General features: G+C 30.0%; 5 protein-coding genes and 1 long non-coding RNA gene across 8 annotated transcripts; 4 read left to right on the forward strand and 2 right to left on the reverse strand.

Annotated features, from left to right (window-relative positions):
* The first annotated feature begins 7,210 nt into the window (after window positions 1–7,210).
* LOC129909070 (otoferlin) lies at window positions 7,211–24,693 on the forward strand. The gene is made up of 21 exons (XM_055986018.1): window positions 7,211–7,499; window positions 7,560–7,858; window positions 7,917–8,037; window positions 8,096–8,273; window positions 8,332–8,592; window positions 10,785–10,960; window positions 11,026–11,238; window positions 11,315–11,629; window positions 11,683–12,476; window positions 12,534–12,705; window positions 12,760–12,946; window positions 13,009–13,199; window positions 13,249–13,733; window positions 17,016–17,153; window positions 17,225–17,376; window positions 17,446–17,582; window positions 20,934–21,112; window positions 21,254–21,374; window positions 23,849–24,136; window positions 24,196–24,296; window positions 24,370–24,693. Exons 1-21 carry the CDS (start codon window positions 7,320–7,322, stop codon window positions 24,548–24,550), a joined length of 4,869 nt encoding a protein of 1,622 aa, XP_055841993.1. The 5' UTR covers window positions 7,211–7,319; the 3' UTR covers window positions 24,551–24,693.
* A 1,493-nt stretch (window positions 24,694–26,186) lies between these two features.
* On the forward strand, window positions 26,187–104,432 carry LOC129909071 (actin-related protein 3). 3 transcript variants are annotated; one of them, XM_055986021.1, is made up of 9 exons: window positions 26,187–26,221; window positions 95,564–95,608; window positions 95,764–95,944; window positions 96,014–96,220; window positions 102,821–102,928; window positions 102,988–103,279; window positions 103,339–103,583; window positions 103,641–103,724; window positions 103,788–104,432. In XM_055986021.1, the coding sequence occupies exons 2-9, from the start codon at window positions 95,565–95,567 to the stop codon at window positions 103,881–103,883; spliced, it is 1,257 nt and encodes a 418-aa protein (XP_055841996.1). In that variant the 5' UTR covers window positions 26,187–26,221; window position 95,564; the 3' UTR covers window positions 103,884–104,432. The 3 variants fall into 3 exon arrangements, with proteins under 3 accessions (XP_055841996.1, XP_055841994.1, XP_055841995.1); XM_055986019.1 differs by lacking the exon at window positions 26,187–26,221 and adding an exon at window positions 95,364–95,458 and having other exon boundaries at window positions 95,519–95,608; XM_055986020.1 differs by lacking the exon at window positions 26,187–26,221 and adding an exon at window positions 95,383–95,458 and having other exon boundaries at window positions 95,542–95,608.
* LOC129909073 (tetraspanin-18) lies at window positions 33,655–79,686 on the forward strand. The gene is made up of 8 exons (XM_055986023.1): window positions 33,655–33,980; window positions 34,164–34,428; window positions 61,888–61,969; window positions 62,121–62,219; window positions 69,640–69,768; window positions 78,477–78,551; window positions 78,622–78,909; window positions 78,967–79,686. The coding sequence occupies exons 3-8, from the start codon at window positions 61,904–61,906 to the stop codon at window positions 79,117–79,119; spliced, it is 810 nt and encodes a 269-aa protein (XP_055841998.1). The 5' UTR covers window positions 33,655–33,980; window positions 34,164–34,428; window positions 61,888–61,903; the 3' UTR covers window positions 79,120–79,686.
* Window positions 82,396–91,922, reverse strand: LOC129909072 (syntaxin-7). Its single transcript, XM_055986022.1, has 6 exons — window positions 91,410–91,922; window positions 91,233–91,302; window positions 91,001–91,145; window positions 82,928–83,191; window positions 82,708–82,863; window positions 82,396–82,649 (listed from the first exon to the last, which is right to left on the reverse strand). Exons 1-6 carry the CDS (start codon window positions 91,504–91,506, stop codon window positions 82,554–82,556), a joined length of 828 nt encoding a protein of 275 aa, XP_055841997.1. The 5' UTR covers window positions 91,507–91,922; the 3' UTR covers window positions 82,396–82,553.
* Window positions 104,433–126,078: 21,646 nt separating the features above from the next.
* On the forward strand, window positions 126,079–126,663 carry LOC129909074 (postacrosomal sheath WW domain-binding protein-like). Its single transcript, XM_055986024.1, has 2 exons — window positions 126,079–126,184; window positions 126,261–126,663. The coding sequence occupies exons 1-2, from the start codon at window positions 126,173–126,175 to the stop codon at window positions 126,639–126,641; spliced, it is 393 nt and encodes a 130-aa protein (XP_055841999.1). The 5' UTR covers window positions 126,079–126,172; the 3' UTR covers window positions 126,642–126,663.
* A 10,143-nt stretch (window positions 126,664–136,806) lies between these two features.
* Window positions 136,807–137,129, reverse strand: LOC129909075 (uncharacterized). Its single transcript, XR_008771406.1, has 2 exons — window positions 136,943–137,129; window positions 136,807–136,879 (listed from the first exon to the last, which is right to left on the reverse strand). It is a non-coding gene; the product is annotated as an uncharacterized LOC129909075 (long non-coding RNA).
* Between the last annotated feature and the right edge of the window lie 7,050 nt (window positions 137,130–144,179).

The following is a 144,179-nucleotide window of genomic DNA, read 5'->3' on the forward strand; positions in this document are numbered from 1 at the left end:
AGTTTTTATGCACAGTGAGCCTGAACAAGTTTAAGGTTGACCTAAAATGACGACAAAAACTAAAGATGAGGCTTTGTTCCTGAAGGCCTCAGCAATAATAATCCGTTTTTACCAAAATCGGATTAGCTTCCTTTTTCGAGATACCCCCCGTAAACGTGTTTTTTTCGAGAAAAATTCATATCAACGCAAGGCTCGAGTACGATAACTTAGGCGCCGAGAATTAAAAACGGTTTTTAGTGGAGGTATTCAATGCAATCATTTTTTGTTTTGGAAGGGAGGGTCTAAGTCCCCCCCTTTAGGCGGGAGGGGCAATTTTCTAAAAAATCAAACAAAAAATTATTTAAAAACAATGGCAACACTTACAGTTATGAATGATACCTTTTTCAAAAGCTAGAATTGTAGACTTACTTATAGTTTCTAAACCAAGTTATTTTAAACAGTTATTTTCGAAATAATCGATTCCAAAGTCAACAATTGTGAAAAAGAAGTTTAAAAAAATATATTGAATACGATTTTTGTCAAGACTTTGGGTTTCATTACGGGATAAATAGATAAAGTAAACTACCTCAATAAATTCCTTATCAAATACTGAAAACCATATGTTTCTATGCCTTCTAGTTTTTGAGAAAATTTAAAAATAGGAAAACTACATTCTTTATCAGGCTCACTAATGAGCAGGGATAGGATCTTGTGGACCTAAAAACTTAAAAAAAGGCAAAATAAAACTCCCAAAAAGGCATAAAAAGGCATTTATTGAGAGAAAGAATGAAATATAAAAATTAATGGCAGTAATTTTGAACAATCATGAGTTTTTTTTAAATTTTCAGTTAACAAGCGCCTGCGATTGTCCCTTAAGAGTGCTTTAAAGGAGCTAAAAGATCTCTCTACATCTGTAGAGACGACTGGACCCCAATTAAAGCACTCGACATAACCCACTTCAACATTTGCCGGGAGCTCTTGATTTGTGTTCCCATGTATTACGCAATTTATTTGTTCAACTCTCTCGAGTCCCTTATTTGCCAAAAAAAAATTGATCTGTAGTTCTCAAAAACGTCTTTTGTGACTGCCCCTTTCGCAGCTTCAAAATCTCTCTTGATTATGTCCAAAATCTGGAGAACTTCATAAAGGAGTATTGTAAATTGAGTAAGTTAGCTTTTGAACCCTGATACGTGTCGGTTTTCGACCGCGCAATAGAACGTAGAAGACAATAAGGCTAGGCGCACACATGCGATTTTAGTCGCGCGATTATTCAGTCGCAAAAATGGATCACATGGATTTCAATGCCTCTGAACACAATTTTCAATTTTTTAATCGCGGGAAGCATATGTGTTCAGAGGCATTGAAATCCATGTGATCCATTTTTGCGGTTGAATAATCGCGCGACTAAAATGGCATGTGTGCGCCTAGCCTAAGAGTTTATGTTAAACATAAATTATTTGAGTTTCGATTCAGCAAATGGCCCTTAGCTTTTTGTTTGTATATTTGAGTGTTTTATGTGTAGGCATTAACTTAGAGACGCTAAAAATATAAAAAAACATAGGAAAAGGAAAAAAAAAGGCAATAACGAAAGAAAAGGCAAAAAAAAAGGCAAAATAAAATACATATATTTGGCACGAGGGGGATGTGAAACGTGTTTGTTTTTAATCTATAATGTCGTACGATTGAGCAAGAAAAAAAGGCAAATTCCACAACATCCTATCCCTGCTAATGAGCGTTCTGGTACCACACTGGTACTAAGAAATTTTCTTTTTAAGATCCAATTTTAAATGGAAATAAAACAAATTCATGGAATCGAAGTTCATTAAGCACAGTACTTTTTAATTTTTGATTTTTGATAATGGCAAAGCAAAATAGCCAAGAAAATAAAAATAAGATAAAGAAAGTAGTTTTTCTATTTTTAAATTTTCTCAAAAACCAGAAGGCATAGAAACATATGGTTTTCAGTATTTGATAAGGAATTTATTGAGGTAGTTTACTTTATCAATTTATCCCGTAGTGAAACCCAAAGTCTTGCAAAAATAGTATTCAATGTATTTTTTTAAACTTATTTTTCAAAATTGTTGACTAACTGTAAGTGTTGCCATTGTTTTTAAATAATTTTTTGTTTGATTTTTTAGAAAATTGCCCCTCCCGCCTAAAGGGGGGGACTTAGACCCTCCCTCCCAAAACAAAAAATGATTGCATTGAATACCTCTACTAAAAACCGTTTTTAACTCTCGGCGCCTAAGTTATCGTACTCGAGCCTTGCGTGGATATGAATTTTTCTCGAAAAAAACACGTTTACGGGGGGTATCTCCAAAAAGGAAGCTAATCCGATTTTGGTAAAAACGGATTATTATTGCTGAGGCCTTCAGGGACAAAGCCTCATCTTTAGTTTTTGTCGTCATTTTAGGTCAACCTTAAACTTGTTCAGGCTCACTGTGTATGATGGATATTTAAATAAAGGACACATTAATTGGAGAATAAAAAGTTGGCATTTCAATATTTACTAAGAACCTGCGAGAAGCCTGGAAATGGTAATAGATAAAAGCGTTAATTGACCGTGAAAGCATTTCGAAATACACTGTAAATAGGTGAAATTATGACTCGATGTTGGTCATTTGTTTGCCATTCCCAGATGAAAATATTCGACAAACTAAAGAAAATAAATTATAGATTGGACTGAGTGATTTCTCCTTGATAGAAATTTTGAATATGCTCATTTGAAATATTTACGCATTTTTATAATTAAAGCTTTTGTTTTGCATTCATAAAAAAATACAAAAAGATTTTTCTAAAATTCTCTATCATAACCTTAAAATTTAACAACTTGATGATAACTACCCAAAAGGAGTAAATTTATTTAAAAACTACTGAAAATAAGAATGAAATTTTAAGTTATAAGATTTTCTCAGCCTTTCTTTTTCTTTATCTTTTAAAAAATACTAAATCGAAGAAGCAACAAGTACATATAAATACGAATAGTGTTTAATTCTAATTTAAATTTATTTTTGACAGCCGTACTTTTTCAGTATTTTTTTTTTTTGTTTTTTTTTTTTTGATTTATTTACATATTTGTTTATTTTCAACAATGCGCTGATGAAGGAAAATACGTGCTTTTTAATCAAAGTATCTACTTTGGATAAATAGCCTCTAAAATACAATAATAATTAAAAATAGTATTTTTTTTTTTTTTTAGTATATACTCGTAATAAAGCACATTCTGGAATCGAAATTGATTGTGACGGAGGTGATCAATTTTGTTTTTGAAAATTTTGCTAAACAAATCTCCCCCAAATGAACTTGGATGGAAAAGATAAATTAAGAAAAAAACTTGAAGGCTGAATGTACATAAGTATTATTTTTTATAAAAATTGCGGAAGAAATACGAACAAGTTCTATACACTCAATAAAAGTGCACGAGCACGTTTGACCTTAAACACTTGCAATTAATGTACATCTGTTAGTATCTGTAATATTTGATCAATGAAAACTGCACTTAGCAACAAATATTTTAATTAAAATTTTGAACAAGAATCACAGGAATAAGTTTTACAAAGATAGAATAGCCTTGAATTTTTTTTAAATCACTCATTCATACATAAGTGCATACCTATTACTATAAAAAAAAGTTTAATTTTGTTATTTTTGCTAATTGTTTTAATTTTTCACTTTTTGCTTTTTTATACTTAATTTTTCAATTTAAGTTTTTCATTTGTGCCTTTGTTACTTATTCATTTTTTTAATTCTTAATTTTCGCATTTTTATTTTTTCATTTTATACTCTTCATTCAACATTTTTTATTTTATTTTTTTTTTTTCATATCTCTCCTTTAACCCTTTGTATGTCAAGAGCACCTGTTAGCACTTGCCTTTAATATTTACAAAACACTTGTTTTTTAAAAAATTAATATTTTCATTATTTAGTCATATATTTCGACATTTAGAGGTCAAAATAAAAAGTGTTTATAGCTGTTTTCAAGTACAGAAATGGGAAAATTCAAAGAACAAACTGTTAAATATGTATTCACTTGCAAACACTTTCCAAAAATCTAAAAGAATTTCTAAATTTGAATTTTTTTTTTTCATATATTTTTTGTATTTCATTTAATTTATTGTTTATTTTTCAATATTTCTAATTTTTTATGTTTTTAATTTTTAATTTTTTGTTTTTCACTATAGCCCAGGGAAATTAGTAATTTAAATCGCATTTTTCGCGGGACAAAATTTTTTTCATGAAATGTGTTCGGGTGGTTGTCCTTATCGTAAAAGTCAATTTGTTGGGATAATTGGAGGTTGGGAACAGCCGCCATCTTGGAAAAGAGATTGGTATCGTTTTTATTGAATAGCTCCATTGTTATTCATTTTAACAAAAAATGACAAAGGTAAGACTTATTAACAATAAAATTATCTAAGAAATGATATACAAAACAATTCCGTGAGTTGATTAAATAAAATTTTATAGTTGGTCAAAGTGCGTGTTTGTATCGCAAGGTTGGGACAAAATGACATTTTTTCATATATCTGACGAGCTTTTGATTTGTTTGGATAAATCTTCAAGAATGAATTGTAGTACTTATAATTACCTATAAAATGAGCCCACAATCGTTATTGTCACCATCGTATTGTAGAAGTAATCTAACTCCGACTCTCTCCATGTACTAGTCAAAAGTAAGAAAAAAGCTGTTTTTTTTGCTAGTAGGCCGACAAAATTTTGGGAGTAGAGGTATAACCAAAATATAAGTACGCAGTTTTGCAGCCATACGCGTGTTAATGTCGATTTCAAAGGTCTGACAACTCTAATTTTGTGCTTTATACGGTTTTTGGGGGGTTAAATAACGTAAGTTTTCCAGTTAATGTGAATGGGCTAAATTTATACTATTTGAAATTATAAATATACAAGCTGATGCTCTATTATTTTTCCTAAATCTGAACACCCCAATCTTGAGGATGTGACCAATAGAACTATATATAAGCCGTTTATACGATTATGTTTTAGAAGCTTTTTTTGTTAAGATTTTTGTTTGTTTACTTGAATTGAAAAGCCTGATATGGTTAGTTAAAAAAGCTTATATCGTGAGTTCTATTAACCCCATAGCCGAGATTGAGGTGTCCAGATTTAGGAAAAATAATAGAGCATCAGCTTGTATATTTATAATTTCAAATAGTATAAATTTAGCCCATTCACATTAACTGGAAAACTTACGTTATTTAACCCCCCAAAAACCGTATAAAGCACAAAATTAGAGTTTTCAGACCTTTGAAATCGACATTAACACGCGTATGGCTGCAAAACTGCGTACTTATATTTTGGTTATACCTCTACTCCCAAAATTTTGTCGGCCTACTAGCAAAAAAACAGCTTTTTTCTTACTTTTGACTAGTACATGGAGAGAGTCGGAGTTAGATTACTTCTACAATACGATGATGACAATAACGATTGTGGGCTCATTTTATAGGTAATTATAAGTACTACAATTCATTCTTGAAGAATTATCCAAACAAATCAAAAGTTCGTCAGATATATGAAAAAATGTCATTTTGTCCCAACCTTGCGATACAAACACGCACTTTGACCAACTATAAAATTTTATTTAATCAACTCACGGAATTGTTTTGTATATCATTTCTTAGATAATTTTATTGTTAATAAGTCTTACCTTTGTCATTTTTTGTTAAAATGAATAACAATGGAGCTATTCAATAAAAACGATACCAATCTCTTTTCCAAGATGGCGGCTGTTCCCAACCTCCAATTATCCCAACAAATTGACTTTTACGATAAGGACAACCACCCGAACACATTTCATGAAAAAAATTTTGTCCCGCGAAAAATGCGATTTCATGCCCATATTTTGACTAATTTCCCTGAGCTACTATCATATTTCAATTTTCATTTTTGATTTCCAATAACAATTTCATTTCTTCATTTTTTGTCATTATTTCATTAATTCACTATTTCATTATTTCATTGTTTCATTGTCTCATTGTTTCATTATTTCATTATTTCATAGTTTCTTTACTTTCACTTTTTGCTTTTTCTTTTTTACTTGCGATATAGGTACTATAGGGCAAGTTTAGGATTCGTAAAAAAAATCGAACTCGAGATAACAATTTTACATGACATTACGATGATGGAGAATGCCAAAAAATTCCGTTTTTATGTTTAAATTAATTATTTCTTCAAAATGGCATACCAATTTTTTTTTTGAAAAATGTTAGAAATTTTTTATATATAAAAAATAATTTTTTTTTAAAACGGCTCTAACGATTTTCGAAAAAAATTTCTAAAAATTCCTTTTTATACAAGAAATAAAATGGCATACTAACTTTTTTGTAAAAGATAATTTGAAACGGTATTTAATTATTTATTTCGTGAAAATATCAAATTTTCCCTTATTTAGTTCAATGAAAAGCTTTAACATTAGAGTAACTTTTACGTGCGACCCCAGTCGTGCAATTTATTTTCTTTATTCTTCATTTTAAATTTTAATTTTTCAATTTCATTTTTGATTTCTAATAACATTTTCATTTTTTCTTTATTTCATTATTTCACTATTTCATTGTTTCATTGGTTCATTATTTCATTGTTTCATTATATCATTACTTTCACTAATTTAATTTTTTATTTTCAGGGGTCGAATTACAGCATACGATTACGATCATTCGTTAACGTTTTTAATATTTGTGTCTCTATTTAATTAGTAGAAAAAGATAGGGACACATAGCAACCATACGATAACGAACGTATGCCGTAATTCGACCCCAGATTTCAGTTCTCAATTTTGAATTTTCACTTTTCATTTTATATTTTTCATTTTTAAGTTATCATTTTTTATATATAAAATTTTTCATTTCTTCATTTGTTCACTATTTCATTACTTCATTATTTCATCATTTAATTATCTCATTACTTCATTGTTTCATTGCTTCATTATTTCATTTTATCATTATTCGATTATTTCATTTAGCCCTGATTTTTCAATCGTCATTTAAACTATCAGAAGAATAAAAGTCAATATAAAAAAAAAAACTTTTATTCCTAGGAATGAGCTCTATATCTGAGTTTTATCTGACTATTGAAAAATTGGCCCTTTTTTTCATTTCTCATTTTTTTAATTTTTCATTTATTTTTTTTTCTTTGGTTAAATTTTCATTTTAATTTTATATTTAAATTAAGTATTAGCATTTGACTATGATCGACTTTTAATATATTTAATAGTGAAATCAAGTAGTTTCTGAAACAAAATTCGAATCTGATTTTAGTTTCATTTCAATACAGTCAAGTCTACTGTCATTAAATTTAACTGAAACTTTTTCAAAACATCCAAGTCATATACAATGCTGCCACAATCCGAATGTTTTCTAAATATTACCCAAGAATTTTTGGTTTGCACAACAGTCCACAAAGCCAAAAATCTACCAGTTTTCAATGCAGATACTTTTGTGAGAGTTAGTTTGGATAAAAAGTCAAAATGTACAAAAGTATTTCAAAACTCTGAGAATCCTTACTACAACGAAGTACTTAATTCTTTCTATTTTTCTTGAAATGGTAACAATTTTTTTTTCCACTTTTTCAAGTACTTTGTCTTCGAGCTTTCTTGTACCTTAGCAGAGTTACTTCGATTGACAGTTCTCTATGAAATCAAGAAAAAGAGTTGTAAGACTCAAGTGACTTTAGGTGAGTTACTGATTGATTTGTACACCGTTTGGAATCAACCACAGAAATGTTTTGTCAAAAAATGGGGCAAACTTGAGAATTCAATTGGAAGTAAAGGAGAAGCTAAGGGTCATCTTCAAATCGATTTAGCAATTGTTTCATCGAATCAGATGCCTAGTTTACCGATCAATGAGTCTGCTAATTGTGATGATATTGAAAGGTTTGTTAAAGATGAAGTTTAAGAACCAAAAAACCCAGTTTACACAAACTTCTTGCAGTAATCTACTCCAGACCTTGGAAACGTCTTCTTTCAACATAAAATATAGCATGTATTTTTTCAAAGGTGTCTTCGTAAAGAAAGCCGATTATATGATCCAAGTCTCTCTTGCTGGCATGAATGTAAGTTTCAATTTGTCTATTATTTTTATTTTTAAAGCAAGGATTTATTTATTTTAAGGGTAAAACCAGTATATCTAAGGGAAGTGGATTTCCGGAGTGGAACCAGGAAATACAATTCAATTGGACATATCCTTCTTTAGCTCAAACATTTCTCATACAAATTTTGGCCCATGAACATATGCAATGGAAATCAATTGCTGAATCAGAGATTTTTATTGATGAAATAAACTTTAAAGGTAAATTTTTAACACTAATTACTTGATGCTTGTTAAAAAAAACTAGATTTTTCTTAAGATGATCCAAGTCTTGGACCGACTTTTATACATTTTTATGATAACAATGCGTATGTTGGTAGACTTCTGATGCAAATTAAATCAGAAAAATTAAATCCAACAAAAGAAGCAATAAACAGAGCAATTCAGATAAAACCAACTCAGCCACTGGTAGCAAATTCTTGGTGGGCGGATGAGAATTTTTTTGTAGAATTTCTTGTGTGGCAGGGGGAGTTTATTCATGCAAATGCCAGTAATATGAAGATTTTATTTAAGTTGGGAGGTAAGCTTTATAATTTAAAAATTGTTGTTTTGTTCAGGAAGATTAAAACCCACGAAAATACAAACTGAATTATAGTTTCCACAATAATATTAAAGGGTTATAAAGAAATTTTTAAAAACAAACTGTGTAATATTTCGTGAAATGGATTGCCAATTTCGACTATTTTAAGGACTTATAATGAAAAGAAAACCATTTTTGTAATAAAGCAAAATTTTATTTCTTATGAAAGGTGAATATTGATAACTTTTCAGTAAATTTTCACTTTAGTATGCACCTCCTAAAATATACAAAATTAACGCTAATCAACCTGTTACAACCAGGGTATTAAAACTATCTATGCGGATTCAGTGCATTTTAAGTTTAAATTGGTACATAACCTCAGGTGGGCTTATAGCTCAGTGTACACACCCCTTGTTTGTTTTTTTCCTGCCAGTGTTTTATTTTTTTCAATTAAAAAAAAAGCGAACATTTTAAATTTGAAATAAATATTTTTTTTTGCATTGATATTTTTATACTATTTTTAAAGATACATATACTTTGAAAAGGTTTTCTTTTCATAATGAATTATTTTGCCAATTAGATACCTACCGCGTATGAATTTGAAAACAACTTTCATGCAATATATCATAATTTACAAAATTCTATATATTTTTAGTGAAATTATTTATCAGCACACAATCAATTCGAAAAATTGATTTATGAGAAAATTTTATATAATCGTAAATTAAAAAAAAAAAATATTTAAAAAAAAAATTGTTTTGAAATCCGAAAAAATATATTTGCGAAATTAATTTTGCAGGAAATTTTGTATTGTTTTGAATTCATAAAAAAAGCGTTAGTAATGAATTTCAAAATAATTTGGTGAAATATAAAAAGTTTCTTACGAAACTGTGTTTTCATTAATTTAAAATTTCAAACGATTTCGACAAACAACTATTAGAAGTAAAAAACGGAACCTTTGCATATTTTTGAACATTTATGCAGCAAGAACCCATTACTGTCCTTAGTTCAAGTCTTCTTTATCTCTTCAGACTACGTCAATATTTCAAGAACTAAGATTGATAGAATATTTCTGGCTTCATATTCGAGTTAAGCACACTAAAAACTATTGCAAAAGTATAGTTTGGTTTATTCATAATAAAAATAGTCAAATTTTATTGACCAGAGCTATTAGCCAAAAAACGTGTTTTTGCATTTTCTAATGTCAATATTTCAAAAACTAGAGCTGATAGAATATTTCTGAAACAGGATTTGAGTTCAGCACACCAAAAACCCTTGGAAAAGTATTGTATTGTTTATTCATCCAAAACCTTGTTGTGCAGTGTAATCTTTTGAAAAAACTGCCCTGTTATTGCACTTTTTCTCAAAATTGGCCCCGACACAAACCGGCAGACTTGAATGTTTGCTATCGCAAACGTATTTCAGCTTAAGAAGATAAAAGACATTCCTATCCTAAAAAAATGCTGAAAAATTTGCAAAGAAAGATATTTACCTATCGGCGAAGTTTTTCTATAATAAATAAATGTTACGTATACGCCAAAGTGATCGATTTTTAAAATTTTTTTTTTAATTAATTTTTATTCTTTTTTTTTAACCTTAAAACTATCTTACAACTAGACTAAGCCCTGATTTTTCAATCGTCAGTTAGACTATCAGAGGAATAAATGTCAATATAAAAAAAAGTTTTATTCCTAGGAATAAGCTCTATCTGAGGTTTATCTGACTATTGAAAAATTGGCCCTAAAAGAATTCATATGAACTAGTCTTCTCATCATATCACCGAAAAATGTTCTGTTTTTATTTGCAGGGTTTTGAGAAACAAAAAAAATTCAATCCTTAAGTTTTTACAGAATTTTAAAAAGCAGAACTATGCTTTTAGAGAATTCTGATCATCGCCCTCTTTTCTTTTATCTACTTAATATGAACTTAAATCCATCTTATAGAAGAAGTTCAGAAACACCTTAGAATTTTAAACTCCTATTTTAAGTTATTTTGTAATAAAATTGTATTTTGGCTTTAACTCGTTAGTTTTATTTTTCCAGTACATTTTAACTATTATAACTTTTTTATCGTTTCAAATCATAAAAATCTACTTAAATTAAATCAAAACTTATTTAAAACTTAAAAACAACAAACCTTCAAATACTAATATGTTAATTCTTTTCACTTGTTTCTGCATTTTAATTTCTCAGAATTTACATCCGATAATGTTGAATGTTTTTTGAAGAACTATCATGGTCCATCAACTTCTTTGAAACATTTTACACAATCTCCCCCCTACAAGGCTATTCATATAAAATGTTCCTTACCGGACAATCGTTTAAAATATGAATGCGACAACTTTATGATAACACTCTTTGAACAAATGGTAAGTTAAAAAAAAATATTACCATAGCATCTCTATTTTGATTATCCTTGTCAATGCCATTACAGAATACTGAAATGGAAAATTTTAAACTTCTTCAACTAAAGTATCCTCAAAATGATTTGATGCACTGCAAGTGCCTCAAAGCTATCATTGTTTCGATCTTAAGTAAAATTCATCATGAACTCCAATTGAACTCTCATTCTTGCTTCCAGTACAATGGCTTTAAGCAACAAACTGTATGGGATGAAAATCGTTTGGCATATCTAAGGGAATTTTTTGTAAAAAAAAAAGTTTATTTTTTTTTTCTTTGAATTCAGAAAAGATATAAATTTTGAAAAAAAAAACTTTTTCTAGGGAAAATTGTCAATTTCTTTGAAGGATCTTCGTCAATATTTAAAAACTATACAGCATGACTCTGAATATTCATCATGTTGTGATAAAGTTTTTGAAGAACTTCAACAACTAAAAGGACAAATCAAATCAATTATGCAAACACGAATTCAGGATGAATGGCCGGAATTGCATTTGCTTATGTGTTTGGGTAGTGGCAGTAAGAATGCATGTAAGGAAATTGGAATATGTAAACTGGAGTCGAGGTATTTTGTTCATTCGCAACGATTAGAGTGTAAAGGACCTGGCTGTGGGGTTCCAAGGAATTTTGTATTTAAAGTAAAAAATTCATCTGTTTAATTTAAAAATATGATAAAAATATTATTTTTAAGGACCCAACTTGTACACATACTTGCAATGATTGTGGTTGTGTAAGTGGATTCGTTTATGGATGGATTCGAATTGCCACTGAAGCTGAACTAAAAGAATTAGTTGATGACGAAGACTGGATACAAAAAGAGCGATTTTACTACCAACCAAAAATAGGACCAAGTTCCTACATTTGCCGAACTTATGTCCATCAAGCTAAGATTCACCCTGGAGCTGATAAAACAGGATTGTGTGATGCAAAGCTTCAATTATATAGCGGTGATGAAATTGTAGAAACCCCAACAATCTTCACATCCTTGTCTCCAGTTTGGAACAGTTCGGTAACTTTTGCAGTCAGAAAACTTCCAGGCCCTGTAAAATGGTACGAAAATCATCCACCAATTCTGGCCATACAAGTTTTTGACACTGACAAGAATAAACAGAGTGACTACCTAGGTTCAGGACTTTTTGAGTTATCGGTAAAAAGTTGTTCCATTCGAAAAGAATCAATTGGACAAATCTGGGACAACTCATCCCAAAAAATAAAACCTGAAGAAATTTATAGAAATCATCCAATTTTATACTTGAAAAGATTCACGAAGACCAAAACGATTTTAAAAGAGTTTAGGGAAATGAAGTATCAATCCCCTCCATCGTTAAAATGGGTCCCAATATCGAATATGGGTGCAAAAAGAGTTGAAGTTTTGATATCTGGGGAATTATTACAAATCAGAGATGAAGAGTCTCCTGATGGAACGAAAGCATTTCTGACTCAAGGACTTCCTTTAGAAATACAACCAATCATGTCAAAATATCTGTAAGGGTTGCCATCATTCATTTTCATGACTTTTTTCATAGAATTTCTGGGTTCTAGTTTGGAAGTGACATTCATAGGACTGAGAAACTGTCAAAAACTAAGTTGTTCCAGTTTAGGGAGGTACAAAATTTGTGTTCTTATGGGTGAACTTCTGGTTAAAAGCGGAGTTTCTGGGGCAAGAATGAAAAATAGTATAAATTTCTTGGAGAGTTATGCAGCAGGAGTTGTGGTCAGAAAAAACTGATTTCATTAAAAACTGTTTTTTGAAGAAACTTCTTTTTAGAATCTTCCTGAACAAATCGAGTACTGGCCAGCAATAATTGCTACGCATATCGATTGTCCTGGAAGTGGGCGAGAAGTGACACTTGGAGCAGCAATGATATCAAATCCAAGAAAGTACCTTAGAAGTCAGATGGCTCTTTGTGATTTGGATGAACTTGATGAGTCGATTATTGTTCAAATGGGTGAAGGTAGGTCTGTAAAAACACACTTTTCTTTTCAAAAAACAAACTTTTCTTTCAAAATTTATCAGGTGACGAAGAGAGTTTACCCCTTTTACCGAAGAAATCAATTTTGAAGAAGAGTTTCGCGAATCGGGTCCAGAATTGGGTCACTCAAGTCTTTCCAAAGAAGGAAACTTTCAAACCTAGTCAATCCCCTCGATCTCGAATTGATGAATCTGAATTTAATTGGTGGACAAAATTTTACAATTCTATGTACTTGGTAACCCTGTTCCAAAATTTTTAAATTTCCGTCTAACAATTCGTTTTAGCAAACACAAAACCAAGATTCCACAATCAAACACAAACTTGTGATTTATGACTCCGAACTAGAAAAACAACCAGAATTTAGTTACCTTTCCGATTGGGCTGAGTCTTTTAATTTAGTTCATGGAGTAAAGATTAAGAAGAATAAACCACCAAAAGAACAAGTTTATGCTAATTTGAAAATGCATCTGAAACTATCACCATGTCAGTGTAATAATGCAAGTTCTGTTACACTTAATTCATCAATTACAAGCAAAATGTCTTTAAAATTTCAATCACTTACCAACTTGAATGAACAAACTAAGATTATTGTGAGGGTATATTTGGTGCAAGGTTTACAATTTCGTTCACATGATACTCATAGTCAAGCGGATTCTTATGTCAAATTACAATTGGGATCAAATACAATTTCGGATCGAGCAAATTATATACCAAATCAGTCGAATCCAATATTTGGGAGGAGATTTCAAATGGAAGCTGTAATACCGAGGTAAGTGGACTTCGTATTTTGCATAAAAGACTTTCTTTGTTGTGAAAAAATTTATCTTTTAAATAGTTAATAACGAAATATTCTACGCTGCAAAATACAGTCAACTCCCTTTGAGTCGAATTTTCAGGGCAAAAGAAAACTTGTTCGAGTTGGGAGGCAATTCGATTAAGGGATTTAATATAATTTTTTTATACAAAGGTTTTCATTGAAAATGTTAAAAAAAGGAGTTAGAGGGAAGTTTTACTTTTTTACTATATTTTGACTGTATTTACTTGAGCCCAAGCAAAATGTACAAAAAACGCGAAACTGCGCTATAAATCCAAGTCGATCTTTTAAAATTCATTTATTTAGATTTTTATACAAGGAGTTACGTATCTGAAAATCGTAACAAAAGTTTTGTCAAAAATATCGATTTTTGCTTCTTTCATCTATATACTTCAAAAAAAAAAAAACATTAGGTGGTACTTTAAAAGAAAACAAAAATTAAATGCATGGATGGGTACTTGCTCTAGTAGAAAAATTTTGTAGCTCTTACGAAATTTAATAAAAACTTAGAACAAAAACTTAAATTTGTTTTTAAAATTATAAAAATACTTTTTCAAATGTTTTGAACTCCAAATCAAGTATGCAATTCTTGTTATTTAACAAAGATTTTTTAAAGAAAAACAAATTTTAAATTGTTAAAGCTGGTTTAAAAAAAATGTTTTTTTTTTTTTATAAAAATTTTCAAACCAATTTCAAAAAAAAAACTGGAAATATTTTTAAATATTTATTTTTCAAAACAAGATTTAAAATATTTTTTTTTTATATCCAAAAGTAATAGAATAATAAAAAATATAATCATTTTTAGTAAAAAAAACAAAACCGACTTCCCTGGATCAAAACTGGGTTTTATGGTTTTTAAAATAGTTCCTATGGCTAAAAGTGAACGAAATTGAAATGGGACCACACTGCAGCCACTAGCTTCCCAATACAAAAAGAATTATCAAAATTGGTTTAATCAGTCCGAAGTTATGCGGTAACAAACATAAAAAAAAAAAAAAAAAAAAAAAAAAAAAATACAGATGAATTGAATACCTCCTCCTTTTTGGAAGTCGGTAAAAATGCACGACTGGGGCCGCACGTACTTGCTCTTGCAGTTCAAAGCACTTTTATGTTATCTTACTTGTAGATTATAAGAGCTGCCTCTATATAATTTTTTAAGAAATTTGGTTGATGTAGGGGAAGAGCCGGCATGGAGGCCAAATGTTAGTTAAGAAAAATTTTTTTTTTATTTGACTTGACTTTTTTGAGAAAAACTAAAAACGCAGTTTTACTGCAATTACTTTGAATATTAAGTATGCAAAATTTAATCAAAATCATAAGAGCCATTTTTGAGAAAATTGCAATAACTCCATAATAATGTACGGCAAGAGCCGACATCCGCGATTTAAAAAAATGTAAAGACCATATTTCCACTATCCGTATTTTTTGAGGAAAACTAAAAACGCAGTTATGTTAAAACTATGTATAGCATTACGTGTTTTAAATTTAATCAAAATCGTTAGAGCCGTTTTCGAGAAAATTGAAATACCTCGAAAAGTTTGTATGGGAGGTATACGTTCTAGGTGAGATATTAAAAAACAAAAAAAAACCAACCTTGGAAATTATGAAAAAACTATCTGTACCAAATTTCACGAAAATCTGTCGAGCCGTTTAGGCTGCAGCTACTTGTACAGATGGACGCACGGACGCACAGACCGACTTCTCGACTATCGTAATGTTAGTTTTGATTAAAACCTCGAAATTTTTTTTTGACACGAAACCAATACTTGCCCTATAGAGCAAGTAATAATAAAATAAACAAAATTCTTTTTTGTTGAATTCGTTTAAGTCGTTTATGAGGAAGTCAGAAATTAAGAAATTAAGACGACGGTTTTAAGGCAGTTACCGTTAAGAACGGTTCAAAAACTATTTATTTGCCAAAGTCCACATTTTGTGTTTAACCAAAATCGTTAGTGCCATTTATGAGCAAGTAAGCTTTTTCATATTGGTCTTATGGCGAGAACCGTTAATCGGAATCGGAAATTTTAGAAAAGACAAAAACCTATTTTTGAAAAACATCCGTGTTAGCAATTTTAAAATATTTACTCTAAAAATTCCTTTTAAAAGAAGAAATGATAATCTTCATTTGTGGGCAAAATCATTTAAAACGCATTTAAGCTACTGTATCCTCGCCCTTATAATTAATTAAACAAAAAATATTAGATACAAAAAATCTTACAAAATTAGATTTGGAAAAAAATAACTCTAAAATTTTTATATTATACAAGAAATTTATTTATTCTTTTAATTTCCGATTTTCATATAATTTATTGTGTTTAAAATTTACTTAAAATTTAATTCCGAATATGAAAGTATCGTACCTCTTTTCGTATTTTTATCATTAAACTATAAACAAACAGGTAGGCGTCCTCGAAAAAAATTTAATAATATAAAATTAATTTTGTTTTTGTTGAATAAAATTTAAGTAGTTAACAGAAAAACAATCCTTCATTTCCTTCATTCTTTTTAAGATAGTTTGCAAAGAATTAATTATCCTTACTAATTCTCGGCTCATTCAAGATGTTTTTTTTTTTTATTTTTCTTACAAAATAGACTTAACCAATGCTAGTCTTCAAATACTTCTCTACACCTTGTCTAATTATAAAAAAAAATCCACGAATATACAAAAAGAAGAATAAAAATTGTATTATGAAAAGTTATATCTTTAAAGTGCGGCTATATAAACAGTGATGGTATACAGTTATGCAATGCTTTTCATTAAAAAGAAAAATTGTAATGATTATTTTATTCAAAAACCAAAAGTCGAAAAATATTAATATGAGGTTAAAAAAACCTGTTGTTTGTGGCTAACGTCTTATAAATTGTTGTATGGTTAAATGATTCATTTGTAGCTTATGCCATTATTCCAAATAGGTTGATATGTGTAGTTTACGTAAGCCAGTTATTTTTACTGAACTTTAAGCCAAAAGTTGGTCTTTTTGACGTTTTTGTGTTGTTTAAGAGACGGTTTAAGAATACCCTTCTCGAAAATATTAATTTTCTATTTTCACTTATACTTAGGTATTAGCACCTAAAGAAACCTTTTTTATAACAAGTCTGTATTAAACTAAAAAAAAGTTTCCGTTAATTGCAAGGCACGTTCTTCTTTCCACCAAACCACTCAAATATCTCATGTCTTCATTCTAGAAACTTTTTTCTAACCTTTTTTCGTACCTTTATTTTTTTTTTTATTTTCAGAGAACACATCCTACAGATTTCCGTACTTGACCGTGGAAGTATTAATGATGATTTAATTGGATCTACATTTATTGATTTGGAGGACCGCTTGCGAAGTAAACATCGAGCAACTGTTGGTATATCAAATGAGTTCAATAGGTTGGCATGGTTTTTTTTTTTTATTAAATATCTTTTTTTTTTTTTAAATTCGATATTTTAATTTAATGAAGGTCAGGATATAATATGTGGAGAGATGCCATGACACCTTATGAGTTGCTAAGAGATATTTGTAAAAAGTATAACTTGGGTACTCCCATATTTTCAAGGAATTCAGTTGAACTTGATGGAGTTACTTTCGAGGATACAACGGAAATATCAATTGGTATGTACTGTACCTATTTAATTTTTGTACTAGATACATTTTTTATTGATAGGCTTTTTCTTGTTTTAGATGAAGACCTTCAAGAACGTTTAAGTTTGAGTGTCTTAAAAAATATACAAGAACTGCTGTCTTTCGGCAAACGCCTTGTTCCAGAGCATGTTGAAACACGGTCTTTATATCGAAATGATAGACCAGGAGTTGAACAAGTATGTATTTTTTAATAGTTGAATTAAAAAAAAAATTAAAGTATTGTCTGTAAAGGTGTAAAGAGTCATAATTATAATTTATAAAATTCAAAAATAAGAAAAATAAAATCATTTCTAATAATTTTTGAAAAAAAAAAATAAATAAATAATTAATAGAAAATGAGTTATGAAAAAATGTAGGGTGGTATTATAAAGATAAGAGGAAAAGTCGATTGAAAGTGGAGTGGGAGAGGGTAATAAAGGGGTGGGGGGATAAAATGTTTTTTTTTTTCAACAATTTCTGGCAAAAGTACTTAAATGTCAATTTTTGTTTTTATCTTTTTTTTAATAAAATTTTGGTGAAAATAAACTTTTTTATATTTTAAATACCAAAGCTTGAATTTTTTGTTTAATTTTTTTTTTTCGTAAAAAATACTTAAACGTTTATGTAATTTTTAATCAAAAGACTTCTTGAGTTTTGAAAATTTCCATACAGCATTTTTTTTTGTAACTTTATTTGTCGTAAAAAAAACTCAGCTACTATTGTAGAAAAATACACCAAAAAACGAAAAATTAGGCATTTTTGGGGTAAATTTTTCAGTAAATGCTAGTAATGAAGTGTTTTATAGTTTTTAATATTTTTTATTTTAAATAATTATTTAAAATTGTAAAAATAACAAAAGTTATGGTGAAATATTTTAATAAACAACGAAGGTATTGCATACTTTGAAAAATAAATCCGACGTCATTTTTTTTACCTTTAGCAATTGAAAAAATTCTGAAAATCCTTTTACATACATACATTCAGACCGTTTTAACGACGTATGAAAGATGTAATTTTTTGTAATGAACCTAGACTTAATTTCAAATATAGTGTTTTTTTTACCGTTTTTATACTTTGACATATACTTAAACTAGAGCATGTTATTATTAATAAATATATGTACATAATTGAATAATATTTATTTCCAAATCCAACGAAATGAAAATCGATTGAAAATTATAGACCAGTGCCGATGCCTTCAAAAACATTAAAAAGTACAAAAAAATCATAGTAGGAGGAAACCCATTGGAAAAGGAGGTGAATATGATAAAAATGAAAGGAAAAATAAATTACGGGCGAACCAAGTTCGGGAAGTGGGTGGGTTGAGTTTTTAATGGTAAAAAGTGGTATATCTCGATTTCCGGCAAAACTACAAATCCTATAGAAAAAAATTGTATGGCAAAGTTGTAGGTAATAAAAAGATCTACAACTTTTGAATCAACAATTTTTTCACATAACCTCAAAATGTGAAAAATTCAAAAAACCGAGTTTTTGGTTTTTTATTTTTATCTTTTTCAAAAACAAAAATTTTTCTACGAAATTTGGTGAAAACTTACCTTATTATGTCCCAAATACACTGTAATTTAATTGATTTAAAACATTAATTTTTTCACCCTATTTTGACTTAATACCAAAAAACACCCTAATTTTCAATCGAAAATTCACGTGTCAAAATATCAGCTTTTTTCAAAAAGTCGGTGTGCATTTCGTCCGTTAAAATGTCTATTTTCTGATGGTGTAAAAAAAATTTACATTAGTATACTATAGAACATGTTCTAGTAAAATTCAAAAAATGAAAAAAGCTTAAATTCGAAAAAAAATTTTTATCATTGTTTACAATTTTGGCCTATTTATTCAAATTTACACTTTAATTACTCAAAAAACGTAACATTTATCAATGTTACATGAAATCTTACGTTTTTTTGAGTAATTAAAGTGTAAATTTGAATAAATAGGCCAAAATTGTAAACAATGACAAAATTTTTTTTCGAATTCAAGCTTGTTTCATTTTTTTAATTTTACTAGAACATGTTCTATAGTATACTAATGTAAATTTTTTTTACACCATCAGAAAATAGACATTTTAACGGACGAAATGCACACCGACTTTTTGAAAAAAGCTGATATTTTGACACGTGAATTTTCGATTGAAAATTAGGGTGTTTTTTTGGTATTAAGTCAAAATAGGGTGAACAAATTAATATTTTAAATCAAATAAATTACAGTGTATTTGGGACATAATAAGGTAAGTTTTCACCAAATTTCGTAGAAAAATTTTTGTTTTTGAAAAAGATAAAAATAAAAAACCAAAAACTCGGTTTTTTGAATTTTTCACATAAATTTTGAGGTTATGTGAAAAAATTGTTGATACACAAGTTGTAGATCTTTTTATTACCTACAACTTTGCCACACAACTTTTTTCTATAGGATTTGTAATTTTGCCGGAAATCGAGATATACCATTTTTTACCATTAAAAACACAACCCACCCACTTCCCGAACTTGGTTCGCCCGTAATTTATTTTTCCTTTAATTTTCATCATGTTCACCTCCTTTTCCATTCGGTTTCATTCTACCATGATTTTTTTTGGTTTTAAAAATTATCGACCCTGGTCTATTAGCCGAGGAAAAAAATTTAAATTATCCAAACGATTTTTCTCCTTATCGCCTAATCGTACTACCATTTCCTGTTTAACTTGGTCTTTAGAGCAAGTATTGGTTTCAAATTTCAAAATTTGTACGTGATTTAACATTTTTTTTAAATTTTTGAACGGGGATTTAAACTAAAATAATTGATAGCGAATGCCTTAGCATATTTTCTTAGAATTTTTAAATTACACTGGTTAACAAGGGTTCTGTTGCCGGAACAAAAATATACTTTTCTGAAGGTTTTTGGTGTGCTGAACTCGAATCCGAAGTCAAAAAAATTCTAGCAGCTCCCGTTTTTGAGATATTACCGTTAGAAAATGCAAAAAAACGTTTTTTTTTGAGTTTTTCGGACCTTATTCTATTGTATAAGGAAAATTGTTTGAGCATATTTAGTAACGGTTTCTATAAGAACTATTTCCCATCTTTCGATACCTGTTTAAATCTTTTCAATATCTTATGTATTGCCCGAGATATCTTAAACTGAAGTCAGTGGGTTTGGCTTCATATATCATAAAGAAGATAATGACATTATAAAATTTTTAAAAATATCAAACAACTGAGGATATCTCGGGAAGTAAAAAAGATATCGGAGAGATTTAAACAGATTTAAAAAGGTGGTAAATAGTTCTTATAAAAACCGTTACTAAATATGCTCAAACAATTTTCCTTATATAAAAGAATAAGGTCCGAAGTGCTGCACTTTCTAACGGTAATATCTCAAAAACGGGAGCTGCTAGAATTTTTTTGACTTCGGATTCAAGTTCAGCACACCGAAAACCTTCAGAAAAGCATATTTTTGTTCCGGCAACAAAAAAAAAGTTTAATTTTGTAAACCAGTGTTATTATTAAAAGCAATGTAAAAACTAAATGAATATCATCTCATATAATTTTCATCTTCAGGGAAAACTTCAACTATGGCTGGAAATATTCGACTCAGAAAATATTCCACCTCCAATCGATATAACTCCAACTCCAGCTACAATTTACGAACTAAGAATTATAATTTACAACTGTTCAGATGTAATTTTTAATGAGAAAAATGTTTTTGGAACCAAAATGAGTGATATCTATATCAAAGCGTAAGTTTCTTTTTCTTCTAATTTAACCAATTTCGAATGACAAAACAAAAGTTGAATACTTTCTTAAGATTTTATTTATAATCGTATTATATTTCTTAGAATTAGTAAAACAAAATCTCAAAATCCAATTTCTTTCAACAGATGGTGTGAGGATTCTGAGGCATCACAATCAACAGACGTTCACTATCGTTCATTGACGGGTGAGGGTAATTTTAATTGGCGAATGATATTTCCAATTAAATATTCCACTGTCGAAGACATGGTAAGTAAATTGTCAGGGCTGGGTCACTTCATCTTGTTGGGGCCTTGTTGAAATTCAATAAAACAACACATAAACACATATTAGGCAACATTATGGTTATGGAAAAGATTTTGAAAAAAATCCAAAAAAATTTCAAAAACAAGTTATGAACGATTTTCAAAAACCAAAAAGACCTTTGATAAAATGGTTACTATAGGTAAGAATAATTTTTTTACAATTAAAAAAAGATGCCATTGGAAAGTTAATGAAAAAAAAAATTAGGCGTCTAATACGATTTTTTTTTTTCAAAACCCTAAATTTCGAATTATGATTTTTTGAAAAACACCTACTTTTTACTTGCGATATAGGTACTATAGGGCAAGTTTAGGATTCGTAAAAAAAATCGAACTCGAGATAACAATTTTACATGACATTACGATGATGGAGAATGCCAAAAAAGTGGGTCCGGCAATTCTGTCTGTCTGTCTGTCTGTCTGTCCGTCTGTCTCTATCTGGAGCTGCAGCCTAAACGAGTGAAGTGATTTTCTTCAAACTTGGTAGTTAGCAGTTTTTGGTGATTCCCTAGAGGAGAAATTGAAATTTTTTTTTTATGACGAAAACTAACGGTACCTGCCATATAACGGAAATAGAAAAGTTAATTTTTTTCAAAAACGGCTCTAACGATTTTGATTAAAATTTTTGTGTGTAATACTACACATAAGGGCCACCTTTTTAAATAAAAAAAATATTTTTTGTACCGTTATTAACGGTACCTGTCATAGAACGGTTTTTTTCGTTTCTGAATATCTCGTACAAAATTAACCCGATTTAAATGAAAATTTTTATACAAAAGTGTGTAAGTAAAGATAATATTAAAATTTTAGAAAATTTTCAAAAAACGCATTTTTGGTTTTTTAAAAAATATTTCAAAATTTTTTTTTGAAAAATCAATTTTTTGAAAACGGATCAATGAAAAATTTTGAAATTTAGTTTTTACGTGTAAATTAATTATTTCTTCAAAATGGCATACCAACTTTTTTTTTGAAAAATTTTAAAAAAATTTTATATATAAAAAATTATTTTTTTAAAAAACGGCTCCTACAATTTTCAAAATTTTTTTTCTAAAAATACCTTTTTATACGAGAAATAAAATGGCATATTTGTTTTTTTTTTAAGATATTTTAAAACGGAGTTTAATTAATTATAAAAACAGATTTAATTTTTTTATACTACTTATGAAATTTCTTCAAAATATCGAATTTTAAATTTCTTGAATAAAAAGCTTTAACATTATAGTTACTTTAAGCATAAGAGCAAGTACGTGCGACCCCAGTCGTGCAATTTATTTTGGGGTGTTTTTGAATGATTTTTTATTTTTATGAACATGTTTTTCCACTACATTTTTTGACCGTTTTCAACTCTTTTTGACTAATAACTTGCGACTAATAACTTGCGAGATAGATGATGAAATTGATACGGTAAGTATACTTAATTTCAAGATAGGGTAATCTTTTTTTTTGACACGCGATAACTTTTCACCTATTGCACATAGAAATTGTATTTATATTTACTTTATTTCGCACGCTGATAATATTACCATTCATTTGATATATTACACATAACGGTACATGCCCTACAAACTACACAATCTTAAATTGAAAAAAATTCAAAACTACCACAAAACACCTGTGGAAGATCGTTTGCCAACACCAGCCACCAGTGGTGTCAGTTTTAATTTTGACAAGATTGGATTGTCTTTAAAAAATTGCAACTTTTTTTGTAAGTGTCGTAAAGATATGGTTCGGACATATTTTTAAAGGTGAAATGATAAGCTTTCCAATGTTGTCATATAAAAAAATGGACAAAATCCAGATGGCAGAAAAATGAAAATTGATTGCATTTAAAAAAATTTTAGCTTTTTTTCTAGATGTCGCACAAACATGATTGTGGTGAATATTGAAAGCTTAAATAATAAGCTTTCAGATGATATAAAATATGTTATAAGTTGTCATGTAAAAATATTGACAACATGATGTGTAATAAATTATCACGTTATCACGTAAAATTATCGTCCGTAAATCGATTTTACAGACAACCATTTTCTTCAAACCCAATTCGCCCTTAAAACTTTCAACCCTTAACTTATACTGGAAACAAAGGGTACTAAAACGAGGCCCTAAATTTTTTCAACAGTCCGGCCTGTTATTTTTTTTTTTTTCATTTTCAAGTTCGTCAAACAATAAAGATTCCGTTGATATCAAATTGCGTTCAAATCGAATTCATTAATAGCCCCGTGCAATACAAAGTCATTCCAAAGAAACTAAAAGACACAGATATCTACTCCACTTAAAATAATTCAATGGTAACCCTTGACATTAAATCATTATTATTTACCTGTTAACATTGAGCTTCTTTAATCCTCTAATCACATCATTTAATTCGACTTAATGTGTCTGTAAATAAAATAAAAATAAAATTTTTAATTTTAAACACAGATGATCATCAAACGGAAGGGTGGTCTGCTTGAACAATATGAGACAAAGCAACCACCCATTGTGTATTTACAAATTTGGGAGAATGATTCATTTTCCGCTGATGATTTTATGGGGGCAATGGAAATATGTTTATCAAATTTCCCACAACCTTTTGACAGCAAAAAATCATGCACTGAAAGTCAAGTGAGGAAGAAAAGAAAGTCAATGAACTTGTTTCGAGAGAAAACCATAAAAGGATGGTTTCCATGTAATGGTCCTTCGGAAGAAGGAGGAAATGCTAGAATTGCTGTAAGGTGATTCATTTTTTTATTTTTTGTGAATAATCATTTTGCATATATTATCTTCAGGGTAAACTTGAAATTGAGTTGGTAATTCTGACTGAAAGTGAAGCTGCAGCAAATCCTGCAGGACTTGGTAGAAATCCACCAAATGCCTTAGCAGCTCCTGTGTAAGTGAATAAACAAAAAAATAATTTTCATTAAAATCTTCAAAGTGATTCTTGTTTTTTTTTTCGATTCCAGTCGACCAGAAACATCATTTAATCCAATGACGAATCCATTGAAAGCTGTCAAGCATATTTTGGGACCTGTGATGAAAAAGTGTTTGTGTTACATCCTAATTATTGTGGGAGTTTTTATTGTGCTCATTTTACTTGTGGAAGATTTGCCACATATTTTGATGAATCTGATTCCAGACATGTAGATATTTATTTTTGTTATTTTTTCTCAATGATTTGTTTTTATTTATTATTATATTACATGTAAACAATTACATATATAAATATAATGCTAAACAATCTTGTCTGTAGTCATTACAGAAAGAAAAATAGTTGAAACTGACAACAAGAGGTATTTTCATAAAGACATTTATAGAGTAAGTGAATGATCACAGAGTGACAATCAAAGAAGTAATTGATTATGTCGCAAGTATTAAAATTGTTTCCGATTGAATAAACTAAATTAATATCATTAGCTATAAATAGTAGGTATACACGTATAGCACTCCTTCTGTGATGGAAATTAAAACGTTATTTAAAGTGAAAGCAGATTGTAAAATACTCTTTAAAATATTTCAAAGATACTAAATTATCTTACATATATGAGCTTTTCGAGACAAATGAGGCGACATTATTTCAAGTAATGCATTTTATGGGTACTTTAAATTACTGAAAGTGTTTGCTTGAATTTATTATAATTATGTAATTATATAAAGCTTATAAGGGAATTTAATGAAGGCAAAATGTATCTTGATTTTGAATATCAATATTTTCCAATGACATTTTAAATGTTTATTGTGATGAATTTTATAAATATAATCAAATCTTTTAGATTTCTTAACGAATAAATACTCGTTTAACGGACTGCTTATTATGATAATAAATGTATTTAATACTAAGCACTTTTACACTTCAAGAAACAATCTCTCTGCTAAACAATTCTATGTGTACATGGAAGAAACTCTATCTTTTTCTGAAAGACGTTTTAAAATATAGGATGCTACTTGTAACTGAATATTTATAGTCATTTTTATTTACTTTTTGCCTTTTTTTCTTTTTTGATAATGTAAATGTATGTTTTTTTTAATTATCGTTTAAATTTGCCAACCGAGCTGACGGCAAAGCCAAAGCTTTAGAATTCATTGTAAAAATTTGTAAATAGTATTTAAAGAAACAAACCAATAAATGAATTACTTACTTACTTACTTACTTACTAAGCATTTTATTTAAAATAAAACAAACTTTATAAAAAAAAATTAAAAATTATATAAAATCAAAATTTTAAACTAAGAAAACGAACATTTGTTCTTTTTATAAAAATTTTTAGGATTTCTTTTTTAAAATTTTGTGTGTAAAAATTTTTTAAGAATAATTAAATAAATTATTAATTTTGTTAGAAAGGAGATGGCACATTTTTCTATGGAGCTTGGGCCCAGTGTGTTCACTAACGAAATTGGTATCAAATGAAAGGTGACGGTAAGCACATTACGTGGGTAAAATATTTTCAAATTCGTTAGTGGGGTTTTGGAGATATTTGAGTTTGAAGTTTCGGATTTCACAATCAAGATTTCAGCTAATTTTTCGTACAATTAATCGTAGAATGCGTAATAATGGGTGTACAGAAATAATATTAGTATCAAATAAAAGGTATTTCTCTTGTCTTTAATCTGTATCAAAAGTTTTTTTCTTTGTTAAAAAAAATAATACATATTAGGTATTTACTTCTCAAAAGGTGATTTTTTTAAGCGAGGCATTTGGCACATCGAAATATCAAAATATTCAGTGGTGACATGCACTTTTTTTTTGTAATTTTTCGATAGCTTAATGTGTTACCTTTAATTCTATATATAAAATAGTTCTATAAAACATACAAAAACCTTATAATAAGCAAAATACACAAAAACGCGCTGAAATATGCCTATTAAATAATAAGAATAGAAACTATAGTTCAGTCAATGGGGAAAAATCTGGAAAAAGCTATGACGTGAGCTAAGTTTGAATGCAGTATTGAAGAGGGGTTTATCCCAAGTACAAATCTCAGATTGCGTATTGTTTGGTCTTGTGGGGCGACCGCCATTTTGAAAAACGCATTTGTCTCAATATCTCGAGAACGACTGGTCGGACAGAAAACTAGAGAGGACTTTTTAGATTGGAAATTAGTTAATCTTTCTTTTTCTAGTACATCATTTTTCTCTAGGAGTTATAATTTCAGAGTTACACTACCGAAAATTGTGTGTTTTTTGATATTTTAAATATTTTAAACAACCCTTAGAGTTAAGTGCGGAATTACTGAGAATGAGATACTTTGCGGTTCTGTTACTCTGAAAGTATAACTCCTAGAGAAAAATGATGTACTAGAAAAAGAAAGATTAACTAATTTCCAATCTAAAAAGTCCTTTCTACGCATTCTACGATTAATTGATCGCAAAAACAACTGAAATCTTGATTTTGAAATCCGAAACTTCAAACTCAAATATCTCCAAAACCCCACTAACGAATTTGAAAATATTTTACCCACGTAATGTGCTTACCGTCACCTTTCATTTGATACCCATTTCGTAAGTTAACACACTGGGCCCAAAAATGTGCCATCTCCTTTAAATAAAAATTAATCCATAAAAAGTTTTAAACAACAACTACTTTTTAAATTACCTCAAAGTATATGCAACAATTTTTTTTTTCAAACACTTTTCAAAAAAAATATCTATATGCTGTTCTGGAAGAAATTATTATTCATGAACCCGATTTGAAAAAAATTGTTTTTCAAAAACAAATTTGGAATTAAAAAAAAAAACAAAAGAAGATATTTTAAATTTATTGTAAATTTAAAAATTAGGGATACTTAGGGCCATTTTTTTCACTCGGAGTTGAACATAACTTGAGAATTTTTATTCTCAACTTCCAAATTCGGTTTTATTCACTCCAAGATGACGTTTTCAAATTTCGATTTTAAACTCGAGAGTTGATCAACTTCCAGTTTTCTCAACTTCCCTAAAAAGTATGTAGAAGTGTGCCGACCAAACTTGAGAGTTTGCTTCAGATTTTTTTTTTTAATTTATCTGTCAAAATTTTGTTGGCAGTTATTGTGTCAACGAATTAATATTCCAAAGCAAACAAAATTCGAAAAAGCAAACAAAAATCGAAAAATTAAACACAAAAAAAAATTAAAATATGCCATTGATAATATTCATCCATTGTATATGACAGATTCAAATTTAAATTTAAAAAGTTGACAGTTTTTGTTTCATATTTCATAAATATTCCAGGGATATTTTTCAAACTTGAAGTTGACCAACTTTAGATTTTCAACTGGAGAGTTGAGAAATTATAAGTAAATAAAAAAAATCACAACTTGCGTTTGAACTCTCGATTTAAAGTCAACTCTCAAGTTGGCAAACTCGAGAGTTTGCTTCAAGTTGAGCAGTAGTGAAAAAAATGGCCCTTAAAAGATTTTAATTTAAAAAAAAAAGTGTAGATGTCTTTATCTAAGATATTGATGAAGTCTGACGTTAATAATCCTATTCAAATGAAAAACAAAAATTATATCTATCAGTCTGTTATCTTCTTGTACATATACCACCATAAGGGTAAGACCGATTTTTTTCCACCATTTTTAATTAATAAATCTTCAAGAAGTATCGCATTTCAAAATGTTTCAAAAATGTTTTTTTTTGTAATTGCAAGCAAATTGAAAATGGAAATGAAAATACCTATTAAAACTTTTTTCTAGATTCTTTTAAATTAATTTCAAATAAAGGTATAAATTAAAAAAAAAAAATTCGTAACTAATTTGGAAAAATCATGTACAATCTAACCCGACAACAGGTATATCATATGGCCAAAAGATATAGGTACATAATACAAGGTTTAAAAAACCGATGAACTTCAGTTCTAGTGTTACATTTTTATCATTCACTAACAGTGATTTTTTGACTTCCTATAGCCAACAGACACACATTGCTTGGGTAGCTTTTAGTTCAGAGTTAACGTCTGTTCATTCATGCGAAAAACTCCACTCACATAGACACTACTACTCGTCTACGAATATAACTTGATGATACTCTCCATTAGAATCACGATTAGGTCGCAAGAAGTTGCTTCTTTAGTTTCTGAATGTTTAAAAAATAATATGAACAAAAGTTCTACAACAATCTTTTATTTTACGCAACCATTCATCGCCCTAAGAACACCTATATTTTTGAAAATAAAAATAATGCCGGAATAGTCTGACATCCGATCCGATAAAGAAATAGAGCTTCTTAAAGAATTCCTTAAAGGGCAACTGTATACAGATTTGCACGCTTCAATGGGGACACAAAACTCTTTAGGTTATTAACCTAAAATACATATAGATTTTTTGTTTCTTTATTTTTGTAGAAACTAGGTGTAAAAAAGAATATTGAATTTAAAAACTGGAAAAGAAATTGTTTCTTGAAGTAAAAATTAAATCAATATACATAGAGTACCTACTCTTCGTTGTCTTAAAGTCTGCAACCTTATTAATAGTAAAAATAAAAGTCTCATTAAATTTTGAAAAAATTGACAAAAAAAGTCATTTTAAAGATTTTAAAACTAATCAATTGATCAGCGCTCAGAAAAAAATTTTATATTTGATCTTTATGATTTGTATAAAAACAAATGTTACGTATACGCCACAGTTAACTTCGAATCTTTCTATTTGTCACTTTCTTTCACAGTCGAATGCTCCCGTTAATTATGAAACAATTATATGTGTCTCCAAATTTTAGGTAATCGTTTCTTGTTTTCCAGATTTATTTTGACTGACAAAATTAGGATGGAGAAGCTTCTTGGTATATAAAATACAATAATTTTTTTGTTAAAAATAAATATTTAAGAACCATTTCTTTTTTTCACTGAGTATTTTAAAACCAAATTAGTTATGTATTTTCATAAAGTTTTTTGGTTTAATGTGTACCTAAGTAATTCAAATTTTCAATTAAAATGGAAGAGCTCTGATTTTGACTTTAAACACAAACAAAATATTTGGAACACAACGGCAACACCTGAAAATACACATTTTTAAAAAGCTAGATAGTCTAAGAGCCGGCAGCATATTTTGGCAGTTTTGATATAACCGAAATTTGAGTATGCACACATCTAGATATGCACCACAGTATGTCAACGGAAAAAGTCTGGCAGTGATCTTTTTCAGCTTTCCCTTGCCAGACGCATCCAAAGTGCAGCAAAAAATCAACTTTTGGCGTTTTGGTATGACCGAATAAATGATACACCAAAAAATCATAAAAAATCCCCTGATTTCGAAACTGTGGGTACCGCAAGTTTCTTTTTCAGCTTTCCCCCCGCCAGACCGCTTTAAAGCATTTTTAAGTGCATTTTTCTAATAAAAAACCTAATTACTTATTTTCTGTTAGGTATTACCGAATGATGGTAACAAATTAATATTCTATGTCTATTCCAGGTCTAGAAAATATAATTTTTAGCCAGCTATTTTTCAGCCTTCCCTCTGCCAGACGCATCCAAAGTGCAGTCAAAAATCAACTTTTGGCGTTTTGCTAGGTATAAACCGAATAAATGATACACCAAAAAATCATAAAAAATCCCCTGATTTCAAAAATGTGGGTGCCAGAAGTTTTTTTTCAGCTTTCGCCCCGCCAGACCGCTTTGAAGCATTTTGAAATGAATTTTTCTAATAAAAAACCTAATAGCTTATTTTCTGTTGGGTATAACCGTATGATGGTAACAAATAAAAATTCTATGTCTATTCCTGGTTTAGAAAATATAAGTTTAAGTCAGATATTTTTCAGGCTTCCCTCTGCCAGACGCCCTTAAAGGTTTCCCAAACAGGTTTTTCCATACAAAAAACACCTAGTTTCTGTTTTTTTCTTATAAAATTGAAATAATATTCTTTTGTTTAGAGTAACCATATGATGGCCAAATATTAACTTTCTCTGCCTTTTCCTGATTTAGAAAATGTAAGTTTAAGCCAGTTTTGTTTCAGCCTACCCTCTGCCAGACGCCCTAAAAGGTATCTCAATAGTACGGGAAAGTTAGATTTTGCTATATGGGGCATGGGGGTCTGGGAAAAAATCCGAAATGCATTTTGACTTCAGGGCTCGAAAGAGCATAAACCCAGGGATCGAAAGAGTCTGAAACCACATTTTGTACAACCCCACCAAGAGTCATTTTGTTTGTCCCTATACAAAAAATTGCAATTTTTTTGAAGTTTTTTGCCTACAGATCGAAAACGGTCTGTCAAATCGAAAAACCAATATTGTAACAAATGAAGGTAATAAAAAGATCTACAACTTTTACTACGAACAAATTAAAAAAAAAAAACGCTCAAGTAAAAGAGATATGACAACAATAAGAAAATCACTTTTTGACGTGTTTAAAAAAAACCCTAACTTTTAAACCAAAGGGATAATCGAAAAATGTTATTTAACATATATTATAGAAAATTAAATTATTTCAAGTTTGTCATACATTGTTTTTCTGTAGGTTCAAAAATACGCGAGTTATGTGAAAAACTAAAATTTTTATTAAAAAAAAAATGGCGGCCAAATGACTCTTGGTGCGATTGTACAAAATGTGGTTTAAGACTCGTGTCTTTATGCCTTTCGAGCCCTGAAGTCAAAATGCATTTCGGATTTTTTCCCAGACCCCCATGCCCCATATAGCAAAATCTAACTTTCCCGTACTATTGAGATACCTTTTAGGGCGTCTGGCAGAGGGTAGGCTGAAACAAAACTGGCTTAAACTTACATTTTCTAAATCAGGAAAAGGCAGAGAAAGTTAATATTTGGCCATCATATGGTTACTCTAAACAAAAGAATATTATTTCAATTTTATAAGAAAAAAACAGAAACTAGGTGTTTTTTGTATGGAAAAACCTGTTTGGGAAACCTTTAAGGGCGTCTGGCAGAGGGAAGCCTGAAAAATATCTGGCTTAAACTTATATTTTCTAAACCAGGAATAGACATAGAATTTTTATTTGTTATACCCAACAGAAAATAAGCTATTAGGTTTTTTATTAGAAAAATGCATTTCAAAATGCTTCAAAGCGGTCTGGCGGGGCGAAAGCTGAAAAAAAACTTCTGGCACCCACATTTTTGAAATCAGGGGATTTTTTATGATTTTTTGGTGTATCATTTATTGGGTTTATACCTAGCAAAACGCCAAAAGTTGATTTTTGACTGCACTTTGGATGCGTCTGGCAGAGGGAAGGCTGAAAAATAGCTGGCTAAAAATTATATTTTCTAGACCTGGAATAGACATAGAATATTAATTTGTTACCATCATTCGGTAATACCTAACAGAAAATAAGTAATTAGGTTTTTTATTAGAAAAATGCACTTAAAAATGCTTTAAAGCGGTCTGGCGGGGGGAAAGCTGAAAAAGAAACTTGCGGTACCCACAGTTTCGAAATCAGGGGATTTTTTATGATTTTTTGGTGTATCATTTATTCGGTTATACCAAAACGCCAAAAGTTGATTTTTTGCTGCACTTTGGATGCGTCTGGCAAGGGAAAGCTGAAAAAGATCACTGCCAGACTTTTTCCGTTGACATACTGTGGTGCATATCTAGATGTGTGCATACTCAAATTTCGGTTATATCAAAACTGCCAAAATATGCTGCCGGCTCTCGGTCTAAGAAGTTCGTTCAAATCTGTTAAATTTAAATCAAATAAATTTAATGAATTGTTTTTGAAAAAAATTTACAAAAGGAATTAGCTTCCAGATTTCTTAAATTGTGTATTTGAATATTGCAGGTGTTGCCATTGTGTTGAAATATTTTTTTTTTGTGTTTGAAGTCAATTTGTGAGAAAATTGGATTTATCGCTTAAACGATGCATGGAAGATTGTCAATCACTCTCATATACAGGGTGTCCCACAGTCACCGCCCCAAACGAAAACCATGGATTCCTGAGGTCGTTTTAAGTCGAAAAACTTGAGGTAATTTTCTCGTTTTCGTCCCGTTTTCGAGTTACCACGGTTTTTATGATTTTTGCTCTCTTGTCCTTTAATTGGCCTTATCCTTGCCAAACAACGTTTAATTTGAAAGATTTTTTTTACAACCAATCAAGAATTTATTACAGTTTTAGTTTGTTAATTTAATTTATTTTCTGCGGACAACCGTTTTTCCACAATTTTGCATCAAACAAAATTTTCTTCGTTTTTTAAGTTGTTTTTTATACTTTCATATCATTCATATAAAGCCCAGTTTATTTTACTAAAAAAAAATAAGTTTTATTTCATAAAAAGGCTACTGAAAGTAATTAAAAAAATAAACAAACTGAGTGAATTTAAAAAAAAAAAATATTTTTAAATAAATATTAATTTAAATGAACTAAAAACTTTTTCTGAGCTATTGTGGTTAAGAAAAGAACAAATAGATAAAGCTCAGAAAAAATTTTAATTCATTTAAATTAATTTTGTATTTAAAAATTATATACATATACAATATACATCCATTAATTCTAAAGTTAAAGTTTTATGACCACTTTTTATGATTTTTTTGCACCTTTCATTCTCCTACAACTTTCAATATGATGCCTTAAATTTTAATTTTGCTGTCATAAACATTATAGTACACTTTCAAGTTTAACAAAGTCAGCTAAGATATGGTAAAAAAAATTCAATAAAAAAATATTACGTATACGCCAGAGTGACTACTTTTTAAATTTTTATTCTACTTCAACATGAACTTTTGGAAAATTTTTTTTTCGGATCTTATTACAAACTTCAAATGTTTTGGATTGCCTATATAAATCACAATAAATTAAAATCCACAGGTTGCTTATAACAACTCTGGTTGAGTGTTTTGCACAACCGGCTTTTTTCATTGATGCTCAAACAAAAAACATGTGTGATTGTCCATTACCCTGTAACTCCATAAGACCATACTCATGCATGGTCTTATCATATTGCCCTCCATCATAAACTCCCCCCAACAAATACCACAAAAAAGTGGAAATTTCTCATTTCATTTTGAGCACAAAAAAAAATACAAATACCACACAACATCCACAACAACCTCATACCATTCTCCATTCTATACGACTTGATTGCAAGGTGACAGTTCCAATAAGCTAAACAGAGACCACAGCTCCAACCTCAACCAACAGCAAATAATCCATTCGATCCGATTAGACAACGATGCTAACGAGGTGAATCTTTTGTTTTGGTTTCTTCTCACTTCCACTACCACAAGTTTGCTAAATAAAGTTGAGAAGGGTAATCTGGGTATTCATAGCGAGGGGTTTTGGGGACGGGGGACCATAAGCTACTAAGCTAGTTCTCTGATATGAAATGACTCCACTGTTTGTGTATTTTTTAGTTGAGTGTTGTGAGCCCGAACTGTGTGGTGTTTCTGTTTTGCATTTGCATTTGCCTTTTGTCACTTTGCTTTCGCCGCTGTTCGAGTAGAGTTAGAAGCCAAAAAATACGTTCGTCGTCGTCAAACAAACTTTAACTCCTTTTGATTGAATTATTATTTGTTTTTATTTGACAAAGTTTTAAACAACAAATTGCGCGTAAAAGTTTGTCAGTTTTTTTAGGTTCTTGACAAACTTTTTTTGGAAATTTTCAACACAAATAACAGAAAACTAAGCAAACATTCATAAACACGTGAGAGCATCTCGTTCATACATAAGTCGTAAAGTGAAATTTTTCAAATAATTTCCCTAGTTTTTTAGAGTTTTTAGAGAGATTAGAATCATCCTCATATCGGTCCGGTTTATTGCAAATTCACGTTTGTAGTATTTTTTTTTTGATTTCTCAAATAATTCACAGTGTGTTTTGCCAGAGACGAGTTTGATGTGTTTCTTGTTTTCCACAGTGTCATCTTCGTCGCCGTGTCCGTATATTGTCGTTGTTGTTGGGAAAATTAATTGCACGAGTTCGTAGAAAGTATCCGGGAAATAGGACAGTGTGGAATGAATGCTTAACTGTTTTGACCCTATTTGTGGATTCTGTGGATATTTTTTCGTTTGTTTGTGGATAACTCTCTTTAATTGCTCGTTGTTACTTCTTTTTTTGAATATTTTGAAAGCAGCTTCGTGGGTAAATAACTACCTCGATATTTTACGACAAAAACAAAAGTGGTAAGTAGGAAAATGAGAGTTTGAGAGGGCATTTGTTTTGTTTTTTTTTTTTTTTTTTTTCATTTTGAGCTTAATTTGTTTTTGGAGATGATGTTTTGTTTGGTAATGAGTTGTTCTCAGTTAATTGGGTTGTTATAAGATTTTATTTTGTATGAAATATAGTTTGTCACAATTGAAATGTTCTACAAGTTTTAAGTGACTTTATTGTAGGTGTTACGTGGGTTGTGATTGTGAGAAAAAAAAATCACTTGTCACTCACCTAGATTTTAATGAAGCTGACAAGCCACTGTCACGATGTGACAGTTCATATCTATCAAAGACTGTTGATATGCAAGCGGGAAGTAGGTATAAATGTAAAAACCTACAAACAATTCACAGCTTTCTTGATAATTAGGTACTTTTGGAATTGTTTTAAGTCTTGTACCGCAATTCTTTAGTATAGAGGATTTTTTTAAGTAGGTAGGCACAGTGCGTTCTAATTTATTAGAAATCTTTTGAATTTGAAGGAGATGAATCTGCTTTTTGAAAGATAAGTAAAAATTAAGATGTGCTAATTATGTAAAACTAAACCAAAACGAGACAAGAGAATGAAAACTATGAGAACAAAACAACATAACTTTTTGTTAAACTATTTTGAACATTCAGCCCTTTTATGAAATTCCAAAATGAATTGTTTTCTCATTTTTTACCATGACTTATTTGGTTAATCAACCTCAATTTGGTTGGTACTGTAATATACTAAGATTTATTTAAAATTGCCATCATGCCTGATTGTTATTCAACTTCAAAATGTAAAACAGCAAGAAATGCACCGGAGAAATCAGCCAATCTGTGACATTTCTCATGTTTTATCTATTTTCTGTTTTTCAAAATAGGGTCCAAACGATTTTGGACAACATTTAAGAACTCAAAGTAACCGAGCAAACAAATTTGAAGAATACTTTCTTATACCTGTGACACTGCTGATATCGAGTTGATAACTCATTTTAAGGAATACCACAAAGCTTCTTATGTGGATTCTAGGATTTTTGGTGGTGTATACTATGTGATGGAGGTCTGAGTTCGATTCCCAACCTCAACACAAAAAATAAAATTATTTTTTTACAGGGGTAGATACTACCTCTTGCTAGGAATTGACAAAGCCTCGAAATATATCATTGTCATGGAAAATGCATTTCTGCTCAGGCGTTTGGAATCGGTTGTAAATTATGAGACTTGTATGAATCCTCGAAGAAGATTGTACCTAGTTTTAATGTGACCTGGCTGGAACTCAAAATTCCTACATCCATGATTTTGACCATTACATTACATCCCCAAAATTCTATATAATTCTATAATGAGGTTATAAATACTTCAGGGTAACACAAGGGATCTACATTGATCTAAGTGTGACGGTAACAACATCAACTGTCAGCCCATTTAACCTAACCTAACCTAACCTTCTTCAAATGTCTTTCTATTTTCTCTCAGCTTATTCCAAACTATTAAGAAAATAGTATCACATAAAACGGGGTGTTGTATTTGCTATGAGTGTGTGGTCATAGAAAAGTTGAGGTATTTGAGCTTGAAGTTGTTGATCTCAAAATAAAATCAGCTGTTTTTTTTTTTCAAACAATCTGTTGCAAAATTTTTTTAGAATAAAAAAAATATGCTGAAATCAATTACACATTTTTAATTCTCAAATATGTAAATGAATTTTTTCTTTGAGCTTAATATAGTAAGGAAGTAAAATTTCGTTACAATCTTAATCACTGTGCAAGTCGAAATTCTTGACAGGCGCGCGAATAACTGTTTCGCCCTATTTTGGACCCGAGAAATCCATTGGCATCATTCGTTTTTCGATTTATCGGTACGACTTCGAACAAATTTTTTTTTAAAGTTTTTTTCAATTATTTTGAGAGTTTCCCACTGTTTTTAGTCATTTTTCAACCAAAAACAATATTTATATTGCTAATAATTCTGCTCATTCGTTATTTTCTACCAGTAGAAAGACATTATAAACAATTTTGAACAATTTATTTGAAAGTTTAGTGATTTTTTTTGAAAAAATTTAAAAAAAAATCGAAATTTTTTACATTGTTTATCGTTTTTTCGTTCTTTTTGTTCTCTTTTGCACAAATACATTGCATGTTTTCCATTAAAAATTTAAAAATTAATTAATTGGTTAAACTTCGACAGTCTATCGATATCATCGATAACAAAAAAAAATATCGAGTATATCGATACTTCACAAAACTATCGATAGTTGCAATACTTCCAAATTATTTTACCACAAGGCTACCGATATTATACATAGCATTGAAATTAATTAAACACAATTTGAATTACAAGTTAAGTTTTCGTATTTATTATTATTTACTTACATAGTATTTGGTAGATATCGATAGTTTCCATTGTCGATTGTATCGATAGTTTAAAGAAAAATATCGGTAGCCTTGTGGTAAAATAATTTGGAAGTATTGAAACTATCGATAGTTTTGTGAAGTATCGATATACTCGATATTTGTTTGTTATCGATGCTATCGATAGACTGTCGAAGTTTAACCAACACTCAATTCAGAGTTAAATTAATTTTTAATAGAAAACATGCAATGTATTTGTGCAAAAGAGAACAAAAACAGCGAAAAAACGATGTAAAAAAATTTCGATTATTTTTTAATTAAAAAAAAAAAAAATCACTAAATTTTCAAATAAATTGTTCAAAATTGTTTATAATGTCTTCCTACTGGTAGCAAATTACGTTTGAGCAGAATAATAATAATAATGACTAAAAACAGTGGAAAATTCTCAAAATAATTGAAAATCTTTCAAAAAAAATTTTGTTCGAAGTCGTACCGATAAATCGAAAAACTAATGACGCCAATCGATTTCTCGGGTCCGAAATAGGGCGAAACAGTCAATCGCGCACCTGTCTCAAAAAATTTTTTCAAAAAACTTGCACAATGTAATTGATATTCAATTGACTCCTGTAATGTTTTGAAATGACTGATCTATCAAAAATTCTACGTGAAACACATTTTGACGTTGAGGTTTTTACTCCTAATGTCGGGAATAAAGTTTTCTCTGCAACACCCCCCCTCCTTGATTTTATAACGAAATACGGTTTATAAGAGATTTCGAAACTTGTCTGTCAGAAAATAGATTCTTTTTGCTGATTTTTTAAAAATTCCTTTTTAACAATCTGATTTTGGTTTATATAAAACTAATAGTCTCCTTTTTTAAAGCTTAGAAAATGGTTTGTATTTTCAATGCTTTAGAAAACTTATTCTGATGTGATTATTAACCCTAATGACAGTACAGTCCTTAGTTCACCTTTATAATTTTATTCCCGAATAAAAACTCTTAAGCAAACCACAGTCTCAAATTTTGAATAGTAAAAAACCACTTTTCAAAAAAATTCCTCAAACCAATTAATCTTAAAATATAAATTTACATACTATTTGAGTTTCCTGTTCTAATAGAAACAAACCCAAAGTCATCAAAACATAATTCTTTTATGTTCTATCGCGTTTACCATAAACCAACTGTCTAAACTTTTAAACCATCATCGTGTAAACCAAAATAAGTAGGAATCCCGTCATCGTCGTCAATATACTAAAATAATTTATTCTTTTGAATTCAGACTCGTGCGGTGTTTTTATTTATTTATTTATTCAAGTGTGTTTTTATCTTAAATTGTAAGCAGGAAACCAGATTAAATCCAGTTAGATTTAACAGATTCAATTTATATTGCAAATTAAATCTTGATAATGAAATGTATTGATTTACTTTCATTTTCTTAAGGTTAAGTTTTATCTTACGGTACCTACATTATCTATATAACAATTTGTCATTACTTCAATGATTTTAGAAATATTTAATGATAAAAAAATATGACATCTAACAATTATACTTTCAAAACATTTATTCATCTTAAAGATATTTAATTTAAGATTCAACCTGCTAAAAGTTATCTCGTATTGAGAAAGACACAAAAAAGTTGCCAACCTTGAATGTTAAAGAACTAAGCGTGCAGTTATTAAACCTCTTATCTAATGAAAACAATGAGCAAAGTAATTTCAATAATAAATTCAGCGATAGTTATAGTTTTTCTACAGTTGCTGGAAAATTAGCAATTAGTGAGTAAGTGTAGAAGTATTTATTTTTCAGTAACTGAAATGTCAAGCTTATAGAAAATAGACAAAACCATTTCCGTCAACTATCGTTGTGTTTTTTTTTCTTAAAATTATAAATTATTCACTGCACGTGATTTTCCGATCTAATGGGTAATTTTCTCCAAAACATTTAATAATCGACTCAAAATGGTCAAAGAAGCCTTAAAAGAGCATAGAAGATATAAAAAATATATTTATCACGCAAGTATTTAGCGCCAATAAAAAAATGACAGCAATAACAAAATGATATAATTAAAAAAGATGATCTTTGATTAAAAGAATACAAAATTAACACAGCGCAAATAATTGTGTCATCGTTTGCCCGATATTTGTCATCTTGTCTGTTTGGTTAAGAGCGGAATGTCACCTGAATTTGCACAACATTTTTACAAATAATTTCTGTTAGCTTTCAGTCTTAAATTAAAAAAAAATTAACTACCCAATAGTTTTTGAAATGAAGAACAACGAACTTCTTTTTAGATCGAAGGGGTGCAAGGCTTAATTGTTCAGGGGAGTGTTGTAAAAAATGGGAGCGGGTCATAATTCTGCTTGACAAAATTCTGTACAGCAAAATTCTGTAGGGTCAAAATACTGTAAGACCATAATTCTGTACGTCATTATACTGTAAATACAAAATTCTGTACGTCAAAATGCTGTATGAACAAAATACTGACTTGCAAAATTCTGTTTTGTAAAATTCTGTACGTCAAAATACTGTATTTTCAATACTGTATTTTTAAAGAAATTTCCTTTGATAAAAAAAACACTAAATAGTAGCTTTATATATAATTATTGACAGTAAAGTTGTAATTTTATACAAACATAATTATTAAAGTAAAAAAGTAAATCAATTCTAGGAACACAAATCAAACTTTTCTTAAACATACAAAATACTTTTTATAAAAAAAAAAATGTCAAAAACAATATAAATTTAATTTTTTTTTTCAATCCGTTTTAGGTATGCAACGTGGTTTAATTCAGATTGTTTTTTTTAAATAGGTGTAGTTTTGTTTTCTCTCTCTTTTTTCCGTAGCTCCTAATAAAGTACCTAGATTAATCAGCATTAGAAGCTTGCCTCTTTATTAAGTGTATCTCTTAGAAATTCATAGTAAACCCTCTTTTAAATATATCTGTATTTCAAAATTCTGTAAAAATGCTGTAAAAAATATCGTTTTGATAATGTAAAAAAGTGCGCGCGCACTTTTTTACATTATCAAAACGATATTTTTGACAGCATTTTTACAGAATTTTGCTATACAGAATTTTGACTTTCAGAATTTTGTTCGTACAGCATTTTGCACACACAGAATTTTGACATACAGTATTTTGGCATACAGTATTTTAAATACAGAATTTGCAACATACAGAATTTCGACCCCAACCCGCATTTCAGTCCCTTTTTCGATAAAAAAAAAAGTATGATATTTGACTTACTTTTTGTACTAATTCAGTAACTAGGCATTATTATCTTTCAATTAAGCCATCGAAACCTAAAAACTTATTGAATGGAATATTTTTTACGAATTTTTAAAGATATGTTACATGAGAGTAACGCTGGTACCGAAAGGGATAAAAAAATATTTAATTTAAATAACAAAAATTGCATTTAAAAAAAAAATTATTACAACAAAAAATAATTTGCATTAAAAAAATTTTATTGCAAATGAAAAAAATCGCATTGAAAATAAAATTATTATTGGAAATAAAAATACATATATTATTTCGCATTAAAAAAAATATTCTTCAATTTTCTTACAATTTTGTCTGTTTGATGATAAATTAGCTATTTCAACTATAATATTGCGGATGATTAAGACCAAATAGTCAAAATTGTAAGAAAGGCGAATACAAAAATAAATATTTAATACATTTTTTTAAAGGATAGTATTTTAAATTGCAATAAAATATTTATTTTTAATGCATTTTTATTTTTCATTTGAATTAACATTGTATTTTTAATGCAAAAAAAAAATTAAAAAACAAAAACTTAACCTTAATTGTTTAAAAAAAATCCGTATTTTGAACAAAAAATTTATTTAATCCTTAAATATTTTAGTCTATTTTCTAATTTTTTTCTATTTATCTTTGAAAAAGTTTGTATTTTATTTAAACTACGCCACTGTATAAGGCATTATCTCAATTGCCAGCTAAATTTAAATTTTCAATGAGCATAACATTTCACACATAGTTCTGAAATAGATATCTATCTTTTTCCTCTATGGTAGGGTAAGCGGGTACATTTGACACCGGGGCACATTTGACTTTGCGTTTTTCGGTATGATCGTGCCCTTAATTAACAATAGTTTGGATGAAGAAAGAAGCTTAGTTTGATTTAAAGAAATTTTGCGAAATTTCACAGTCTTTCATTAACTTTTCGCGGAGTACCACCTGTTTTCATGTTTTCTGTATTTCTGATGTAATTTTTGACCACCGGTATGTAAGCGATTTCTGAACCTAATAAAAAAGTTTTTTTAATGGTGAATCAATATTTTGATAGCACTATGCTTAAAGTTAAGTAAATTAAAACCAGCTTTGTAAAAAAATAGTATTAGTTATTGAAAAAAAAGAAAAACAGTTATGAGGCTCCTTCGGGGCACCTTTGACTTTTGCCATGTGGGCACAGTTTTACGTTGATTTTGGAGAATTATATATTTAATAAATTATTTAAAAATAAATCGACATCGATTAATTTTGATTAAGACTTAAATGGAGAGATTTTTTGAAGTATTGTATGGTTTTTTGTTTTTTCTTCTTCTTTTTAGAAAATAAATTTTTTGATTTATTTTTTTTTTGTTATATTGTTTAGTAGATTGTTTAAAAACAAAAATGTATTGTTTTTTTAATTAAACAATAGGCGAGCAAGATCCGCTGATAGTTTTTAAAATATAATGCACACGATATGGGGGTTTAATCCACCATTGTCAAATGTACCCCTTTTAAAGTCAAATCTGCCCCGGTCCCGAGGCACTTTTGACAAAATGACTTTTTTTAGAAAACATTATTTTTTTTAATGTTGTTATGTTGTAAAACAAAAAAATTTACTGTTAGTATAATCTTGAATATTCAATAAATCAAATACAAAACAAAACATTGGAAAACATTAACAGTTTTCGAAAATACAGACCTTTAAAAACTAAGTGTCAAATGTACCCCCTTCTCCCCTAGGTGGAGTAAATTAATTAGCTATACGATTATAAGAACAAAAAACCAGTAATTACAGAACACAATTGATACACATGAAGAATTCTTGAGAGCAGGTTCATTTAAGCCAGTTTGTTTACTCTTTAACAATCTTTAATATTTGCATTCCAATCAATCTATTATTTATTAAAATTGGAATTTCCAAAATTCCTTCAGTTATTGTTTTTAACAACAAAAGTCAAATAATAATAACTCCTTTGTTTTAACCAATAATAAATTGATAAACACCGAAAAAATTGCAGACACATTATTTAGAATTCTTAAACTATATGACAAAAAATAAAGTTAAAACGCCAAAGAAAACCTAAAATTCAGGTTCTGCAGCTGGGCTGTTATTGTGACTAAATACAAAAAAAAAAAAGACGTAAATTTGCAAACTTGAATAATTCTTTACTACGACCGGTCGTCTTGTGTCGTCGTCAGTACAAAGAAAGACAACATTTAAGCTATAATAATTCCATTTTAACCAACCAACAGTTACGATTACGAAACGTGAAATTAATGAAAGAAAAACAAAAACGCAGACTTTTTACTGCAGACTTATTCAGTTTGGCTTAAAGATTAAATGGAAACTCTTGCAATCTATAGATCTTGTTAGCCTTGTCAAATGTCATGTCAGTATTCGGAATTCCGTCTAAAGTCCCCTTTTGCAGCAAATAATGGTAATGGGCATGGGTTTGAAAGACTATGAATGAAGTTGAAACTAGATCAGAATTAGTTGAAATGGAAATGGTCAGTATGTGGTTGCTGACAAAATGTAATTATGTTTAATTAAAGTTTTCAGTTAAGTGACTATTTGTGGTAATTATTACCAATGAAGTTTTTACAATATTTTTACAATATTGTTGAATACGTTTTAAAATCAATAGCTTTATGCTTCAAGGTCATGGTAGCTTTAAAAAACCACACTTCAAAGGATTTGAATTGAAAACAAGAATTGTGATACAAATAATTCACTTTAATATTTAATAATATTAAATATTTTTAAAATGTATGAAGATTGGTTAAGCGTTAGGACAATCGAAAATATTCCCTTTGAAATAATTCTTCGAAATTTTATTCATTTTCAAAATGCCCATCAAAACTTCTAAAAAATGTATTTCAATTATCATTTTGGATAGCCAAAAACTGATTCGGTTGCTAAACAACATGCTTGAGCAACTCTAAGTACTAGCACCATGATTTTAATGTTAATACACAAAAAGAGGTTGTTGACAAGATGGATGAACGGTCAGTAACTGAACATGGACTCTTCATTTAAGTGGTGAAAAAAAAATCAGGTAATTAGGGAACGGGCTTCTTTACTTTTCTTCAAACCATAATTGTTGTATTCTTGCCTTGCAACAGGTTTTTGTTAAAAAAATGAAGTGACACTTAAATTCAAAAAAAAACTCTCACGTTTATTAAGAAGCCGGTGAAAAAGATTTATACTTTACCTAACAAATTATTTTGTAATCTGACACCTTCAGACAAATCGTTGAAAAAATGTAAAAAGTGTGTGCACATTTGATACATTTTTTTTTCATTAAAACGAATTATTAAACCTGTTAACTATTTGAAAAAGGCTGGGAGGAAACTTCGAAGCTCGCTTTATGTTTAAACTTAACTTGAAGACTTGAAGTATTAAACTGAACATTAGAACAAAAGATACAAACTTATTGTTTAAAATTTTACTTAGTAACGCTCCAATTCTTCGGCATCCAAAGGTTAGTTTAATTAGGTCTTGATAAGCTTTTTTTTAAGTATATATCTACTTCTGATTCTGATTTGGAAAGTGGCATACTTAGGAGAAAATCTTATCAAGACCCAATAAAACTTACCTTTTTAATCCTTTTGATACCAGAAAAGGAACGCTTCCTTGAAAAAATTTAAACACGACCCTTATTTTATTAAAGACTTTTCAATTTTCATAATAAGCTAGAGCAAGAAGGGTTTTTTTCGGAATACAGTTTGGTGTTGAGGTGCTTTACAATTTAAAAGTCCTATCAGTAACCGTTCCAGTTTCAAAATCGCTGTGCAGACGTGAAGTTATAACAAATATGAAATTGAATCTTTGATGATAAAACAATTTAGTGGATCAGTCGATCGCAATATGTGGTAATTCACGAATATTAGAAAGAAAGTCGGAAACAAAACAGAACCCTGAGGCACACCAACATTTAATGCCAAGAATGTGAAGATAGTCCATGAAAGCATGATTTTTGTCAATGGTGAACGAGAAGAAACAAGTAAATTATTCTAAATAAATGGATCACAACAAAAACATTACTGTTAAAAAAAGAGCCAAGTTCTCCTATGTTGAAGTTATGCTGGCACAAAAAGTACTGAAATGTAAAAGTGTACCAAGTTCTAAAGCTTGGCTTTAAATTTGTATAAATAAAATGTTTATTGTTTGCTTGGCAATTTTTCAATTAGCTTTAAAAAGCGGTAATATTAAGAAAAATTGTCAAGAGAACAATCAACATTTTATTTATACAAATTTAAAGCCAAGCTTTAGAACTTGGTACACTTTTACATTTCAGTACTTTTTGTGCCAGCATAACTTCAACAGAACCAAGGAGAACTTGGCTCTTTTTTTTAACAGTAATGTTTTTGTTGTGATTTCACTACTTTTTGCAAGGTATTGCTGTAGAACTTAAAATCTCTATAATTGATGAACAATCAGAGAAAATGGGCGGTTACCACGCCCCTTGTCTAAAATTCTCAAATTTTAAATTTTTTCTTTTGTTTAAACTACCAGGTCTACCATTCTACCAAATTTTAAGGTTCTACGACAGTTATAAATGGTCTATAATATTTGATGAAAATTCGGCGAAAATGGGCGGTTGCCACACCCCCTATCCAAAATTCTCAAATTTTAAATTTTTATTTGGTATAACTTACTAGCTTTACCATTCTACCAAGTTTCAAGATTCTACGATAGTCAGAAGTGCTCTAAAAAATTTGATAAAATTTAGTGAAAATGGTAGGTTACCACGCCTCTAGCTAAAATTCTAAAATTTGGCTGTAATTATCAGATTTTAAACTTTTTTCTTTGTATAACCTACCAGTCTTCCATTCTACCAAATTTCAAGATTCTACGATAATCAGAAGTGCTCTATAATATTTTATGAAAATTCAGCGGAAATGGGCGGTTACCACGCCCCTATCTAAAATTCTAAAATATAAATTTTTTTCCTTTATATAAACCACCAGCTCTAACATTTTACCAAATTTCAAGATTCTACGATAATCAGAAGTGCTCTATAATAATTGATGAAAATTCGGCGAAAATGGGCGGTTACCACGCCCCCTGGCTGTAATTATCAGATTTTAAATTTTTTTTCTTTGTATAACCTACCAGCTCTACCATTCTGCCAAATTTCAAGATTCTACGATAGTCAGAAGTGCTCTATAATAATTGATGAAAATTCGGCGAAAATGGGCGGTTACCACGCCCCCTGAATTGAAAATCTCAAATTTTCGATTTTTTCCTTTGTATACACCACAAGTCCTATCACCATGTAAAATTTCAAGTTTCTACGATAGCGGGAAGTTCTCCATAATTTTGATGATCTGTCAGTGAGTCAGTTACGGTTTTCGCGATTTTTGAAGTCCTATATCTCAGAAACTACTCATCTTAAGAAGCTGAAATTTTGTGAGGAATTTAGGTTCGGCCAGCTCAACAAATGTTGCGAGTTTGAATATTCTGGCATCTTTGGTGTGGAAGTTAGAGGGGGGTCAAAAATGACCTGAGTTGTTTCCTGTAAATAAGGGTGTAGTGCCAAAGTTGCTAGAGAACTTGGCTGTAGTGCCCAGCCCCTTGATAAGGGTTTTTATTCATTGCTCATTCGTGATTATCGTATTTTTGTAACATTTGGCAAGTCTCCTACAAATTTCTTCCTCCACAGCTCTGCTGATGTTGTTGAAGAGTGATATATCTACTTTAAACACGTTGGTTATCTTTTTAATACGATGTTGGAGTATCTATTTCGAATTTCGTATTTATTTAATAGTTATTTATTATTAATCGATTAAAATGTTTTTGAAAGTCATTCATCAAAGTTAAACAAAAATAAAAATATTTATTCATCAGACAAAGTTTTCCATTAAAAAAAAAATGTTTAACCAGCTGTAACTTACCTACAGCTGGTATATTTCTATTATTGTTTTTGTTTCATTTAAGGAAAATTCCATGGAATTTTGTACTTTTTTATTTCAATAACAACAATTTATTTAGTCTAAGATAGAATTTGATCTTCAAAAAGATGCGAGAATTTCTTGGTAACTATTTAACTGTGACAAACAATTTTTAACATACTTTTTTTTGTATAGAAAAACTGAAAGTTAATACACATTTTCCCCTTCAAATAAATAAATACCTTATACATAGTTCAAATCAAAGTAAATTTATCTTCAGAACATCGATTTTTATATTAAAAATACCATCAGCCCATCAAAATGTCTTCTTTTTGCTTAAATTACAATAAATAAGTTGAAAACGTGATTTGAATTTTGAAATCACGTTTTTTGTTTACAAACAATTTAAAAGCATCAACAAAACTCTCTGTGTCCAAATAGATGAATTGATTAATTTGTTCTTCTCGCATCATACCTAACTAGATGTTAAAAAAGACGCCTACTTGTATACAAGCTTACAACTAATAGAGTATTGTATTTTTGTATATTCTCTTCCAAGTTCCAACCCTGTCCTCTATTATTAGATTCGCTTTACTGATGGCTAGGTTATGATGCGACGGACGGACGGCCAACGCCAGTGGCAGATGGAACGGATATGATGTATCTAATGACACGACATGCTGTACCCGTGTTATAACAATTTACTTATTAGGTCACCATCTTTTGTGTACCTATACCTAAGCTCGCATAGCTTTTTTTACTTTATTGTTTTATGAGCATTCATACTTGATATTTTTGTGCCTTATCATGCAGCTAATTTTTTGTTGAACATTGTTCAACTTAAAGTTCATGACCAAGTTGTATGTTCTTGCTCTTATCGTAGAAATTTCTTCATTTCAAATTTATGCAAAACTAAAAGGTAACAAATAAAAACTTTAGCCAAAATCGTTATAGTCGTTTTCGAGAATTTTCAAAAGTTCGAATCAGTCAAGTTTTAACCGAAGTTTTAAACAAACCGATCCATAGAATTCTTTTTTGTGTTAAGTTTGAAGGAATTTTTAAAGTTTATTCAAATTAAATTATTTCCTTTTTTTTCCAAGAATCCAAAACTTGCCCTCACAAGACCATGCAAAAAGGGGGCGGCAAGATTCACACTTGACTTCTCTCCTGGTGTTTGAAAAAAATATACCGTCGTAAATTTCAATGGAACATTTGTTTGAATATGATAATGAGGGGATAAATGATACGCCTTGTCATATGGACCCTCGTTTGTTGATTATATACATTTTTACGTACGTAGGGTTTTAAATTTTTTAAATTTGTTTTTAAATACTCTTACTTGTGGCGCATGTTAAATTGTTTATTAGAGATAATTTATCTAAAAATATTAACACGTGATTTCAATTATTATTTTTTTATGTTTAGAGATGGATTAATAAACATTAAGCAAATTGACAATTGCAACGTCGAGAATAAAAAGAGGTGTAAACTGATTTTTTTTTAATTTAAAATTAATTTTAAACATTAACAAAGGATTTATCCAAGTACGAATGCACCTTATCAATACAGGGTGTTCCTTCATCTATAACGAAGAATTAAGTTTTCATGAAATATTTGAAATTTTGCCGGTACCTCCTAGAGCTGTAGCAAATCGTATGTATTCGTTACTAAAATGCGGGCACCTGAGTTGCAAAAGTCGATACGATTGTACTTTTTTCAATACACTTGGCTTTGCTTAAGTACACAAATACACTTTTACTAAATTCGATACAATTATTTTTATTTGAGAATTGAGTAATTTCAATCAAATAAATACCGAACGACTGACTGCATTTGCAAGTTTTCAAGAAAATTTTTGTTGAAAAAATCATCATTAATTTTTGTGAAAATATTTTGTTTGTTTTGATTTGTCAAAGATCTTGTTAGAATTAGTCAAAAACATATTTTTGATTTAAAAATGGGATGTACAAATATCAATTAAAAAATGCATAATTATTTGGCTTAAAAAATAATATTCAATTTTATTAAAATTTTTTTTGTTTTTTTTTTTCAAAGCAGAAAATTTTTTATTTGCAAAAACATTTTTTTAATGCAAAATAATTAAATTTCCAATACAAATTTTGTTTTCATTGCAAATTTTTACTTTCTCTATTAAAGGGTTTCGTGTCGAAAAAAAATTTCGAGATTTTAATCCAAATTAACATTATTTATGATTCGAGTAATTATTGCACTTTTCTCGAAACGACTTTAACGATTCTGATGAAATTTAGTATAAATAATGCTGCTAGTTATTCTAACACTGCTTTTTTTTAATTTTCACAATAAATTCGGATAGTGGAAATATGGACTTGCCGTTTTAATCAGAAACTCACATTTTATTTTATTTACCAATTTTATTCAAAATTTACAAGCTGATATTTCTTATCATTTTGATGGATTATATCTATGAATTCAAAATTTCAAAAAAAAAAAATTTGAAACAAAACTAAAAAAATTTTTTTGTTGCATATGCATTGTATTTTCTTTGGTTAATCTTAAAGTCTTTTGTTCAAAAAAATAATTTTTTGAATTATTATTCAAAAAACGTTGAAAGAATCAAAAAGTACAATTCGATACACTTTTTATTTCACTTTCGATACAATGCTGAAAGACGGTTTTTCATCCCTGGCGGGAACTTGCTTCAGTAACGAGTAACGAAACGTTACTTTCTAAACAGTATCGTTACTCGTATGTTTCGTTACTGGGTACTGAAGTAACGAAACATACGAGAAACGAAACATATGTGAGAGTAACGACCCCATTCCAATTTCAATACTAAATCATCCGATACATGAGATACGAAACGAAGTGTTACACTCAATTTGTCGCATTTAACATCTTCTATCGACATCGTTACCGTAGTCGGAATGCTAACTCCAGATAATTATCTAGAGTTCACTTTAACTCAATAAAGACAGTAGTGCCCAGGTATCGTTTTGTTATCGATAATAATTTATACAGAAATATCAAAAGAGACGTTTTGGTATTTTCTCTATGTGGCCGAAATATACCCGCGCCGCAACCAATCTGTTTATGACCTTTTTGTTAATGGTCTTGAAAAGTAGCTTAAGAATATACAAAAGTTTTTTGGTATTTCAAAAAATTTGTTTATTTTCACTGCAAAATTTTCAACTAAAAAAAAAGCAGAGAAAACGAGGTTTGAAAATCACTCTCAATAGAAAAAAAAAAATTAAATATTGTTCGACATGGTTGTATTGAAGTGTTAATATTCCGAGATCTACACCATGTACTTTTGAAATAAAGGTCTTTAAAGAATTGTGATAATATTACTGATCGAATATAAACAAAAAAATACAAAAGGAAAAAAAATACAATTAGGAAAAAAAATAAAAATAGTTTCCACGTTTGATTAAAAAAAATTGAAAAAAAAATCAGTATAGCTACCTTCAAACTCTTATAACATGCGAACGCCGAAACTTAAATTAGGTAATGTTTTTGGCTTCAAATTGTAGCTTAGATCATACAAATTGTTTTTGTTTTTTTTTTCAAAAAAAAAAATTTCACCCTTATACCAACGTACGTTTACGTACATAACTAAGAAAAAAATAACAAAAATAATAAAAAATTATTAAAATTATTTCTATTTTAAGTGGAGTGATTGAATATAATTCAATATAAGTTCAAGTGACCTCAACTCCAAAAATTTATAAAGCGTTTCGCCCAGGTACGACAGTGGGCTCATCAGTTAGATCTGTCGTACCCTTACTAAGACGCCTTCCTTTGGTCGATGTTTACCGACACTATATAAAACTGATGAGCCCACTGTCGTGAACTTATATTGGTTTAAGTACATATGTACTTAAAATACCAAACATGCGAAACGTATCAAATACATACGAAATGTACGAAACATACGAAGCATGCGAAAGTAACGAAACATGCGAAACACACGAAACATACCAAAAATACAAGATATACGAAAAATGCGAAACATACGAAAGTAACGAGTAACGATATATTATTGATGCGGGTACTAGTATCAAAAGTAACGTATACATTAGGGTGCTTCTTATATGGTCGAAAAAAAACTTTTTCTCGATTTTTTAATGGGACACCCCTGCATTATGTTCTACCATATAAGCATAGTATATGGTATTTTTTTCCGATTTTAATATTAAAATTTAGGGGTCGCTACCATTCACTAAAGATTTAAGTAAAAAAAAAAATTTCAACAAATTTTTTTTGTTACAATACAAAGTATACGCTTAAGACCCGATTTTTCAATCTTCTAATAAACAGTCAGTTAACTGTCTGTCGAATAAAGATTTTAGGTTCATAAACAATTAGATAAAATCATTGAATTTTTCAATTAAGAAAGATCACTCAGTTAGCTATTCTACAGAATAACACAAAAAACATGTCAAATTCAAAAATATTCAAAATTAAACTTCATTTTTATTCCACTGTATTTTTATCAAAATTTCTTTCAAAACAGTTAAAGATTTATATAAAGAACTTAATTCTGATAACAAATTTTTAAATTTTCTGAGAAAAAAAAAACAAAATTTGGTGTATTTTTCAAAACTTTGAATTGCGGTAGCGACGCCTAGAACGTGTTTAAACTGGACCAAATTTTAAACAATTTATATTCAAGGCAGGAAGAACAAAATGAAAGGGTGTCCCATTAAAATTTCGAAAATTGATTTTTAAGAAGCACCCTAGTATACATGCGGGTACTCATTTTGTCGTTACTTTTACAGCCCTAGTACCTCCCACAAATCTCTTTCCTTATTTTGCCTTTTTGATAAAATCATCTCTACTTTTTTGGAATCTTTAAATCGTTTTTTGAAAGAATAATTCATTTTAGTTAAAAAAAAAACATTTGTGTTAAAAAAATTAAAAAGAAAAAAACAGTTTTTTCAAACCAGTTCGAAGATTTTTTGATTTTTGCTTTCTATTTGTCAATTAACGGTTTCTTCGGAACAACGCATTTCTATTCTAAAGTGATAAAATCGATTAAAAAATCAAATAAAATCTAAAATCGAGGTTTAAAAAAATTTTGTTTTTCTAATTTATTTTTTTTAACACTAAAATGTATTTTTTTTTATATTTTTTGCACAAATTAAATTGTATTTTTAATACCACATTCTGTTCGTTGAAATCATTTAAGTCGTTTACGAGAAAGTCAGAAGTCCACAAAATGTTTCTATGATATGTAACGCTAATAATAATTCGTCTTCGGACTTACAACTATTTTGCTTTACGCCGACGAATTGTAAAACAAAATATTTTGTTTTTATTTCAAATTTAAGATCTTATCTAAGGCATTTACATTATAAACCGAAATCTTTAGCGCCGTTTATTAGAAAAATAAGCATTTATATAAAAGTTTAACAAATATTAGCAGCTTAAAGGAAATACGTGCGATACCGATTTTTGGTTTTTTTATTATTTTTTTTAACTAGTGTATAGTATTCATTTAAAACCATCGTCCTATCATTTTATTTGTTTACCAACCCATATGGGTTCCTAACCTAAAACTTTGCATATAATAAGATCATGAATATTCACTCTGAAACCATCTTAACACCAATTAATGTAAAAACCCTTCTTACTCCAATTTTTCCACTACTGTGGGCACAAGCCCACACACAATAAATGTAAATAATGTAAATCGACTTAAAAACAACATTGAATCATCCGAAAGCCCCAATCCGAGAATATCCAAATCCAAGCTATACCTGCCTTTAGAAGACCAGTCTGGTGGCAGGTCTCAGATATCAAAATAAATAGAACTCTTCCTCATTAGCACGTCATGTGGTGCGGTTTTTAACTCACGGGTTTTAGATAGGCAAGGTACCTATATGAATAATGGTATGGTGGCGTTGTCACTGTTTCCTCTTCGTCTAGATTGTTTTTGTAGGTTTGTTGTGGTGGTGTCTGAAACTTATGGTCGTTGTTAACACAAAGAACGAAAAATTCAACAAATGCATCGTATCTAGGTCAAACAATGTATCGTGCGACTACGAGCTCGTAGAAGACACAATTTAAACCAAAAAAAAAAAAAATTGAAAAAAAACGCCGGCAGCAGCTAAATATGTGTCGAATGGTTTTCACCCAAACCGCCGAGCTTAGGTATTTTACTTGAAGCATTTTTGCCTTCAATGCAGTAGCAATGTGTATTTTTTTTTTTTTGTTGTTGTTGTTTCTCAGCTGAAAGAGTTTAAACTAAATTCATTCATGAAGAAGCCACAAAGAGTGAGAAGAAAAGAAAAAAAAAAACAAGTTAAAGGAGGTATGTAGGTATGACTTGGTTATAAGATATACAATGTAGCGTGTTGTCTGCACCTTGCAAGCAAGTCTTTAAAGGGAAATTCTAGCACGAACTGGAATTATAGTCCACAAAGGCTTACAACGACGACAAGAAGCGGTGTATACTATTTCTTTTACTTGCCTACCAGTTGCCAATCAATAAAATAGAATGCAGATGCAGGTGAGCTTATCTCTTTGTATTCAAATCGTAGATTATATAGGTTTCTTATCTTCCGGAAGAATCTTTGAATAGCCACTTTAAAGATTTTTTAGGTATAGCTTACCTACATAGTAACAGCTTTCAACAAGACATTTTTATTGATTTTCTAGAAATATGGAAGAATATTGCAGGTTTGAAATAAATATGATAGTAATGAAGTATAGGATGTTTTCTGATATATTTAACCATATTATATATGTATGTCGCTTTTCTTAAATGTGACACAGGGGAGTAAAAATCATAATTTTGATTAAATTAAGTAGATATGCAGTTTTGTTGTACATAATCTAGTACACAATTTTAAGACTGCCTAAATTAAACTAAAACAAGAAAAGAAACTTTTTAATTAAAAAGTTAACTCAGGTGACAATAAATACTCAAAAAGATAAAGAAGTGTTTTGAAAAATTCATTTAAAAAAATCACTTAATAAGTTTGGTAAACTCTCAATTTAACCGAATATACCAATACGTGTAAAAAATTATACATATAGTGATCGATGTGGATTATGGATGTGATTTTCTTAATTTCAGTGACTTCCTGACCTATATAAGAAAATTGTTAAACCACTTCCATCAGATTTAGTAGTTTCGATTGCAAATTGCTAAGCTTTAATGATGCTGTCCAAAATTAAAAAATTCGAATATTCTTTGATGATATAAGTCGTCCATGGACTAAAAAGTCCTTAATGGACTATTAGTCCACATAGGTGGGTAATAACCAAGGCAAAAATTTCTATGCACTTAAAAACCCAAAATATGTGCATAAAATATGCACTCTAAATCTGAAAATTTGTGCTTAAAAAAATGAAAATATGCATTCAAAAACCACATTAAAATATAAAATTTTCTAAGATAAAACACACAAAACATTAAATTTAAATTACATTTATGTACATGCAAACAAATTATTAGTATAACTAAATTTTGTTGGTATCTCTATCTATACACCATAAAATATTTCCTGAAATTTTAAATGATAAAATTCTGCCTATTTGGCCCGACATAACAACTTTTGAACATAAAAAAGGACTTTTCAAATTCAAATAAGAGAATTTATTAAACGCAAATATCTCTCTATAGACCAGTGCCAATCCGGTTTTCAGAAGGCAAAAGTTGAAAAAATTATTAGATATAACCTCAAAAAAACTTGTTGACTAGTGAAATCGAACAGGGCAGAAAAAATCGAATGCCTTGTTCGATTTCACTAGTCAAAAAGTTTTTTTATAGAAATCAAAATATATTTTTCTACTGGTTTTTTGTGCATTGAGCTCGAATCCGAAGTCAAAAAAATTCTATCACATCACTTTTATGAGATATTACCATGCAAAAATAGTGTTTTGGACGTTCAAAATTCAATATCTTAAAAACTTTTCACGTAAGAGCTATTCTAATACTAGATTTAAATTAAGAAGGTCAAAGACCATTAGAAAAGTATAATTGAGTTTCTATGGAAAATTATTTCTCACCAATATTACTGTCATTTACGAAAAAATCGATCTTAAAAATCGTTTTTTTGTTTTTTTTTTCAATTTTTCTCAATATTTTCTAAAATAAAAGTTTAGTTTTTCCACACAATCTTAAAAAAACGGTTTTAAGCTAAATCATTGCATTCCAAACTTTTCAAAAATCAAAAATTTTTTCGGTAACTTTTTTGATTGAAAAATAAGCTATTTTTTCAAATTTAATTCGTCAAAAATCCAAAAATTAACTTTTTGCTCAATAAACATTTTTAATATATAGATAGAAAACATAACAAAGTAATAATTAACCAAGTTTTGTTAAAATCCAACTATTTTTGTAAAAGATAAAAGTAAAAAATCAAAAAATCGTATTTTTGCATTTTTTTTTTCAATATTTTTGAGGTTATAGAAAAAAATTGTTTGAGTAAAAGTTGTAGACATTTATACTACCTACAACTTTTGCATTTGACTTTTTTCAATAGGACGTCTAATTTTGACAGAAATTGTAAAAAACCATGACACCCACCCCACTTTTTCGCCCACCCACCCCCTTTTTCCCAATTTTTACTTGCGATATAGGTACTATAGGGCAAGTTTAGGATTCGTAAAAAAATCGAACTCGAGATAACAATTTTACATGACATTACGATGATGGAGAATGCCAAAAAAGTGGGTCCGGCAATTCTGTCTGTCTGTCTGTCTGTCTGTGTGTCTGTCTCTATCTGGAGCTGCAGCCTACACGAGTGAAGTGATTTTCTTCAAACTTGGTAGTTAGCAGTTTTTGGTGATTCCCTAGAGGGGAAATTGAAATTTTTTTTTTATGACCAAAACTAACGGTACCTGCCATATAACGGAAATAGAAAAGGTAATTTTTTTCAAAAACGGCTCTAACGATTTTGATTAAAATTTTTGTGTGTAGTACTACACATAAGAGCCAACTTTTTAAATAAAAAAAGTATTTTTTGTACCGTTATTAACGGTACCTGTCATAGAACGTTTTTTTTCGTTTCTGAATATCTCGTACAAAATTAACCCGATTTAAATGAAAATTTTTATACAAACGTGTGTAAGTAAATATAATATTAAAAATTTAGAAAATTTTCAAAAAACGCAATTTTGGATTTTTAAAAAATATTTCAAAATTTTTTTTTTGAAAAATCAATTTTTTGAAAACGGGTCAATGAAAAAATTTGAAATTTAGTTTTTATGTGTAAATTAATTATTTCTTCAAAATGGCATACCAACTTTTTTTTTGAAAAATGTTAAAAATTTTTATACATAAAAAATTATTTTTTTAAAAAACGGCTCCTACAATTTTCGAAAATTTTTTTCTAAAAATACCTTTTTATACAAGAAATAAAATGGCATATTTGTTTTTTTTTTTTAAGATAATTTAAAACGGAGTTTAATTAATTATAAAAACAGATTTAATTTTTTTATACTACTTATGAAATTTCTTCAAAATATCAAATTTTAAATTTCTTGAATAAAAAGCTTTAACATTATAGTTACTTTAAGCATAAGAGCAAGTACGTGCGACCCCAGTCGTGCAATTTATTTTTGTGGGCAATTTATTTTTCCCCTTTCATATACCATTTAACCTAAATTTTCCCACCACCCATATGCAGCTAATAATTTTTTTATTTTCCAAAATTATTGCCGCTGGTCTACTACCCGACATTTTTTTTTAGTTTTTTTTTTATTGAAACCCCATCAGAGTCATCCAATTAATTAAAAACTTTTTCAAAATTTTCAAAATTATTTGCATAGTATTTTTTTCACTGCAGTATAACTAGAAACTGTGACGGTTGGAATTGTGTTAAGTGCTGCAAAATATCTTCCCTTTTAAAAAAATATGACGCAAAAATAAGTTCACAAATCAATTATCAATTCACAAGCCACCCATGTGTGTCAAAAATTAACAAAAATAAGCTAAAACTCGGTAATTTGAAAAAAGATGTGGAAATAGTTTAAGAAATATTTATTAGTAAACAATGAGAAAACGAATATGTATTCACAAGATTTTTAAGAATTTTTCGAATACTGACGCAAGATTCGTTTTTAAAACTTAGGGCCTCTTGCTGAAACGCAACTTAAATAATTTAACTAAACCATAAAATCTTATTCCCTACTTTTATTTTCGAAAACTTTAATTTATTTTATAAATGATTCTAAAATGCAAACAGCTTTCAACATTCAAAAAATTTTTCATTTAAATTTAAAACCACAAATTTCGATTCATCAAAACTGTTTTTAAAAGTTACTACAGTGGATCGTATGTTGGTGACCAAAAGGCCATAGGAATTTTATCTGAACTTTTGACTCACTTCTACTTTTGGCAAGTGGACTTTTAACTCTGCACCGTAGTAACCTTTTTAAAAAATTGCTTCGACCACTTAAACGATGGAATACTCTGTAGCTGAGAGCGTTATTCATTCGATTTTTTTCCGTAACTCAGTAACTTAGTCGCTATCTATTTAACCAGAATGTTGACTGATTTAATTGGGTGTGGTACATTTAATCCATGTCATCTGAATAAGGTTTAAAATAAAAAATCATCAAACAAAGATTTATAATGATTGACGAATATTATTAATAAATGAAAGAAGTGGGAAGGCTTTAAATATATTTTTTGTATAGACAAGCAACCACATTTTTAATTTCTTCCTTCGCTATGTAACATGCATATTGACATAAAACAAAGTTAATGAATGTATCAACTTATTTCAAGTCATCACTTATGTGTAGAAACCTGAACACCTACGTGTATTTCTAGTTTCAACATCATGCGTGACAGATGTAAATGCAATCCTAATGAAAAGCAATAAATCATTTTATAAGACAACTTGCATGTCTTTGTGTCTGGAACAAAAAGATGTACCTAACATCAAGTAGGCTTGTGGGTTTACCACTTGCATATCTTATAAATACTGACAAACTTGCATTGTTAATGCGAGACACAATTGTCTATTTGTGAATTCAATTTGGTTGACTGATTTCAATTAGATAGCGTATGCTTCATTCAATCATGACAAGAGTTATTTCAAGTCGAAAATGCTAATTCATTTACAAACTTCATAATTATTTGAGCAAAAAGTCTTGAAAATTTCATCTCAAAAATTCCTTCAAGCTTACTTATTGTTTTGGGTAATGAAGATGGGACTTTAGTTCCAAAACACTATTAAACATTCCCACTGTTTCGAAATCCCGGTTATCTTATTGTGATTTCAGCCTCACCTGTGGGCTAACTAAAAATACCTACACTTGATAGTTGTCCGGAAAATTATAACTCAAAGGCCTGTTTATATCTACTTTTCCAAATCAAGTGTTTATTGTTCAATTAAAGTAAGCATCTCAATCATGTCTCTATAATCAGCAGCATCTCTCTGAAACTCTATTGAAAGTGAGTCTTTCATAAGATACCCTCAACAATAATGAAGTTGATTGCATGACATTTAACTAACTCTTGTCGTATCTAAGTTTTTTTTTTTGTTTTTGTTTTAAGCGGAATATCCGCATAATTTCAAACCGGCAAAATCAACGCTAAAAGCTTAAAAATTTAGAAGAAAAAGTATCTTTAACTTTAATAATACATCAACTCAGGCTTTATGTACATTGGGTGCTCTTATAAGTGTTATTTGCCGGATAAAGTGAAAGTAAATTTTGTGGGGGAAAACTAAATATTTTTTGTTTGCTATTGCACTAAGTAGACGGCTCTTTGGTGCACAGCGGCAATGACCATAACGTAACACCCCTTCAATTGCATATATGCAATTTAATTGAAACTTGCAGTGAGATGTGGTCAGTTTTGTGGAGTTGCACAAATGCAACTAGCCATACAATTCACATTCACCTGGGGGAGAGGTACTTAAACATATTACGTGATAGTTGGTCTATTAAAACAGGAATACGAGACGACTTTATGAAATCCAATATTGTGTGTGATTTGAAAAATTTAAGCGACAACGAAACAAGTATAACTTTTGCGCTGTCAGATAATATTGTTAGTCATTAGTTAATCTTTTCATATAAAAATTTATCTTAGATAAATCTTAGATTTCTGGGGAGAGAAATATATTGCACTTAGATAAATTTGTGAGTAATATAACTTGAATTAGATCTGGTTCGATTTTCATATAGGTGAAATATTGCTTGCTAAGCTGTTACATACATAGTACCTGCCTAAAATGAAGTTGCATTGGGTACATTTCAGACATTTGCACATAACTTCATAAAACAACTTTTCAAATCAGAGGCTTCCTAGCCACGAAGTGACATAAGCCTAAAAAAAAGGTGCACTTTCGGATCTACCTATGACCAGCTTAGGAGGGCCAAAATTCACAACTTTGCAGAACTCTCTCTTTTCAATGGCTTTGCTGCCTTTCTCACTACAATTTTCAAAAACTTAATAAAATAGTTTTCAAAAATTAAACAACCCTCAATTATTTAAAGATTCTTCATTAAAAAATATTCAAGTACAAATTTTGTAAAGTAACTGTCAAAACTATTTCTTATAAATGATATTTTTTTTTTTTTTTTTGATAATTCAACGAAGAATAATTTGAAAGTTAGAATGAGATTCTTTAGGTTAGGGTCAAAATTCTGCCGGTTTCAAAATACTTTTTTTTTCAAAATTCTGCTTTTACAAAATTCTGTGAGCGCTTTTTAACATTTTTCAAATCCTTTTTTTAATTTTTTTGCAGAATTTTATAAAATCAATTTCTCGCAAAATTTGCGGCTATTTGAATATACCCACTTACTTATTTTGTCAGTTTTTTTTTTATTTTCACTTTTTGTTTGATAAATCAATAAATTTAAAAGTATTAAGAAAACCTTTTAATGTAAAATGTTTTCGAAACATTTTTTTTTTTAATTACTAATTTATCAAATGTAAATGAATACAATATTTAAAATATGATGAGAGTTGTACATATTCAATTCGTCTGTATTTTTGTTTTACATAACTTTGGACTTATAGTGAACCAATTTTTATAATTCTTTTTATGTTGGAAAGCTGATCCCATTTCAAATTCGTCCAGTTCTGGCTATAGAATGTATAAGAAAACCATAAAACCCAGTTTCGATCCATGGTTTTGTTTTGTTTTTTTTTAATAAAAATGATTATTATTGGCACACTTGGGTGGCTTGTAAATCCATAACTGATTTGCGGAATAATAATCCACACAAGCGGGTTAATAGTTCTATATGGACTTTTGACCCGTGGACTTATGACCCTGCACCGAAAAAATACTAACTTAAGAGAACTGTAGCTTACACTAAGTTCATAAAACTTTGGAAGTTTTCCATTGCTCTAATAAGTTTGCAATTTGTGAGAAAATAGAATTCAACTTCAGGTGTTGAGTTTCAGAAAAATTTCAAAAATAAAATGCACGACGTACTTGCACTAATGGAAAAACTTATAAAACAATCCTTTAAATATGTTTTTTTAACGGCTTTGATATCCAAACAAAATATGGCATTTAATTTCTTGTTAAAAAAAGAATAAAAAAAAATTAAAAAAGAAAAATAAATGTATACAATACATTTATATAAATGTTCAAACATATTTGTTTAAGGTATGCCATTTAAAAGAAAATATTAATCGAAACCATATCAACAATATTTCAAAAATAAAAAAATCAGTAAGTAATCTGTAAAAAAAAATAATTTTTCAAAAAAAAAATAGTTTTTTTTATTTTTTGCTTTTTTAAGGTTTAGGCCATTAAAACGTTTCGTGGAAATCAGCTTAACCTCTTGCAATATTCAAAATATATTTTGTTAAATTCAAAAGTAGGACCTTATTTTCGACAATTCAATAACTTTAGACCCGTTTTTGAGAAAAACAAACTTATCTATTTTTCTTAGTAACGTTGATTTAAGTTCAAAACAAAATTTAATATTTCTAGAGAATCATCCAAAACTTTTTACTTATGTTTGAGTCAAACTCTTCATTCTATCATCGTAATGTTTTGTGTGAATTTTCGACTTTGTTTTTAACCCTTTCGAACCCAAGCTATGAAAATCAATATTAAAAAATGTTTTTTCGGTATTATCGGGTCAAAAACATCACAACTAAGAAATATGAATAGCAAAAAGTTATTTTCCAAAATAATAAATAGCAAAACTAATGTGTTTTTCTCATGTTACATGTAAGCAAAATGCACTGTCTATGACCACCAAAAAAAGTCGGAGAACTGAGATAATAACTTTTTATGAAACTATAATGTATGCTACTTCTTCTAAGCAAAAAAACAAAACACTTTCTGCATTAACATTTTTTATATCTTTTTTTCAAAAATATGACCATATATAAAAAAAAATTTTTTTTGCAAAAAAAAAAAAAAATGTGAATTTTAGTCCCTTTCTCGATAAAAAAAAAATTAAAGGTAAGATATTTGACTAACTTTTTGTAATAATCCAGTAACTAGGCATTATAATCTTTCAATTAAGCCATCGTAACCTAAAAAATTGTTTAATTTAATATTTTTTACGAATTTTTAAAAAAATGTTACATGAGAGTAACGCTGGGTCCGAAAGGGTTAACAAATCCTAAACTTGCGCTATAGTATCTTTATCACAAGAACAAATGATTTTTTTTTTTTCATTGGCCGAAAGGAACCCACAGATATCAAATTCAGAAAAGATCAAGAGGATTAAAAGTTCCTAAGTACACTTGCGACCGACGGTCATTCACTTTATCTGTCTGCAAGGTGACGAATGAACTTTCGTTTTGTGAAAGTCTTGAAAAATCTTTATAAGAAGATAACATTTTAAAACAAACACCCAAACTGACCAAAAAAAAAATTGAAAGTCCATTACAAGATTTTTTTGAAATGCTATACAGTCATGTCACAGAGGTCAAATAAAATATTGCACACAAAAAAAAAAAAAACAACATTATTTTACAAACTTTCGCAATCGAACATTATGTACATAAAATGCTTATAAACAAGTTGTTGTTCTTCATGTTAGTACCTAAGTTATTTTATACATTAACATCCTCTTTTTTGTCTTTGAACTCTGCCATTTATCAGAAGCGCGCACCGCAGGCATCTGGCATCTACCAATTGGCAATTTTAGTTTTTTTTTTTTTTAATCAAATCCTGACAAATTGCAATAAATAAACGCACATCGAATTACACCGTCAGTCTCAATGAATTTCATCGTCACAAAGCTTAACCAAAGTGATGGAAGAAAATTTATTATTATATTGACGGACGATAACCTTTGTTTTTGTGCGGTTAAGCTTGTAAACGAACAACAAAAAAAAAGACATGAAAACAAGTTGTTATGACATTTTTTTCTACTCAATCATTCATGCGTTAAGTACTTTTGTTGTTCAATAATTCCAAACGGAAATGACAGTCGAAGTGATTTCTTTCAATTTATTGACCAGGGGAAGGGATTTTGCATCCGTTGATATTATTTCTTGAAAACTACTACCTTAACAATTTTCATGATTTTAAGGTCCAAATTTGCACTGAATGTAGATTTTTGTTATTATTTGGAATCTTTCTCATCTAAAACGCATAATTACAAAAAATTATGAGAACTAAATTTTGCTGCCTTCTCACAATGATTTTTGTTGGTTTTTGTTCTTTGAGTTGATTCTCCTAATAAATTTGAAAAACAAACTTAAATTGACAATTACACTCTACCCACACTTTGTTCTTTCCAAAAATTATGTAGGTACCAAAAAAACATCATTCCAATTTAAATTTTCGAAAAGAATTTAACTAATTAAATCCAAGTTTAGACAACCATTCATTGTGAACTTGAACAAAACAAAAATTCTTCATATGTATACTCATTCTCGTACAAAGTAACAAGAACTTTGTGCTTAGGCAGACATTTTTTACAATAATAAATTAATAAATTAACTATATAGCCTCACCCTGACTTTGAAACAAAAATGCATCATTATTATTAATAATGAAATTGATGATGATATATCTTTTTTATAATTAATTCGAATTTTATATTTTTATTTCAGATAAACATCAGCCATCATGAGTGCCGATTGTGGTCTTTGGATTGCTAAATATATACTATGTATATTTAATTTTTTCTTTTTTGTAAGTTTTTATTTAAATTTTTAGATTTTAAATAAATTATAATAATTTACTTATTAATTTAAAAAATTAATTAACATTCATAAAATTTATTAATATAAAAAAAAAATAATTAATTAATTGATTTTTGTTTTATTTTTTTTTATTGCAACAGGTCTCTGGCACAATTGTGTTAAGTGCAGGAATATGGTTAGCTGTAGACAAAGCATCTTTAATTGCGTTAACTAAAATGGCGGATAATGAGAATATAAATGTAAGTTTTTAATAATTCTATTTCCTTTCCTTTCATCAAAGTAATTTAATTTTTGACAAAACAATGAAACGAAGCCGAAATAAACCAGAAACACTTAGTACATTAAACGGAGTCAGAATTAAATTACACTACATGATGTAGTGTTGATAGGGAACAGAAACACTTTGCTATTTTTCTTTTGCCCCATTATTGCTTAAGTAATTCATTTATCTTATTTTTGTTACCTGGTTTAATAAATTAACTGAGAAAATATTAGTTTCAACTTAAAAAAAAGAACATTTTCTGAGAATATTTTAAGTAACTTGTATCCGCATATACCTATTGAGCCCTTCTTTTTGAGACAAAAAATTATAATTTTTATCCAGAATCATTGCAAAACTAGCCTTCCCGGAATGACGGTTGATTGATGTACGCCCCTTAGGTTAAATTGAAACATAATTTAAGCATTGATTGAATTATTTTATCCATGGAAGTGATTATGTGGCGATAAAATAATTCGATGAGTTATTACTCCAATCAAAGCGTCATTTGACCTTGCGCACAGAGGCACTGTCAGTTTTTATTTCATGGATCGATAGAGGTATATTTAAAAGGCTTAAACCCAATTTCTCACCACCTGATCATTCTTTTTAGCGGAGTTATTAACAAAAATGTATTTTTTGGGATATTTTACTTTTTTGCTCCAGTTTGTCGTAGACCATAAACTAAACATACATTCTCTTCCTTATAATATTTTCTATAGTTGTATGTAATTTCATTGTATTAAATTGAGTTACTACAAAATGGCAGCCAGTTAAAGTCAAGTTGTTCATCTTCAAAATATTTACATTTTTGAAGACTCATTTTCAGTACTAAAAAATAAGAACTTTTTCGAAAAATTGGCTTAAATTGTAAAATTTTCAAACATAAAGGTGCTTTATGAGTTTGTTTTAAGACAACAAAAAGCTGTGGATACTAAAGCGCCTTTCAAAATACTTTGTTCCAAAATATCGGGGAATTTAATTGCACTTTTGTCATTTTTTGGACAATTTTCTCCTTTTGCCTGCAGAGTTAGCTCTCATTCGATATTATTTAATTGTTTATTATTTTTTTGTGAAATTTATCATTACTTTGATAAAATATACCATAAATATGTGTTTCTGAAGGTTTTCTTATTCAAAGAAACACAAATTTTTTATATTCTGATTTTTGTCCACATCCCCCATACACTCGACGCACTGTGCTGTGTGCCGACAGAGGGTTAATAGACCCACGTCTATTGTAGTTTATAGTTGGTTTTTTATGTTTTTTGGAGTAGGTATATGGTCAGAAAAAGCACCACGAATGAACTAAAATGCATCAAAAATTTGAGTCCGGAAAGGTCTCTGGTAAAATAATTTTACCAAAACTCTGAGTTGTAAGCTTGAAAATTTTAATTTTATACAAAATTTTAAATTATATTTTAGCTCAAAAAACTTTTTTGGTTACACTGTTAATATTTTAATTCTTTTAAAGTTGTAAGTTCCACAGATAGATGATATCTTCTTAGCAGAAAGCACATTTTGTACCTACCAACTAATTACCTACAATATTTTCAATTTCTCTTTTCAAGTAAACTTTCGATTATAAATGTTCAAAAAATATTGAGAAAGCACGAATGCTAACATTGTGTCAATAAATCATCAACTGAAATCAAAAACTCTACTTAAATTTAAAACATTTCACACGATTTCCGCTTCGAATTACACCAATCAATTTTATATTATTGATAGGCAATACTCTAACTTCTCTGACCCCATATTTCTGTCACATTGAAAATTATCAATAAGTCAAAAAATAAAATTTCATCGCAGATAGCTTTCATAGAAGGTATAATAGAGGTATGCAACATTGTTTACCATTAAAATTGTTGCTGGTACATGCCAAACGCCATAAGCACTTAATTATTAACCAAAAAGGTGCAGCGGTCGTGCGGAGTGGTAATATTAATAAATTACCATCTGAATAGTAAACAAAAAAATAAACAAAAACAACAACAAAAAAGTGAAAAGCAAAATACAAAATAATAATTGAGTGTGCACAGCACATGCATTTGAAATAAACAATCGTTTTAAATTTAACGTTGATCTATTGTTTGACATTGAGGAAGGAAGCACAGGTGTAGAGTACGAATAAGAGTATATGCAACATGTGTGTGTGTGCAAGCAAGAGGCTCTTGAATTCAACACAAGATTGTGAGTTGCATTACAAGAGAAAATGAAAGTGAAGAATCAACAAGTAGTAAGTTATAGTGTAGGCATAGCATTAAGTGTGATTTATAGATGAATAATAACAAGTTACAAAAAGGAAAATCATAAAAGTTCAACAGAGTTGGATGAAATTGCTTGTAAAAATAAAATAAACAAAAAATATGGAGACAATAAGTATAGTCAAATGTTTAAATAAAATTACAGTACGATATTTATTCTAACCAAATTTCATAAGTTTTGTAAATTTTTTTAGATCCAAAAAGAAGTCAGTTTTGTAATTCTGCTTGTTTGTTAGACCCACGGTCTTTAAGTCTTTGTGTATGTATAAAAAGTCAGAGCATAAACGAATATCTTGATTTGGTTCATTTAAATAACCAAATACACGGTGTTACAAAAATGAGGTTTCAAAATATACGCGGGCGGAGACCTATCAGGTTTTGTAGAGCTAGTCGCACTGATTACGAAACGGTATTTGAAAATCTCCTAACACCCCCAAAATCTGGAGTTACGGGCAAAAAACGGTTTTTTGGACCTTTACCCATTAGCTTCGACAATTTTGTACCCATTTTCGATTTTTCGATTTATGAGAAAATTGAAAAATAGAAACAAATAAAAACAAAAAATATTTTGAAAAAAGAAAAAATCTGATAAAATAATGTTTCAATTTTCTCAAAAAAACTAGAAGACATAGAAGCATATAGTTTTCACTGTTTGATAAGGAATCAATTGAGGTTGTTTTCTGGGTGAGTAATTTTTTTTATTAAAATTCACAGTCTGGACAAAAAAAGTATAAAATGAGTTTTAAAAAATTTGTTTTCGCCTATTTTTAACTTTGAAATCGATTTTTTTAAAAACTATTTTTTATATTATATTGATTTAAAAATTAGAATCAAATGTACAATTTTGCCTTTCGGAAATGGTATCATTTATTACTGAAGTGTTGCCGTTGTTTTTTAATAATTTTTTTTTATGTTTTGTTTGACCTTTAGTCCAAAATAATGCGTTTCGCCCAGGCACAACAGTTAGGCTCATCAGTAAGATGCTGTTGTACCCTTCTTATACGCAAAATTTTTAAAGGTCAAACAAAACATCAAATTGAATTTATTTTATAAAGTCCATAAAACAAAAACAAATTCTTGTTTACGTTTTCTTCTTCTTCTTAATTTTTTTTTTTATTTTCATAATTTTTTTTTTAGAAAAATGCCCCTCCCACCTAAACGGGGAGAGACAGACCACCCTCCCAAAGAAAAAAATGTTTGTTTTGAGCTCCTCTACAAAAATCCGTTATCAAATCCTGGCTCCCAAGTTATTCTACTACGTGCCGAAACAACATTTTTGTTCTTTACCTAAAAGTTCGAATTTCTGTACCTGGGTTGAAATCGAAAAATTTTTTTTTCTAAGCGAATTTTGAAGTGATTTTCATAAAAAAGTACCTCGATTGATTGGGAAATAGATATTGTTTTAGAATATGTTTTTTAAATAGCATTTTCAAAGAGGAACTTTTAACAAACAATGTTGTAAAAACAAAAAACCCAAAACAGAAACCGTATGGCTACTAGTGGCGTTTTTTCGCATAGCTTCACAAAAAACAGTGTTTTTTTGCGTCACTTGAATAGAAACAAGCTCTTAAATTAGATAAAAATAATGAAAAATCATGGACAACACTAATTTTAGTAAAGCAGTATTAAACTTTGACATTATTTGCACATTATATCCAATTGTGGGCTACCATTAGGCACCACAGAAAATGTATAAATAGAATTTAACATTGAAAATGCACTTGTATTGTACACAATCGTGGACCTAAATGGACAAATTGATAAAAGTGTTTGGTAACTTCTTACAAATTAAGAAAATGATATTTTCTACAATTTAAGGATTGAATAAGTGAAATAAACTTTCGTTTTCGTCTGTTTTGTTTCTATTGAGTTGTTTTTTCTGGAACTATCCTTGTGCAATCTCTAAGACGGTTGTTTTTCCACGTTCCTAAACTTCCCAAGAAATTCTACCATTATTTCTTTGTAAAAGTTTGCATCTTTTTTCGAAGCGTGGATCTTCAATTTTGCTATTGCACATCATAAAAACAAAGTGTATTACTATAACACATTTTAGTGGCCTTTGGTGGCGATGCGATAAAAGTTATTCTTTCATAAACCAATAAAATAGGACTAATATTAAAGTGGTCCATCTGTGTTGGTATGTTTTCCTTTGAAAAACCACTCTTTACCTCACTTCTTTTCAATTCGAATGCAACTATAAAATAGTTAACTTTTTTGTAATCTTAGTAGAACTTAAAATGTTGTTATTTTGCATTTTGAGGCTTTTTTAATGTTGTGCACCTTTTATAACTTCCATGATGGAACAAACCAACACATTACCATCGCACTAACACCACGTTTTTCACCGATTTTAGCGGCAAAGTGAAGTAAATTGCAGCTAGTTTTTAAATTATTTTTTCTCTGCTCTTGATTTGGGTCTCGCCTGTCTTATTTTTTTTATTCAATCACTAGTTTACGATATGTTAAAAATATTCTCATCCAAATTCGGCAAATTTTCCAAATCTTTCGCGATTTTGCATAGTGCAAGTGCATTTCCAATGTTAGCTGCTATTTATGTATTTTCTGTGGTGCCTAATGGTAGCTTGTAGCCCACAATTGGATATAATGTGCAAATAATGTCAAAGTTTAATACTGCTTTACTAAAATTAGTGTTTTCCATGATTTTTTATTATTTTTATCTAATTTAAGAGCTATTGTTTCTATTCAAGTGACGCAAAAAAAACACTGATTTTTGTGAAGTTATGCGAAAAAACGCAACTAGTAGCCATACGGTTTCTGTTTTGGGTTTTTTGTTTCTACAACATTGTTTGTTAAAAGTTCCTCTTTGAAAATGCAAAACCAAAAATCTACTAAGTTACCTCACCAAAGCGCCAATCTCTAATTTCTAAAGAAAAAATGTTGTTTCTATTCAAGTGACGCGCAGTGTATGTATATTTATAAAAATAAATAAATATCAAATATAGTTTCAAATTTATGTTTTTTTAAATGTGAAGTACATTCCAATAGAAGACTTCTAGTAACAAAAATGCTATCATAAAACCTCAAAACTTTAAAAATTAAAGCCTGAACTACATCAAAACACAAAGTCGAAAAAGTACAAAAAAGTAAACAAAGCTCAAAATATAGAAATCACATGTATATCTACCTGACATCTATTGGAAAAAAAATAACTAAAAAAGCTCTTTTGTTTTTTGAAGTTTTAAATTTCAAATAAAAAAAAATTTGAAAAAGTAAACAAAATACAGTCGACTCTATCTAAGTCGAATTTTCACAGGACACGAAAATTGGTTCGAGTTTATAGGAAATTCGAGTAAGAGGCATCTGTTCAATCTTTTTGCTACAGGCGGTTTCATTAAAAATTATGAAAAAGTTCGATTTAGACGGAAATTTGACCTGGATGAATTTCAATTTAGAGGGAATCGACTGTATTTGAAAAAAAATATTTATTTGTCAAAAGAGCTTTTCTTCGAAAATGACAGGAACTATGTGATCGCAGAGCGACCTTACGGAAAGGATATAAAATATTGTTTGAGTGTATTTGTTTTTGAAACTTTGTGAAAATTGAAAGCTTGGTCATGTTCAAGCTTTTTGACTCGAATACTTTTTAAAAATGAAAGAGAGATATACAAATAAGTTACTAGGGGGAACAAGAAAAAACATCGTGTTTACTTTTTTGTACTTTTTTGACTTTGTGTTTTGATGTAGTTCAGGCTTAAGTTTTGAAATGCTTTATTTTGTATAGGTTTTAAGTTTCAGAAGAATTCTTAATTCGCTATGAAATAAAAAAAACGATCTTGATGTTTTCATATAATTTCGAATACATTCAATATTTTGATTTGATATCAGAAACAATTTTAGAGAAGATCAAAAATACAACAAGTAAATTTCTTATTTAAATTATTATAGTTTTATATTAACAACTTCAACATTATTCAATATACGTCACTGCTCACTGAGAATCAGTCTATCAAAAATCACAAAAAAATTAATTTTCTTAGACTTGAGTAAAAAAAAAAACATGAACTTCTAAAAGCTGCGCTTTCATTTTTTTAAATTGTTTATGTTAAAATTTGGTAAAAGTAAATTTTAAAAAAATTATAAACTATAAAATGCGTTTTTTAAAAGAACTTCTTAAATGAACTTTAAACATAAAAGTTCCACACTTGACTTCTTTTTTAAAGATGCATTTTTAGAAAAATAATTTGTAAAACGTTTAAGCCGCTTTGTTTAACTTTTTTTCTTTATTTTTATGAAATAAAAATAAAATTAAAATTCTAGTAAGATTGCTTAGCCCAGAATGAGTTTCATTCCAGAACAATTCTGTGTGTGTAATTTTGACTTTTTGGTAGATTTTGAACTAACCTTTCCAATTAAGTTTACCCTTTAACAAATGTAAAAAAAAAATGATTTTTGTACCTTTTCTCAAACGATGTAGGTACTCTTAAAAAAATACAAGCTCAAAAATGTAATTTTTGACATTTTTGAACATCAATGACTTTTAAACCAATGGTCAAATTTCGGCAAAGCTTTTGAACAAAATCTCATGTTCTAAAGCTTTTGATAGCTTTTTTTATATCATTCATCACATATACTGAATTTTAGATTCGATTATTTCACTCTGAACGTCTGAACTCTGGCTCACAACTCTTCTTATTAAATTTGAAAAACTATTGAATGACTGTTTTATTGGGCAAGAGCAGCCAAATTGAAATGAAAAATATTGAGTTAATTTACTTTTTGCGAACTATTCTTTTGGTTCGAACAAATGAACAGTTGTTGACCACGAAAAACTACCCCCAACTTTAAGGCCATGTTTTTCGTCTGCTTGAATAAGTATCTACATTTTTTTCTATCGTGGGGCCTACAATTAAACTATTTACTCCTTTTCACACAATTCCTATTAAACGTATCATCTTAAATAAACAAAATATTCTTTCAAAGTTCAACTAAAAGTTGATAAGCTTTTTACAAAAAAAAAACAAAAAATTTTTCTTAATCACAAAACGATAGACTGTACAACAACTCTTTTTGTCAAAGGTTAATTACTCGAGACAAAGACTATATAAACGAATTGAACTAATTGGATTAAATTTGTTTTTATTTTATTTTTTTTTTCTATTTTTTCATTTACAGCACTTTACCCAGCCAGCTGTGATAGAACAAATGGCCTACGTGTTAATCGTATGCGGAGCGATAATGTTCGTATTGAGTTTCCTTGGTTATTGCGGTGCAATAAGAGAGTCTAAATGTCTGCTGACGACGGTAAGTAACATATTCATTCTTGTAATTAAATTAATTTATATATGTCTCCAATTTTATTTGAATTCTTTTTGTCTTTTTTCAACACGTATAACAACATAATTTGAATAAAAGAATTTATATTACAATAGTCAGTTTAAGGTGATGTGTCATTTGTTACAAAGCCAATAGCCTTGAATATTTTTTCGAATCATTAATTTAAAATAAAAATCTGACAGTTTTATTTGTGTCCATCACTGACATTTTACATAGGCTTTAAAAAGTCAAAAAATTACGGCCTAGTGCTCATAATAATTACATCAATAAATTCTCAACTCCCGAATCAGGTCACCAAACTTGCTTACATAACTCAAAAAACCAGTCAAAACTAGCTTTAAACATATATGAACTTCCATCCAAAACGACCGACGACTTCTCATCTGCGAGTTTTTTTAATTATTATGCTCATGGTCCCCACTTTTGTAAGTTTGCGGGTATATCCACCATGGTTCGTTGGAGCACTCTAGACTCTTTCTGGTATCCATTGTTGTTTTATTTTTTTTATGGGGCAATAAATATGCAACACCACTTGACCATCATCGTCCCTTTCCAATTTACCTTTCAAATTTTTAGTCAGAAGTTTTTTTTTTTCACTGCCACTATCCAGAAAGCCGGTGTTGATGTGCAAAAAGATGAACGAACTCAACCAAAGCCGCAATCTCCAACACATTCTCCACTTCTCTCGTCTTGGTAACACTACCGGCTTTAGCCATCAGCACAACAACGAGCGGTCAACGTAAACATTAATTGGAAAATAAAAGTATTGAAACCCAACTAGTTCGTCTCAGTTGGGTGGATATTGGGCAGGGCCCCCAGCCAGACTATGCTCTATGTAAATGTACACCTGCAAATCCATTGTTGGTAGATACTTTTTTTGGATACAAAGACACTTTAATGCTTTGCTAGATGGTTCGAGAGTATAGCAACTTAGATTGCGTCGTCCCCATATAACAATTCCTTTATTTATACATCTCTTTGGTTACTTTCTTGAAATTAAGTTTGACTTATGCAAGGCAAGTGCATTTCCTTATAAATGCTTTTTACTAGAAATAATTGCAATTGTATAGTGCACACGCAAAGAGATACTGTATCTTGGTCTCCATATTTGTGCAATACCGGTGATTTATGACGGTCTATTGGTTTATTTCAATATAGGCTTTTTTTTTCTTTTATATTCTATCTCTATATTTCTATATTTGTATATAATGCATTTTGCAAGTGTTTTGAAATTGATAGTGAAAAGGCGGAAGACTTTTTACGTTCCGTTATGTCCAAGTAAATCGATCGCCATTGATAGGTATAGCGTATAGTAGTAATAAAAGATATTTAAAACCTTTGAGAGAAAAATATAATAGATAAAGATGTTATAACAATTCAAAGTTGATTCATTTAGAGTCAGTTGGGGTAAGTGCGCGCACTTTTCACTTTAAGGCAAAATTGTGAAGATTCTATAAGAGATATCAGAATAAAGTTTTTTACGTTTGATAAACCTATATTTTGGGAACAAGAAAACACAAAAAAAAAGTTTTTTAGTTTAAATATTTCATATGATTATAAACAAAAACCAAATGAAGTCAATGTGCGCACTCTTACCCCAAAGTCAGGGTAAGATCGCGCAAAATCTTGGGTAAGAGCGCGCACATAGTTTTAATAGGAATCTTGACAGTTTACGTGAACTAAATTTCTAAAAACTTTATGTTATACTTAGGGCCAATTTTTCAATAGTCAGTTAAACAGTCAGTTAGTACTTATTCCTAAGGATAGAGAAAAAATCAATTTTTCAACAGGCAGATATAGCTTATTCCTAAGAATAAAACTATCTGCTTCTTTCAGAGACGAATAAAAATTATTGTAAGGAATAATCTCAAAAAAATATTGTGTCAGTTGTCAAAGCTGTTTTGAAAGAATTTTGAAAAAAATACAGTGGAATACAAGGAAACAAAAACAATCATGAATAAAAATGACGTTTAATTTTAAATGTTTTTGAATTTGACAATTTTTGTTTGTTATTCTATAGAATAAATTATTCTTGATTGAAAAATTCAATGTTTTTATCTGATTGTTTATGAGCCAATAACTTTATTCGTCGAACAGTTAACTGACTGTTTATTAGAAGATTGAAAAATCGGCTCTTAGTTAAACAAAACTTTGTTTCAAAACTTCCAAGTTTTCACTAAAATTAATGAAAATATAAAAGAAAAAACAAATTAAGTTCAAATACAAAAACTTAAACTTTATTTACAAAATAAAACAAACAAAATAATATTTCTAAGGGCCAATTTTTCAATAGTCAGTTAAACAGTCAGTTTGTACTTATTCCTAAGGATAGAGAAAAAATCAATTTTTCAACAGGCAGATATAGCTTATTCCTAAGAATAAAACTATCTGCTTCTTTCAGAGACGAATAAAAATTATTCTGAGGAATAATCTCAACAAAAATATTGTGTCAGTTGTCAAAGCTGTTTTGAAAGAATTTTGAAAAAAATACAGTGGAAAACAAGAAAACAAAAACAATCATTAATAAAAATGACGTTTAATTTTAAATATTTTTGAATTTGACAATTTTTTTTTTGTTATTCTGTAGAATAAATTATTTTTGATTGAAAAATTCAATGTTTTTATCTGATTGTTTATGAGCCTAATAACTTTATTCGTAGAACAGTTAACTGACTGTTTATTAGAAGATTGAAAAATTGGCTCTAATTAAATTAAAAGAAAACTGCCTTTCTTTTTTGAAATTAAGGAATAAAAGCCTTCGTTTCTCAAGATTCAAGTTTGACATTTCTCTGTCTTGTTGAAAAAAGAAAAGTTTAATATGGGAAGAAGTGCGCGCTCTTACCCACAAAAGGACTGCGCGATTTTACCCACAAAGGTACTTTTTTTTCTATTTATCATATTTATTATAAAATATAAGAAAGTCTAACAAATTTTTGACTTAAATCAAATATAAATAGGCACAATTCAAAAATATATGCTACTTTCGGTATATAATGCTCCCACGCCGACGCCACACACTTTTCCCACACAACTTTTTTTTTTTGTTTTTAGTCATATTTTTTCAAGCCTGTTTTAAAATAAAATGGAGCTGAGCACACACTCCCGAAGGTTATCACTTATTGACGTCTTTCTAAGCGCTGATTTCCTCATTTTCAGTTTTAGTTTTTTTTGGACACAACTCGAGAAATAAGCAGTGCGCGCTCTTACCCACTGCGCGATCTTACCCCAAATGACTCTATGAGTTCATTGAATCGAGATTTTTTCTATTCTATTTTTGTATTCTATAGGTGTTAATAAATAGAGATCAAAACAAGTTTAAGAATTTATTTCTAAGATGAGAAATTGCTTTGAGTTTAATACAGAACCTGATTTAATACCGATCAATGATGTTTTGAAACTTAACACTTTATTACGGATATTTATGTATTAATTTGTTAAGAACTATAGGTAATGAAATTTGATAACTGATATTAAATCTGAAAAAAGTCCAAGTGCATTTGGAAAAAGGCAAGCACGTGATTTAAACCAAAACGAATTGGGTTTCTTTATTAACTGCGTCAGAAATTTTGCAATTTTGATCTTATTCGGTTTTCGAACAAAAATTAAGTCTAAAAAATAATTGTTTTAGTAGAAAAGGTGAATTTGATTTGCAAAAGGGTGAATTCCATTTCTAATTTCATGAATTGAATTTGCAATTCAATTTGCAAAAGAATTAATTTTATTTGCATAAGATTGAAATAATGTGAAAACCCTGTAAAATTCCAGGAATCTATCATTTTGGTGGAAAACAATTTGTAAACCAAGAGATTTTTGATCAAAAAGTATTAACAACAAAACATTGTTTGTATTTAAATTTTTTTTAACAATTTTTGATTTATATACAGATGGACGGAGTCTCATTATAAAATGTGAAATGCATATTCATGGTCTATAATAAACTCATATCTCCGATCCGAACATGCCTTTTTCCGAAAATCAGAAAAAGAATATTAGGTATATATACCTATTTATTCATGAATATAGCTTAAAAGACCTTCCTTTAGATGTCTCACTCGATTTATAGGAAATTTAAAAAAAAAATTGAAAATTTTTTAACCTAAATGCATAGATTTCACTGTAAACTCATATCTTTAAAGCAAAACTTTCGAGGCTTCGATCTGAAAATATGAAAAAAATATTACGACTGAAACAATTCAGAAAAATAAAACTTGCCTTTATAAAAATTTATTTAAAAACAAATTGTATTCTATTTTTTGTCTTCAATCATGATTTTTGACGGAGTTATGGGAAAGTACAATTTAATGCATATTATAAGCTTTTAATTTTAAAAATTTACAAGAAATTAAAAAGCTGTCAAAAAATCTAAATAATTAATATTTTAGCATTTTTTTCTTAAGAAGTTAAACGTTATTATTATTTTTTTTATCTAAATATTACCTAATTTTTTTTTACGTTCAAACTAAAAAAAAAAAATAAGACTACAATTTGTTTGGATACAATTTTTAATTAACACGGATTTTTAACACCTTTTTGAAAATATATTTCAATAAAATACAGGTTTATTATATACAGATACGATTTAATAACTCTTAGTTTCAAAATAATTTCACTACGAAATACGGCATACGTTCGTTAACGTATAGTTGCTATGTGTCCCTAACGTCTTCTACTAATTAAATAGAGAGAACAATAAACAAAACGTTAACGTATGATCGTAATCGTGTGCGGTAATTCGACCCCTGAATTCAAAGAAAAGAAAAAAAATAATTTATATAAAAATTAAGGATTTATATTATATTTTGATATTTCTTAGAATTCCAGAAAAAAATTGAAAAATATATAATTTTTAAATAATTTCTTGTTCAAAAAGGTATTAAAAAAAAAACACAATTTGAATATCGCCGTTTTTCTTCAAATAATTTACGATGTATACAATTTTCTTAACATTTTAGAAAAATTTGGTATTCCATTTTTAAATATTAATCAACATTTAAAAACGAAATTTCGAAAAAAAAAACAATTAGCCGTTTAAATAAATGATTTTTCACAAAACGCGAAAGTTTTGATTATCAGAATCAAAATTGGTCACTTTATTATGTTACTTACTTTTAAGAACCTTAATTGTAATAAATGTAAAAAGCAAATGAGCATCTTAGGACAGAATCTTTAATTATAATTTAATTCTACTAAAAACAAAGTATTTAAAAAAAAATGTTCACTATGGTGTATACGTACTTTTTTCTTTAAATCTATTTTATTTTGTAAAAAATAAAATACTTGTTGAAAGATTGAATAGGAAGCCACATAGTTCTTAGCGTAAATTAACTTATTATTATTATAAATTAACTAATTCAAAACATCTCGTTTTTTACACTGAAGATAATAATTAAAATTTTTTGTTTGCGATTTCATCATTTAATTTTTATGAGATTTTTTGTACCAATCAGTAGCACTCTATGCCTTAACTTCGCAAATTTATAGATTGCGAATTCGTAAATCATTGATTTAGCGTTATGTATAGATTTAATTCCGTTCAACTAAAGAATTTATTAATAATTTGATTGGTTTATCACGAATTTGTTCTTATTCAAGGTGTAAAAAAATGCCCCGTAACCTATTTTAAAAAGTTCTATTATTTTTTACTCTCGATATAACCTTCTTCGTCATTAACACATGAAAAAATTTGCTAACCAAATTTTGTATCCTTGACTCAGGTTGAGTTTTTAATAGTAATTGACATTGCTTGAAACTACAGCTAAATAATTATTTAAATAGTTCAATGCTCTTATCGTCTAGTGTCAAGGCATAAGTATGTATCATAAGTGTCACTGGGTGAATAACAATTAAACTTTACTTTACAAAACTATCAATCTACAATATATCTGTTTTATAGTTTTTTTTTTTTTTCATTTTTAGTATGCATCTTAGTTCTGCACCCATGGCCACCATTAAAATTACTATGACCTTGAAATCAATGATCCGATGCACGTATAATTTTATAATAAAAACTACTTTCAAAATTTTAACCCAATTTCGAAATTTTAGCAAAAAACACACCGACTAATAACTTATTCTTGAACAACTTTAATGTTGTGCAACAAAGGTGTCTTATACAATACATTCAACAACAAAAACAACAAAACTTAAAGACGATGACCCGTTCACACAAATTAATGGTCATAAATATGCTAATTTTTGTAAACAAGCCGATGAGTCTTCTTTATAAATAGTTTTTTATTTTATATGAATTAGTTTTATGGGCTTTATAGTTTTTTTTAAACACATAAAACCGTTAGGTCTTAAGCATACCCACCAACCTGTTTGGACATTATGGGAAACTGAAAAAAGTTTGGATAGTTCCAAGTTGTAAAAAAGATGCCATATCTATATCTTTGTTGTTGTTAATGACAATATTGTGCAATAATATTTGATTGATCGAGTCTTGGATGTTTTTTTTTTTTTTATTTAATTCTCATTGTTTATGCAGAATCTCAAGAAATACAGCGATTGTTATCTATAGCTACCAGAGACCAAAAATTGCTAGTTTGGTAGTTTGGAGTAGCAATCATCGTCGCCATTTCAGTGTTACACACAACAAATCTCACGCTGCCACCGAAGGAGGAGATAAAAGATCTTTGATATTGTAATGAATCTTGGGTACTTTTGGTGAAACTATTGAAGTTGTAGATAAAATACAATGGCCTTTTGTAGGTACTTTGCCACTGGCAAACGAACCATAACAACTTTCATAACAACTCCTTGAACTTAAATTACCTTTGAACTTGAAAGATAGTTATTGTTTGCTTGTTATTTCGTTTTGGAGTGTTTATTTTTGATATAATTGTCAACATTGTCTTCTTATGTATTATGATGATAAATGGAAATGCTATTATATTAACCTCTATCCAATGTTAGAATTTATTTTGGGAACACTTGATACTTAATTGTTTGTAAACATTTTTGTATTAACTTTTTGTAAAGTTTTTAAATTTTGATTAATCTGAGTTGGAAATACAAATTGAAATTCAAAAACTTCTCAAAAATGCCTTTTTATTACTTTATTTTCTCTATTAATGTTTCAATAGTGTGAATAGAATTAGTCTCTTATGTGTGCTATTGAAAAGCACTTTTAGCCCATGGAACAATTAATTTTTGTGTATCGAGAGACATTTTTTTGTATTGAAGTTTAATTCTGTAAATTAATAAATTATCTTTTAAAAATATACATATAGTTACTCTGGCGTATACGTACTTTTCTGAGAAAGTATTTTTTTCTGTACAAATAAATGTATTTGTTTTCAACCATTTTTTCAAACATTCTTTGAAGTTTCTCTACATATTATTAAGCGTCCTCTGACCCTCATAAATGTCGTTATAACTCAATTGGGTTAAAAACTTAAAATGAATACTTCTCGAAACTTTGTTTTTAAAGTAGTTGACCACTGTAATTCAAAACCCGTTTTATGAATTATAATGAAATTTATAGAGTTTAATAACAATAAAATATATAAAATTGTTAATTTTTACTAGCCTCAATACCTTAAAACAATGCGCAAAATAACATGCCTATGCCAATTTGCCAAATAAACTAAAAAACTGTAATATTTATACCACTATTCTGTGATAGTTTTAGAACATTTTTTTGTAGCAGAGCGGAGACACATCGATTCTAATTAGTTCGAGTGTGCTGAATTCAGTGGTGGCAACCGTTTCAAAAACTTGGGTCAGAAGATATTTGGAAAATAAAATCTTGGGTCAGGACTCTCAAAATACTGATAATTTTCGAGTAATTAAGTTGTTTTTAGCAGTTTTTAGTTTAGAGAAAAGCTATTCCTGTATATAGCTATATGTTAAATACTATTCCAACCTAGATTATTATGATTCAGTCCCTTGCGAAGCATTTTTAAAAACAAAAACATCACTTTTTCATGTTGTTTTTTTTATTTTTTCACTTTCAAAGCCCTTGATATGGATGCAATTTAAGTTGAACATTGATTCGGGATATTATATAAATATTATTGACATCTAATTCCAAACATGAATAAAATACTAATTCGTAATATCTAGAACACTTGACCCAAGTTTTTAAAACGGTTGCCACCACTGAATCGATGTGTCTCCGCTCTGCTACACAATCAAAGTACCACAATATTATTAATGGTTCTTATAAAAATTTGGTATTTGATTTACCAGAGGCATTGTTACCTGAAGAACACCTTTTTTCACTACAAATGAAAGAAACCTAACCTCTAAATTTAATTTCAGTCATCATGTGGGTGGTTTTCTATTTCTGTTTCAATAATTTAGTTTGGGCAATAGTTTTCTTATAAAAAAAAGTACGTATACACCACAGTGACCCACGTTAAAAAGGGTTTAACCGTAAAAAGAATGACATTTATCGAATTCATTACATTAGCTTAAATATTTATTTATTTGAAATAGCTAATGAAAGGCTTATAGTCAAACTTTAAAAAAAAATTTTATTAGCATTTGTAAGTATATAATTTTGATCTAAAACAAAAAATTGCTTACTACTTACAAAATACATTTTGAAGTACTTACATAATTTATTCATTTCGATTAAATTGATAATTTTATTTAACAAAGCTATTAAGTTTATTATTGCCCTGATTTTATATTTAATAAATTTTTTTCATTTATTTGTCTATGTTTAGTATGGAGTTTTCATGATTTTGCTCTTGGTAACAGAATTTGCTGTTGGTGGACTTGCCTCTGCATACAAAGACAGAGTAAGAAATTTTAGCTTCTTTCAAATAAAATCTTTCCAGAATGCATTTTGTTTCTTTAATTTTATTTTAGGCAAGAAGTGAAACAAAATCCTTCCTACAATCTACTATAACGAAATATTATTCTACTGGCGAACACACCGATGCTGTCACTCTTATGTGGGATCAAATGATGGGAACATTTTCTTGTTGTGGTGTTGAAAATTATCGTGATTTTGATTCATCTGAAAGCTGGACAGCAAACAAGCAAAATCGAACAATCCCCGAAGCTTGTTGCGTTCTTACCGATATTCCCAAGTCGATACCACGAGATGAAAATTGCACATCAAATCCATCTGATAACAATAGTTATTATGAAAATGTATGTTTCTTAATTTTCAATATTTTTCAAAACTTACCCTTTTTTATTTAATTTCAGGGTTGCTATAATGCCTTTATTGACTGGATTCTGCTCCACAAAGAAATCGTCCTTGGAGTTCTTCTTGGTGTTGGTATTGTTCAACTCTTAGCAATATTCCTCGCATTTTGTCTTTGCAAATCTGTTGCAAAGTATCATGGCATGAGACTGTAGATATTTTTCAATTTAGATTATTTTTTACCATCGATACACAAATTAACCTTTTTTGGTAGCCATTTTTTTTGTTTAATTTGAATTTCTAAACAGTTACAAATATTTGAAGCAATATTTTTATTTTTTATTTTTAAAAACTTTCGAAAAAAAAGTTTAATTTAAAACAAAAATCATAAATACCACAGAAGGAAGGTACCTAAAACATATACCTACACTATTCTTAAAAAAAAACTCGAATTTTGATTTATTAATATTTTTAAGGATCATTTTCTTGATCAACACAAAACTCTTATTTAGACGACGCTCGAACTACACTCTAAGTAGTTTTGATAGAAATAGTATTTTTTTTTAAATGAATTCTGACCAATTTTTTTTAATTTTGTTTTTAAATAATGAAATGAATTTAAAATTCACATTTTAATACTACGAGTATTCAAAATATTAAGCATTTATGTGAATATAATAGAATATTTAAACAAAAATATTTGTACAATAATCATCAATTTTAGATTTATAAGTGTTAAACGATTAGAATTGTTTCTATATATTAAATTAATTTAAATGTTATATGAAAATAAAAACAAAAATAAAATACAACACATTTACATTATTACTATAATAATATACAACACATTGTAGATTTTACATTTTTGTAAGAAAATTTTGTAAAAAATAATGATTTTTTTATATATAATTGTTATGAAAAATTTCGTAAATTATTTAATAAAAATTGAATTTTCTATAAAAAAAAATAAAATCAATAAATAGTTTTACTAATTAATTTTATACAAGAAAACAAAGATAGGAATGGTTATTTCCTCAAGTTCTGATTTATTAATGCATACTTAGGAAATCCTCATCTAAAAACCCTCCTCATCTTCAGATGTTCACTCGAGAAGAATCTCGACTTGAGTGATGACTTCTTGGATTTTCTGAACTTGAGTGGCGACTTTGATTTCTGTCCTTAAACTCTTTTTTTCCATATTTTTAGCCTAGGCAAATAAAAACTTCATAACAATCCCAGTAATTACTAATTATTTTTATTTTTTATTTAACCTAAAACTTGTGAAAATGTGCAATTTAAAACATTCGTGAAACAATTAATTTTGCAATTTTTTTTTTTCAATTTCCGACAAAAAGTACAGTAGCGAGCAAAAAAAATGCAAACAATAAAAACATTTGCAATTTTTTGCTCGTCTAAAAACGCATATTTAGGTAGACTTTTGACCAAATAATGGTTATGGAGTAAAATGTTCCACAAATTGACTCTGTTTAATGAAAATAAAACAGTTTCAATATGCCAAATTTCGTAACTAAGTTCTTGTTAAAAACTCTTTAAAATTCTTTCGTTTGCATTTTTTTTGCTCGCTACTGTAATACTTGGATTCGCCCGTTTTTGATGCAAGGTCCTTAACTAAAAGAGTAAAAAAAAAATATATCTTATGACAACATCATTTGTAGTAAGAATGAAGAGTCAAGACTCAAGAGCCCTTTAAAATGGGTTGGTGACGTTTTCCCCAGGACATATAATCCCCAAACTAAAATCCCCAAACACAAAATCCCCAAGCTGAAATCCTCAGCAGCAAAATCTCCAAAAAGAAAATCCTCATAGCAAAAATCTTCAAGCCAAAATCTCAAAAAAAATATGTTCAAGTAGTGAATCATGCGATCAAATCGCATGATTTACTTTTTGAACATATTCGTTTTGGACATAATTATTTGCTTTTTTGTTTTTTGATTGGAAATTATAGCCTAATCCATTTATAATAAGCTTTTTCGTCCTTTATTTAATCTTCATTCAATAATCCCATCCATAGTAACTTTTGTTATGAAAATCAACAGACAACAGACCATTTATTAATAATTTTGAAAAACTTCAAGTGCATTCATAATTTGTTCTTTAAAAATATACAATCGTTATCATTTCATAACGGTAAAAGAATGTCATTTCCATGCCGCAAGAGCAACGGCGGCGTTAGTAGTAGAAACTGGACATTGGGGATTTGGAGATTTTGGCAAAAAAATTGTTTCTTTGGAGATTTTGTCCATGGAGATTTTCTCTTGGAGATAGCAAAAAAACTGAATAGCAAAACAATTGGAATGGAATACAACAACAAATTTTTGACCACCTTTTTTATTAAATGTTGGCTAGCCGCACAATTTCTGTGGGCTCCTAATTAAATATATGGGGACCCTGAAAAATTAAGTGGATGTTATAAATGCAAAAAACAAAAATAACATCATTTCAATTTCAAGACATCTGCATGAATGCCCATTGGAGCATTTGATGGCTTTTCCAAACATGGCCTTCAAAAAATACATAAAGTGTTTAAATTAGAGACAGAAATTTTTAATAATAAGGTGAATGAGCCTTTTTTTACAACTACAAGCCTTAAATTTAAGGTCTCAAGGAGGGTATCAGAGTGTAAGACGGGCATGTTACAATTGTTAGGCCTCAATCCTTGCTCTTGATCTACTACTTTCCTTGAGTTTTACTGACTTTTTAGTCGATTGGATACGAATTGAAAATTTTCCCACGTTGAATAAGTCAATTAAATAACAACAACAACAAAATATTTCGTGTTTGAATTTGGTAGATTTTGTTTTTATTTTCAATAATTTGATGTTCTTTTTTGTTTGTTTGTTTTTTTTTTTTTTTTTTTGTTAGAGATTAATTTTAATTATAATTCTTTATAGTTTTCACGTTTAACATAAATCTTTTGTTGTTAATGCATTTTGTCTTCTTAAATTTAAATTCAAATTAACTCTTTTTATTTTTATTTTATTTTTTTGTGTTTTTAATTTTTGTTCTTGATTTTTGCCAAAAATTTACTATAAACGTGAGGGATATATAATATAAGTTTGGTAATAATAATGATAATAATAGTATATAATTTACAAATTAATAAAATTGATAAGTAATAATAATATTTATAATTAGATCGCACACATCACCAGCAACAAAAACAGAAGCTTAATAACGATGAAAATAAAATCATCCAATGTTTTTATTTTTATTTATTTTTTTTTTTAGAAGAATATTTTTTTTACATTTTGGTTTTCTTCTTTATTATTTTTAGTTTTTGCTTAAATATAAAATTAAATTTTTTTTAACACAAAATAGATACCAAGGGGATTATGTTGTAAATATAATTTAAATTCCTGTGTTTACCACATAATTGAAAGTTCTAGTTGTTGTTGCTTTTATTTTCTAGTTCTATTCTTTGCTCTTTTTTGTTTAGTAAAATATTTTTCGTGTTGTTGCTGTTGTTGTCCTTATTTTTTGTTGGAGTGTATTAGATTGCTTGTTTCCTTTGTTCATTCTTTAAAGGGGGGAAAGTTGAGAAAAGGACGTCTTTTTGTTTTTCTTTTTGCGATTTTTCTTATCACCTTTTCATTTAGAGTTTTCATTTAATTTTTTTTGGGATTTACTACTAATTTGAAAACCTCATAGAAATGATTATGACAATAACTATAAATATTGCAAGTAGGATGGACAGCAAGATAAGCTTCTTCTTTCGAATTTTGTTCTAGGAAATAAAAAATTGATTAACGATTCTGTTTATTTGCATAATTTAATGAAAGTACCTTGTACTGGCTGGCTTTGCGAAGATTCTCCGATCCCGATGTAACAAATACACTAGTTTGTTCTACAGAAGATTCAATTGAATCAACAACCAATCCCTGCTCATAGACCATAGCACCAAGTTTTTTGTAGATTTCGTTTACGCCAACAATGTTGTCCTGCAAGTTAAAAAATCATGGATAAGTATTAGTAATTTAGAGAGTCTTTTTACTAAGATAATACCTCTAATTCACGGATTGCACGTTCTTGTTCCTCTAAGGCTTGTAAATCGATTTCTTCTTGCATCTGAGTTTGTTGTTGTTGCTGATTCTGTGAACCTTTGCGATTGAAAAAGTTATCTTCAAAGAAAGATTTATTATTTTGACTGCCATTGCTGCTGGCACTTCCATTGCTATTTGACCCAGGTGGCTTAGCAATATTGTAATTATTTGCTCTCGCTTGTCGAACTGCATTCTTTTCAATGTCCACGGTTTTGCGTTGAAGAGCCTATAAAATAAAACATAAGTTAATGATTTTCGAGGCAAAAAAAAAATGTGTGTTTTTAGCTTTTATTAAAAATTTCAAAATTTTTATCATTTTCATTTAGTTTTAAGAACAAATTGCGCTGAAAACTTACATAAAGTAGTCCCTGAACGAAAATTACAATCTTTACTACAATGCAACTTAGGAAATGCAAAACTAAGGAAATTGCTTCTGTCACGCAATATCGAAAGGTATTTATGTGTTCCAACCATGGAACTTTTAACAACAACACTAGTGCCATTCATTTTGAACTACTTTATTAGTTTCTAAGCCACGTGGTAGAGGAAGACCTTACCTTAGGTGGCGCAACCTTACAATCAACATCACAGAATATATCAAAAATTAAGGTAGCGCTTTGAAAAATGTTTATTCTAACAAATTTCAAAGAATAAATGTCAATGAAAGAAAACAACTTAACCAAGGAATTTAAAGCTGTACAAAGCCGAAAACAACTACCGCTTCTCTATTGAAATGGCATATTTACTTAGGGTGATCAGGACCTTAAGACGGCTTCAGTTCCATCTTCCCCTTCTTCTAGCTCTAAGCATTTTTCTCTAAGAGTTTTTTAACCTTCATCAAAGTCTAGCCTTAAAACAGGATTGGGATGATTAGAGTCTTGTTTAGAAACACTTTTTTCATTTGATTTCAGCGCTGGTGTTGTTGTCTTAATGACTGTCTTAGGTGTCCGATACGTACGGTGACCATCCGTCCCGGTTTACCCGGGACTGTCCCGTATTTCTACAGCTTGTCCCGGGTTTTTATTTAAGAAACCCGGGACGTATAAGTGTCCCGTATTTTGTCATTTGTCCCGTGATTGTCGTCCCGTATTTTCACATTCTCTGATTTTTATATTCAATATTTTAAATGCTTTGTACGGAAAACAAGAAAACAGTGGCTGAAAAAAATTTTTTCTAATTTTTCGGATAAAGCATTAAGCCTAGTACGCTCCTGAAGCAAAACGAAAATTTTTCTAAGTCTCCAAAGTCAAAAAACTTTTGCTGCAAGAAAAAATGCCTGAACAAATAAGTGGGAGTGACAAACGATTGAAAACTCTCCATACATTCTAGCACAGGTAAGAATTTCGTTGCCTAAGCTGCGTATTGTGCAACGAAAAGCAAAATTTTCTGGTTTTCGTTTCACCTCTAGACTAGGCTTTAGTTTTAGATTTAATTTTAAACGTTCGTCAATTATTTAATTCCAGCTTCTGTTTGTCAGGTTACTACACCAGGAATAATGTTTTCGAATAAAGAACAACATAGCTATGGAAGAGTACAGAACCCAGATAAGTTTCAAAACTTTTAAGGGCATGTTAAAAGTTTTGTTAAAGATCATACAATTTCAAAATCATTTAAAATAAAATAAATATGTAAAAACAGCTCTCCCGATTTTGATTAAAAAAATATTTTCTTAGAAGTTATTAACAGACAATATTATAAAACCATTTTCTTGATTTCTGATTTCGGATGCGACTTAAATGATTTCAACAAAAACGCTCCCATAAAGGGAGCGTTTCGTACTATCGTTATCCCTTCCCCTTTTTATTCGAATAAATTTAAGTTTATTCGAAGTGTCAAATGTGTCGGTCCATGTTTTGGTCAACTCGTGAGTTTTTTTTTAGGCAATCTTGATATCAAAATAAGGAAAAATTATGAAAACTCATTTAAAAAAATTAAATTTTTTTTGAAAAATCAATATTTTCAAAACAATCCAACGAATTTTTATCTGTCCCGGGTTTCGCTTCCAGAAATATGGTCACCGTACCGATACGTCAATATTGACAGCATATGAAATATTGCTTTAATTGAAGGTTTAAACAATTTTTGCCGCTTCCGCTTTAATGTTCACCAAAGCGTCACAATCATCGTCGGCATATGCAAGCTGCTAGAGGGACTTTTGAAAGATGGTGTATCTAATGTTGACCTTAGAGTTCTGTATTATAGTGTTCATTATTTTGTTCAAAATGTCGCATGACAGCATGTGTCGGCGTCGCCTAGTCTAAAACATTTTTTGACATCAAAGGTATCATTGAGGTCATTTTCGAAGCCTATGAGCTTGCCAGGGATGCGAAAACTAGAGATGGTTCTTTACAACTCGTCTCTGTAGATACTGTCATACGCGGCCTCTAAATCGGTGAATAGATAATGAGTTTCGATTTGATCTTGCTTGTTTTTACTTGCTTTATAGGGCAAGTATTGGTATCGTGTGGAAAAAAAAAATTTGAGGTTTTAATCAAAACCAACATTCCGATGATGGAGAAGTCCGAAAAAGTTTCAAATTTGGTAGGTACAGATAGAATTCTGAAAGTTGTTGACGAAGAGCTTCCTAATACGGCAAAAAGTAAGTTACACGCGATGTTAAGGGGTTTTAATTGGAATGTGAAAACTCAAAAATTGGCAAATTTCTCCAATTTTAAATCAACTCATTTCCTCATCTTTTTTATAAAGTAACAAATCATTTCTTTGATCAGAAATAAAAAAAAAAAAAACAACAAGGATGAAGCATTCAACGTTTTTTTGGATAACAATACTTACAAGCAGTACAAACGACATCAATTTTATCTACTGATCGAGATCTTGGGACTCGTTGTGCCAAAGAACGGGAAAATGCTTCTGAATTTGTGTTGTTGAGAAAAAAGAATGCCCTAAGCCTAAAATATATGGAGAAAAAAACCAAGCGTTGATACGGATGAGACCTACATATATTGGCTTTAAAGGACGTCAGGTTAGGTTAGGTAGAAATGGCTGTCAGGAAAACGACTGACACACTTAGACCACTAATTGGTCCATTGTGATTCCATGATTTTGCAAGGAAATTCCTCACTTATTAAACCAGTTGGAGCTTTTAATGAAGCGGTGAAGGTTGAAGATGTCAGTATTGATTAGTTCACTAGTATCTTCTAAGAAATATTTTTCCAAGTATTTTTTACGTCTACTGGAAAGGGCAGGACATGAGCAGAGAAGATGTTGGATTGTTTCTTCTTCTTCCTCATCAAGGCAACTTCTACAGAAGTCGTTAGAGACTACGCCAAGTCTTATGGCGTGTCTACCTATAAGACAGTGTCCTGTTAAGACACCTATTACAGAGCTGATATGCAATCTGCTTAGAGACAGTAAATTTTTTGAACGTTTTGGATCTAGCCTAGGCCAGATCTGCTTGGTCGTTTGGCAAGTTATAATGTTTGTTGCCTCTATAGCTTCTTGCTTCAGCATGATTTTGTACGTTGCGATTGGTATACCAATATTTGCCTTGTTGGGTAAAATTGGTATTAGAGTTCCATTTCTGACGAGTTGGTCTGCTTCGCAGTTTCCCAGAATATCTCTGTGACCCGGCACCCAAAAGAAGTGAATGTTAAACTGTTCTGACATCTCCATGAGAGATGATCGACAATAGTAGATAACAAATACGATTTTGTTTTTCAAAAAACCATCCTCGGAACTTGCTATGACGATTCTTATTTTCAAACTATAAAGTGTTTTTTCAAGCACAACTGTTTTCATGGAAGTCCATTACTATACTATAAAATTGCTTATTGGTTTGGTGAAATATGTAGAATCTAGTTAAATATTAAAGTGAGCTTTACATTTGATTACACTGGTCAACAAAATTAAAATTTTTTTTGTTACAGAAACCAAGGTATATTATAATTTATAACAAATAACCAAACGCCAAGAAATAACCTCGAAAACTGGTAGAAAGCGGCATTTTCAATTTTCTAGCGGGATTATCTCAAAAACGTAATGTGAGCACCCAAAAACCCTATAGAAAAGTATATTTTGGTGTCTGTAAAAAAAACCTTGTTGACCAGTATTATTAGTAGGGCCCTATCCCCTATAACTCTTGTGGCATTTATAGTTTGCTGAATATTCGAGTGTGATTCTGGTCAAGGAAGACAAAAATTGCGACCACTAATCATTTTGCTCATGTCAGACTTTGGTCTGAACCTACATACTCTGGTCAGATAAATGCATGAGCTTATTAGTGTAATTATGTGTTTAGTTGTAGGAGGGAAACTGAATTTTTGCTCCTGTCCAGTACAAGAGTCGACAGCGTTAGTGCATCATGCTGACGGCTGCTATACTTGGTTCCGAATCCCATTCAGCGACATAGGGTCTATGACGATTTCATCTATCTAATGACTCAGTGAGCAAGTCTTTTTTTCGAAAGAGTACAAGGTTATTGAATCTATTGACAGAATAGCTTTGTCATGTATGGACTATAAGTTGTATAAGACAGGAGTCGTTAACGTGACTTGCTGATGTTTTAAGTTTTGGTGCATTTCAATGAAATCACTGTCAGTTATGTTGAAATACGACACTTAATATAAATCTACTGTGTGTTTTTGAATCTAAGTTAGCAATTTATTATTTTGTTTTTCTTGTCAATAATTTTCTATTTAAATTTTCACTTCTTGTTAAACTGCGAATTGAGTTGGATTGTTTCTTTATATTAAATAAACTTAATTATATTTATTGTTATTATCTGGAATTGGTTTTAATTCAATAAGAGAAGTCAACAGGTTATGGGCCCAGATATGGAAGACAATAAATATAGAATTCATCTGTTCGATGGTACCAATTTCAATAATTGGAAATTTCGGTTGTTGGCATTGCTGGAGGAGCATGGCCTTGAAGATTTTGTTTTTAAAAAATTATCTTATGTTTTAGAAGCCGAGCCCGATGCAGCAAAGAAGGAAGTCTTAGTCAAGAAAGAAAAGAAATGCAAGTCTCTCATAATTCATCGCATAGCAGACAGCCACCTCGAGTACGTCAAGGATCAAAAAACGGCAAAAGAAATTTTTGATAGTCTTTTCTTTTGAGAGAAAAAGTATTGCGTCACAACTTTTTTTAAGAAAAAGCATTTTGACTCTCAAGTGCCCGGAAGGAGGAGACATGGAAGAGCATCTTTTGAGGTTTGACAAACTGGTTCGGGATTTGCAATCAGCAGGTGTTACCATGGAAAAAGTTGATGTTATTTGTCATCTTTTATTAACAATGCCCCCTTCTTTTGAGACGTTGGTAACTACCTTAGAAACTATGGATGTTGAAAAACTGACTATAGAGTTCGTTAAAAGCCGAATCCTTGATGAAGCGAAAAAGAAGACAAATTCAGAAGTTCAGCATAGCGATTCCGTAGCAATGTATTCGAAAACCAAACTCAAATGCTATAAGTGTGGAAAACTTGGGCACAAGCGCTCTGAATGCAAGAGTAGCAGATGGCAAAACCAAAATGAACATGTTGCCAAAGCAAAAGTGAGTACCACTGATGACGAAAAGTTTATGTTCATTACACATTCAGGAATGGGTCTAAAAGCTGAGTCTAAAAACTGTTTAAATTTCTATCTGGATTCTGGTGCTACAGATCATATGGTAAACGATGAAAGCTATTTGACTAAATGTAAAGTTTTAGACAGTCCGATTCAAATATCAGTTGCAAAGAACGGTTTTTACTTGATGGCATCGAAAGTTGGAACAGTCCCAGGAACCTTATCAGCAAATGGAAAGAAAACTGCTGGGGTTATCGAAGATGTCCTGTACGTTAAAGATTTGTCATGCAATTTACTTTCAATTCGAAAACTGGAAGCTAAAGGAATAAAGATAATTTTCGAAAACGGAAAGGCAACTCTTTGGAAAGGCGAAAATCTTCTAACGGAAGCTGTTGGTAATGGAAAATTGTACGAGCTATCCATAGAAGTAGATGAAACCCAGTTTGCTGGAATTAGCGCCGGAAAAAGTATTGAGTTATGGCATAAGCGAATGGGTCATCTGAACACTGCTGACATTTTCAAACTAAAGCGAGCTGGAACTGTAGATGGGCTGGATGTATCTGAAAGTGGTAATCAAGAATATTTTTGTGAATCATGTGTTACTGGTAAGCAGCATCGAAAACCACATAAAAGCGTTTCGGAGAGCAGATCATCAAGACCATTAGAACTTATCCATAGTGAGGTTGTGGGACCAATAACCCCAACCACCTATGATAGATGTATGTTTTTATTTTCATTGATGATTTTACACGTTTTGCAGTGGCCTATTTGATGGAGGGGAAACATGAAGTCTTTAGTAAATTCATCGAATATACTGCATGGGTAACTGCTCATTTCGAAACAAAAATATCTCGTTTGCGTGTTGACAATGGTGGTGAATATTCTTCAAGCAACTTCAAGAAATTCTGTTTGGAGCAAGGGATCAGAGTAGAATACACATCAGAGCAAAATAGTGTGGCCGAAAAATACAATCGTGTTATTATGGAAAAGGCCAGGACAATCCTATTAGATGCGAAAGTCGAAAAATATTTATGGGGAGAAGCTGTTGTAATGTCTGTGTTCTTGTCGAATAGAAGCTGTACGCAAGCATTTCAAAACAGGGAAGAGAAGAATGTCACACCTGCAGAGTTATGGTACGGTAGAAGACCAAATTTGAGAAATTTACGTATATTTGGAAGTGCAGCATACGTTCACATTCCTGGTCAGCATCGTACTAAACTTGATTCAAAATCATTTAAATGCATTATGGTGGGATATGCGCCAAATGGTTATCGGTTGTGGAACCCAGTTTCCAAGAAAATAGTGATAGCAAGAGATGTAATTTTTAATGAAAAGCCTTTGAAATCTGACCAAATTAAACCGATTGTTTGGGAACAATCAAGCATATCTCATGAAGATGAAACCGAACTCGAAGTTATATCCGAAGCAGGAGGAGAAAGTCAAGAATGTGATTCGAACTATGAAGAATGTTTGGAAACCCAAGATGTAAGAGAACCCGATGAGATTGAGAAACCAAATGATGAAAATGAACGTCTTAAGCGAACTATTAAACCGTCAAGTAGATTCAATGACTTTGACATGAAAATGTGAAAACATCATTTGACGATGGAAATAAGACCCCCGGTAAGAATCAATGGAAATTTGTAATTGAGGAGGAGTTGCCATCTTTAAAAGAAGGTTATACCTGGATTGCAACAAAACTACCCGAATCAAAGAAAGCGATTAGAAAGAGATGTGTATTTAAAATCAAGAAATATCAATGCGACAAGGTTACAAAATTCAAAGTCTCTCTTGTTGCTAAAAGATTTTCAAAAAGAAAGGGTCAACTGGAGAAAGTAAAATTTCGTTTTTATCTTCGAAAAATCAGGTAGCTGATGTTATGACAAGAGCTTTGTCGAAATTCCAATTCATTGAACTTAGAAAACAACTAGGGATTTATCATCAAGCTGAGGAGGAGTGCTGAAATACGACACTTAATATAAATCTACTGTGTGTTTTTGAATCTAAGTTAGCAATTTATTATTTTGTTTTTCTTGTCAATAATTTTCTATTTAAATTTTCACTTCTTGTTAAACTGCGAATTGAGTTGGATTGTTTCTTTATATTAAATAAACTTAATTATATTTATTGTTATTATCTGGAATTGGTTTTAATTCAATAAGAGAAGTCAACAAGTTAGAAAATTGGAATTAAGAAGCCTCAACTCATACGATCTGTAAGCTCATAAATATACCTTTCCGTGTGTCAATTTTCTTTAAAAAAGAAGGTAAACACAACAAGTACCTTCAAGAGAAGCAATACCTATCACAAAAGCAGAACTAAGGCGCACTTTGTATCACGTTTATTTATTGAATCTGCAAATACATAAACAACTGATAAAAGGCCTCAGACATATAAAAAAAAAGATAACAACGACGATCAAACAAATAAAACAATAATTGTTCTTAAGACCCTCCGGTTTGCGTCTCTTCTTACCTTATCACAAAACCAAAACCCTTCTAAAGACTCACCTGAAAAGATGTCAACGCCGAAGTGAAGTCATCCACAAGTCGATCGCGTTGAATTTTCAAATGGCGCTCCTTGCATTTTTCAACTTCTTTCAATTGATTGTTTGTATCAGAGACCAGTTGATGCGTGTAGGTCATTATTTGATGTCTTTACAAAAAACAAAAGAAAAATAAGAATCATTAAAAAAAAGGCCTTGACTTGAAGGTTTTCACTTTTACTAAGAAAAAGGCTTACAATTGTTTTTTCAAATCGGGCGAATCTTGTGGACTGTTGATTTGATTGACCATCCGTTGCATTGTTGAAACTAAAAACAGAAAAACAAAAGAAGAAAGATGATTCCCAGATTACACTCAAATCCTTGAACTTTGACAGGGTTTTTGTTAAATAACAAAAAGGATCGAAAATCCTTACCATTTTGCAAAATTTTTTGTATGCTTGTGGCAATTGTTTGCGCCAGACGTTGGAAATCAATTTCCGTGAGTCCATTTTCCACCGGATGCATGTCCATTTTAACTAATTCCAATTTTAGTTAGTCTTTTTGGACAGCAAAAAAAGTTAAATTAAATAAATTCAAAAAAAAAAATATACTACGTATTGTAATTTTCTCTCTATTTGGTTGGAATGTGTCTTTCTTTTTAGCAAAGAGGGCGGACAACAAGAAAGGAATGAAGGGCGATTAAAATTAATAAAAAAAAAAAATAATATAGAAATTATTGATATCACACAAAAAATGAGAGTGACAAATGGACAAAGAGTTGGTGTTTTCAGAAAGTCCACATTGTTTTTGCAAATAATAAGAATACACTTTTTGGAATAAAAGGAATTTAGAATATTTTCTTGTTAAATTTAATTAGAATTAATATTTTTTTTTTTTTTTTCGTTTTTTCGTAACAATGGAGAGGACAGAAAATTTTATTTGGATGACTTTTCCTCTGTTATTTCTTTTTGTTTTTTTTTTTTTAATTTTTCGTGATGACACATTTGTTCCAGGCAAATGTCAAAATATGTAGCAGCGCTGGAATGTTTCGTTAAATTTTAGATAGGAGAAGTAGGGTGCAGTTGGGCTTTTTTGTCTTTTTCCTTTCTAATTTGACAGTTCATTAAAGAAGAACAAGACAAAACCAACCAATCAAATCGAAGCAATTCTGAGGAAAACAAAATAAATGCGATTTTCATTGCAAAAAGATGGTCGCGTAAATTTCTCTTATAAAAGTAATAAAATCCTAATAGTTTTCCGTGCTGTGACGTGTTAAACAACATAAATAAAATATTTTTAAACAATTCGATCGTGTTTGGGTTTTGATTTTCCAAAACTTCACAACTTTCTTTTACATTCGAAATTCGATCAAATCAAATTGCGCCTTGAAATCTTCCTCAGAATTGAACTGTCAAAATTTTTTTTTTCAATTTTGTTTAGGTATTTCATTTTTGAAACTGACGTCTGGCTTAAAAGCCCAGTTGGGCGAACTATAAGTCAGCTATTACATGAAGCCTCAAGAGGCGCGCCTCTTTTCAAAACTAATGAGTGCAAAAGAGAAAGAAGATAAAACAAAAAATTATCCGACCGGAGAGTCGTGGGCCAAAATTCTGAGACTCTTTTTTGACGTTTCTTTTTCCACTCTTTCTTTTTTCAACATTTCCTTTCATTTCTTTTTGCTTCTTGGTGGAATACAACAACAACAATACTTAAATTAAAAGAGAAATGTCAAATTTGAGTCTTTGACTCAAGAGGCATCGTGTAATAGTACGCGCCTCACAGAATGATTATCAAAAGAAAATTCGAAAAAAGAGTCAAGCCTCTTGAGGCTTCATGTAATAGCTGACTAAGAGTGGAGGAAGCAAACGGATGATCTGACACGTTCATTTATAGCCCTGTTCCATTGGAGGTGGAAGTTTACTCGTGATTAGAAATCTAGTACAACAACTACACATTTCTATCTCCTCGAGTAGAAGATCATGTGTTAATTCTAGTACAAGATCTACTCATAAGTAAACTACCACCTCCAACAAAACGGGGCTTATTAGACCTGTTCCATTGGAGGTGATAGTTTACTCGTGAGTAGAAATCTAATACAAAAACTACACATTTGTATTTCCTCGAGTAGAAGATCGTGTGTTAATTTTAGTACTAGATGTACTCATGAGTAAACTACCACCTCCAATGGAACGGGGTTATTAACGCCCCAACCCATAGAATCCGTTGCGTGCGTTGCGTCAATCAATCCTTTGAAGTTGAATTATAGGACAGAAAGGGGTGACCCATAAGAGATTTTTTTTTTTAGTTTAGAAGAAAGCTCTGAACAGAGTCTGAACATTCTGAGCACGCTCTTGAACATTCTCTGAACTGAACCACAGTACACATAAAAAGGTAATATCTTCCCAACTGACATTGGTCGCCAAATTTTCAACACATGACAATTTGGCGACCAATGTCAGCTGCTGTAATTCGTAATAGTTTTAAATTAACGACGAAAACGCACAAAAACCGCACACCACTAATTTTTCAACAATTATCGACCATTTTCCGAGAAGAAACACGAAGAAAATTAGCTTTTTTTTCAATTTATAATTTTTTCATATTGTTTTTGTGGAAAAAATTTTACTACTGTCATCTTTCACACGATATTTTTTTTTTTCAAGAATAAAGATTTTTTTTCTTCACCAATTATTGCTTTTTATCAAAAAGAACTGCATACTATAGGCTTAAAAGCCTAGTGCGCTGCTGATGCGAAACGAAAAATTTTCAAGTCTCCAAAGTCAACAACGAAAATGCTAACGAAAAAATATCATCGAGTATTCTGTCAAAGTCAGAATAAAAAAATTCAAAATTAATTTAAAAATCAAACAAAAATCAACAGAAAATAATTTTTAAAGCAAGAAATAAATGAATTAGAAGTGAAAAAACCGTCAACACTGCTCTTTGAGTGAAGAAAAATGCACAGGACAGTAATAAGTAAGTGACAAATGAGTGAAAACTCTCCAATTTTTCGCTAGAGCTGCGTACTGAAAAACGAAAAGAAAAACGAAATTTTTCGTTCATGATTTCGTTAACGAAATTTTGTATGGAAAATTTCGTTTCGCATCAGCAGCGTGCTAGGCTTTATACAACAAAATGGTTTTACAGGCATTCAAAAATAGCCCTGTTCCTTTGAGAGGTGGTAAAATACTACTAGTAGTTTACTAGCGATTTTCAATGGAACGCACTTTCAACGAATTCAATACAAGCCCTGTTCCATTGGAGGTGGTAGTTTATTCGCGAGTAGATCTAGTACTACAAATAACACACGATCTTCTACTCGAGGAGATACGAAAGTGTAGTTGTTGTAGTAGATTTCTACTCACGAGTAAACTACCACCTCCAATGGAACAGGGCTACTTTCGTATCTCCTCGAGTAGAAGATCGTGTGTTATTTGTAGTACTAGATCTACTCATGAGTAAACTACCACCTCCAATGGAACAGCGCTACAAATCGTATCTACTCGGGAAGAAGAGCATGAGTAGATGATAGTACTAGATTAACCAAAACATCTACTAGTAGTAATAGTAAACTACCACCTCCAATGGAACAGGGCTAATCATATGCCTATTACCGAAGACGCAGATGCACTGCGGCGGGAGTGAGAGTCACTTTCACAAGATTTCGTATTACCGAAGCCGCCAGTGCGGAAGTAATAGAATGACATTTGGCTATGTAAGTATCAACAATGACATAATGTCGGCAAGCAGTTTTGTGTGTTTTCGTGGATCGATAATACAGTTTATCCCGGGGAGTTCACATATTGAAATTTGAATCACTGCGTCTTCGGTAATAGGCATGAATGTTTATCGCCAGTGAAAACATGCTGTTAAAAAAGCTTCGAATTTTCTTACACAAAAATACGTATAAAAATATTTCACCCAAACAGTTCTAACATCTTTCGTCAAGTTTTTGTTTTCGTTTTTCGTTTTCACCATCTACTACATTCTCCTGTCATCTCTGCTCACCCAAATAGGGAAGTTCGAACATTTGTCCTTGTCTTCTCTTTCTATTTACAGTTACCATTTTGACGTTTTAAACTCGGCGAAAATCAAAACAAACCAGCAAAAACAAACCAACAAAACAAAAAAGCAAAAAATACAGCATAGAAATATATTTTTAATTCCGTAATTTTTTCGATTTTTAGACACTAAATTAAGTTATAGTAGAACGTTACTACCAAAAAAACACTTGAAATCGATTTGTATGAGTTTTTTTTTACAAACAACAGTTCTTTAAAATTGCGCGCGTCCTTGAAAAATTTGGTTTGTTTTGATCTTCACCCAGTTTAGGAGATATTTTTTTCTATTTTCTTTTGTTCTTTTGGTACTGACAGATGAGCGAAATTCCGAATTGGAATTTTTTTTTCTTTTATCTCTTGCGCTGCAGCCGACGTTTTTTTTCTCGATAAACGAAACGAAAAAGTGACACATTCGTCTCTAGGTGTGGTTTAAAAATTGAAATTTTACACTTATTTGCAATTAAATATTTGAACTATTTAAGTATTTTTGTCAATTTTAATTAAGTTCTAAATAAAACATACAAAATAATGGCAGGAAGATTACCAGCATGCGTAATTGATGTGGGAACCGGGTAAGTTCAATGAATTCTTCCAATTCCAACTCTTCTCCGTGTACTTTTTTTTTGTGTGTGTACAACAATTGACATACTTTTTTTTGCATTTTTTTTTTTCCTCAAAATGGAAGTAATTTAATTTAATAATTTTATTTATATTTGACTTTTCAAAGTTACACAAAACTGGGATTTGCAAATAACAAAGAACCACAATTCATAATTCCTTCGGCAATTGCCATCAAAGAATCGGCTCGCATCGGCGACCAAAATACCAGGCGAGTGACTAAGGGAATTGAAGATTTGGATTTTTTTATTGGTGACGAGGCTTTCGATGCGACTGGTTATTCAGTCAAGGTAAAAGATTGACCGACCAAACAAATGAGTCATATTTGTTGTTTGTTTAATTGTTTTTTGTTTGTTTAGTATCCAGTTAGACATGGTTTAGTTGAGGATTGGGATTTGATGGAACGCTTCTTGGAGCAATGTATATTTAAATACTTGCGCGCCGAACCGGAAGATCATCATTTTCTTCTGACAGAACCACCATTAAATACTCCCGAGAATAGAGAGTATACAGCTGAGATTATGTTTGAGACTTTTAATGTTCCGGGTCTTTATATTGCTGTGCAGGTAAGTTCTTCATTTGATAGGAATTTGTTATTATAAAATTTTAGTTTTGTTTTGTATTGCCATTTGCGTTTATCTGTTATCTCTAAAGTTTTTTTTTTCACAAAAAAGATAATAGTTTGCAGTCTTTAGTTACGATCATGACGGCATTAATATAAAATAAAACATTCTAAAACTTCTTGGGCGAAATATGTTCTTGTAGTATAAATTCTTAAAGGATTGAGCAAATTAGAATTAGATAAAGAAGAAATAAACGTTAACATATTGTACCCATAACTTAAAAAAAAAGTACGATTGTTTCAGGGTTAACATTTTTATAAACAAACCGAGTGCATTAAAACACCAACTTTATGAATCACTCGACATGATCATAAGTTTTTTTTTACCGGATGCAATGATAAAGCGTAATACATTCATGTTTCAGATAAAAAAGTTTATAAAAGCGTATACGAATTGAAATTTTTAGGAGGAATTAAACAATTTTTCACATGAAGAACTAATTAACTTTGAAACAGACTCATCCGATTGAACAACAAAGAAAAGAAGTATTTTATAAGTATGAAAAGCCATATCAAGCCGTAAAACAAAGCTGTTCAATATGTTTTCAAACAAAAGAAATTACGAAAAATTTTTTTTGGGACTGTTCAAGACAATAAAGCATTAAACTCCCATGAATGCTGGTTGGAACAGAAATTTTTTCATTACACATATAAAACTTATACTTTTCTGTTCCGAAGAACCCACAATATACTCATTAAGGGGTTATATCTAGTTGTAAGTGCAAAAAAAAACCTTTTTTGTGGATTTTTTGTGAAGAGGCATTTAATTATACAGGGTGTCCCAAAAGTAATGGATCAAACGAAATATGCTGATAGACCAACTTTCGGACTCTCAGAATTTGGTAACTTGTTCATCCCAAATCCTTACGGTTTTCGATTTAATGCAGTTTTTGTGAAATTTCGAAAAATCCCGACTTTGCAATAGTATTTTGCTTCCTCCGCTCATAATTGATTTTTGTTTTTTACAATTCTTTTACTAAAACATTGCCTAATAATAAGAAATAATTAATTAATCAAAATATTTTTTATTTCATACGCCATTTTGCTGCAAATTAATTAACAGTTCCATGTTTTATAAAAACTCAATTTCTTTCTTTTATTTCAGAGCACCACCCTGAAAAAAATCGTATGGTGTGGCACTGGTTTATTATTTTGAAAACTTGTCGTGTTATTTCAGTTTTCAAAAATGTATAAAAGTTTCCAAAGTTGAAGATAGAACTGAAGATATTACAATTTAAAAGCAACAAAACAGGGCTTTTCAGAGAAAAATAACAAAGAAAAATAAACACATTTTCTCGACTGTTGTTTGTTTATTTCTTTTTGAATAAAAGCCTCGATTTTTGTTTGTTATTTTGCTCTGAAAACGTCTGTTTTTTTGCATTCAAATTAAAATATCTTTCGTTCTAATTTCAACTTTGGAAACTTTTATACATTTTTGAAAACTGCAATAACACGACAAGTTTTCAAAATAATAAACCAGTGCCACACCATACGATTTTTTTTCAGGGTGGTGCTCTGAAATAAAAGAAAGAAATTGAGTTTTTATAAAACATGGAACTGTTAATTAATTTGCAGCAAAATGGCGTACGAAATAAAAAATATTTTGATTAATTAATTATTTCTTATTATTAGGCAATGTTTTAGTGAAAGAATTGTAAAAAACAAAAATTAATTATGAGCGGAGGAAGCAAAATACTGTTGCAAGGTCGGGATTTTTCGAAATTTCACAAAAACTGCATTAAATCGAAAACCGTAAGGATTTGGGATGAACAAGTTACCAAATTCTGAGAGTCCTAAAGTTGGCCTATCAGAATATTTCGTTTGATCCATTACTTATGGGACACCCTGTATAAACATAAAGAATACATATCCATAAAGCAAATTTAATGTATTAAAAGAATTCGCTGTGTATTTACAAAAATATTGGTATTTTTGTAGTAGATCTCCTAGACGACCTCCAAAAAAAAGGTGTCTAGCTCTGGCGGTGAGCAAGATATCTCTGATCCAAGTCACTTAAAATTAAAAAAACTAAAAGATTCATTTTCAGGATAGACGAATGCAGGTAATGAACGAAGGAATAGTCAAAATTTTGATTTTTGACAAGATGGCGGCTTCCCAAAGAAAAAAATCGCCTTTTTCACGAAAATTTACACTGAAAGTGTAAAAAATCGAACTTAAAAAACTTAAAAAATCGAATTATTGTCAAAAAACCTTTTTTCTTCGTTCATTACCTGACAAAAGTATCTAAAAAAATTCTGTAAAAATTTCAAGCCGATTACTCCAACCGTTTCGGAGAAATTTTGCTCACCGCCAGACACCTTTTTTTTGGAGGTCGTCTAGGAGATCTACTTCAAAAATAACGGAACCCAATATTTTTGTAAATACACAGCGAATTCTTTTAAAAAATTAAATTTGCTTTATGAATATGTATTCTTTATATTTATATAATTAAATGCCTCTTCACAAAATTTATAGAAAACTAGCTAACCCCCACCCGCTTCGCTGAGTGCACTTTTGAAAAAATTGAACCTGTTTGAAAATAATTTAAAAACGAAAAAAAAAAGAACTTGTTTATTGTAGTGAACATTAATATATTTAGGCCCAATTTATTCATTCTCTATTCTAATAAAAGTCTCCATTAAAAATGAAAAATCTGTCAAATCGTATACAGATTTTAAAATTTCCCTTTTTAAATGGCGACTTTAAATTTAAGGGAGTGTGAATTAATTGGGCCTTATAGTAATGCTTTTTGATATACAACATTTCTTGCATAGCAAAAAAAATGCGGTTAAAATTATATGCGGTGGTTCCACTGCTCTTGAGTCTTGAAGCATTTTAAAATTATACATTCTCAAAATGCACTCATAAATGAAGAACCGCTGGATACCTTTTTTGTATTTGAAACGAAAAAAATTGCCAAACTGCTTCGTCTCATTTGATACATAGTGATTTCATAATTCCTTTCAACAGATTCTAATGAAACGCAAGCTATATATCCCGCCCTTTGGCACATATTTGCATATGTATTTGATAGACTTCACAGAATTACAATTCTCGAATTTATGTAGGCTTTAAATGCCTTGGAAAATATCGGTGAATATGGCACAATCCACCGACTGCCAACTTCAATATTCACATTATTCACTTTCACGATCATTGATTTTCCATTGCCTTCAGTGGAACGCCCACGACATAAAGGGTATCAATCATTTCCAGTAATTGTTTTTGAGATCAAAGCTCTTGGATAACGTTTCGAACATTTTTCATAAACCACATGGAGAATTACTATTAGCCTAAGAGCCCACAGCAAATTTCGGGAGAGGAGTGATAACCAAAATGTGAGTATGCAGATTTAAAGCCTTATAACGAAATCAAAAGTCTTGCAGCTTTAAATCGCAGCCTTATATTGATTTCGGTAGATTAGATATCTCGATTTTACCAATTAATGTGAGTAGGATAAATTAACGCAAATTCACATTATAAATCATCAATCGATCAATGTCAAGAAGTTCCGCTGATATGATATCATCTATATTATCTTCTGCAATTATATTCACCAGCCAAATCAAAATGAGGGCATGCGGTAACCCCACTCTACTGAGTACATCCAGCACTGTACTTTCCCTAAACCTTTATGTTTAATGATTAAATCCATTAATGATTTTAACTTCATCTTAAACAAATGCGCTATTTTATCATGCCTATCAGCCGGCGATTGTCCAGGCAACAAAAAATCTTTAATTTCAAAATAATTTTGTAGGCTTTAAGCCTACAATAAAAAAAATTTATTTTAAATATAAGAAAAGTCACCTAATTTGTTAAAGGATCTTTAATTTCTATCCACTTCGAGTTGCATGTAAAAGTAATGAGCAAATCCGGACTACGGTAACGACGAACATATGACATAGCATCTTGAGTGTATTAATGCATATGACGTGGACCGCGAGTGTATGAAGAAGACAAAATAGTAAGTTGGATAATATAATTAACGGTGCAGTGCAATAACAATCGCGGCAATAACCCCTGCAGGTGTTATTACCCAAACGAAAAGGAAATATCCCCTGGACACGAAAGTGCCCAGCCAAATTCTCTAACAACCTTGACACTACTCTCTTATTCAGAAGAACCATCCCAAGCCATTTTGAACCCCTCCCTCTACCTACTATACCAAAAAAAAAAAAGAAGAAATTTCAAAGCAGCATTATTTGTTGACGTCAAATGCAGCAACCTCAATATATTTCAGGTTCTTAGCATGAGTAGTTTTTTAGATACAGGACTTGATCACAAAATCACAAAAACCGTAAGTGTATGGATACTGAGTGATAGATTAAAGATTAAAATTATGAAAAGCTTCCCTTTCTTTTAAAAATTTAAAACTTTGCAGTGGTGGTTCTTAACTTTCATAAGTTTTCGGAGTCAGAAACCATAACTTAAGAGTAGTCGAGACGAGACTACCCATAAGTTGCATTAAATATTGTGGTGAACATTCTTATGAGCACTCTTAAGTAAAGACCGCTTAAGAATATCGGCCTCACTCTGTATGCAAAATTTAAGATATTCTATTCAGTGAGCGTGGTGATCGCCCATTTCCGATAAATTCTTTGAAACATAATGGAGACTTTCTCCTGTAGCAGAACCTTGAAACTTGATAGAGTTAATCGATTATAAAAAGAAACAAAATCCAATTACTGTTATAAGTCTGAAACAAAAAGGACTGAGATATAAAATAAGATATGGATATGTTGATTGTTTTACTTGGAAATTTGTCTTAAAATTGCATTTTTTTTTTTTTTTAAGATTTTTTGCAAAATTGCCAAGGATTTTTTTCTTCGGGGCATATTTTTGGAACATTTATTTTGTATTTCATTTCAGTGTTTGTATTTCTTTCAATAGAAAAAACCCTTCATTTTCCACAAGGTGGTTTCAGAAATTCAAACATTTTTATCAATAGAAATGCATACAAAGCTAGAAAAACATTTTTTTTTTCCGTTAAAGATATGGTCAAAATCGTGGTCATTTAACTTTTATTCTCAAAAATTCGATCGAATAAAACAAAAACACTGCTGGATGGATTCAATCGAAATACACATGTAGTGGTTTTGAGGGCACAATCAACATTACTGACTCTCGATATTTCCAACCTGACTATCAAAATATTCTACAAAAGCCCTTTTTTATTTATTTATTTATTTATTTATAAGAATTAACAATAAATTAAAATCTATTATTAATAGAGTTTAAAGAACGCTAGCATCATAATTAATTAATAATTAATATTTTAAATTAATGCAAAAAAAAAAATAAAAGGAAGTTTATTCAAGATTTCAAAACCCTCCTTAATTTTCCTGTGCAATCAGCGCAGCGGTTGTTTAGATATTGATGGTTAAAGACGTACATATATTGATGGGTGGACGTATCAAACTTTAAAAAAGAAAATTTAAGCCGAATGAACAAGTTATCCAATGCATATACATAGTGGTTAGTTTAGAAACATTCTTTCCAAGTTTTTTGCCCAAATAAAAAGAAACGGAAAATTTCGAAAAAAAATAAGTGATGTTAAAAAGCTTGACCATAAGCCCTATGCCTATACTATCAATTTTTCTTGAACATAGTATCTATAGTATAAGCCGTGTTTTATTGGTAACTCAGTAGTTAGTAAAATTTTACACAGGAAACAACAACAAATGATTGCTTAAGATTTGAGTCATTATTTTTAAAAATGGTATACATCACATTTTGCACTCTTTAAAAAATATCATTTTTTTAATCAAAAACAAAAATTTAACGGCTGTTTTTGTTTAAATATTAAAATTGAGTAACTTACACATCCATTGATTGCAATTTTTTGTTTAGAAAAACGATACATTTTAATTGCGGTTATTAATTTAATTTTTATTTAACATGGACTTATACCACTTTCAAATATAATGGCTCATTTGTTGGTTTAGAGAGAAATTTTTTTCTTAACTTATACTTTTGTGACAACAATAATAAACAAAAGTAATCGTTTGTTGTTGTTTAAAGCATGAAATTAATGTTTACTCAGTAAAATACTGAGAACCAATAAAACACGTCTTATAATAGTTAAATGAAATCCTGTATAAATGTTGCTTTTGACAATTGAGTCTAAAATAAAATATTGTGTTCATTCAAATATCATTGTAAGTAATTTCAAAATATAGGTACAATTGGCTTTTATATTTTTGCATTATAAAAGAAACTTAAATATTTTTTGTGAAAAAGTGTTTTTTTTTCTTTAAACCCAATCTATATCCGATTCTCTCTTTAAGTCATTGAATCCTCTATAAACGACCGATTCTGCCTTGATTTATGAATTATTGTCCCCTGATTTTGATAGACTAAACCGTTTGATTTGTGATTTCATTTTCTAGTCTGGTAGTTGCCGATAGAAATGGTGGTTAAAAAAACGCAATAACCAAATGTATCGTTTTTGTAGGAAGATTCAAATTGCAATATAATAATACCATAATTTATAAAAATAAAACAATCGAATTGAAACAAAAACTCTTCTTAATTTCAACAGGCTGTATTGGCTTTGGCAGCAAGTTGGGCATCCAGGCCAGTTGAGGAGCGTACATTGACCGGAATTGTTGTAGACAGTGGTGACGGTGTTACTCATGTCATTCCAGTTGTAAGTATTTTACATATTAAAAATCGTTTCCTTTAAACTAAAACCAATTTTTCCCAAAGGCTGAAGGTTACGTCATCGGTTCATGTATCAAACATATTCCAATTGCCGGTCGCAATATTACTTCGTTCATTCAAAGTCTTTTGCGTGAACGTGAAGTCGGTATACCACCGGAACAAAGTCTAGAAACTGCCAAAGCAATCAAAGAAAAACACTGCTACATTTGCCCTGATATCGCCAAAGAATTTGCCAAGTACGACTCGGAACCGGGCAAATGGATTCGCAATTATACTGGAATGAATGCTGTATCCAAGCAACCATTTAGTGTTGATGTTGGTTATGAGAGATTCTTAGGTAAAAATAATAGTCTTCTTTTCTGGAATGTGTGCTAAATAATTATACATTTTTAATAGGTCCTGAGATCTTTTTCCATCCGGAGTTTTCAAACCCAGACTTTACAATTCCACTGTCGGAAATTGTCGACAATGTCATCCAAAACTGTCCGATCGATGTGAGGCGGCCGCTCTATAACAATATCGTATTGAGTGGTGGATCAACAATGTTCAAGGACTTTGGCAGAAGACTGCAACGAGACATTAAGCGATCTGTTGACACACGCCTAAGAATTAGTGAGAATTTGAGTGAAGGAAGAATTAAGGTAAATTTAATTGGTTTCTATATTTTGTTCTTAAAAATAAGTGTCATCTTCTTTTAGCCAAAACCAATTGATGTGTCCGTCATTACGCATCATATGCAGCGATATGCGGTTTGGTTTGGTGGCAGCATGCTCGCTGGAACGGTAATAAATTCAAATTGTATTTAACTTCCTCATAAATAACAATTTTATTTTTCATTTCAACAGCCTGAGTTTTATCAAGTCTGCCACACGAAGGCTGCCTACGAGGAATACGGTCCTGGTATTTGCCGTCACAATCCAGTATTCGGAACAATGACATAATTTTGGTGCATTTATATTCTTTTCCTACATTTCCCCGCAACACAAACACAGCCCGCATTTGCATTAAATTTCGTTTTTTTTTTATCAAAAAAAAATTGATCCGTCATTCCGTTGAAGTATTGTTTATTTTAATTTTTTTTTTTTTTTGTAATTTGTTAAAATTAAAGACTTCCTTGTTGTCATCTTTGTTAATTTTAAAGCTTTTTCCAAGAAAAACAAAAAAAAAATATTCATAAATTGTTTTTATAAATTTTGTAGACAGGACACAACACATAAAACAAAAAAAAAAAATAGATAGAAATAGAGAGTTGTAAATCGGACGTTATCGTGTATTGTTATAAAAAAAAAATAAATAAGAAGAAAATAACTAGAATTGAAAGAAATAATTAAAAAATTGATTACCATAATATTTACCTATACTTCGCGCAAAAAAAAAAAATTAATAAGCAAAAAGAACAATCCCATAATGAAATTATTTGTAATATTGCAATAAAGTGATTCGATTCGAAGAGAAAAGACAAAAAGAGAGGTCAATCAAAAAATATTAAATTGTTTTATTTCATTCAGAATGCTGCAACAGCTTGAAGTTGACTTATGGGATCAAAATACAAAAGGGGTTGCATGTTTATAATTTCTTACATATTATCACCTTTATGCATTTGCAAATATTTAGTTACAAAAGTTGCCCTCATGACTGAAGCTAAGAGAAAAATAAATCCTTTCTGTACAGCCTTGGATATTATTCACTGATGGATTTTATGTACTTAGGTACTAATATTGAGAAAATCCGACTTCGATGAAAATCTTTTTGACTGTTTTTAAGTAGAAAGAATACTATTGAATTTTATTTCAAAAATTGTAAGAAAGTTCCCTGATGGTTATTGGAGAAATATTAGTTATATTTGCTATATGCACTTTATGCCCTTTTCCAAAAAAAAAAAGATAAAAATATTCCACATACGCCACAGTGACCCTTTAGTTTAAACTTTGAAATTTTAAACAACGCTGTAACAAAAAATAAAAATTAATGAGCTTGGTTGAATATTCTTCACTCTTCTAAATGAAAAGATAGATATGTATAAAGTGTTGAATTAATACTTTGCTTCAGTATAAATTATATTCAAGTGTTAAAGTCTAGTACGTAGCTAAAGCGAAACGAAATTTTCCATACAAATTTTCGTTAACGAAATTTGAGCGAAATTAAATTTTTTTTTATATTTTCAAAACAAAAAAATATTGGTAAGCCAATAAAATAGAAATATTAAACGACTCACAAAAATAAAGTTCAAATAATTGTTTTTTTTTCAAAAAGAATTTGAAATTTTTTTTTTTTTAAATCCGAAAATTATTTTTTTGGGAAATTTTCCATAATTTCAATATTAGATTAAGTAAAACGTTTTTACTAGAGATGCCGCGAACATTGATTTGGCCGAATACTGAATATTCGGCCACGCTCCTCGGCCGAATACCGAATATTCGGCCGCCGACACTCAGAAAAAAACGTTGGTAATTTAAAAAATTTTATACTTTGTCTCAAGAATAGATGTGGCTTAAAAAATTCCCAACAACATCGTATTGTAGTGATGAATAACTGATCTAATTTTGAGATAAATGTGTGAACACACTACCTACTACTGCAAGGGTAGACATCTAAAATCGAATTATATATGAGGACTGTTCGCCAAGATCGAACGGCGGACCCATACAAGTGGTGGTCAACACAAAATTTCATATTTTTACAACATTTGCTAAAGTCTACCCTTCTTCTCCTGGGACAAGTGTTTTGCAGCGAAAGACTATTTTTCGAAGCAGGAATAGTCTACGAAGATAAACGTAATCGTTTACTATTAATAAATGCGGAACAAATAGTTTTCATTCACCACAACTTGCCTTTAGTAGATTATAAGTACTAAAATTACAATTATTTAATAAAACACACATTTTGGTATAATAATTTATGTCTTTTTTTGTTCTCCATTTGGTATTCGGTATTCGGCCGAATAGTTAAACTATATACCAGAAAAATAGGCCGAATACCGAACAGTGGCCGAATGTTCGCGGCATCTCTAGTTTTTATACAAAAAAAATTTAAATCAATTGTGTCGTTAACGAGAAAATCAGACATCGAGAAAACGGTTCTATGTAAAGTACCTACTGTTACTAACAGTTCAAAAATATTTTTTTTTATTAGAAAAGTACGATCTTGTTTGCCACATTTTTTAAATATCAAAATTTTTAGAACCTTTTTTGAGAACAAAATTATTTTTCCAATATGGCATGTTTATTTAATTTCCCTCTGGGAAATCACCACAAACACTTAACTACGAAGTTTAAAATAATTCCCTTTCTTGGTTTAGGCTGCAGCTCGATAAGCATAATTATTGTTTTTTTTTTGTCGGGGCACTTGTTAAAACAAGATTCCACAATCAAAAATTTTCACTTAAGAGGTTATGTCTTGTAATCATGATAAAGCTAATTTGGTTTGTTTTAAATAATATTTAAAGTATATTTTCCGAAAATTTCACATTGATCCTGCAAATAGTTACGGAGAAATAAGAGTAATGTAAGGCTGTCTTAACTTAGTTTAAATGGTCAAAATTTTGTCTACTTTGTTGATCACTACCTGTATTCATCTATCGTAATCGTTTGTTTTTTTTTTAGATCAGATAATTTCGATCAAAAAGATCTTCCTCAACGCAAGACAATTTTTTTTCATTCACTTGTTTAAAATATTGCAAATTTTTAATTGGAAATAATATCCCAAGGAAATTCAAGGTAGGTAGCATGGTAAATTCCAGGAGAAACAAATATTTTTACGACAAATAAAAATTAATCTATAGATACACACTAGGCCCCATTTTGAGTTTTTTTTTTAAATTTCTTATTCAATAAGCTAAATATAAATAAAACCACCCTCATCAAAAAAAAAAAAAATATGAAACCGAAATGGAAATCCATTTTGTCCCATCACGTCAGGTTTTCGAAATAGCCTAAAAAAAGATGTTCGTTTCAGGTTGTCTGTGAACTCTTTTTGAGCGGAAAACATTCCACGTGAAATTCACGATAGGGCTGATTACAATGGTCGGCAAAAAACAACAAAAAAAAAGTCGGGAGCAAGAACTGTAAGGTGATTTCAATTAACTTGAGTGTGCTGAATTCAAAACTGTTAACAGATTTATTCCATCACGTCTAGTTTTTGAGCTCTACTCATCACTATTTTCGCTATAAAGTCCCAAAAACTAATCTTGAATGAAATGTTTTTTGACCTTTGATCTGAAATATATATTTTTCTGTAATATTTTGCTTTTTTATCCAAATCAGGAGTCCAAAACTGGAATTTGCTTCAAATATGCTTCAAAAACCCATAAGTTACCTTAACCACCAAGATTTTGAGATATCATACATTTCTATACCAAATATCTTTTAGAAACAAATAGCTTTAAAAAAATAAACATATTTAAGACGATAAAATATGGCTTTTGAAGATTGCTTAAGTAGTTTTGCAAACAAAAAATTAACGGTGATGAAATTCAACACCAAAAGTAACAACAAAATGCGTTTTTGACCTGTTAATATTCAAATATTTCGAAAACGTGACGTGCCTGTGAAATTTTGACTTCAGATTCGCAATCAGCATACAAAAATCCTTTGGAAAAATATGGTTTGGTTTAAGCTCTATTTTCTTTGCCGACCAGTGTTATTCACATTAATGCATCCCCAGGTCAGAACTTTTTTTTCTGCTTGCCCAATACCCTGTGACAATAAAAAAAAAAGTTTTGACCTGGGAATGCGACTATGTTAATGGTATATTTTTTTTGTCGCTGAAACAGAATCTGAATTCCGCTTTTAAAATAAATTTTGTGGCATTTTTGATGTCTTTAAAAGCGTTCCCGAAATTACTTATTTTTAAACCTTCTTTATTTGTGTCTGATGATACCTATACATCGAAAAATAAACCACAAGTAGAGTATTCCCTACTCGTTTATGAACTTTGAGATGAAAACTCAAAATTCAAATCTTCGCTAAAAAATCAATAAAATTTACACCTCCATGGCATCATGGGATATTGTTTTGTAAAGAATACCATGACAACAAAGACGTCATAGGTGGGCCTTTTCATAAAAACGTACCTTATTATGAATAGCATTCATCAGGACCAAAACATTGAGATGATAATAAATGAACGTGACATACCTGTTTAAATAAGGTACATTAAAATACCCTCGTACTTGTACTCACCTAATGCCTTATGTGTGTCAAAAAAACTGTCATCACACGGATCATTTCGCCTTCACTAAACATTTTCTGATTTTGGTTATTGATCGAATTGAGTCGTGGCATTTAAAGATTTTTTTTACATTAAATAGGTAGTCACTGTTAAGATTCAAATATAGAAAATTGATGATCGATCTGAAATGAGACAAGTAAAGGAAATTGCACTTGGGATTATTCATCACAACAAACGATTGTGTAAGCGTATTGTATTGAACACTGTACGTGGTTGGATATTTACTTTATGAAATTGTTTACTGTCCGGTTGCATAAATTAGCCGACTTAATTGCTTCTCTTCAAGGCAAAGTACGACACTGATATACTCTTCCCAAATATAGGTACTCTGATAAACACACACCCACACACATCAAATATACATAGGTTCTGGTCCATGAGATTGGAAATACAAAAAAAAATATTGTATAAACAAAAATCAATTCTGCATCTGGTAGATGCCATCCAAGGATATTTAGCAATTTATGATGTTTATATTAGCATCGCATCGGGGTGGTGGATCTTTTGCTTCTTTGGGTGAGCTCTTAAATTTAATTATGCTTCCGTTATACAGACAAATGAGTTTGATAATAATCTTCTTAACTGCGTATAATGTGCTGAGTCACTTCATTAAAGAATGTTCGTTGAACTTTCTTCAAGACGAGAATTAAAAAGAAGCAATTTTGACTGGTAAAGGATTTTTATGATAAAAGGCTTTTTAGATCCCACGTTGGGCGCCAATTTGTTTCTCTAGTTTGAAATTTAATCAAAATGAGAATAAATATAATGAATCTATTTTTTCCTAGTAGGGGATTCTTGTTATAAAGAGCTTTTAGATCTCACGTTGGGCGCCAATTTGTTACTCTATTTTGCGAAAAAGAAATGAAAATGCTCAGTTATTCAAATTAAAAAATGAAAGTTGCCTATAAAAATAAATAATATAAAAGACAAAATGCAGTAGAGTAGAAATTAAAACTTATATTTATAGAATATTTTTAAAAGAAAGTGTTTATATTTTTTAAGCTGCCATAGGTCCTGTGAATTCATGTTGAATTGAAGAGATAAATTATTATCAGTTTACCGTCTTTCAATCATTAAATTAAAACTCACAATATATGTACGCTGCTATTCCATATGAATGATGAATAAACTCATGTTATGATTGAAAATATTGTTCAATCGAAAATTAGCTTTAGGCAAAATATTGCACCGATTCGAGGGTGATGGACCGAAAGAATTGCAATTTACATTGGCGCCCTTCATGGATGGACACTGTGGAAAGCTGACACTGTCCATATCAATTTATTGGACCTTGACGGTACAATTTTTCCAACGAAAACAAATGTTCGTTGTATAAATGCCTGAAGGATAATAATTATTTTCTCGAGTAAAGGGTTGCATACGATGTAAATGAAGTGTACGTTGTCGGTCGTCATCGTTTACCTTACATCAATATCATATACATAATCAATATTATTTTCTTTATTTCGCTCCATCAAGAATTTGCCGGAAGTGTCGCTATCCATCAACAAAAAACCCTTTTTCTCTTGCGCTGTTTTTTCTGGTTGTGATTTTGTTTACGATATAAGGAAAATCCAGAAAATCTTTTACAGCATATTGCCTCTCTTTTATAACTTGAAAGAAGTAAGTATGGTATCTTTCCTTCATGTATATACATAAAAAAATGCCTTTACTAAGATTCAAAAGTTAACTTATCCTGTGTGATGGGGGTTTTCTCTTCTTATTAAAATAAATTTATTCCATAAAAAATATAATTTTTCAGAGATGAAAAACTTTTGGCAATATTTAAAATACTTTACGCACATGATAATGTTCTCATGAATTTTTGTTTTTTTATTTTGCTTGTTTATATTTTGAGATTTTTTTTTTTATACATATAAATTTTTGATTTTGATTTGTTTTGAAAGTTAAAAAGTTTGTTGGCTTACAGTTTTGTTGAAAGTAATAATTTGTTAGTGCACTCGTGCGTATAGTTAGTAAACTGCGATATGAATATTTGAATTTGCATGTTTGCAGTGGAAATGCAAAAGAGCAACATAAGAAATTTGGATGAGTTGAAACTCAAAAGTTTGAATGTTTTCTGTGTTTCGTTGGAAATTATACCTATTATGTTACTATTAAAACGTTAAACGCTTGCTTATCCTTATGATCCCACACTCTTAATGGCAGCATTCCAGTGGAATGACAGCAAAAGACTTGGAATTATTCTATTAATGTTTTGACATTTCTATTTAAATTCGACCTGCTGCTTGTTTCTGTGTTTTCTCCCACTTTAATCTTTAAAATGTTAAAAAAGAGAAACACTGTTAAACATTTTTACTTTATGGCTATATGTATTTAAATAAAAAATACCTCAAAAGTCAACATCTAGGACTCGACTTAGGTACCTATTTCATTAAGAAAAAACTTTAACCCTCGTTAGTCGCCATGTAGCGTCAAATTAAAAATCTGCAGAATTAAGGGGATTTTTTTTTATTATTTTGAAATAGTTTTTCCACTTAAGAACTCAATTCTCGACAAACCCTTAAATAACGAACACCCTCATATACATACACATACACATACATTAAATAATAATGTAACTTCTCAATTTAATAGCATGGATATTTCCTGTTATTTATCATTATTATTATTTTTTTTAAAGAATTTATTTAAGTAGTTGTTAGTTGTTGAAGAAAAGACTTTTAATTTATGTGGTTTTTGTTAATCATTAAAGTTTTTATCTTTAAAAAATATTAAATGAAGTTTTGCTTGTATTTATTTAGATACGAGAATTTATATTGTGTATAGTGTGTGATCGACATCTTTTTTAGAATTTTTACACATCAGATATATCTTCTTGTTTATGAATTTTATATGAGAATTTTTTTTTCTTATATCCGTGTTTTGTATATAAGAAACTTTCTTTCTTATAATGCGAAGTTTTTATATAAAAAAAACTCGGATATAAGAAATAAATTTCCGGGATTTTCAAACTTTCTTATATCCGTGTTGCACTGTAGTAGTTATTTTATGAATTTTCAACACTCTTTTGTGTTAAAAATACTTGTGTTAAAAACACTTCTGTTCAAAACACTGTGGTGCCTTTAATGCTTTTTGACGTCAAAAATCATTTGCACGGCCATGCCATAACAAAAAGTTATGAAATTTCGTACACTAAAGGATATTACAATGGAGAATACGAAAAAACTGCCAACTTTCTTTTATTCAAAATTTGCGGCTCCAAAATGTTGGACAGAATAAGGGTTTCAATAGATTTGTTATTTGTCAAAACCAAACAATATACATATATTTAAGGTAGAAATTCAGCTAAATTTATTTCAAAAGAGAGGCATAACTGTTCATATTCAATAAAAAAAATCTAAAATTTCGAAAACAATGTTTTAAAAGTTCCAAATTTATCAAAACACACTTTAATGCCTCTTGTTTATTTTCGTTAAAAAATTGACTATTTTGGGGTTATAGTGTTGCCAATTATTTCTAAAGTAAATATTAAAATACATTATTTAATTACAATGTTAAATTAAACTGAGTAGCTATTTATTGTTTAATTAATCCAATTTATACTTTTCTAATATATTTTAATATTTTATTAAAATTTGAAGTAAAAAAAATCTATGACGTCAAGTTTTTGAGGTATTAGAAGTTCAAAATTGGTTTTTTTTCTTTAAAACGTGACGGCATAGACTTTTTTTTAAAGTTATTAGGTAGGTACTTTCAATGTAATTTTTTACTAGGCATCATGACCAAATTATAAAAAAAAAAATTCTCAACAAAGTGCACTGTCTCTTCGTTTTGGTGAAGGTAATTAACATAATCTGGAGTTCAAATTACCAATATAAGCATTTTTGTAAAATCAATCGTTGATAGGTAAGTAACGAAGGTCAAAATATTGTTTTCATAATTTGGTGTTTTGCAAACATGTTCTTAAAATTAGGTTTAGGGTCAGAATCCTGGATAAAGAAATCCCAAAAACCCAAAATCCCGAAAATCTGAATTCCTAAAAACCCATCAGAACCTCGAAAACCTAGAATCCCCAGAACCCAAAATCGCGAAATCAAAACCCTAAAAAATTGCATTTATACAAAATAAAATATTTTTTTTCAGAAATATAATAAAAATAATCTTAAAAGTAAAGTGTGGAAGTAAAGGAGTATTTAACAATATTACATGAAAGCTGTGATTGTGCTTTCAGTGGTTTTTTGATGTGATTGCAATATGTGGGAAAAAATGAATGTATTTTGGATGTTCAGTGCCTTAAATTTTTTGGATTTTGGGTTTTTGGGATTCTAGGTCTTCTGGATTGAGAATTTTGGAATCGTGTATTGGTAAATAGCTGCAAAAAGCACAACTTATTTTGCACCAAAAAAAGTGAACAGCTAGGTAGTAAAAAAAAAAAAAATAATCATGTGTGCAATTCACACGTGGTAGAAGTGAAACCTTAAAAAATCATTAAAAAAAAAAATTAAACCATTAAAAAGCTTAAAAAAATTTCCTAAACAATAAAGCCTACTAAAATGTTTACAATGCGCAAAAAATATAAAAATAATTTTTATTGAAAAAAAACACGTAATGAGACATCTATACAAAAAGAGTTAAAATTTTTTAAACTCGATGAAATTTCATCAAAAAAAGCAAAAAAAAAAAAACATTTAGTTTTATGTTCTCATGCTATTAAATCAATTTTTTGTTTGACAACCTATACAAAATTTTATATAATGTGAAAGCTTATTGTTTCAGCTTGTATAATGATGTATAAATCTTATTTCAAAGATGTCTACAAGAGAAGTTAGATTGTGATCAATTTAAGATTTAGTAGCTTGTAGAGCACGTAACGTTATGTGTGATATATTAAATAAAAGGTTATGTTATCAGCATGCGTATTAAAGTTAAATCAAATTTGTATGTGCACTAGATCAAAAGATATAACGTGTGTTGGAAAAGAACATCTTTTTACCGTTATCTCCGAATTTTGAATATGAAATTAATTGAAATTTTGTACAATCATAATTTATTTAATTACCTATCTACAGTACAAATTTTATTCATCTATCTTTTAAAACAAAAAAGTTATAACAAGTTGAAGTCGTGTCGCGTTTTCGTTTCATCTTGTTTCAAATCACTACGATACTAAAGAAGTTTTCACTTCAAAAACAGAAATCACATATCAAACAATATCAACTAATTAGCCACAAAACTACAGACAAATTAGGCACCCTAGTCCTTATCGCGCTTTATAATCTAATTTCGAAATAAACTTACTTCATTCTGCCATATATTTTTTTTTTAATTTAAAACCGCTAAACACACTATAAACACTCCTAAAAAACATAAAAATACATAAAAACAAAAAAATTGACTACATGAAATTTCTTCCATCACTTTCTTCAATAAGGAAGTTAGACATCACGTTTAAGTCAAATAGTGATCCAATTCCTAATGCATTCATGGGCCTGTCAACGAATCTGTCAGTTGGTGTTAAGCACATGTTCAATTAGTGCCTTGACATTCAATGTCGGCCTTGATTGATGGCGTCTAATACTGCATTTTGAAGGTATCCGTATCATCATCATTGCAACTAATCGTCTCTCGCACTATTAAAAGAAACAAGAAAGCCAATTTAGCTGTTGGAAATGTTATGTAGAGAAGATATGTGTGGTAATTCTCAATCTGACATTGCATGTAGAGATGGTCGATTTGGAAGTAAAAAAACCCACACATTATCATATCAAAAAGATGCATTTAGTTTTCTCCCGATTTGGTTTTCAAGTAGAAAATGAAATTCCTTTTTTCATCAATTCGCTTGACAATCACAATGAACTCGTTATTGATACTTTTCAAGAGAGGAAGTCTCCTTGAAAATATTATTCTCTGACAACACTTTTAATGAATTAGCGAAATTTCGTCACCATGATCACCATCTCAAACGGATTTTAACCCTCAATGATGATAATTTATATTCAAGAAGTAAAAAAAAGTTATCAAAGAAGCGCACTTGACACACCTCTCGCCAAATCATGGAACACCTCATCAACTTATCAACAACCGTCCGTCCGATCCTCGAGAATTCCACTGCCGCCCTCTCCAATGATGAAAGTGAGAATTTAGATATAAAATGATCTTCCAACGATGAAGATCATACATCCGATGACTCGGATGAAGACGATGATGGTGATGGTGATGATGATCATGCAAGAAGAAGTCGTATTTTAGCCTCTTCAATCATTCTTGTTTTGGGACTTGCGATGCCACCCAGCACACTCTACATCTTTAGCTCAAAATCAAATCGAATGCATTGTTTGCTAAGGAGACACGCAAAGTGGCAACAATTTTACGCGTGCCTTCTTCCAATTTCTTGCCTTTGGGTCGTTTTATTTAAAAAAAAAATTTAAGATGACATCAAGTGGAAGATTGTGAATGGAATGACGGATGAATGAGATGACGAAGATACGATGATATGTGTGGCAATTGAGATTCCAAAAAAATAATTTTTAAATATTTTATGCGACTACACGATCAATGCTATCGATTCCATTAGTGGTCGACATATGAGTTCCAAATTTAAATCACAAAATCTGTGCCGCGCTCGAACTCTGATGGCAAAATATCTTTAACATGTTTTTATGCAAAAGTTCATAAAAGAATAATTTTAATTTAATTTTTGAATAAGTTTAACAATAATATGCACCTAGTTAAGTGTAAAAATAACATCTTCTTAAATTTGTTTGATTTTTTTGACCTCTAAACAAATTTATTTAGGTAACTAAATATATGTATCTACCTTAGTAAAAATGCAATCCCGCCAAACCGCCAAACCACCATGCCCCAGCAGCACCGTGACCGCTCAATATTGCCTTTGGTGATTTTTTGTGTCATGAAATTATGAAATTTGGTACACTGAAGGAAATTTCTATAGAGAATACGAAAATGCTGCCAACTTTTTTTTAATCAAAATGGCGGCTCCAAAATCAGCCTTTGAATAGAATTTTCTTTTTCAAAATAGTAGGTATATAAGCTAAAAATTTGGCAAAAATCATGTCAAAATGGTGTTAGATCTCCGATTCCATAAAATAAATACAAAATTTAAAAAAAAGTCCAAATAGTGCCAAATTAATAAAACAAACTTTTAGACCTCTTATTACGGCATTTCACGGATATTTTTTTAAATGGCACAATTTTGAAATCTCTTCTAACTATGGCCCATATGCATACAAAATAGTAAATACCAGAATTACGAACTTTTTAAATATATACCTACTAGTTTTGATGTGCATACTTTACAATTTTTCAAGTAAAAGCATTAACTATTTTGTATGCATATCACCCTGTGTTGCATAAAATAATTGAATATTTTGGGGTTTCATGGTTGCCAGCTTTGTTTTTAATTGATTACACTGTGATAGTTCAAAAAACCGACAGAGGGCTCTTATGTCTACTAAAGATAATTCAAGTATGCTGAACACAATGGCGTTCTTAGTTTTTCTGGATTAGGTCAAATAAGAAAGATTTTTGCGTTTGAAATTTTGTTTGCACATGCCAAAACTGGAAAATATATGGTGTTTTATACACACCATATATTTTCCAATTTTTGATTTTTATCGATGAAAAATGATGCGAAATTTATTTTTTTTATTCGTAAAAGAAGTTATTTGAAAAAAAATCTGTTGAATAACTATTCAAATCATTATTTTATGGCAAAAAACGTCGAGTTTTCTTTCACACATTTTTTAACTATAAAGGTACAAATATATGCGAAAACTCAAAATTTTTTTTGTACACACCTTCTATGTGTTAGTACTCTGGAATATTATGCATATGTAGATGTAGATATTTAATTAAAAAATCAGGCATGATATCAATATTTTTATTTAATTTTTTTTTTAAGTTCAAAAAATCATTTTTTTTTTTTCAATTTGTTTTAAAATTAAAACATATTTACTATTACTTCCATCTGCATTATATGAGCTCACATACACAACACATAATATATTTGTCACAGTCCATCTTTAACTTAAGGGGGTTTTTCACTTAAACGAACCCCGTTTAACTGAAGAAAATATTTAAAGATCAGAAAAGTGTTTCAGATAAGCGGGTTTTTCTCTTAAGAGGGTTTCTCTTAAGAGGGTTTTTATGCTACTTGAGCCCATGGGCGTTTTGCCCCCTTCCGATCTTACCTCATATTCTAGAATATGTTTTTTACTCTTGAATAATCAACTTTCATTATAAAGAATAAGTTAAAAACTTTAACTATCTCACGGTTAAAAGTGCAACTTACTTTTAACATAAACGGTAACGATTTGTTGAAAAATCACAAGAGTTTCGGCGTTTCAACCAAACATGCTCATACTTTCAGACATGGTCGATCATACCAAAAGCCACTTTTTCATATTGCAAGGTTTGCCAGTTTTATTATTATTTTTTTTTTTTCATACAACATAGTAAGAAAACGATTTTGCCCCCACTTTCCCTACATATGTATATTGCATTTAAATTTTTTGTAATTTTTTATTTTATAAACTAAAAAATTAAAAAAAAAAACAGTGTTTTACTGCTACTTTTTCACTCTTAAGCTTAACCAATATTGTAGATAGGTAGGTACTGCCTATTCGTATTTGTAAACAAAGCCATATTCTATCCTGAAATACAAGATCAAATCGCTGCATTTTAATTTAAGTAATACGAAAAATATTAGAAAAATTGAAGAAAAATCTACGTTTTTTTGCCATAAAATAAATGATTTAAAATGTCATTCGACAGATTTTTTTTCAAATAACTTCTTGTACGAGTAATCCTTGGAAAAAAAATAGATTTTCCATCATTTTTCATCGATAAAAAATCAAAAATTGGAAAATATATGGTGTTTTATACCCTCAGTTTTGGCATGTGCAAACAAAATTTCAAACGCAAAAATCTTTCTTATTTGACCTAATCCAGAAAAACTAAGAACGCCATTGTGTTCAGCATACTCGAATTATCTTTAGTAGATATGGGAGCCCTCTGTCGGAAAAAAAAAGTTCCATTTTCGAACACAGTGTTATTAGAAAACATGATGTAATGAAATTAAAAATGTCCAATAAATGTTCTATGACGTCACGCTTTTAAGATACAAGAAGTACAAAATGAATTCTATCTAAAAAACGTGAAGTCATAGATTTTTTTTGACTTCGGATTCGAATTTAGAATATTAAAATCTATTAGAAAAGTATATTTTTGTTTACTAAAAAATAAATTCTCAGTTTTATTGAAAACTGAAATTTTTCATTAGGTAGAGGTACCTAGGTATATCATGTTTTTTTTTTAATATTTACTTAAAAACATAGTTGGCAGCCATATAATTCCAAAATATTCCATTATTATATGAAACATTGTTAAAAGAGATGTCAAAATTACATTTTTTCTTTAAAAATTCAATTTCTTATTTTAACGATGCATCTCCCCCAAAACACCGTAAAAATAAATTGTATTCCCGTGAAAAGAATTTGAAGAGCCTTCCTGATCCTGGTGTCTATTTAAGTTGTTTCGATTATCGTTATGCTATTTATCCTACGGAGCCCATATCACTGTATCACATCCTTTCTTATTATCACATATTGCATATAAATTGAATTATTTCCAAAAGATGTCAACACGTGAACTACATTATCTCTGTGGCCACAGGCTATAAGCCTTAGGCAAATCATTTAATAATTTTCCAACCCTCACCTAAAATTTGCTGTTGTCAAGGATTACTATGGAGAACAAAGTGTTCTTTCACCCTTTTTGAAGGTTGCGGTGTGGCTTGTCCTTGTTGTTGGTTGTATAAGCCTTTTGTAACAAACATAAGGAATTAATTAATTTCATCCTTCCCAAATGCTTATGGAAATTTTGCTTGCATTTCTACAAGTATCAAAGTTTTTATTTGCATTACAAAAGCAAAAACGAAATGAAGATGCAAAGATCTTATCTAAGGGTTGTAAAAAATTGCTACTGTGTCTTTTAATAATTCCTTTTTTCAATTTTGTTTTTATCTTTCGTTTGAGTGTGTTAAAGTAAAAGAAAAGTGTTCCCAGGAACATCAATTAAATTTTCACCGGAATTTCCAATCAAAGAGTTTTGTACTTACCAGAGATTTGTGTAAACAATTCAACATGAAGATACTTTCGAACTTTTATTTATGAATGAAAAGATTCTTTCCGACAAACGTTGTATTGGTTATGGCAAAAAATTGTTTCTTCTTTGTATTGCAGGCCAATTATGATGAGGTGATTCCACGAGGGGGAAGAGATATATTCTAGGTGATCATTTGTAAATAATAAACGTTCATCTTTATGATCCTCAATTTTTTTCCTAATCGATGAGGTACAAAGACACTTGCTTAGTTCTTGGAACTCCCCAATAGTCTTTTACCTCCATAAACAAAAGTCTTCATTTTTTGTATTCACTTGGGGCTGGTTGTGAGTGTCAAAGCGTGCTGATTGCGGCAGCGGTATTCTTTGATCCTCCACCGGAAAAAAACAGATGGAGGTAGTAAGTATATGATCTGAATTGAGACGTGCTCCAATGCTTCTGCCTTCGTCACATGATATACTCACTTATGGGGGTGATGTACTTTACTTTTTCCTACCCTACGCTACGTAGCATTGAAGAATTTAAAAATTGTGGCTGTGGAACTGGTTGAGCGTGAAATGATCGCGCAAACGAATTTGAGTGAATGAATATGCTTGAATGGTTTAATGAATGAACGGTTGGGTGGACGGATCAATTGGGTGTGATGTTGCGAATGAGGTGTTAGAAAAATCTGCAAACGCGGCTGCTTTTGATGTTGGCAAACAGTTTTCTCTTGGTTGATGGGGTGAACTAAATTATTCCATTCAAGCAATAAAAAATTGGTTTTCTTTAAACGAAAAAAACTCTACAAATTGTTATTGTAAAAAATTGGAAAAGGATGATCTGCTTGGAATTTAAATTGAATAGAAGAAAGTCTGTAGGATGCTTTTAAGCTAAGAAAAGAAATTTTCACTAAGATATTGTATAAAAAGTTATTTTTATTTTAATACGTTTTTGACAAACAACATGAGATACTTTATGACAGGAAATCAAAAAAAAAAAAAAACAAAAACTGCTTCCGCGGTGTAAAATGTGTATAAAGGGTTACAAAATTTGCCCATATTGACCACTATATCTAATACATTACAATCCTTGAAGATAAAAATGGTTTGTATAAAGCTTCTATAAATGTTACTTCAGAAGTTTATGTAGAAGTGTGTAAATACTACAATTTTAAAGATTTTTTCAGTGATCAACACAATTCAGTGATGTCTTTTTTTTTTTCAAAAACATTTAATTCAAATATTGTTAAGAGTAAATCTAAAACAAAAAAACGTCACTTACAGAGAGACAAACTGTTTTATAAAACTATAGAACTTGGTGTCAAGATGTCTAAAGAACATTCTTAAGCAAATAGATACACTTATGGTGCATTTTCTGAAATAAATATAAAATTGTCACGTACAGACAAGAAAATCGTTTTTGGTCTTTGGCCACTAACTATAAATCCTAAAAAGTTATTGTAATGAAACCTTGTACCTACTAAAAATTTGAAGTCCTGTAGCAACCTAGGTACCTACATACAATATTTTAAAGATCATTTTTTGTGGTAGGATGCGTGGTCCTGTTAAAAAATTCAAGTACTGGTTCACAAATACTAGAGAATTAAGGAAAAGTTTCTTGAATATGCATTTACAAATAATTGTGACCATTCTTCACGTTTGAAATTCATTATTTGTATTATCGTAGAAGATTACTTTCTTCCATGCCTTAACACTTCTTTTTTAACAATGAAGTTAGTCTCAAATGGACATCACCAAGGACATCAAAATTAAATGTTCGTTGATCCAAAAATAACAAGAAATACCACTCAACTTTTCATGTGGTAAAGGATTTCGAAAACCTTAAACGCATACAATTCTGTCCTTGGTGTAGTAATGGTGTCTTTTCAAAATTCAGCCATTTTAGAAGATTGGGACTAATGACCATTCTATTTACTGTCCTAAAATTACAAATAACAACTGTTTTTCACTTTTATTCTTGTCGTTAATCCACCAAAACTGGTGGAAATTTTTGCCGTTTTTTCGAACTACAAAAGATATGTTTACAATTTTTTTATTAAATTTTGTTTAAAAATTATTCACCTAAAAAATGACATCAAAAAAGTTGCAAACAAGAAAGGGTAAAGTATTTAATAATATTTAATTAATATAAAAACGGCAAAAATTTCAAAAAAAATTTAAAAAAAATTAAAATTTTTGATTTATACACAAATTTTTGAATGCAATATTTGAAAAGAATTAAAAACCAATAAAACTGCATTTAAAATTATGTGATAGGTGAAAGCAAAAACTACGAAAACAGCTAATAATTTCAAAAACCGAAATAAAATATAAAAAAAATTTTTAACGTGAAATTTTGAATGTAATCTTTTAAAGGAACTACATATTTTCCAACCAGAATCAACAAAAATTTTAAAAATAGATGATTTAACTCGAGAGAAAAAAAATTGTATGTATTAGTTAAAAATTTCCCATACAAATTTGTATTCGGAAAGTATGACCTTAGAGGCACGGGTTAATGACCTCCAAAAAATTTGTTTTTGCTAAATTCCCCGTTTTTAGGCCCTAAGCTTTCGATCTGGGGGGTGTCACCCCCGAAAACATCACTTTGGTAAATAACGGACACCCTAATGTACATAAATATTGATCAAAACATAATTTTAGTGTCGGTAAGTTTAAGAAAAGAAAGCATTTTTTTGTCTGTTCTATTGTTAACCCAAACTAATCTGTTTCTCTTTATAACAATTATCAATTTGTTTATATTATAAACGACATCATCATAAAATAAGGGCGTAAAAACATCGTTGGCACCTTATAAAAACATTCTTACACCAAACAATTGAAAATATGTTCTTTATCGTTTCATTGTTTGATCCGTGCTATTTGCCAATGTTTTTTCAGCGTTACTCTATCCCAATCAATAAACACACGTGTGGTTCCAATTTATAAAATTTAGTACAATTTTTCCGCACATCACAAAACATAACTATTGTAACAACTCAATTTTTTTAAATTCCCTCAAAATTTATATTAAATTAATCCGCAATCTTTATACAATAGAAATGGCCACCCGTACATCTATGTGTGTGAAATCATCACATCAATACACTATTAAAAAAAAAAAAAATAGAACATCTTCATGATAATGCAGGTATTGTGATGAGTCTATAAAAAATGGACTCAAAACTATCAGACTATAAAAAAAAGAGCATTTAAGACGAATTAAAGGGAGTGATGAGCCCTGAGCGATTTAGTTTAACAAAAACCCTAACCCATCATGTGAGGTAATGTGTGTATACTTTTGTCCCGAGACATCCCTGCGGCTTGAAAATAGACACACATTGTGTTTTTCTATTCATCTCCTTGGGTGTTTTAGGTTTAATTTGCTATTGTTGCAAAATTTTGATACAACTATAGGTTTTGAACTTCATTGATTGTTGGAAAATGCAAGGTTAACAAAGTTCATGAAGTGAAGCAATAATGACTAAGACAGTTTTCTAGCTAATTTCTAAGGATTTCTGATACTAATTTTCCAATTCTCACACTCTAAAAATATCTGTCTACAACCCTTTGTCTGTTACTGGGAACTATAAATACAAAAATAAACGTTTAAAAATTCTCACAACAAGTTGTTAAAACCTTAATTGCAAGGTACAAACAAGATAACCTGCATTATCCTGAGACCGAATATCAAAACTTTTATCGAATTGGATCTAAAATTTCGAACAATTGCTAAGTTTCATGAGAAAAATCTGAGTTACTTTAAATTTTTTTTGATGATTGCAAGGTTTTCTTTATAGATTTCAAGACCAGTGGATTTGCCAAACCGCAAGCCTTATACAATTTCTAGGATCAACCAATTTTTCTTTTCCAATTTTCACGCTTATCAATGTGGAGCTCGAAATTTCTTCGTGATTTCCAATAACACAAAAAAATACAAATCTCTTAGCTCCATATGCTTTCAGTACATACAAAAAGCAACTGAACCACAGGATTAAAGAACTCTCCTTGTACCAGGATCAAAAAAACTAGAAAAGAAATTAATCTGAAATCCCACTAAAAACCGGATCATCCATTTCTTTCCCATTTCATCTCCCATTTGACAGCCCTTTTATTTTTTAGGACTCTGAATGATTGCACAATTGACAGTTGGCAAAACAAAAAAGTCGCACAAGAAAAGTGCAACAATAGCAATTGCACGGAATAACTTAATGCCATTTCGGCATTGATTTTCGGGGTTCATGATGAGAATGTGAGTGAAACTGTTTCACATTTTCAAATAAAATATATAGCCTGTAGGTGATTCTTTGTTTAGATCAGAGATGGGTATTGGGGAAGAAAAAAATCTATCATCTTCCCAGATTCAGAGCTCAGTGCAGATCAGGATTATAGACATAGTTCACTCGGTGATTTTTTTACGGTTTTTTATTTCTTATTTTTCAATTTTCTTTCTTCTTTTTGTTTAGCGTGTAATTCGTATTTAATTTCTTTTTAATTGGGTGGTCTTCATTACTCTCAAGGACCATCGAGGCAAAGTGTGTATCGTTGCGTTGATTGCCAGAGTATCATTCTTTAGAGTTTTTCAAAATGAAATTATTAAAAAAAAATATTCAAAGAAGAAAGGCTGAAAAAAAATCATCTTTAATAGTCAAGTGGTTCAAAAATATCATCATCGATCGTTAAGAAAGAAAAAGATCGCTCCTCTCGCCAGACACATGGGCGACAGCCACTTGGATATTATTATTGACGATGCCCTTTTTCTTTTCCAATTTAGGAACCCTCTTCGAGTGGCCGCAATTATATCGGGATGAATGAATATAATATTTGAAGGACGGACGCTGATTCCATTATGGAAATGAAATATAGATTTTTTGATGTGATCGTATTACTATGGAGAGCAGAGCAGAGTAGACGTGCTATGCTTGAATTCGTTCCGAAGGCGCAAAGTAGGTCGTTTTCCGGTTTTACGGTCAATTCGGATACGTAATTTGATAAGGAGGCTGGTTACTTATAGGCATTTTGTTTTGTGGATATAAGTAGTTGACATAAAATTTTAACGCGTGATTAGATATAGCATATTTTTTTTAGAGTTTCCGCTGCCGTTATAATATCGTTTTATAGATTTTTTGTAACACTTGCACGGCAACTTTAGTTAGCTCTTCTTGTTTCTCTTAATCATGAAAATTCTGTCTTGTTCTTTTTATATTGCTGTAAAGTTTGGTTTTATTGCGAGTTACACGAATAGTTATCAACTTTGACAGTTTTGTGTGGTAGGATTTGGTAACGTTTTTTTACAAATTCAATTAAAAAAAAATATCCCTTCAGAAAATGAGAAACAAAATTATTTTCCTCTACTCCCATGCAATTTTTACTTGGTTTAGTCATTGGATTTATTTATTTTTTTTGAAAATTGTTGGAGTCATTTTTATTTCTTGATAATGTTCTAGGTATTTATTCAAATTTTTCATGATCGTAATGCCATGCCTCATTATTATCGCGAGTTCGATTTCTTTACGAATTCTAAGCTTCTCGTACAGTACCTACATTAAGGTGGATCGTTTTTGGGTTTTTTTTCGAATTTCAAATGGTAATAGCGCGGAAAAGTTGTGAATGGTGAAAACTAAGAATAGGTTAAAATATAATCAAAATCAGTTAATATCTTCTGCCTCCGCATCGGCTCAAGGCTTAAAAAACATTTAAAAAATTGTATTTTTACAAAAAAAATTAACCACCCTAACATCTTTTTTTTTTTAATAAAATAGACAACTCTTATTTAAGCTAAATATTAAGTAAACAAAAATTGTTCAAATTGGGTAAGGACTTTTGGTCGCACAGCGGTCTGAAAATTGTCGAAATATGGCAAAATTCCTATTTTTACGAATTTTGTTTTAAATTGTTATAGACTATTTGGTGAATTATTATTTTTACCAAATTTGAAGTAAAAATGAAGTTGACACAGTCAGTGAATGCTATGAACTCGTTAAAGATTTAAAAATGTGTCGGTTCAAGAGGAATTTGGCTATTTATCATTCTTCTCGCCGCACAGTGGTGCATTTGGTGCTTTATGGCGTCTAAAATCATTTACACGGCCATTTCTTGACGAAAATTCATGAAATTTATGACACTGAAGCATATAAGTATGAGAAATACGAAAAATCTTCAAACTTTTATAACTTTATAATAAAATTTACATAACTTTAATATTACATACTCGTTTTTAGATAATTTTTACCTGGAAATCGTTTGTTTTTCAGACTCAAGAGTAGGTACCTACATAGATTAAATAGAATGTATTGTAGGTTTATTTAACTGATCATTAAATTTATTACTTGTGTGTAAAATCTTGTCAATTTTTATCTTAAGAAGTCTGTAGAAATGGGTGTTTTAAGTGTAGGACAAGTAACTACCTTTAATTTTAATTTTGTATCTGTTAAAATATAAAATAATAGCACTGTACAAAAAATCAATACATTTTTGAAGATTTTAGTTGCACTGATCTAACTATCACTATCACAAACTTTCCACATTATTCGAAAATAATATGAATAATTGAGTTTATTTTTCACTTAGCGCTCTTTTGCATGGATACATTCAAAGCAAAAATGAGAAAAATGTTGGTTTATCGCTGTTTTGTACTAATAAAAATTAAATTTTTTAATTTTCTTAAGTAAGTTTTTTTGGAATGTTTCTATCTTGCATAGATTTTTTTTCAAAATGAAAATTATTTATGGGACTATTTTGGATTTATCTCTTTCTAGCATTGAAATTGCTTAAGCTGTCAAGTGATTATTCTGTGTTATTTCTGTTTTACACTGAAATTAAGGAAAGTGTTTGACATGCAATATAGTAAAAATTGGATAAAAACAGTCATTATCTTTCGAATTTTGCGTTCATGTAAACGACCAGTCCCTCAAAGTGAAGATAATTTAAAAAGCTACATTTCCTCATCATTCTTAAAATTGTTATTTTTTGGCTCATCGCTTTTTTGCACTGAGGATGTCATTTATTTTATTTAATCAAAACCGTTAGAGCCGTTTTTGAGACAAATAACTTTTTCCATTTTAGTCGCATTTTCTATTTTCTATTTCATCGCATTTTCTATAATCATAATGCCATGTCTGATCACGAGTTTGACTTTCTTAAGATCCTTAAACAATAAACATGTTCTCTAGCAAGTAAAACGCTTCTGATTTTTGTAAGAGGCTGTAAATCTAGTTTACTCCACTCCAATCTATTCGACTTTGTAAAAGTAAACTGTAACTGACTAAAATAAACTAATTGTAATGTATCTTGTTACCTACATCGATTAAAGTTTTTTTTGCCTAAACTACACATAGATTTACCTAATTTACATATTACATTTACTATTTACAACAGCTCATCATTACCTACTATGTTGAAGACATAAAGCTCAAATACATGCTGTTACAATTGTTTAATCATATCGGAAACCCATTACCAAAAACAAAAGTCATGCAAAACCAGTTACATAAATAGCACTAGCCGACTGAATGGCTAGCATTCTTTTTTTAGTTCAGAAGTCTACATCTCATTATAACCGTATTTGACTTATTTATTCCACCAATGTGAATTTAATGAATGTGGTAATGAATTGAATTAAACAAACACCCACTCATTATGCACCGCACCATTCCATTCAGACTATTGTGCTCACAATCGAAAGTACGCGTTATGAGGATATGTGACTAAAATTAATTAAAAAAACGATTTTTATTGTTTTTAAAGCATAGGTACTCGTCAAAGCAAGCTCAAACAGCTGATGAACGAATTAAGTTTAGTTTTTTATTTTGATATAAAAGTTATCCGCATCGGAATTGAAAAATCACATCTCACATTCACTTCTTCCGAGAAAGAGCTCCAGATCGAAAAATAAAAAGAAATAATCTATCAAAATGTTCAAATTTGTAAGTCAAGTAAAAATACCTTTTTCTAACCTTTTGGATATAAAGATTTAATTGTGTTTTTGGTTTCTTTTTTCAGACCGTTCTTTGTTTAATGGCTGTATTTGCTTCCGCTATCGCTGCTCCTGGACTAGTTTCTCCACTTGCTGCATACGGTGCATCTCCTTATGCTACCCAAATCGGATATGGCGCTCCATATGTTGCACCATACGCTTCCAGCTACAACGCCCATCAAATCGACCATGCTGTAGCTTATCCAGCTTACCAATATGCTTCGGCTGGTTATGCTGCACCTGGAGCCTATGCCGGTCAACAAGCTGCATATGCAACTCTTCCAGCAGCTTATGCTGCTAGTCCCGCTGGATATGCGGCTGCACCAGCTGGATATCCATTCCCAGCAGCTTATGCTTCTCATCCTGGCTATGCAGCTTCACCATACGCATCAGCTTTATATAAGTAAATTTAAATAAAAATTAACTAATTTATTTTAAACAAAATTCGATAGTCTTTTCATTTCGTTCCAAAGAGATACAAATCACGGCAAAGTGACAAACAATTGGTACTTTGCTATTTTTTTTTTTTTAGTTTTGGCGGTGTAAAAAAAGTGCAGTTGTTTTAAAAACTTTAAAATGCTCCACTGAAATCTATCTAAAATCGACTTTTGCCACTTCGCACAATGCAAAATCTTTCTGTCAGCGAAAACCGAAAGTATTTATGGAAGATACACCTAATAACCTAAGGAGATTTGCAAGAGTAGGGAATTCGATTCCCTACTCGGCTTTAATTGCCTGAAGCTTATAATAACTGATTCTTACAATTACTGTTACGCTGAGTAAGTGATAAAAAAATAGTAGTTATAAAAAAATACAAAATTACAAATGAGCAAAGACCAACAAATATATGAAGTTGAGAAGAAGAAAGGGTGACAAAAAGTGACATTTTTGAAAATTTTAATGTTTTTCAGCGAATAGTGTCATTATCATTAGTTTAGAAACTAGCTTTAGATGTTTTTTCTAAACCTTTCTCATACAAAAAGTTGTAAACCAAAAACTTTAAACGGCGATTACTCAAAACTACAAATAATTAAAATGCTTAAAGCCGTTTCTGAGAAAAGTAAAAATTCTAAAACAAAGGAATCTATAATAAATTAAACTGATTTCTGCATTTTTTTTTTTTGCGAAGAAGATATCCGTCTTAAAGTAAGTGGACAAATCTTCTTAATTACTTGGATCTAAATAAAGCGTATGTAGGAAACAACAAAATTGAAAGAAAACAATATTTTTGAGTGAATATCCTTTTATTTTTATTTACCTAATATTTTAATTTCAATTGATGACAAATCACTTCATAATTCCATTTATTTCTATTAGAAATCTAAAAATGTCATTTGAAATTTTTCATAGACCCTCAAAATTTCAAGTTATCGTCAAAAAACAGTTTTTCAATGTTTTCAGATTTCAACGATTTTTTACTCAGCCATTTTTCGGTCAATATCAGATTTTTTTACAGTTCTAAACAGAGAAGTAATTGTTCTTTTTGAAAATATTTTTGTATTATGCTCAAGCACCAAATTGGGTGTAGATTTTATGGGCTGAATCTCAAAGTACAAGATTTTTTCACCGTTTTTAAAACACGTATTTTTGACGATTACTTGAAATTTTAAGGGTCTGCGAAAAATTTCAAGTGCCGAAATATGATGTACTCAGTTATACCTACAACATTAACATGATTTTTATTTTGTAACACAGTGTATTTCAAATTGAAGTTCTGAGTTATAAACTTTTTTAAAATACGATTCTAGCTTACAGCAGCAAAATATTGGGTAAGAATTAGCTCAATATTTTTGTAAAATTTCATTTCTGCTTATTTTGTTTTGTGAAAAATATCTGCAACTATTTTAAGAGTCTCGTATACTGCCAAGTTTGGCAACTATACTTAAAACTAGAAAATTTTGGAGTCAAAATCGTTCCTTTTTTTTTTTTGGTATGTTATGACTCTACTAACTGGCATGGATCATAACCATATGAGTAACCTTCAAATTAATGTAAGCAAGGATAGGTACTTCAAAATGAGAAACAAAAACAATATTTTTATCCCATGATGAAAAATATTTTAGAAAATCGTTAAAAAATGCATTTATGTTCAATTTAATTCAATATACCTAAATGTTAAAATTCTACAGCTCCAACCTCGAAAATTCCATAAATCTATACAAAACTAAAAATTAATCTTAATCATGTTTCAATACTAATGTGTCGTGGTATAAAGCATTCCCACAGATTCACAAAATTCCAATTCAACTTTTTATGGTTTATAAAAAAAAAACCAAAGAATTTGTATTCACATGGGAATAGATACCCACAGCAACAAAAAATTCTGTCAAAACGTTTCCATATCGACAAGGCGAGCTATTTGTTCAAAGTGAGATTCTAAATATTTTGTTTATCCAAAGGATAAGCTTCTATTTTCTTTTGCTTCCCTTAATTGCCATCATGCGAATGTTCAACGAATTGAGGACTTCCCCCCATAGGAAAATTTCAAAAACGGTTTTCTATTTGCTTCGTATAAACTCGCGTCACTTCAGGAGGGCACTTAATTTTTTAAGTTTTAAAATAAATTTGTTCAGGACCGTTGTTGTGGTTGTGGTCGTGTGCATCATGTTAAAAGTTAATTATAAATAAAATATTGATTTAGAAAATGATGTGTTTGTTCCATGGGATTAGTAACAGGATTCGAACAAGTGGGCATCATGAGAATGAACTGTCATCTATGAAACTAGGTGGAAGATTGATGTGAATTTTTTTAAAAGTGAGTGATAAATTCCTTATTTAAAAGTTCTTTGACCTAATTTCTTGAGGTTACACCAATTTGCAAAACAGCATCATCAATATCACACTTTAGTTCGAAAATAACGCTCAATTTTCGAACATTTCACATTTGTCTGTAAACAAGCCAGCATCTTAAACATGATCCACATGTTGATGATACTGCTCTCGCCACCGACTCGATCCCATCGCAATGGCACTCCTCTGCGTTTAATTTATTGTTAAACCGATGACCAAAATATATGCCCGGGTGCTATATCCCCATCATTTTCCAACGCATTGAAGATACCTAATAAACTTAAATGAAATACACTTCTCCACTGAAAATTGGCCATTATTCGAAAATGGATTAAAAATCTTCGATATTTTCAAAAATCACATGCATCTCTCGTTTTGATATCAGAAAAAAACACACGTTGAATCTCTAGAATTCTATGAATTCGGTGATGGGGGCGAAATGAGAGAGAGAAGAAAAGTAGGTATTTGTTTATGCAATTGCACAGAGTTCGAGCACCATCATCATCCACCCCGTTCATTCAAAGATAGATAGCTTCTATAGCATCAGGTTTTGGGAGAAAGAGTCTTGGATAATATTCAAAGGAGAGCACTCTCGGCGAGGCCCATAAATCAACTAAGTAAACAGGAAACTCATCAACATCATCGCACCGTCATCGGTGTGTTTCGAGTATAATTTGGAATTCAAATTCGACCAAAAGGAAGGAATGCTTCATTGCCCATCTTCATCAAACCCTGCCTCGTCTGAATGCCTATAAGCTTATGGTTATGAATCTAATTAGGAAGAACTTTAAACGGGTTTTCTTAGGAAGAGCATTTCTCTCTCTCTGTAGCGTGTTTCTGCTTGAAGAATAATCAGCAGCTCCCCAACAGACGTTCTGTCGGCACTTTCTGGGAAAATTGTCTTAATCAATTGTTAGACAAAAGGTGTAGGCACTCTCGCACACCGACCGTTTTGGAACAAGATGGTGCATCATCTTCGTTTCTATACTAGAAGATAAACGATGCTTTATTATCCAAATTCGCTAGAATCATCACGGCAGCAGTAGCATCTGTTTGTTATGCGAGTCTAATGGGGGAAGTATTCTGTAAAATGTAAACAAAATGAAGTTTTGTTATATTCACTCAATGCTCTCGAAATGGAAACACTATAGATGAGAGGTAGGTTAGGGAGAATTTCAGTCTTGACGCATAACAATTACCCATCGTCATTTTCGAATTTTCCCTTGACTAACTTTTACAATATAAGTCTTCTTCATACAAAATTTCAATTTAAGCTACTGGCGAGAGTCAAGGAGGTGGTTTTAGGTATAAGGTTTACCGAAGGGCTATTATAAGGGTGATGATTTTTATAAAATATTTGCAACCCTATTCTATTTAAATAGAAGCTGTTTTGTTTCACAACGTTGGTCGTCGAGGGGTTGATTGGCCTGTTCATTTTCGGAGGGTTTCGTATATTGTTGGGCGCCATTTTTACACTACCAAAATGTTCTATGTCGGTTAAATAAACAATATGGACTAAAGAGCATTCCCCCTGTGGTTATAACAAAAGTGGGAAATATTGTATTATTTGCTTGTTTCCCTTTTAAAATTGTCTCGCAAATGTTACTAAGCAAGGACGAGCGTTGGTCGACGGCGTGGCTTATTTGATTGACATTTTGGGTGTGTTGTTTTAAGGTTTTGCCTTGTCAGTTTTGTAAAGTACTTTGCCTTAGAGATAAAAAAAAAGTAGGTAGAAAATAAATAGCTAAATAGAGATAATAATTGCGAAAGGTAATAAGGGATACAACGAAACAACTGCCAGTTCTCAAAGAAGAATGAAAGTATTTGTTTTTTTGGTTTGAAGTTGTAAGTTAAAGCATTTTTAGTTTAGTTGGCTTATCCATCCAAGTTTGAAGCGAGAACTCTTAAAATATGTATGTGTTATTTTAGCAACTGGGTAAATTTAAAATAAGTGACTTTAAAGAGAAAACTATAAACCTTCAATACCAGTAAATATAAGAACTCCTTAAACTAAAGCCTGGAAAAATCTGCTAGTCTGAAGTTTTCCAAGCTAAATCAACACACGATTCTATTCAGAAACAGACATTTCCCTAATTTAATTTAATAAGTCATCACTTTCTTATAGAGCTTGATTAATCAAAAGTTAACTATAAATTGCTTTGCTAAGTGTTGTGTAGGTACTAGCTTTCCAAAAGATTAATTAAAAAATTATTTGAAGATACAATTTTACCATTAACTCAGTAATAATATCCGTGGAATGAGTGATTACGCACAGAGCCGGTGAAGAAAGTTAAGAATTGTTTTGGATGTGTAATGAAACTGGTTTGGTATTAGTTTAAAAGAAGTCTTAAAGAGTGTTCAAGTCGAGTCGGTTGCAAAATACATTTATGTATCATGGAATTTGAAAATTGATGTGACATAGTAGTTTTAAAAAACAATCACGGATAATCCAAATGACAATTTAAAATTTTTGGTGTTAGCATTTTCTTTTTTGTATATTCTATATGGCTCTCTCCAGAAATAGTTTTCGTACAGAACTTATAACTTCGAAACAGCTTCCTTAAAATTGTTTAAATACGTTAAAGAAGTCTTATCCTGCATAAGGCTTCTTTTAAGTTTAAGAAGAATAATGTAAAACATCTATATCTATAACTTATATAACTTTCTCCATTCATCTCTAGCGAAGTTTTACTGGACTTAAAATAAAGCTATTTGAAATGTTTCAAACAAAAATCTTCTTGATAGAGCAGTCGCAAGGAGTTTTTCTAAATATACACAGTACCTACACATTTTCTATATATACATACATACAATACACCTCACAATGGCTCACTACTTTTCACATAAAATTATTAATTCAAAAATTATTTAAGTGTCTAGATTTAGCATCAATTTTTTTTTTTTTTTTTTTTTCTGAAAACCAAATTGTTTCAATCCTACGCGCCGTCATCATCATAATTTCCAAGCAATCATGCTAATCATCGCCATCATCATCATCATCAATGTGCAGGGTTTATTGTTATTTTCGTTCGCATTAATATTTTTCTATCTTTTATTGTTATTCCAACTAAGAACTTGGAATGAAGATATACAAATGAGAATGATATAGTAATATGTTGTGTGAAGTGAGGAGACTATTTTGATTGAAGGCAAGAGCATATATTATTAGATGCTTATTGGGAGCTGTTAATTTATGTACCAGTGAAGTTTTGACAGCTTTCGCACCTTCTTAATCATTGGCGGTGGCCTTTGCGTCGGTTGCTTAACAATGTGTTGAATGCTAATTGTCAGTTTTATAGATTTTATGCTGACCCGACATATGCTTCGCTTACCATCACCCACTTTACGACTGGGCTTAGGATAGACCCGGCAAACTATCTGACAGAAGTATTTTGACAGTCAAATATAATTTACCATACAAATGGAACAGAACCAGAGTGCACATGAAACACATGTTAACATCGTTATTTCAGCAAAGCATCCAGCTAGCTACTGTTTGAGATGAAACATCTTGGTAACTCGACTGTCTGTCGAGTTTGGCATTATTCCTCCAAACTCTCGACTCGACGCCTAAACGTCATCTTAACAATTCTTGTCTATTAGTTGTGTTGGAATTTTTGTTTGTTTGTTTTTGAATAGTCAACTATTTTCCTCAACTTAATGGGAAGAATGAAAAAAAAAGGGAGTATGATGAAGATGGAGAAGAATATGGAGGAGTACAAATGGAAAAAGTAGGCATATATATATCTTCACGATGCGAGGCGTTTTGATTGCATTTGACAGCTACAGCATCTCGACAATATGTCAAATTAGGGAGAGTGTTATGGCGACGTATTTGGTTAACCCGAATTTTTTTTTTAACAGCCAACAAATTGTTGTGTGTGTGTTTTTAAATGTTTTTTCAGACTTTTATGTACACTGTACAGTCTACAAAGACGAATGGGGATAAGTAAAATTATATATGTGTAAAGGCATGCGGATAATGTGATGGATTTCAACCTGAAAGACCTTAAATGAGTGTGATATGGAGTTGTGTTCTGTGGTGTTTTGCTTTGACTTATTCTTTTAGGAAATCGATATTCCAGATGGGAAATGTATGAAACAGGCAATACGGAAGTATGACATGGCTGTCTTTTTGACTTGCCATACAAATTTAATGAGCTCAGTAATTGAAACGTGATTGATGACATGGAGAAAGGAATTTTTGGGAAGTTTTTTTTTTCGATTCAATGAAAACAAATTATTTGGATAATGTAGGTAGGTTTCTAGGTATTTATAAAAAAACACTTTAGCGGTCAAAATAATTGAGGTGGAAAATTTTAATATCCGAATTATGCAGGTTCTTCTGTCGGTTGAGATATCGTGGGGTCTTTCCGAAATAAAACACTCTGACACCACAGAATAATTAGTAGTTTTATTGAACAATTGAAGATTAATAAAATAACAAAGTCTGGAACTACATACTTCTATTGAAAGAGTATTACTATGAAACAAATTTTTTTGAAAATCATTATTAACGGTACCTGCCATAGGACCGCGTTTTTCAAATCGGATTTTCTGGAAAACTGCTTATTGTATTTCAACGAAATTTTTTATACAAAAGCATTTATATACTTTAAATATAAGCCAAAAATAAAATTTTTGAAAAAAATAATTTTTGGATTTAAAAAAAAAATTTTAAAATTTTTTTTTGAAAAATAAAATTTTCGAAAACGGGACATTGAATTTTTTTGAAATTTTGTTTTTAGATGTTGATTAGTGATTTCTACAAAATGGCATACCAATTTTATTTTAAAACTTTTTTTGTCAAAAAATTATTTATAAAAAATTAGTTTTTTTAAAAACGGCTCTAACGATTTTGAAATTTTTTTTCTAAAAATGCACCTTAATATATACCTTAAAGTTGTTACCTCGCGCTTGCGGACCTTATAAGAAGTATAAATATGTAAAAACTACAAACGAAAACAGCAAAAATAATAAAAATCTGATAAAAAAAAAGTAGTCTTCCTATTTTTCAAATATCTCGAAAACTAGATGGCATAGGAACATATGGATTTCAGCATTTGATAAGGAATTAATTTAGGCAGTTTATTTTATTAGAACATTTTGTATTTAGATCCACAGCGTTTACACAAATAATTATTAAAATATTATAATATTCAATGTAATTTTTTAAACTTTTTTTTCACAAATTTTGACTTTGAAATCAATTATTTCAAAAACTATTGATTGCAATGACTTGATTTAAAAATTATAATTAAGTGTACAATTCTGGCTTTTGAAAAAAGTATTATTTGTTGCTGTAAGTGTTGCCGTAGTTTTTTAATATTTTTTTGTTTTGTTTTGAGTCATTTTTTTGAAAATTGTGTCTGGCAAGGTGTTGCAACCATCAAAACTGTCTGGCTCTTGAGGTAACATCTTTTCATAGGTTCCCAAACAACATATATAAAATTTAGCTGGTATACTATGACGAAAGTAGGGTCCTAATTTTTGCAGGTTTAGGGGTGTCTGGCAGGGGGAAACAACCGTCATAGGTGTCTGGCAATGGACGACTAGACTTCTGAAGTTATCATTAAGAAAATATAAAAAAAATGAAGCGGTATACTTTGACGAAAGTAAGGTCCTATTTTTTACACCTTTAGTACCGCTTACCTGCCAAAGCAACCACAACTCAGAACTAAAAAGTCCCTGGTCGTTCTTACCTCTATGGGGGGTATGCACAGACAAACTTTCATCTGGTATGAATTTTATTTTTTTATTTGTTTTTTTGTTTTTTTTTTGTTTTTATACATATTTGTATACCTACATTTTTCAAGTTTCTATATAAAAAGTATTAAAAACTTAAGCAACTTGAACTCTAAGAGCAAGTTTGTGCGACCCAGTCGTGCATTTTATTTTTAATGTTTATGAACATAAAACTAAAGCTGTCACATCCAAGCGGTTGAGTTAACAAATGGCCGCTGATATTTTATGCTGGCATTAAAATTTCATCAAAATTTTTAATCATACATCGTTGTTATAACCAATGTTAGTATTAATAAGATAAAAACTAATTCTTTCTGATTTAACAATTTATTTATCAGTTTATTACGTACAAATTGCATCACGTGCTTGTCGAAGTTGAAAGAACAAATTAAATACATATAACTCAAAACTTTGTTGTATCGGTTTTTATAAAATTTAAATTTGATATTCCTATTAAAAAAAAAAAAAAAAAAACAAATTTAAAAAAAAGAAAGTCTCAATAAACTTAAATTGAATTGTTATTACCTACTTTGACATTTTCCATGTCAACAGAGTTATTATATCATCATTAAAATCATTTTTTTAAACCAACCATAAGTTTTTGTTAGCACGTTAACAGATGTTGCATCAATTAAAAAATTAAAAAAAAGTTGGATCACTGTGGCGTATGTGGAACATTTTTTTTACAAAATTTTCTTTTATTTTTTTTTACGTATTTCCTACAAATAAACTAACAATATAGTGTTTTGAACTGCAAGAGCAAGTACGTGCGACCCAGTCGTGCATTTTATTTTCTTTTTCTTATGTTTGTTAGGTACCTCATAACATTGGACTGGGTGAACCAATTTTGATAATTCTTTTTGTATTCGAAAGCTGGTACCTTTAGTTCCAACTATAGAATCCATGAGAAAACCGTAAAACTGTTTCGATCCATAGAAGTCGGTTTTGTTTTTTGATAAAAATAATCTAATTTTGCAAATTGTTTTTTTTTTTTTTATTTCACACAAAAAGTTAAATTTGGACTTGTCCCCCTTTTGATGCAAGGGTTCTGAATTGTTTCTTAGTTCTTTGTTATTAGTAAGCGTTACATTAATGTCATTCTACGTTTTTTTTTCTTTTTACTTGCGATATAGGTACTATACATATAGGGCAAGTTTAGGATTCGTAAAAAAAATCGAACTCGAGATAACAATTTTACATGACATTACGATGACGGAGAATGTCAAAAAAGTGGGTCCGGCAATTCTGTCTGTCTGTCTGTCTGTAAGAACCTCGAGCTACAGCATAAACTACTGAAGCGATTTTCTTCAAACTTGGTAGTTACAGTTTTGGGTGATTCCCTAGAGGAGAAATTGAAGTTTTTTTTTTAGGACCAAAACTAACGGTACCTGTCATATAACGGAAACAGAAAAGTTGATTTATTTCAAAAACGGCTCTAAAGATTTTGATTAAAATTTTTCTGCTTACTGTTACAGATAAGAGCCTCCTTTGATAATAAAAAAAATATTTTTTGTACCGTTATTAACGGTACCTGCCATAGAACGGATTTTTGGATTTATGAATTTCTCAAAAACGTCAAAACAGATTTCGACCAAATTTTTAATACAGAAACGTTTAAACAATCATTATTTAAAAAATTTTTTAATTTTTCAAAAAATTTCAAAATTTTTTTTTGAAAAATCAATTTTTTGGAAACTAGTTAATAAATGAAAAATTTTGAAATTTTGTGTTTATGTGTAAATTAATTATTTATACAAATTATTTTTTTAAAAAACGCTTCTAACGATTTTCGAAAAAAATTTTCTAAAAATTCCTTTTTATACTAGAAATAAAATGGCATACTTAGTTTTTTGTAAAAGATCATTTAAAATGGCATTTAATTATTTATAAAAACAGATTTTATTTTTTTTTGCACCACTAACGAAATTCCGTGAAAATATCAAATTTTAAATTTTCCCTTATTTTGTTCAATGAAAAACTTTAACATAAGAGTAACTTTACCATAAGAGCAAGTACGTGCGACCCCAGTCGTGCAATTTATTTAATATGGTAGGTAATATGAAATTTTCAAAACAAAAAGTACACAAAATTGTTATAAAACAAGACATACCTAAAAGGATAAAAACATACAAAAATTAACTTAATTAGAAGCCAATTATCAAATTAATATTACCTATCTAAGTTGTTATAAATTAAATAGGCTTACGGTCACGTTGCATGGTTATGTTTTTTGAAGGTATATTGAGGTGGTGCCAATACCAAAAATCCCAAGAGTTCATTTGAATCGTCCTCAGACCTTCTCTTATTTTGAAAAGCAACTAACCTAACAAAATTCTTGTTTGTTTATGATTTAAGTAGATTTTCAGATTTATTTAAAAAAAAGACAGAAAAGTATGTAAACGACTTTTTATATCACATTAAATTAGGTTGATTAATCGATTATTTTATTTTTAGTCATATATTGTTGGAATTTAACTCATAATAATATTTTACACACATTCACAATTTTTGTAATGACAACAAAAAGGTGGAAATGGAAATTATTAACTTTTATATCAGCCGGCATGGTGCGGCAACGGCAGTGGTTGCCGCCTGTCCGTGTCGGTGTTGTCATTGTGTAGATGTGAAATTTTTGAAAAATAGGAAATTTATGAAAGGCGTGGCAATTTTGGAATATTTCCCCGCCTTATTGCTAAACTTGTTTCTCTTTCACGAGGACTGCAATGACAAGAAGACAATAATGCTGGATTGAATTTATTTAATTTGTGATTGTATTAGTTATGACGTCGACATCAATAAATTGTGTTATTCACTGAAATATTATTATTTTCTACGCTTGCGCTAGGATTTTGTAAAATGGGAAGAACAGATTGAGTTTTGACGCGGATAATGGCAAAGTTTTCATTTAAACGAAATATTGCAAATATATCATTTTCACTTTGATGTTTTATAGAACAGTTGAATTTCATATTGGAAATGTGTTCGATTTACTTAGTGGTGCTCATATGTTCATTATTGGATTTAAATTTGAAACGATAACTCAGCTATTTTGTGGTTGTTTGTAGATTTTATAGTTGATATTACAGAAAATCATAAACAATATTGATTTGGGAGTGATTTGTGTTAAGTACTTAATACCCGATTAGAGAATATTGACGTGTGTATCTTCTGCTTTGAAATAATAAAACGTCATTTTGCAGTGATATACTCCAGTCAAAAATCCCCCAACTCTCTGTTCTTATTACTTTGTAATTAAAAAAAAAGTTTAATTTCGATATTTTAATTCATGTGGTTTCGAATTAAATACAAAAGGCTGTAAAATTACCTACATTTAACATTTTGAATTTAAAACAAGAAAAGTTTGATTTTTCGAATAAAATCCGATATGCGGTTACTTTAGAGAATCTACAAAGTATTAACTTTGTGAACAAAAATATTGAATATTTTTAGAGCCTTTACAATTGACATAATGAGAACTATGAAATGTCCGTAATTTAAATATTTCTTTCATTTGAGTCATTGTTTTATTTTCTGCGATTTCATTCTAAATAGAATAGAAAAATCCTTTAGACTTGAAAAAAGTTGTACTTCTCTGTTCGCCAAAACAGCCAAAAAAGCGTCGTTGAACAAGGCCATAACAAACATTTCTTATACAAAAAATGTAACTTCACAAATTTGTACTTAGTCCATTAAATTTATAACTTTAAGTGGAATGTCCTGGGGCCTGTTTCAGGTCTAACTTCATCAGCGACCTTTAAGCTCAAAAATCAGTTGTTGAGTCCGATTCAACCTGGAGAAATACTTTACAAATGTTCGAAAAAGTGCTTCGAAAAGACGAATAGGCCACACTTATTAACAAGGCTTACGTTTAGCTAGGTTTGGAGACCCTTTTCTCTCAGTATTTTTACTTGCGATATAGGTACTATAGGGCAAGTTTAGGATTCGTAAAAAAAATCGAACTCGAGATAACAATTTTACATGACATTACGATGATGGAGAATGCCAAAAAAGTGGGTCCGGCAATTCTGTCTGTCTGTCTGTCTGTCTGTCCGTCTGTCTGTCTGTAAGAACCTCGAGCTACATCCTAAACTACTGAAGCGATTTTCTTTAAACTTGGTAGTTAACAGTTTTGAGTGATTCCCTAGAGGAGAAATTGAAGTTTTTTTTTTAGGACCAAAACTAACGGTACCTGTCATATAACGGAAACAGAAAAGTTGATTTATTTCAAAAACGGCTCTAACGATTTTGATTAAAATTTTTCTGCTTACTGTTACAGATAAGAGCCTTCTTTGACAATAAAAAAAATATTTTTTGTACCGTTATTAACGGTACCTGCCATAGAACGGTTTTTTTGATTTATGAATTTCTCATAAACGACATAACAGATTTCGACCAAATTTTTAATACAGAAACGTTTAATCAATCATTATTTAAAAAAATTTAAAATTTTTCAAAAACCACATTTTTGGATTTTTAAAAAATATTTCAAAATTTTTGTTTGAAAAATCAATTTTTTGGAAACGAGTTTATGAAAAAATTTGAAATTTTGTTTTTATGTGTAAATTAATTATTTATTCAAAATTGCATATCAACTTTTTTTTTGAAAAATGTTAGAAAATTTTTATATATAAAAAAGTATTTTTTTAAAAAACGGCTCTAACGATTTTCGAAAATTTTTTTCTAAAAATTCTTTTTTTTTCTAAAAATAAAATGGCATACTTTGTTTTTTGTAAAAGATCATTTAAAACGGTATTTTATTATTTATAAAAACGGATTTTATTTTTTTTGTACCACTAACGAAATTCCGTGAAAATATCAAATTTTCTCTAATTTTGTTCAATAAAAAACTTTAACATTAGAGTAACTTTTACCATAAGAGCAAGTACGTGCGACCCCAGTCGTGCAATTTATTCTATCAAACGAAACACATGGGTTTTTTTATTTGATTTTATTTTTTGTTTATAGCGTTCCATTTTCACTTAGGTATTGTGCGAAAACTACTCTAATGTAATTATTCTTGGGATATTATCAGGAATTTTTTACAGTCTTTAAAGGCGCAATGAAAAAAATCGCTATAATCAAAATGTAATAAAGTTGAGAAGTGTATCCCGACAAAAGTCCTAAAAATACCAAAATAACAATTTTGTTTCTATAAAAAATTTATACAACTAAAAACTGTAGTAGCTTCTTAAGGTTTTTAATAATCATTTTTAGCAAAAAAACAAAACCGACTTCCATGGATCAAAACTGGGTTTTATGGTTTTTAAAATAGTTCCTATGGCAAAAAATGAACGAAATTGAAATGGGACCACACTGCAGCCACCAGCTATCCAATACAAAAAGAATTATCAAAATTGGTTCACTCAGTGCAAAGTTATGCGGTAACAAACATAAAAAAAAAAAAAAAAAAAAAAAAAAAAAAATACAGACGAATTGAATACCTCCTCCTTTTTGGAAGTCGGTAAAAAACAACAAAATTTATGTTCGTAGGGTGAGAACTCTGTCATTAATTTTATTTAAAGTTGTTTCATTAACGCTCAAGTGCGTTATTATAAAAAAATTTGTTGTGTAAAATAGTTATAAGAATTTTATGAGGGCAAAATTAATCACGATCAGAAGCTTCTCTTGATCATTATGGAAGCAAATTTTTTTTTTTTTAAATTTCTATTTAAAAGAAATAGAAATAGAAAAAAAAAAAAAACAGCTTTGAATGTTTGCTCACAAATCAAGTTGAAAATATAATAAAAAAGCACACAATTTTGAAAGTTTCTGATTTTCAGTTGAGATCATTGTATTTTCCTATACCAGACTAGAAATAAAAGCTTGTTGCAGATAACTAACAATGAGCCCTTGAAATAGCATTTGTTTACCATCAACACATTCTTATTATTTTCTTGGGGCCCTGAGTTGAGAGAATATGGTTCGCCAGCCATAAAAATGTGACAGTTTGTAGGTTTAGCTGTCGTGGTCCAGGGGCAAAGAAAAGTTTTTTAAGCTCTCTTCATAACTGAAAACCTTAAGTTTCTTGGAGGTCTATAGTCGCTGAGTTATTTGCATCCAATTTTTATTTCTTACATTCAGAAGCAGGTATCTACGGACCAAAGTCTCGCAAAGAATTTTGGTTTACAGATATGAGTTAACAGTGACGAGGCCTATGCATTTAGATAATAAAAATAATACGTATTTTTTTCGGATTTTCTTAAAAAATCCAAGGGGTACCCCTTGTCTATAAAAAAAAATATTTTCAAAAATTTTCTCCAAAACAATCAAATGGGACATCAAAAGAAAGGTCTTTTGAAGCTCTATTCATGAATGAAACCCAAAAGTTCCTGTGTTGTATTTAATTTATACAGGGTGTCCCAAAAGTAATGGATCAAACAAAATATGATGATAGGCCAACTTTAGGGCTCTCAGAATTTGGTAACTTGTTCATCCCAAATCCTTACGGTTTTCGATTTAATGCAGTTTTTGTGAAATTTCGAAAAATCCCGACTTTGCAACAGTATTTTTCTTCTTCCGCTCATAATTGATTTTTGTTTTTTACAATTCTTTCACTAAAACATTGCTTAATAATAAGAAATAATTAACTAATCAAAATATTTTTTATTTCATACGCCATTTTGCTGCAAATTAATTAACAGTTAAATATTTTATAAAAACTCAATTTCTTTCTTTTATTTCAGCCTGAAAAAAATTTGTATGGTGTGGCACTGGTTTATTATTTTGAAAACTTGCCGTGTTATAGCAGTTTTCAAAAATGTGTTAAAAATTCGATATTTGACGTTAGAACTTTCATGAATTTCCTTAATTGCTTAATGTTTTAACTATTTTTTCACCAAGTTTCATCAAAATCGGTTCAGCGCAACGTATAAGAGAGAGATACACAAACGGTTACATTTAAAGTAGGTAGGGGAGAAGGGGGGGGGGGGGGGGGGGGAATGTAACACTTTTTACTAAAACCGATGGTCCTCCTACAAATTTGAAAATAAGTCAACTAAACTTTTTTTTAAATTAAAGACCCATGCTTTAGCTGCAAGATCCATCACACAAATTTTGCAAAACCTAACTGTAATGTTGAAAAATATAGCTTGCAAAAAAGTGTAACACATACCGTACCAAGAACTAAAAATAAAAGAAAAAATATCTTATTTTTAATTAATAATAATTTTGGTGCAAATTTGAAAAAAAGTAGAACAAGTTTATGATTTCCGGAGAAGATTTGACAGTTATTTAAATTCATAAATTGTTTTATAAGTTTTATAAAATTAAGTGGTGGTTCAAAAATGTGTTTGCAATTCCAATAAAATTCAATTACAAGCATTCATAATCCAGGGTTGTTGGTTATATAGGGTAAAAAGTTTTTCAGTAGGTAAGAAAAAAGTGGGGTAAATCCAAAAAAATCGTTACGTTGAACGTTAAAGTTACAGTACCTTGCCATATTATTAGGCCCAAGCCAAAAAAAATACAATTTTTTGCTTCATGTTGCTGAATTTTTAAAGTTTTTGGCGAAATGTCCTGAATTTTTTGTTGTCTCATTTACTTACTCTTATCATGTAGATACGGGTTGACTTAAAAAAATTTAAAGAATTCAAAAATTTTAATAAAAAATAACGTGCAATACGTAATTAGCTCCAAAAGAGGTTTTCTATGGAATTCATGACCGGAATATTTCCAGACGGCTCCAATACTTAAATTTTTGTATCGAGGAATAACGTGACATTCTTAACTTTATGACAAAAGCCCCATCTTGCATAAATAGTGAAGCTCTGATCGTCTGGTTATTACGTAAGATTCTTAGATTTTTGGTAGTTTATTCTTTCGTAGAAGATTACACGAGCAGACCTTCACAGTACGTTATTACAACCTTTTTTAAGTCAATCCGTATCTACATGATAAGTGTATGTAAATGAGACAAAAAAATTTAAGATATTTCGACAAAAACTTTAAAAACTGAGCAACATGAAAATTTGTAGTTTTTTTGTTAGTTTGAAAATTGAGTAAATATGCTCCGAATAGAGCAAGTTTTAAACTCTGGTACTTATTCAAAAAATTACACCGGCACATAAAAAAAAAAGTGTCATGTACCAGTAACCAGAATTTTTTTTTTATACGTTTTTGGGTACGCTGAATCCGAATTTCAAGTTCGTTTTGCCCGGTCACCCTCCAGTTTTGAGCTGTGACTGCATTTTGTTTGAATTTTTATGACTTTTTTGGAGTTTCTTGCATTTTTCTCAAAACTGGAGGGTGTTCTTACAAAACCGACTTGAAATTCAAATTCAGCTGGTCCAAAAACATATAGAAAGATAGGTCTGGTTCCTGGTACATGAAACTTTTTTTTTTTGTGTGCCGGGGATGACAGTGACATGCCGCGACAGTGCCAGCACCCAAAAAAAAAAGTCGAATGTACCAGGAACCAGACCTATCTTTCTATATGGTTTTGGACTCCCTGAATCCGAATTTCAAGTCCGTTTTGTCCGGTCACCCTCCAGTTTTGAGAAAAATGCAAAAATGACTCCAAAAAAGGCAAAAAACTTCCTTTTATTTAGTTTTTTGCACTTTACACAAAATTGGAGGGTGCCAGGGCAAAACGGACTTGAAATTCCGTTTCAGCGGGTCCAAAAACATATGGAAAGATAGGTCTGGTTCCTGGTACATGACACTTTTTTTTTGTGCGCCGGTGTTATTTTACATTAGTTCATAACAAACAACCTTTGTTGTAATGCAAAATAAATAATAATAAAATATACAAAAATTACAATTCACTTGTTAAAAGTAAAATAAAGTCGAATGAATACAAATTAAAATTAATCTTCACCTGAGTCACAGTTTATGCAAACATAAATAACTAAGCGAAAAGATTTTAGCACTCTATCTTTTCGGGTATAGAGGTAGACCAAAAATAAAATTTAAAAAAATTACAAAGCTGCTTTTTTTAGGGCACCACTAATATAACTTCTCACTTCAACTGAAGAAAATGTGCCGGTAGATATGGAAAAAATGAGTTTTTTTCTCTATCACGCGTTTCTTAATATTGAAAGGAATACCGCTTTTTTAGCTGTTAATTCTTACCCCTGTTACATTTAACCCTACTCTTCCCTACTGTTGAAGTAATAGATATGATAACTTTTAATAAATAAAACGACACAAAAGTTCAACGTACATTATGATTCTTTTGTCTTAGTTGACCAAACTTTGGACCAAACTAGGACCACACAACGACGATAAACAAAATTTGACATTGTTCATTCAACGGCTCTACACCATACCTATCAAATTTCTCCTTATCTCCTTTCGGGGCAGCAAACAAATTATGAGTGGCTGCAACCCAAAAAATTATATTCTCCATCCATGAAATGGTTTAAGTTTAAGTATCTCTAGACGTTCTGTCGCCACAGTAAAAGAACAAATAA

The sequence above is a fragment of the Episyrphus balteatus genome, chromosome 2 (assembly GCF_945859705.1).
Source record: "Episyrphus balteatus chromosome 2, idEpiBalt1.1, whole genome shotgun sequence".
NCBI lineage: Eukaryota > Metazoa > Arthropoda > Insecta > Diptera > Syrphidae > Episyrphus > Episyrphus balteatus.

Bases quoted from the DNA above. Each gene is read 5' to 3' on its own strand.
- LOC129909072 (XM_055986022.1), bottom strand. From the start codon at position 91,506: ATGGACATGCATCCGGTGGAAAATGGACTCACGGAAATTGATTTCCAA. The intron at 91,146-91,232 runs GTAAGCCTTTTT...TTTTTTGTAAAG, and splicing joins CCCGATTTGAAAAAACAATT to ACATCAAATAATGACCTACA. The intron at 82,650-82,707 runs GTACTTTCATTA...TTTATTTCCTAG, and splicing joins GCAAAGCCAGCCAGTACAAG to AACAAAATTCGAAAGAAGAA.
- LOC129909073 (XM_055986023.1), top strand. From the start codon at position 61,904: ATGAGTGCCGATTGTGGTCTTTGGATTGCTAAATATATACTATGTATA. The intron at 69,769-78,476 runs GTAAGTAACATA...GTCTATGTTTAG, and splicing joins CTAAATGTCTGCTGACGACG to TATGGAGTTTTCATGATTTT. The intron at 78,552-78,621 runs GTAAGAAATTTT...ATTTTATTTTAG, and splicing joins CCTCTGCATACAAAGACAGA to GCAAGAAGTGAAACAAAATC.
- LOC129909071 (XM_055986021.1), top strand. From the start codon at position 95,565: ATGGCAGGAAGATTACCAGCATGCGTAATTGATGTGGGAACCGG. The intron at 96,221-102,820 runs GTAAGTTCTTCA...TAATTTCAACAG, and splicing joins GTCTTTATATTGCTGTGCAG to GCTGTATTGGCTTTGGCAGC. The intron at 102,929-102,987 runs GTAAGTATTTTA...TTTTTCCCAAAG, and splicing joins TTACTCATGTCATTCCAGTT to GCTGAAGGTTACGTCATCGG.
- LOC129909070 (XM_055986018.1), top strand. From the start codon at position 7,320: ATGCTGCCACAATCCGAATGTTTTCTAAATATTACCCAAGAATTTTTG. The intron at 8,593-10,784 runs GTAAGCTTTATA...TTAATTTCTCAG, and splicing joins GATTTTATTTAAGTTGGGAG to AATTTACATCCGATAATGTT. The intron at 11,239-11,314 runs GTAAAAAAAAAA...AACTTTTTCTAG, and splicing joins CATATCTAAGGGAATTTTTT to GGAAAATTGTCAATTTCTTT.